At 38.7% G+C, this 118,970-nt stretch overlaps 1 long non-coding RNA gene across 5 annotated transcripts; it reads left to right on the top strand.

Annotated features, from left to right (window-relative positions):
- The first annotated feature begins 7,451 nt into the window (after window positions 1-7,451).
- LOC118653818 lies at window positions 7,452-98,359 on the top strand. 5 transcript variants are annotated; one of them, XR_004966893.1, is made up of 7 exons: window positions 7,452-7,666; window positions 8,590-8,685; window positions 10,155-10,257; window positions 13,306-13,392; window positions 51,810-51,946; window positions 75,474-75,636; window positions 77,126-79,469. It is a non-coding gene; the product is annotated as an uncharacterized LOC118653818 (long non-coding RNA). The 5 variants fall into 5 exon arrangements; XR_004966892.1 differs by having other exon boundaries at window positions 75,737-79,469; XR_004966895.1 differs by lacking the exons at window positions 75,474-75,636; window positions 77,126-79,469 and adding an exon at window positions 96,397-98,359 and having other exon boundaries at window positions 7,455-7,666.
- Window positions 98,360-118,970: the final 20,611 nt, after the last annotated feature.

The following is a 118,970-nucleotide window of genomic DNA, read 5'->3' as shown; positions in this document are numbered from 1 at the left end:
TTCCTTCAATAAAATAAAATTAGTCATAAATAAACTGGCTTTCCTTTAAAAAAATTTTTATCTGTTGAATTTTAGAGCGTGAGAGGAAGGGGAAGGAGAGAGAGAGAGAGAGAGAGAGAGAGAACCGATAGATTGCTCCACTTATTTATGCATTTTTATTGGTTAATTCTTGTATGTGTTCTGACTGGGGATTGAACCCACAACCTTAGTGTATCAGGGTGATGCTCTAACCCAGTGGTCAGCAAACTCATTAGTCAACAGAGCCAAATATCAACAGTACAACGATTGAAATTTCTTTTGAGAGCCAAATTTTTTAAACTTAAACTATATAGGTAGGTACATTGTTATTAACTTAATTAGGGTACTCCTAAGGCTTAGGAAGAACCAAACTCAAGGGGCCAAAGAGCCGCATGTGGCTCGCAAGCCGCAGTTTGCCAATCGGGGCTCTAACCAACTGAGTACCCGGCCAGTGCTGAAATGCTTTCCTACCATTATATAGGTGAATAACATGAACATTCTTCAGTTCTATTCAGTGAAACATATGGAATTACAATGTCTGCATTGATCATTCTTTCCATAAATATTTATCAGACACCTACAAAGTACTGGACACTGTTGTAGATGTAGGGTCTATAGTAGCAAACACAGTATACAAGATCCCTGCCCTCAGGGAATGTATATTCTAGTGAGGAGAAGTGGACAGTAAAAATAAATGAATAAAGTATAAAGGATGTTTGATAGGAACAGATGCTACAGAGAAATAAAAAGCAGAAAATGAAGCTGCTGGAGGATGGAGGTCGGTGGGGGCCAGGGTTCAGGGAATATCTAAATGATCACTTTGGCCTTGGGAACTAGGGAAGTTTTGTCCTCACTCCAGGTTTGTGTTGGTTACCACTACCCTGGGGGGAGGGGCAGAGAAGATGTGGATCCCTGGGGCCCAACTGCTGGGTGGCATTTCCAGAGACAAAGATGGCCACCCTATTTATACCATCCCGTAGGCTTAGTGGTTGATAGAGTTCATGTGTACTATCAAGAAGAGTGACCCACCAAAACCGGTTTGGCTCAGTGGATAGAGCGTCGGCCTGCGGACTGAAAGGTCCCAGGTTCGATTCCGGTCAAGGGCATGTACCTGGGTTGCGGGCACATCCCCAGTAGGAGATGTGCAGGAGGCGGCTGATCGATGTTTCTCTCTCATCGATGTTTCTGACTCTCTATCTCTCTCCCTTCCTCTCTGTAAATAATCAATAGAATATATTAAAAAAAAAAAGAAGAAGAAGAGTGACCCTTTACTGAGGCTATCATAACAAAAATACCACGAATAGACCACTAACATTTTGGATTGTTGACTTTTCTTCATGGGCCCAATTTTTTTAATATATATTTTATTGATTTCTTTACAGAGAGGAAGGGAGAGGGATAGAGAGTTAGAAACATTGATGAAAGAGAAACATCGATCAGCTGCCTCCTGCACACCCCCCACCAGGGATGTGCCCGCAACCAAGGTACATGCCCTTGACCGGAATCGAACCTGGGACCCTTCAGTCCACAGGCCGACGCTCTATCCACTGAGCCAAACCGGTTAGGGCCATGGGCCCAATTTTTTAAAAATCTAATATAAAATTTGTTCTCATTCTATTGTAATATTTTGTGGGCTACAGTTGAACTACTCCTGCACATTTTCATGAGGGAATAAATCCAGTCAGGCCTCAAGCAGTTCCTGAGTGTTTCAAACATTTTCAAAAGTTTTTAGAGTCTAGATATCAAGATCCAACAATAGACACAGAGAGAATTATTTCAGCTTGCCTTTCGTCAGAGAATTGACACCTTCCTTCTTATTTCTCCTGGAACTGCTGAGAAAAGACCCACTCTATTCATCTGTCAAGTGGTGCAGACTTCTCAAAAAAATATTTGGTTCTCCTTTATGGATAATACATGAAAGGGGAGGATTTCTGGTATTGATTGTGGGTTTACATTGGGGTCTGTCCCAGGCATTCATTCCAAAATGAGTTCCTCACTAACAGTAGCAGCTCTAGCATTTCTGCTAAAGAAGGACATAAGGGCTGTATCTAATTGGAATTTGAAGGTGAGGGCAGGCATAGGAAGTCATGTTGGGGCTTGCTTGAAGTTACATTTGCATATCAAATACGTTATTTTTACTCACCTTAGCTATTATAGGGGGATAGCTGGAGAGAGGTGAGAGCTGGTGGAGGTTATTAGAGAAGGTGAAAGCCTCCTACCCTTCCTCTTCACCATCCTTTAGTGGCACAAATGCTTGCTGGACTAGGAGAAGTAAAGAAAATAAAGCTCTTCCCTAGCTGATTTGGTTCAGTGGATAGAGCGTCAGCCTGTGGACTGAAGGGTCCTGGATTTGATTCCAGTCAGGGCACATGCCCAGGTTGTGGGCTCCATCCTCAGTCGGGGGTATGCAGGAGGCAGCTGATCAATGATTCTCTCTCATCATTGATGTTTCTATCTCTCTCTTCCTCTCCCTTCCTCTCTGAAATCAATAAAACTATATTTTTTTAAAAAGAAAAGAAAGCTCCTAGCTGATCTCTCACTCCTATATTACAGTCCCAGATCACAATCAGAGTAGGTCTAGGATTTCTCCTACATAGAACTCTGAGATTAAGCTTGTTTTGGGCTCTCCTTTTCATCCTCTCCTCCTCCTCTCTTTTACCCAACCTACTTAACCCTTCATCTAATTCTTGCTAATCTCTGCTTCTCAGTTCAGCTTGGCAAACATTTATGGAGATACAACAATGAACTGATAAATGTATATATTGGGAACTGATATGGGTTCAGGCTCAGAAGTCTTTCAGGCTTATTTATGCTTTAATTTGCTACTACTGAAGACCAAAAGCTGTCAGACAAAGGGAGGAAACTATTTTAACCCAACAACTGGAGGTGAAATTGAATTAGTAGGACATTTTGGATGGAGGAGGACCCCATCCTGCACCTTTTAAAGTCCTGCACCACCTAAGTATCACATGATCTCAAGAAAGAGAAAAATCTCCAAGGGTCTTTCAGCATGTGAAGATTCTGTGACTCTATGATGCTCACTTGTAGCTAAATCCCATTTTGGAGGAGCCATTACATTAGGTAAATTCTCAAGATTCTTTCCAGTTCTTAGATGATTCTACCCTGCTGTTATCCTTCATGTACAGAGATGACTCTTCCTATCATTCTTAAACATTCTGCACTTGAGTGTTCACTCTGTGTTGGGTGGAGTTGATGATTCCCTGGTGTATTCGTTTCTTAAGGCTGCTGTAACAAAGTACCACAAATTAGATGGCAGAAAACAACAGAAATTTATTGCTTCACAATTCTTGAAGCTAGAAGTCCAAAACCAAAGTGTTGGTAGGGCCCCTGGAGAGGATGCTTTCTTGTCTTTTCCAGCTTCTGGCAGCTCCAGGTGGCCCTTAGCTTGTGGCAGCATAACTCTAATCTCTGCCTCCCTCTTCACATGGCCAATTTCGCTCTGTGTCTGTGTCTCTTCTTCTCTTCCAGCAAAAACACCAGTCATATTGGATAAAGAGCCCACCCTACCCCAGTATGACTTCATCTTAATAACATCAGTAAAGGCTTCAATTCCAAATAAGGTCACATTCACAGGTACCATGGGTTAGGACTTCAACATATCTTTTTGGAGAACACAATTCCACCTACAACATCTGGTGACCAACAATGTTTGCCTAGGTTTAGGAATAAGCTTTTGATTGGCAGCTAGGAAACATATCAAAACAAATGGTCCTCGAGGGAGGAAACCATGACCTAACTAACCTGATGTGCTTATTAGTTGAGCAAACCAGTCATACCTAGATTCACCCTATCACACAGGCTTCAGTCTCTTCTTTTCTTCTTTCTTTCTTCCTTCCTTCCTTCCTTCCTTCCTTCCTTCCTTCCTTCCTTCCTTCCTTCCTTTCTTTCTTTCTTTCTTTCTTTCTTTCTTTCTTTCTTTCTTTCTTTCTTTCTTTCTTTCTTTCTTTCTTTCCCCTTCCTCCCTCCCTCCCTCCCTCTCTCTCCTTCCTCCCTCCCTCCCTCCCTTCCTTCCTTCCTTCCTTCCTTCCTTCCTTCCTTCCTTCCTTCCTTCCTCCTTCCTTCCTTTTCTTTCTTCTTTCTTTCTCTTTCGTTCTCTCTCTCTCTCTCTCTCTCTCTCTCTCTCTCTCTCTCTTTATATCATCAAATGATATGGTTAAATATTTGGTACTGGGAGATTTGTGGGAATATCTGGATCAGAAAAAGGTCCTTTCCTGTGAGTAAGGTAAATATTCAGGTATTCATCAGTTTATCACATACCCAAAAACCTAAGTGAGAGCTTACCAAGGGTTTTGTAACTGAAGGGTCTATTATTACAAGTATTCAGGTTTATATTTAGCCTTGAATTATACATAAACACCCACATACACCATATAAGTAATTTAGCTTAGACTTAGAGAATGAACATTTCAATCTGAGCATTATATGGATGGTATTGTCTCTATCACCATTGTCTTGTGAGATAACTGGTGACATATTTCCCTAGTACAAGGAAACCAATTAAAGTAATTGTTACTCTGCAAATATGAATCAATGATGTTGCTCACTAATCCCAATCAACCAAAATGATGAAACTTAGTTCATGCTTTTCACACAGCCAGGGGAGGAGGAAACTTTGGCAAAAGAGCTGTCCTGTCATTTCCCCTTCCCCCTTAAATCATCTCCAAGTCTGTAATTCTCTGTTTTCATACAAAGAAAAAAGACTATGCATTGTGTTTAGGCTCATGGTGAGTTGTAAAACAGCCCAAAGAGTAAATGAATTAAAATTATTAAAATAATTATCAGGAGAAAATTTCTCAAGAGGGGAAAGGTAATGAATTATAAAACTGTGATGGGGCAAGGATCAGGATGGGAGATGCTGATACAATTAAGCTGTTACAACAAACTCACGTTTTGTTTTAACCTGTTTTGAATTTGGACCAGTCATTGGGAACTCCCTTTCCACGGGTCTACATGGGATGTTCACATCTGTCCTTATCAATGTGAAATATTTTTTTAAAAAAAGCTTTTGAAAACAAATAGGAGGTGACAAAGAATTCCTTGGAGACACAAAGGAGTGTCTTATTTCTTATTTAAAGACCAGTGAAAAATTCTCTACAGCACAGGAATTGAAAGGAAAATGTGAAATCTAATGGTGTTTGGTCAGTGGAGCCAGGGATTTGTAGTTATTTAGTCTGAGTTTTTATATATCTCTTAGCATGTTTCAGGCTTAGAAAGGAACTCAATTGTGATTTTGTTGGCTTAGTTTTGACCTGAACAAAATGGATTTGCTGGTTTTGTTTCTCCTTTTTATTCAAATGAGACACACCCTCCTGGTTTTGAGAAATTTGATTCTTATCTCTTAGTTAGAACCATGACTGATGGTGAATTTTGGATGTTTTATTATGCTGGATTCTTACCAAAGACCACAAGGGAGACTTAACTTGAAGCAGAAAGATGATTGTCAAGTGACCTATAGATTAGGGTCTGATTCTTTGGTGGCGGTTCAATAAAAATAGTTTAGGCGAAGGTAGATTCAATAAGGCAGACTAAAAGAAATAAAATGCACTTCTGGGAAATGAGCAGGGCAAAGCAAACACACAGGAACTCATTAAAGAAACAGCCAATGAGCAATGCATAACCAATATCTGATATATAATTTAAGACCCAAAGGTCACTTAATATCAACTCTGTTGCAATACACATGTGCTGAAAGACTCTATCTGGCCATTATGCTTGAGCTTTCCCTGGCTGTTTTTATTTCATGGATATTTCTCAGGAACACACACACACACACACACACACACACACACACACACAAAATGGAAGAGTAAAATCAGATTTATAGGAAACATCTACTTGGATTAATTCGGTAATAAGAGCATTTTCAAATTGCTAACTTACTAAGTAAAGTCACCGGAATGCTGAATTACTTTACTTTTATTATGATGATTGAAAGAGATAATTGCAGGCCCAGCCACAAAACCAAAGCAGAGAGAAGAGAGGTAGCAGTCATTCTTTGCGTAATTACTGGTATTTGTCATCCTTGCCTTGAAAAGGGATCATCAGTTTTTCTACAGACTGTTTTATTTGCTTCAGAACCTCTTTTTCAGAATGCTGCTTATCATCCACGTTGTCCCCATTTACTTAGCAACAAATACACTATGAATATACTTCCATTAGCCAATTTAATGACTTTAATTTTGGTTCAAAATGTTAATTAAAAAGTATACATTTCATTCTTATAGGGATGAAACAAAAAATACTCTTGGTTCTCAAGTGTTAGGTTAAATTCCTAAAAGCAGAGTTGAAAAACAGGGGTAATCAACGTGAAATTTAGTATAATGAGCCTTGGGTTAATTGTGATAATCAGTTATAATTAATTTTCCTATCTCTTTAAGAAAACAAAGACTCAAAAATCATGGCATCTATAACTTTATTTATACTTAGGGAGAAATTTTTAAAAAACAAAAATAAATGAGGAAACAGAAAGGAAGTTTGCCTCAAAAAGAAAAACACTACAGAAAAAACTTGTAGATCAGATATTCTATCGCTAGAAAATGAGTGAGAATTTTATTGTTTCTTGGCTTTTAAAAAATCTGCCCTTCACCAAATAGCAGAATATTGCCAACATGGAAGAAACAAGATCCATTTTCTACATAACCATAGTTAATAATTTCCATGAAATTGACATTTTAGAACTATGGCCAAAGCCAAATTAAAACTTATGGGTTCCTAGTCCTACATCCTTAACCCGTTTTCTTAAGACCTATAATACACTTTCAAGCAAACCCAATTAATATAATAACAGAGGGTTGAAAGAACGCACGCACACGGGATCTGTTTCGGTAAAACACAGCTGTCCTGTTATTTATGTTTTGTTATTTTTTAAAATGGGAAATGTGGCCATCATATACAGGAACCAACATCACATTTTTTAAAAAAGCCCCTACAACCAATGAACTTGGAAACCTTCTGTTCGTGCCTCTGAATTTCGCTGCAGTGGTAACCAGGAAAGCAGCACGGTCAGGTATTCGAGGCAACAGAAACAAGGCACAGGCAGCAACTTGTATCCCCTGAGCAGTTGACATGCTAATTTCTTTGCCTCCTCATTCCTGCTCCATCCACCCCCTTCCCCCCCAAACCGGAGGCACCCTCTGGGCCGTGGAAGGTGCCTAGCGGGGAGTGAACAGAGGCCGGAAGAGCTGGGGCAGAACACTCGGTGCCCACACCCTTGGCTGCTGGGTGAGTGCGCACAGCAGCGGCTGGTGGAGGGAGAGAGAGCAGGTTAGGCGCGTCCCTGTCTCCCCCCCCCCCCGCCCCCCCACGCCTGGGACTGGGTATCTGCCACACAAGGGGGGGGGCGGGGGGGGCATCCCGCTGGGCCAGGGCAAGGGTGGGCGGGCAGGGAGGCGGAGCGCTGCGTGGGGCGGCGGGAAAGGGGCGGGGAGGACAGTTTAAGCTCGGACGGGCAGAGTTGCGGGTGGCAGAGTGCGGGCTCGGTGGGAGGTTCGCCGGCAGGGAGCGAGGACCGCAGCTGCCTGGGAGCGAGGAGGCGCTGGGACTCCGGGGTCAGCCCAGCACCTCGTCCTGCAGAGGAGATCGGCGAAGCTGGGGGATGCACCGGCTGCCAAGGCGACCCTGTGCGCAGGTGGGCACCCCCGAGCGCGGCGCCCTGACCCATCGTGGGCTGCCGCGGGGCCCGATGCCCTCCTTTCCCGGCCGCGGGCTCTCGGGACCCGGGCTCAGCAGGTCTGGGAGCCGGAGGAAGGTGCAGGGCTCCGGAGTGTGCAGGCGTGTGCGCTCTCGCTGTGCCAGGTGGGGAAGAGGTGCGGGTCAGCTGCCTCCCTGGGGCTTCTCTCCCTGGGGTCCCCGCTCCACCCCTTTTGATGTGCTGAGCACCCGAGCGGCTGCAGAGGACTGCGACCCCTTCGCCCCCCACCCGCCATCTGGGTGGTGGGTGCAATTCGCCCCCTGGGCACGATCCACACCCAGCAACCATCGGGGCGCCCTCTGCTCCAGGCCCCCGCGACTAGAGGAACCTGGGGGAAGAGAGAGGGGTGGCTGGGTCAGCCTGGCTGCCACTAGAGGAACCTGGGGGAAGAGAGAGGGGTGGCTGGGTCAGCCTGGCTGCCACTAGAGGAACCTGGGGGAAGAGAGAGGGGTGGCTGGGTCAGCCTGGCTGCCACTAGAGGAACCTGGGGGAAGAGAGAGGGGTGGCTGGGTCAGCCTGGCTGCAGGAGGAAAGCAGGAGTTCCTGGAGTATTGTCTCCGGGGGGCCGATGCCTGAGCCCGCGCACTCCCTGGTGCTTTCAGGGACAGAGTGAGGGGGCGGGGTGAGGGGGAGGGCGCGGGAGGAGGGAGGTGGAATGGGTTTGCGGAAATTACCTCCGAAGGCTGACTGTGCACATGCACTTGGCGCCTTGTGCACGTTTGGATGAGGGTTTAATGGAGACACGTGGGAAGAAGCTCGGTCCCTGGTGGACCCCCGAAAAAAAGCCTTTTGGGGTGGCCCAGCGGGTGTTCGGGGTTGGGAAGGAAAAAAGAGTGTGAGTGTGTGAATGTCTGTCCTAGGGAAGAGAAGGATGGCTAAAGGAGACTTGATTTTCTTGGATTTGCTGCAATTCCTTAAACCAAACCAGTCTTTCGAGGAGTTAAAGTAAATTACGGGTAAGTGGGGACGGATCTCTGGAGGAAAAAGCCCCCCCTGCCCCCGCCCCGGGTTTTCGGGGTAGCGGGCTTGGCGGGTATGCTCTCCATGCAGCTTCTGACGCTATCTCACCTAGGGGGTGGGGGTGGGGGGATGCTGCGTGGGTGGTGCATGTGTCTTTGGCTTAAGGTGCTGAAGCTGGGGCACTTATCTTGGGTAGACTATGGGACTTGAAGGAGGCAAAAAACTGTAGTGTTGTCTGTTATTCTCAGTTAACTTTAGAACCTCAGTCTCTGTTCTCTGTTTCTCTCTATACACACACGCGCACATGCACGCACACATGCACACACACGAACCCTGGTGTGGTCTGCTTGCCTCTCTTTTTCTTTCTATCCCTCCACCCTCTCAAGCACATCCACACACTCACCACACACACACACACACACACACACACACACACACACACACACACACCATGGTTGGGTCTGTTATTCTAAATTAACTCCAGATCTCTCTCTTCTCTCTCTCTGCCTCTCAATCTCTCTCTCTCCTCTCTCTCTCTCTCTCTCTCTCATCTCTCTCTTTCTCTCACTCTCAATCTCCTTCACTCTCAATCTCTTTGGTCTTTCTTAGTCTCTCTTGTCTCTCAGTCTTGTGTATCTCTCTCAGACTCTCATCTCCATTGCTCTCAATCTCTCTTGTCTCTCTCAATATCTTGTCTCTCAATCTCCTGTCTCTCAGTCTCATCTCTCTCAATCGCTCATTCCTCTCTCTCTCTCTCAATCCTCTTACAGATCTCATTTCATGGCTGCTTTGACTCACTAATAGTTGCTTATGGATCTTTATTAATTGCTTGTTATGCTCACGAATTTTTATTCATTTGACTTTTTTTAAAGAAGAAAAAAAGACCTATCTGTATTAAAATCTGTGGGGTGTCCTAAAGATCTTTCAGCATTCATTCACATTCGAACTAGGAATACAGCAGTAAATACCCCACCTAGTCTGTTTGTATTGATCAAAGCTCTAATTCATGTTAGAATTAATATTATTATTTTAAACGGACATTTTACAATCATGTGACAAAGTAACCTTTTCCTAGATCTCTCCCTCTCTTTTCATCATGGGAATTTACAGAATTTTTGATTACTCGATTAGCAAAATGGTGAAGTTATCTTCTAATTTTAAGGGACAGGTCTTGAAATGGTTGTAGGTTGGCCTGTGGATGGGTTCTATAACTCCACCTCTTACTTTAATGAACTGATCAGAGTAGTGTTGATCTGAGACTTACATATGCTTTGATTTCTAAATAATTTATCAAATCATTGGGGGGAGAGGGTCTCCTTACTAATTTTCCACACAAGAGAAAGAGCACTATTATTTCCTGAAGCCAAGATTTTGCCACTTTCCCCCCAAATGTCCCTGATAGATGCCTAGAAAAGATGCATGGTTGATGAATAATACATTGTTTATTTCCCTTTTATGTCTACAGGTGGCAGTGCAGAAGCCAAAATGGGAGCTTCTAGAAGTGGTTTCTGAAAAATAAGACCACATATACACGAGTAAGCAAGCACAGGAATCTGAAAAAACCACAGGTATGTAAAACAATTAAGCCACCTATCTGGTTTTATAATTATTGCATTCCACTATCGACATTTACACAGACTTTTATGAAGTGAAGCACTTTGAGGTGGTCTCAGAGGAGAAAACATGTTTATTCTATTTCAGACAATGTATTTAAATAAAAAGGCTTGATCTCATTGTTGCATTCTTTTTTACCATTCTAAAAGAGAAGCACTGTTTGTGACCATGTGCCTTTGCATTTAACCAGTTGTTGCTTGATACTTGTTTTTAAGAACATTTTTCCTGAGATCAACCAATGAACTTGTATGCATATATGCAGAACCCATGGACACAGACAATGGGGTGGTGAAGGCCTGGGGTGGGGGAACAGGAGCAGGCTAGAAGGTGTTAATGGGGGGAAAAGAGGATCTATGTAATACTTTCAATAATAAATATTTTTTAAAGACAAATATAATTTTAAAAAAGAATACTTTTCCTGAAGCTGTATAAAACTGCAATTGTTATGAATAATTTCATTTGGGTAACAGTTTAACAGAGTCATCCTGTTGAGCCAATGTAACAAGTGTTTGCTTTTTAGAAAATCTGCATCTCACTGTTGACTTGATATCTCACTTAGCAGAATACCGAAATACCAATGCATTAGGTATTCTTTTAAGCCAGGTTCTTTTAAACCAGCTCTTCTCTCTTTAGCCATCTCATCATTTTTCTCCTCCTACCTTGCTGCTTTTCTAAGCCCAACATGTAAGATGTACCTTCATAATTCACCCACTTGACTGAACTAACGACAGGTTTAATATGAGATCAAAGACAATCAAGGTCAAAAATTTTTTTCATTATGTCACAGTTAAAAAGAATTTGCCTTTGATTATCATTAAAATGCAATATTTTGCATATTAAGACCCTGTTTCTTTTTATTAAAGTATAGTTGACATACAATATTATATATAGTTTCAGGTGTGCAACATGCATAGCCAATAGTTATATTCCTTATAATATAATCACCAGAATAAATCTAGTAAACATCTGTCACCATACAAAATTATTCTGATAATATTAAGGCCCCTTTTCAATAATTGAGTAGCACAGTGTTATGAATGGTAGAAGAAGCCAGAAGGGGGAAAGGTTCACCTTTGTGGATTTTTGTTTTTCTTCCTTAAAATGGTGGGTCACGGTGCTCTCACAAGGAGGCTAAAGTTATCATGTTGGCTATAAAAGGATCAGGCATCAAAATGGCTGTTAAAGAGAATGAAGCTTTCTCTTTCCTGAGGGGGTGTAAGTGTTCATCACAGTGCCAGAATGCGATGATATCTTGTGATTTTTGACATTCTGCCTTTACAGCTGAAGAGGGATTTTTTTTTAGCCCCTGCCAATGAGGGTGTAAAACAAAATCAGATGCCATTCTTGAAGCTTAAAAATATCAAATTAGACATTTAACCCATAGAAAGCAAATTGAGAGCTCTGAAAGTATAGACTCAACTAAAGACAAAGTTTCTTACTGTAAAAAGCCCATGGCCTGGCTGGCATGGCTCAATGGTTGAGTATCAACCTATGAACCAGGAGGTCACATTTTGATTCCCAGTCAGGACACATGCCCAGGTTGCGGGCTCGATCCCCAGTAGGGGATGTGCAGGAGGCAGCCAACCAATGATTCTCTCTCATCATTGATGTTTCTATCTCTCCCTCTCCCTTCCTCTCTGAAATCAATAAAAATATATTTTAAAAAAAGATGGACCTCAGCTATCAAGCCCAGACCACTTTTTTGTTGTTTGTTCTTTAAAATATATATTTCTTTACTGGTTTCAGAGAGAAAGGGAGAAGGAGAGAGAGATAGAAACATCAATGATGAGAGAGAATCATTGGTTGGCTGCCTCCTGCACATCCCCCACTGGGGATCGAGCCCGCAACCCAGGCATGTGCCCTTGGGCCGGAATCGAACCTGGGACCCTTCAGTCCGCAGGCCGACACTCTATCCACTGAGCCAAGCCAGCTAGGGCCCAGACCACTTTCTTAAAAAACAAAACAAAACAAAAAAAATAAAAAACCATGGATATGAAGTGGCTTCAGGAAAGCTAGCGAATATTTAGGAACATGTAAATTTGCACTGCATGGACCTTAAATACATTACCTGACTCAGGAAACTGGGAAGTAACTAATCATCCCCCAATGTATCTAAGAGGACTAAGCTCTAATCTTCTAAGTCAGAAAGGAAAAGAGCACAGTTGAGCTTTTATTCCTTTTTTTAAAGATATTTTTTCTTTATTGATTTCAGAGAGAGGAAGGGGAAGGGGCGAGAGATAGAAACATCAATGATGAGAGAGAATAATAACTGATCAGCTGCCTCCTGCATGCCCCCTACTGGGCATTGAGCCCGCAACCCGGGCATGTGCCCTGACCAGAAATCAAAGGGGAACAGACTGACATACCTCGATGTGAGGGTGGGGAGACAAGGAGAGATAAACTAAAGAACTTACATAGCTATATGCATAGCCCATGGACACAGGCAATAGGTTGGTGAAGACTTGAGGGGGAGGTAGGGCCTGGGCAAAGGGGAGTACAGGGGGGTAAGTGGGAGATAATCTGCAGTAGTGTCAACAATAAAAAATATATATATTAATAAGAAACAAACAAACAAAAGTGGTGGCTTCCTGTATCATGGGTTGACATTCAACCACTTAGCCACACCAGCCAGGCTTATTCCTGTTTTGAATTATAGCATTCTCATTATAGAGACATTAAGTGCTTTAGAGATATTTTATTTTTAAGGTAACATACCTTAAAAATAAAGTGTAAAATGCATTAATCCAGCGGTTCTCAACCTGCGAGTCGCGACCCCTTTGGCGAACGACCCTTTCACAGGGGTCGCCTAAGACCATCCTGCATATCAGATATTTACATGACGATTCATAACAGTAGCAACAGTACAGTTATGAAGTAGCAACGGAAATAATTTTATGGTTGGATCACAACATGAGGAACTGTATTTAAAGAGCCAGAAGGTTGAGAACCACTGCAATCGAAAGTGTATTTTTTATATGTGTGTTCCTCCATGTAACCACCAGGTCAAGATACAGAACATTTCAAGCGCCCCAGAAGATTTCCTCCTTTTTACACTTCTGGTCAGTTTTCGTCCCACTTCCAACCTGAAGGTTAGTAACCACACTGTAATTTTTAAAGACTCTACTTGCTAGTTTGTCTGCTATTAAGCTCCATATAAATAGTATCATATAGAAGGGATTCTTAACTTGTATGTTTTCTTTCATATAACAATGTCTACAAGATTCATCTATGTCATAGTGCATATTTGTAGTTCATTCTAGTCTATTGTTGAATAGTAATTCAATTGTATGGATATACCACAATTTATCCATTCTTCTATTAGATCTTTGAATTGTTTCCAGTGTGGCTAATACGAATAAAGCAGCTATGAACATTCTTGCTTATGTTTTTTTGTGTGTGTGCACATGCCCACTCATTTCTCTAAGAGTGAAATTGCGGGGTCATAGAGTAGGCTTATATTTAGCTTTAGTAGATGTTGCCAAACAGTTTTTCAAAGTGGTTGTACCAGCTTAAATTCCAGTTGTATTACATTTTCACTAACACTTGGTTCTGTCAGTCTTTTTTAATTTTAGCTATTTTGGGGGCTGTATATTGGATCTCCATGTGGATTTTTAAATTTAAAAATTTTAATTGTGGTAAAATATACAAAATATAGAATTTATCATCATAACTATTTTTAATTGACAGTTAGTGGTATTAAGTACATTCACATTGTTTTATAACCATCACCACCATCCATCTCCAGAACTCTTTACCTCTTGGAAAACTGAAACGGTAACCATTAAACAATGAATCCCCATTCTGTCTTTTCCCAGGCCCTGAAAATCACCATTTTACTCTTTGTCTCTATGAACTTGACTACTTTAATTACCACATACAAGTAGAACAACAGAATATATATTCTTTTCTAACCAGCTTATTTCACTCAGCATAATGTCCTTAAAATTTATACATGTAGTAGCATGTGTCAGAATTTCTAATACTGAATAACATTCCATTGTGTGTGTGTGTGTGTGTGTGTGTGTGTGTGTGTGTGGTGGACACTTGGGTTGATGTCACCTTGTTGCTGTTGTAAAAATTGCTGCCATGAACATGGGTATATAAATATTTCTTCAGGACTCTGCTTCCCATTTTTTCGCATACATACCCCAAAGTGGAATTGCTGGGTTATATGGTAATTCTATTGTCAATTTTTGTAGAACCACCATACTGTTTTCCAAAGCTACTATACCATTTTACATTCTTAACAATATACAAGGGTTCCAGTTTCCCCACATCCTTGCCAACACTTGTTATTTTCTGATGTGTTTTCTTATAGTAACCATTCTAATGGGTGTGAGGTGATCCTTATGGTTTTAATTTGTTTTCTGGTAAGTAATATTGTTCAATGCCATTTCATAAACTTATTGTCATTTGGATATCTTGTCAAATTCCTGTTAAAATCTTGCTCATTTTAAAATTGGATCATTTGCTGTTGTTGTTTTAAATTTCTTTGTCAGAGTTCTTTTATATTCTACATATGAATTCGTGTTCAAATATATGTATTAGAAATGTTTCCCCAGTTTGTGGCTTGCCTTTTCACTGTCTTCATGGTATCTTTGAATGATTATTTTTAAATCCTCACCCAATTTTTTAAAAAATTGATTTAAGAGAGAGAGGGAGATGGAGAGAGAGAAAGAAACATTGATGTGAGAGAGAAACATCAATCGGTTGCCTCCCAGATGCATCCTAAGGATTGAACCCACAATCTGGGCATGTGCCCTGACAGGGAATCGAACCTGTGACCTTTTGGTGTATAAAACATGACAGGGAATCGAACCTGTGGCCTTTTGGTGTATAAAACAACAATCTCATACTGAGCCACACTGTCCAGGGCTCTTTTGATGATTTTTAATGTTCAATGATCAATTTTTTCCCTTATAGTTATTGCTTTTTGTGATCTATTTATGAAATCTCTGTCTACCTTGGGGTTATTTTTAAAAACTTTTTAGCCTGACTGGTATGGCTCAGTGGTTGAGCATCGTCCTAGAAACCAGGAGGTCAGGGTTTGATTCCCAGTCAGGGCACATACCTGGGTTGCAGGCTTGATCCCCAGTGGGGGGTGTGCAGGAGGCAGCCGATCGGTGATTCTCTCTCATAGTTATGTTTCTATCTCTCGCTCGCTCTTCCTTCCTCTCTGAAATCAATAAAAATATATTAAAAACGAAAATAAAAACCTTTTGAGTCAGTGAAATATGTAAAGGCAATCTGTTTAGAAGATGCAATAAATTAGCTATAAGCATATTTCAAATAAGAGCTCTTAGGTATAAATATTGGAGATTTTCTTTGCTGTAGCAGGTGCCAGAGAGGGAGTTTGAAAAAGTATATTTTTCAATAAGATACAGAGACACAGATGCTGTCACTCAAGTGGCTGTCTCTCCCCAACACTGATTATGTCCTCAGGGTCCCTCTAGAGTGGGCCCTAGGGAACAGCCTTGCGATGACTTGGCTAGAATAAAGAATGTGGCAAAATGGATAGGTATCTACTTTTCCTTAATCTGTAATCCACACTTACTGAAAACTCTTTCCCTGCCCCTCTCCCATCTGAAAGAAGGGTTGCTCTGATTTGATGCTACTTCTTTCTTTTGCCTCAAAAATATCAATACCCTTGTGATTTTGCCATTTGTTAGCTTTCTCTCTTCTCCATCTTCATCTTTTCCCTGAATGCCCTGTGTTCACATTCACTTTCATGTCTTGGGCTGTCCCTCTCCCTCTACCCTGTGCTGTAAGGACTCCTCAGGTCTCTTATCTCCTGCTCCCATGACCTGTCCCTCAACATAACATTCAGATCTGTTATTTTTATCTGCCTCCTGGGAATCTCCCACTGGATATTCCATGGGTGTCTTTATAAAAAAGACTCCTCTCCAGTCGAATCTTCTGCTTTTCTTCTTTAATTAATATATTTGCCATTATTCTAGGACCCCAAATTAGAATTCTTGGCACTGAACCCAATCCTCCCACACACCTTCTATCACTCTCACATCCCATGTTTAGTCAGTTATCAAAGCTGCTAGGTCTTTCTCCTGTCTCTGAAATATCTTTCAAAGGCATCTTCTCTTCCCTATATTTGCTACCTCATGGCTCAGGTTCCATTTAGGATAGTAGTTAAAGCTCCCAACTGATTCTCCTCATCCTTAAACTCCCTCTAATCCTCTACTTGTCATCAGTTTTCTTTTCCAAAAACACAGATTTAGTCATGTCATTTCCTACTTAAAAATAATTTGTAGCTCTCCACAGCTTACAAGAGGTATTCAAATCTCTTAGCATGATTTATAGTATGACACCCTTCATTATTTGCCTTCAACCTGCTTTTCCTGTTATATCATCTGCCATTTCCTCCCCATACTCCATCTGTCCTAAACTATTTTTCATTCCTAGAACATTCCTTGAGTTCCTTCCTGCATCTGTGCTCTTGCACATGTTGTTTCTTCTACTTTTAGTGTCCATTCTTATCCACTGGTGACTTAATATATTGTTTTAAAAAATCAGCTCGTACATGACCTCTTTTTAAAGTGAGCCTTCCTATCCTCTAAGTTAGGGGTAGGGAACATCCAGGCCATGGCTGTATAAGGCCAGATAAATCATTTGGTCTGGCCCGACCAAGGCATTATGGGTGATTTAATTAAATATTTGACCAAATATAGCAGGCTAATTTTTAAGTTGATAATTTTGTATGGCCTGTGAATGATGTTATAAATATCCAAATGCCCCCCTTTGTGTTGGAAACCTTGTTAGGGAGCATCTTTGAGTATTTGCTATTGATTTGCCTCTAGCATCTGATTTAAAAGGCACTTTGGGGAAAAGAATGTCAGGAAATGAAAAGAGATCCGATTGATTGGAGTTGATCATCTGTGTTCTCCCTCACCATGTGTGAGAATGAAAATATCGTCCTACTGAGAAACAACAGTTTACCCAGTCTTAATGTTTATGTGTTTTTCCAGCTGTTGCAAACTATTCAGAATGGGAACATCAATTTAATTGTTTGTGATTTACTGCCTATTAAAGGAGGCAGGACAGTTAGAATATACATGTAGGAGTTTAGTTGAAATATACATTGAAGTTGAAGTGTATGCTAGTGACCCTAGAGACAGTATAGTAACCATGGATAGCTTTGAGTTTTTCCCAGAACTTGGTTTAGTACACATCCATATGTTTCAGTAAAGCTGTTAGAAATAAATAAAACAGATACAAATTTTACCACATCAGAGCCCATTTCTACTAATCTTAGATATACAGATAAACTGAAGTGACCAAAAAGCGTAAAAGAATAGACACTTAATGGGCCTAAGACTCCTTATAACTGCTTAATGATCTTGTTTTCCTCCTGCCTTGTGCCACTCCTAGATTGGCCACTGACACAGTTAGAGGCATTAAAAATCTATAATCTGAGTAATTCTGGGAGAATAACATGCTACGATTTATGTGTGAAAATAGAACTTTCATTTAATGTTTAAAAAATCTTTAATTTTCAAGGCATGCTTTTCCTTTTATTTTTCAGAAAACAAAAGATTTAGTACATATATATCACTATATCCTATTTATATATCAGTTTCTAATTGAAACTCTTGCATTTGCTGTTTAGTTAAAATGACAACATAAATTCAAATGGCCATAGTTCAATATTTTTAGAAGACCATTGCTGGGGTCCTGCCCCAGCAGGTCCAGGGGTCCCCAAAGGTGTAGATGGAGTCGGCGAAGAAGGAATGACACGGAGACAGCATTCAGTTGATCAGCAGCCTAGCCAGGATCTCTAGCCAGGATCTCCAGCCAAGTTCTGGTCTGGATCTCCAGCGAAGTTCTGGTTAGGATCTCCAGCCAGGTTCTGTGTCCATGTTCTCTTGCTAGGTTCTCCAGGTTCTCCAGCCAGGTTCTGTAGCCATGTTCCCTCGCTAGGTTCTTCAGCCAGGTTCTGTCCAGGTTCTCCAGCCAGGTTCAGTCACCAGGTTCTAGTCAGGTTCTCTTGCCAATTTCTGTAGTCAGGTTCAGTCCAGGATCTTTTGCCATGTTCTCTCCAGCGAAGTTCTTCTGTCTCTAGGTTCTGTGTAGGTTCTGTCTTCTAAGTTCTGTCTTCTAAGTTCTGTGTCTTGCTGTCTTGTTACATCTGTATTTATACCAGTTGATTCCAATCCTATCAATCTCTATTCCAAAGGTTAGGGCGTTTCTTATCTCCATTCCAGGGAGTAAATATTATGTAGCTTAAGCATGACTGTTCGTAGTTAAAGTGATAAATTACCCGCCTGGCACTTAGTTGAGAGGTTTTATTCCCTCCCTAACTTCAGGGGAAAATCCCTACCTGGGGAAACAACCTTTCTCAGAGACCTTGGTTAAAACACATAGTGCCAAGAAGGTGAGCAAACATATTAAGAACAGTATGCCATATATGCCAGGTCCCTTGAAACAGCAAGGATGGACCGGCTCCCGGCAGACCATGACAATTTTGCGTTAGAAAATCAGTATTTTATCTCTTAGTAATCTATCAAATCAAGGAATTTTAATGGATTCATATAGTATGCTAACTGAGATAGCATTTACAAGCACTCATGCTTTGTTCTTTTGAAAGAGCTAGATCGGCCCTGACAGGTTTGGCTCAGTGGATAGAGTGTCGGCCTGCGGACTCAAGGGTCCCAGGTTCGATTCCAGTCAGGGGCATGTGCCTTGGTTGCGGGCACATCCCCAGTGGGGAGTGTGCAGGAGGCAGCTGATCGATGTTTCTCTCTCATCGATGTTTCTAACTCTCTGTCCCTCTCCCTTCCTCTCTGTGGAAAATCAGTAAAATATATTTTTAAAAAAGAGCTAGATCGGTATCATAGACAATGGTGTAAAATATTTTATGTACCATATTCCCAACATGTTGCAAAATGTGAATTCTCCTTTCTAAGTTATAGTTTACTAATATATAAATACATAGTTTATGTGTACTATGTGCTGTGTGAAGAGAGAGAACCCACAATCCTTCTGTGAATGGTTAAAATACTAGTAAAGGCTATATGAAAATCACGAGCAAGTGTTTATTGAAATGAGCTGATGTTTATTGAAATAGCCATGTAGGGCAGTGACTTGAGTATTATAGGACAGTGACTAGTTAAGAAGCATTTACATTGAGGAAGGTTGTGATAGTAACTATTGAATTCAAGGTGATACTTTTAGGAGCCTCGGGAGCCATACTGAATAGTGTTAATGGGCACACTGTCTGCTTTAAATAGGGATTTTAAAACCTATACATTTAAGATGGGCTAGATGGAATCACTCTTCTATTGTTTAAATACTAACCTTCACATTGAAAAATATTTAAAATGATTTTCCTGTTCTGTAAATACTGTTTTTATTCCTGGTTATTGATGATAGCAAAATGTTCTTACTACTGTGCGACTGTCAGTATTTTGGGTTTTCTGAAGGGAGGCCTGGGGACAGAGGTTGGGATATAGGGTTGCAAAGGCTGCTTTGCCTGTCTGGTTAGCCAGCTGTGTGTGCAAGAGGATCTTGGACTGTATTTGGACAATGAAAACAAAAAACATGGCAGGTATTTGGGCATGAAAATATAATGAAGGAAAACAATGGAGTCTTCATGACTTTTCTAGAGAGGAAGAGGTAAGGCTGTTTTAGCTAATCATGATACCTAAGATTTCTGCAGGAAAAAGAACATATGATACTTTTCCTTAAAACAGCTATGGTGAGTAAAAAAAAACATGTGCATGGAGGGGAAACCTTGTACCGTGGTGATAATCTATACAGAGGATCAGCTATTCTCTTGATCTTCATGAATGGTAATGTGGCATCTTTTCCTTCCATCACCACTGTGTCTGATGATACTATGCCATTGCTTACCCATGTTATGAATAAATGCTTTGAGACTCACGGAAATAACCCGACTGCTGGGGCTTAAGTCACTGTCCCTGGCCACACCTTCTATGATTTTGACACATGTTTCTGCTCTGCCTGTCAATGTTAGGTATAGTCACAGTGTGTATGAGTGTGTAGTGTGTAGTGTGTGTGGTGGTGGGGGGGCTTTTCCATTAATGACACTGGGTTTCCATATCCACATTATTAGAGTGAATGAGTATGTAGTGTGTTCTATTTTGCATCACTAGCAATGAATTATCTATATATATAAAAGCTTAAGTGACCTTCGACCAGTAGCTATGACATGCACTGACCACCAAGGGGCAGACGCTCAACACAGCAGCTGCCGAGCTGCAGTGACTTGGCAGCTGCAGTTCTCGGGTGATGCACCTGGAACTAGAGAGGAGGGAGCCCGATTCCAGAGTGTGTCACCGAGAATTGCCTTCTCGCAATCTGGGACCCCTTGGGGGATGTCAGAGAGCGTTTCAGCCTGACCCCCGCAGGCCAGGCTGAGGTACCCCACTGGTGCAGAAATCCATGCACCAGGCCTCTAGCGTAATCATAAAAATCAAAATATTTCACCAAGAGTTTTGACCTTGCATTGGATTTGACTTTGGACTGGCCTGGTGTTGGAATCAGAAGGTTGAGCTAGAAATCAGGAGGCTGCTGTTCTGGTTTCTAGTTGGCTTCTAAATAACTGTTGTGGCCCTAACCGGTTTGGCTCAGTGGGTAGAGCGTCAGCCTGTGGACTCAAGGGTCCCAGGTTCGATTCTGGTCAAGGGCATGTACCTTGGTTGCGGGCACATCCCCAGTAGGGGGCGTGCAGGAGGCAGCTGATTGATGTTTCCCTCTCATTGATGTTTCTAACTCTCTATCCCTCTCCTTTCCTCTCTGTAAAAAATCAATAAAATATATATTTAAAAAAAAATAAATAACTGTTGTGCCTGGGCACATCATTCTTATTGTTCTGGGCTTCAATTTTGTCATCTTTAACATGAGGGTTGGACTATTAGTTATCCCTAAGGTCCCATCTTGTTCTGACACTCCATCAATCTTAATACCTGGTTATTAAGTAACCAATTACTGAATTGGTTATAATCCCCCTTCCCTCAATTTTGGGAAACTCTACCATAAAACTATTATTAGGATTAAAAATATTTGACTGCTTAAAACATGGAGTTACATTATTTTAAGGTTCATGAAATTAGATCAGAGGCCAGTTGGAAAATAGGCAATCATTCATAATAGTATATTCAAAATTATGTTATTGTGAAGTTTTTCTGTCCTTGGTCAAGAGCAGAGTGACGACAACCCTACTAAAAATATAAACTTTATTGTTGAGTTAGGGTGCCCTGCGACTGTCCTCTTAATCATAACTTCTCCAAGACTAGGAAGGCTAAGTACTAGGCTAAGTTTTATGACTGCTACATGATTTCATCAATGCTTTCCATATTTTGTACTAAGCATTTGACATTCACAAGTCCAAGTGTGGTTTTTCTTATATTCATTCTGCTTTGGTCTCTTGAGCTTGAATTTGAAGGTTGGTGTCTTTCATTGGTATTGGAACATTCTCAGCCATTGTCTCTTCAGATATTGATTTTGCCCTGTTCTGATTCTTCTTTCTGGCTCTCCAATTATATGGTCAGATTACCTTTTAATGTTTTTTACAATCTGTTCTTTATTTTTTTCCTTGTCCTTTTTCTATTTGAGTTTTAATATGAGCGTTTTTCATTGACTTTTACCTTCAAGTTACTAATTCTGTCTTTTGCTATATCTAGTCTTCTATTGAACCCATCCAATGAGTTAATTTTAGATACTGTTTTTCTTAATTTCATATATTATTTTTCTAGGATGCCTATTTTATCTATCTACCTACCTACCTATCTACCTATCTATCTATTTATTTATTTATTTATTTTTATTTTGTTAATCCTCACCTGAGGATTTTTTCCATTTATTTTTAGGGAGAGTGGAAGAGAGAGGGAAAGACAGAAACATTGATGTGAGAGAAACACATCAAATGGTTGCCTCCTGCATGATCCCTGACCAGAGCCCCAGCCTGGGTAGGAGCCTGCAACCAAGCTACAGGCCCTTAACTGGAATCAAACCTGGGACCCTTTGGTCCACAGGCTGATGCTCTATCCACTGAGCAAAACTGGCTAGGGCTCCATTTGATTTGATTTTTATATAGATTCTAGTTCTCTTTGAAATTCTCTTATCTCTCATCCATTTCCTCCTCTTTAAAATTCTTTAACCAATTAATCTGTTATTTTAAATGTCTTACAGAATCCAATAATCTGGATCATCTGTGAGTCTGCATCTATTGTCTTTTTTTTCTCTTGAATATTGAGTACATTTTTTGCAACTTTTCTCATGTCTAATAATTTTTTTATTTTATATCATACATGGTGGAAGAAAGAATCTTAACTAGTTCTAAATTACATCTTTTTCCAGAGAATATTTACTCCTTTTTCTCTGTTAGGTATACATAGTGAGGAGATGATCACCTTCACTCCATTGGGAATTGAGCTAAGTCAAGGCTAGGTAGCAGTTTTAGGAAGACTCAATCCAACTGTGGTTGTCCATGCTCCTCAGGCATGGTTCTCCTGAGTTTTGATTGAAAAACTTAGAGGATCTTTGTCTCCTTAGCCCTGACAAACTGTAGAGATTAAATTTTCCCTTTGGAGGTCTTAAGATTAGCCTCCTGCCCCTTAATTTCAAATTATTGAAGCTGTCTTGAGGAGAAACCTGGTTATGTATTTGAGGCAACGTTTCTACTCTAGTAACACTGTGAAACTGGAGACTGTGCCTGTTAGGACCCTTCAGCCTAATATCTCAGCCTTTCTCACCCAGACCCAGAACTGAACAAATGGGGGTATTTCCCATCTGTCACATTAACCTCTGCATGTTCATCAAAGAGCTTTGCTGGTTTCCTTTCCTGAGTAAAAATCCTTTCTCTCAGCAAGTCTCATCGTTATGAGCCCAAAGTTCCCATGTGCCTGAAGGAAGAAAACCAGTGATTAGCTGCACCTCAAAAGGGCTCTCTTATCCTTGAGTCCCTTATAGTCTAATGGAAGCTTCATACTTTTTTCCTGCATAAAACATAAGATGGGATTTGCAATTTCATAATACACATTTTCATGTCTGCATCTATTCTCCTCATGGAGTCTTCTGTTTCAATATTAAACATTTTTTCTGCTTCATGATAAAAGTAATTTTGGTAGTAAGTATCAACTGACTCGTTACAATATTTCCAAAGGAGGAAAATGGGAATGCTTAAACAATGTGGTCTTTTTCAAAATATTTTCATTGCAGTTTGTTCAGTTTTTCAATTTTAATTTGTCTAGAAAATACTTTGTAGGTAGATGTTAATGGAGGCAGTTTCAGTTGGTTTAAAACTGTCTCAGATGGATTCCTTATTGGACACATTTACTTCTCTTTTCTACTAAAATGAGGCATGACTGTCATTACAAATCCTCCCATTTGTGAGGAGAATTTGCTCCAGAGAATTCTAGTACCTTTAATAGGCAGCATTCATATGGTTTGCACATGTAAAAAAAAGAGAATGAGCCCCTCAAATTATTTAAATTGGAACCATTTCATTGTTAAGGAGCAATTCCGTTGTTAATTTTTCTTAGAAACTGTGTAAGACCTGTCCAGTGCTGAGAGCCCCAGGGCTGGTGGGAGCCCTGATTTCTAGTGTTGGCTCGCCTCCCACAAGCCATTTGTCCCAGGAGAGACTTCTTTTTTTCTCATCCTGAGAATGAGGACATTGAAATAGTTGAGATCTAATTCTTTGCCTCTTTTCCCTTGGGATTTTAATAATTCATCACTTGAAAATTAAGATTGTACTTACATTTAAAGAAACTATATTGCCAGGATCAGTTAAAAGAATAAAACTATGCAAGCTTCTTTTGACTAATAAATTTTCTGTCTGTGACACCAAATGGGAAATCTTCGACACTATGTATTAGTGTCAAAGAAACAATTTTTTAAAATACTGTTTTGAAGTTCTATAAGCCTCAGTTTTCCCAACTAGAAAATGAACAGAGTAGTACAGTAGCTATGCCTATTTCACAGGGCTGTTCTGAGGATCAGCTAAAAACATTCATGAGTGAAGGCTCTTTATAAACAAAAAAGAGCTGTAAAAACATCAATTATCATGAGGACTATAATGACACGGCCTTTGTGAGCAGTGACCATCTGTTTGCTGTAGCTGTCACTATCAAAAATGAAATGAGAAAACAGCCCAAGGGTATTTCATTTATATACACCTTGACTTTTGTTTCCACTTCACTTTTGGGGGGTTGGGTAGGTAAGCTGACACTGTATTTAAGATATAAGTACATTCCCCGAAGCCACTGAAATATAGAGCTGGAAGGGACAATGGGGTTATTTTAGCAAATCCCCCTCTTTTAAGATGCAGTTTAGGAAGTGATACTGATTTACCAAAGGTAACAGAGCTGCTTCAAGGTAAAACCAAAACTAAGATCAGTAACTGTTTGCAGTTTAAACCCTGATTTGTGCAATTATGTCTCCAATTTTGGTTAAGCACTAAAGTAAATAATGATTTCTTTTTTTTTCTTTAAGACGTTGGGATTCTCCATTTCCCTTCTCCCAAATTTTCTGACATAGTTTGCTTATCTCATATTTCACAGCTCCCACTTGCATTCTGGTGGTGGTAACCTCTCCGGCCAGAGAAAAGTGTCCGTCACCTCTCACCCAAAGCTACACCCTCCACCCCCACAAGTGCCCTTGATTCTCACCCTGCTTGCCTTCTCTGAGATTTATTCTAGCACAGCGGTTCTCAACCTGTGGGTCGCGACCCCTTTGGCGGTCGAACGACCCTTTCTCAGGGGTCGCCTAAGACCATCCTGCATATCAGATATTTACATGACGATGCATCACAGTAGCAACATTACAGTTATGAAGTAGCAACGAAAATAATTTCATGGTTGGGTCACAACATGAGGAACTGTATTTAAAGGGCCAGAAGGTTGAGAACCACTGTTCTAGCAGTTATCTGCGTCCTATATTATTTTTCATTCTGCTGGCTCTTGGCCTATGAAGGTGCCCAAGTTTGCTGTAGAATTTTCTTTTTACTTCATCTTACACACTGCTTTATTTTTTTTTTTTAACACTTGGCTACTGGAAACAGACATGGCTAAGCAAAGTCACCGCTTTCTCAACTTCCATTCATTTTCTTTGCTTTTACTTCATTGTTTTTTATTGTGGTAAAATACACATAACCTAAAGTTTTCCGTCTTAAGTATTTTACATATACAGTTAGTAGTATTAAATACATTCACATGGTTGTGCAGCCATCAGCTCCATCCATCTCTAGATCTCTTTTCACCTTGAAAAACTGAAACTTTGTCCCCAATAAACAATAACTCCTCATTTCCTCCTCCCCTGAGACCTGGCAACCACCATTCTACTTTCTGTTTGATTTTTCCATGTATTCCTTGTGCACTATTGTATTAGCACAGTGACAAGTGCTTGGTGGTAGCCCAGCACTCATCCCCTGCTCTGCCCCCTCCCCACTTGTTGCACTTTGTTTTTTTTACTTCTCTTGGAGAGAACCTGCTGCCCAGCTATGGGGCACTTTTTCTTTGACTCTATGATCCCTTCTTAAGATCTTCTAGACTAGCTTCCTCCTCCTCTTCTAGTTTTTTAAATGATGCTCTTCTGCAGTGGAATTAAGCAACAACCCATGGTCATCTACCCATTCTCCCTGTATTTATATTCACCAGCCAGGGGTGGGGGCTCTTTCCACACACTCTTAACACATCGAGCCTCCATTTCTTCAGACCATTCTCTTTTCTTCCTTCGACATTCAGCCCAAATGCCTTCCTCAGTGAAGCCTTCACTAGCAACTTCAGTTGCAATTCTTCTGTCCCTCTACTAGCTCTGATTTCTTTCTTTTTTTATTTTATTTTATTTTTATTTTATTTTTACATCACCATTTATCCCCACTATACCTTCTTCCACCTCCACTCCCCCTTACCCCACAATCACCACTGTTGTCTGAGTCCATGAGTTCTTTCTTTTTTCCCCCCTTCTTTGCTCAATCCCTCTACCCCCAACACTAGAGCTGTCTGTCTGTTCTCTATGAGCCTGTCTCTATTTTGCTCGTTAATTCAGTTTGTTCATTAAATTCCAATATATGAATGAAATCATGTGGTATTTGTCTTTGAGTGGGTAAAATAGCTATGGTACATTTACATTCGGCCATAAAAAAGGAAAAAAATTTCATCCTTTGCGACAGCATGGATGGACCTGGAGAACATTATGCTAAATGAAATAAGCCAGCCAGAGAAAGACAAGCTCTGATTTCAATGTTATGAATATTCCACTTTGCCCCACCCTAAAGCTGATGTGTACTTCGGGGGGGGGGGGCAGAGACTGCCTGATTCTTTCCTGTCAGACTTAGCCCTCACTGTAGGCCCTCAGTCAGAGCTGTATAAATGAAGGAGAGCATTCATTCAAGTATACGTCCTCTATACTAAGTGCTTTTCTGATTAAGAGACTGGAAATTGTTCAACCATAGGAAACATGAGTATACAATCAGTAAAGAGAGGTTCACATTGTACTTTGTTGTGTGGATCTATGATATTGGCCACTTTATTAAATATCATTATTTTACACAAAGTATCAGTGTGCTACATAGAATAATGGCCCCCCAGAGCTGTCTATGTCCTAATCCCTGGAACCTGTGAACTTGTTAAACAGCAAAGGGGAATTACAGTTGCAGATGAAATTAGCGTTGTGACTCAGCTGACTTTAAAATAGAGGTTATCTTAGAATTACAAGGGTCCTTAAAAGTGGTGCTGTAGGATAGCCTTATAGCTAAGCTCCTGGTCTGCTGAGGGTCTTAAATTGCCTTGAATATTGTCTTTGGTTAATGCTTCATTGATAAATTCCTTCTCTAACAGAGAACTGTATCAGTTTTCGTGATATTAGCTCTAGTGAAAGAAAGGCACTTTTATTGAATGCTTATCTGAGTCAGGTGCTTTACATACATTACCATATTTAATGTGCTAAATAATCCAAGAAGTGGATATTATTAAATCATTTTATGGATGAGGAAACAGGCACGGTGTTTAATTTGCACAAGGTCACACTGGTGAGCCTCAGGTTTTATTGCACACAAAGAGAAAAATTCTGAGGTGTGACATTTTAACTTTTGCAAGGCATGCTCGTGGTTTATACTGTCTAATGTTATATTTCAAAATCTTGCCTTGAAATTTGAAAGTTCAGGATTAATTTGTAATTTGTATTTTATTGAAGCACTATGACTGACTGTAATAGGCATGTATAAAATAGAAGACAAAAATTAACCATAAGTCCAACAAAATCTTGATTATACTTTTGCATAGTTTTCAGTCCCTTTTTGCATATGTATGTTGTCATTTCATAGTCATATTTTTAAATTATTATATTTTATTAAAACTTTTAATTTTTTCTTTTTTTTAAATATATTTTATTGACTTTTTACAGAGAGGAAGGGAGAGGGATAGAAATTTAGAAACATCGATGAGAGAGAAACATTGATCAGCTGCCTCCTGCACACCCCCCACTGGGGATGTGCCTGCAACCAAGGTACAGGCCTTTGACCGGAATCGAACCTGGGGCCTTTCAGTCTGCAGGCTGACGCTCTATCCACTGAGCAAACCAGTTAGGGCTAAATTTTTTCCTTTTATTGAATTTGTTGGGGTGACACTGGTTAACAAAATTATACAGGTTTCAGGTGTACAATCCCACAACACATCATCTGTACACTGTATTGTGTGTTCATCACCCCAAGTCAAGTCTCCATCAATCACCATTTATCCCTCCTGTACCTCCTCCACCTCCCCCAACTCTACCTCTCCCTCAGCAATCCCCACACTGTTGTCCGTGTCTATGAGTTTTTTCTCTTTTTTCTTTTTTTGCTCAGCCCCTCCACCCCTAGTCCCCCAACCCCTCCCACAGCTGTCAGTCTGATCTATCTATGAGTCTGTCACTATTTTACTTGTTAGTTCATTTTGTTCATTAGATTCCAAATATGAGTGAAATCATATGGTACTTGTCTTTGGCTGGCTTTGAAAAAACAAAGTGTCTTTGTAATTATTATCTTTAGTAAACAATAGGTTATTTCCAATTGTTTTAATATTAAAAGTAATGTTGAAAGAACAATCCCTATCTGGGACATGCTGTTCTCTTGGCGGAGAGAAGGAGCACAATCCCAACCACACAACATAGTTAAAACCTCTGCTTGGAGGTGGTCTGCGACATATCTGCTTACATTTTCATTAAAGTGTGTCATAGGACCAAACCCAAAGTCAGCTAAGTGAAGACATACACTTTCCCCCATAATGTTGGGCAGGATGAGTAATTCTGTTATAGAGAGGGAGAAATAGTTGGGAATAATTATCCCATCTACCACTGAGAAGGGAAAAAGATGATTACAGGTAGAACAAAAATAGAAACAAAAATTAGCAGATATAGACAGGTAGGTAGGTTTTGAACTTAAATTCTGACCTGAGCAGAGGCTCTTTCTTCTGGTACCTGCTCTTTGAAATGGAAAAGGAAAAAAATTGTGTATGGAAAGCATGTTGCACTTTGCTTGACTTGTTAAATATTGGGCTCCTTGAATGATGCAATTTTGCCATGGTACTCAAAATGCTATTTTAGTGGCCCTGTTTGGATGCAACATGACTTTCTTTGGTTTTGACTCAAATACACACAACAATGTTGATTTTTCTAGTCATTAAAGAAAAGATAGGTTTAATTTCTAGATTATTCTCCTGAAATGCTATTTAAAAAGTGCATAATCACCAGGGAGCCAATGAAAAATTCCCGATCCCAAGGAGTGTGGTAAGAGTAGGAATCAACATTTCCCAGGTTATCATTTGTCTTTGTTACTTAAAGGGTGGTCCAAGGGCCATCGGCATTCCCATTACCTGGGGAGCTTGATAGAAATGAGGCATCTTACACACCCCTTCAGACTTATTAAATCAAATTCTGCATTTCAAAAACATCCTCAGGGGATTTGTATGTACATTAAAATCCAAACAGCTCTGATAGATGATTCTTAGAAATGCTGTTTCAAAAAATAAGTTTTCTTTTAAAATTGTTTCCCTTTCCATTTGACCATGATTAAGACATCAGTAATATTTAGGTAATACTTTAAAAAATCTTTTTTAGTATATACAGTATTTAAAATAGGCATAATTAGAACATTAATAATTTAGAATTGTTCTTTTTCTTTTCTAACTTCTAAGAAAAACAGTTATCTTACCTAAGAGGTTTAGTCTTTTTTAAGCTGTTGGTCCTTGGCATTTTGCTTGTTTTTTTTGTTTGTTTTTTTAATTTCAAAAGTTTTATATTAGAGATCAAACTCAAACAAAGTATTACAAGTAATCCAACATGTAATGGTTAAAGTCTTTGGAACAAAATGGTCATTCTTAAACTAAAGAATCTTTTGTGCTACTTCTCCCTGCTCTTTGATAGTAATCTTGTTCTTGAGTTTCCTTATTGCAGATTGTGTGTCAGAGGATCCAGACACTGAATGAAGCAATGTTTAAAAATCTTTTACAAATTCCGAGATGCTCAACCAATGTAAAGTATTTGTCTGGTTCTAGGGCAAACTACAGCCTGGAGCCAAATCTGTGCCTGTGTTTGTAAATAAACATTTATTGGAACACAGCCATGCCCATTCATTTACTTGATTGCCTATGCCTGATTTCATGATACAGTGGCCTGCCAAGCTTAAACTATTTACCTGTATGGCCCTTTACGGAAAAAGTGTGTCAACCTCTGGTATATATAACGAAGGATAACTTTTGTATGTGTGAAATTCTTGAGAAAGGTGCCTAAAGAATCTTAATTTTTTCTTTAAATAGAAAAAGGAGCCAATCCAACATTTGCTAAGTTTTTATTTATTCTTTTCTTTCGAATTATATATTTGTATTAGGGCTGAGCATGAACACAGGTTAAGTTAACTTTGCCACTTTTTGGACCTATTTTTTAGTCTTTCAACCAGTTTTTTTCAAAGCCCTGAAGTTAATGCTGTCACCAGATGCTGACTTTACTATACAAATGCAGTAGGACATAAATAAATTGTGTGTACTTTTATATATTTTGTGAATATATACTATTTCCCTCCAACCTTAGTCTCTTCCTTCCCTGGGGTGCCTCCTTGTGGTGGGCTATGGGACCTTCACTGACAAACTCTTACATAGCTTAGTCGTGGAGGAAAGTGAATCAGTAATGGCTGACTCATCCCATACCCTGCTCAGAGTAAGAAACCCTATCATATATGTATGAGAGATGAATCATTAGACAGACAACTTGCTGGTGGATACAAATTGGAGAAAAATTTCCTTTTTTATTCTCAACGCTTTTCCTTTAACTATAAATGGGTTTAGATTAAACATTAAAAAGAATAAATTACTCGTTAGGGCTTTTTAAAAACAATCTGAATCTACATTTTAGTTAATTTAATATTCTTCATACTTTTTATATAATTGTATATATGTATAGTATTATAAGTAATACTATACATATATATGTTTATGTATATATCCACATCTTATTTGTATATGCATGCATGTATATAACTAAATCTCATTTTTGGTAAACCCTGATACTGAAAGAGATTAAGAATAGAGGCTGTGATTGTACCCTTTACAGGCCACTTCTGTATTTGAACTCCCACATAAGTGATACATTTTTCTCAGGTAGATGTTAATCCATCACTCATTTATTAGTCAACAAACAGGAGAATCTTCAGCAAAGAATCACGTCTAGTGTTTTACTTTCCACTTAAGTTACTTCTAGGTAAAATATGTTGACAGAGCACAGGAATTCACCAATATTTCATTGATCCAAGTAGCTACAATAGTAACTGCTGAGTTGTGATATTAAGACTAGAACATTCTCAGACTCCAGATAAAGATTATAACATTTGTTTGCAACTATTGTCAGGAAAACACACCTGTACTAAAAAATCAATTGTTCAGCTATACATGCTGGGACTTGATATCTTCTGTTCCAAAATATAGTGATAATGAGCAAAGTTATGAATTCGCTTATTCTGTATACAGCTTTCACTAGTCTACCTGGATGAAGATAAAGGAATATGTGCTATTCATAAGAATTGACAGATCTGGGATAGATTCAGCACAAATGGCACTTTAGAGACATTTGAAACTATGGCATTCAACAAAATGTTCTTATAGTTTAAAATATATTCATTCCAAAGTGTTGCCAAGGATCTGAGTGCTGTGAACAGCTTGCAACTGAGATTTGTGTGGTTGCTATTCTAGGGCAAAAGTCCTAGAATAAGCAAATGGGAAATAATATCAGGGTAGGTAAATATTACTATAGTAACTACTTACTAAGAATAATGTTCTATATTATCTATATAATAAAAGCCTAAGTGACCGTTAAGGCAGAATGACCAGAATGACTGGTCACTATGATGTGCTCAATGCAGGAGATGCCCCCTGGTGGTCAGTGTGCTCCCTCAGCCAACCTCCTGTGGCCCCTCCCCCCACCAGCCAACCTCCCGAGGCCCAGCCAGGCCTAGGGACCCCACCCATGCACGAATTCGTGCACTGGGCCTCTAGTGTGGAATAATATAAAATGTTACATTTTGAGTGACTTTTTAATGCCTTGTTTAGTTCAGATAAAATCACGAGGAGGTGCAAAGCCCTGAGAGAAAGCTATGTCATTCCATTTGTTTTTCTTAGCATGGCAATACTAACATATACTCTTTAAATGAAATAATAGTATTCTGGAGAAGTTAATTATATCTTTTTAAATTCCATTATATAAAGTAACCCTTAATCATGAAATTCTTTAAACAACCTGGATCTTTTGGGTTGCCTTTCATTTGACTTGTTTTCATTTTTAGTAGGGTGAAAAAGGGCCACATAATTATGAAAGCTGTTTTTTTATAACGAAGTACGGACAACTAGTTTTTTGATCATCTTCTATTGTAGTGTTCTCAACCCTAGCTGCACACACATTACATCATCTGGAGAATTTTTTATAGAACTTCTGTGCTCCAGCTCAAATTTCTGATTCCTTTTTTTTTCAAGGTGGGGCATGGTGTGTGTGTGTGTGTGTGTGTGTGTGTGTGTGTGTGTGTGTGTGTGTTTAACTACCTATGAGATTGTAGTGTGCAGCCAGATTGAGAATTACTGTTCTGGACCTTTAAGTCATTAATAGCTAACCACATGATACTATGATCTGTAAAATGATTTTTTAAATGTAAGTTTAGGTAGATGTAGTAGGTTTTGACTAGAGTGTCTGTCAGTCTCAGAGATTCCTCCATCTCTGAATTTCTGGGATTTGAATCCATATACCTCAGGAGATGTCTCATTTATTAGCCACCTTGACTGAGACATTTAACAAGGCAACATCTTTGTTATGAAGTAGTTGCAATCTGGTGGCGTTGGATGGGATATCTGAGTTAAAAGGTGGCTTCACTTAGGAGAATGATGGTCTCATCATTCTGCAGTGAAGAATTTCCATAAAACAATCCTGTGAGACTGGTTTTATTCCATCTGGACAATTCAGAACACTGAGGATTAAAGAGGATACATAATTAGGAGGTGGCAGAGCCAGGATTTGCAAGCAGTCTATTTGTCTTTTAAACACATTCTTTTTCCATTGGATCACACTTTCTCACACATTGAGAAGATCTTCTATGGTCTTGGTTGCTTGTGCTATGAATGCACAGAATAAGATGGAATAAGGATGAGAGAGCTCATGGGCAGCTCAGACTGCCACAGTGAATACCTGTGTGTTTGAACATATTTGGACTAATTTGAATGAATGATCATTATTGATAGGTAACATATATGTCCTTAATATTCACAGCTATAAAGGTTCTCTATTGTTTTCATGTATTACATTGTGGTCATCTAACACAAGTAAAAGGGGTTTTTATAATTCCTTTTAAACAAGAACTATTGGAATAGTCTACTACAGTTATATTTGCTGACTGTGTTAAATGTAATTTATTAAGAGTTCTGTAAAACTTGTCATCTGATAATGATTTCAAGTGAGGTACCTTCTGATGGTCCATTTCTGTTAACTGAATGCCTTTCATCAGAACTTTATATGTCAGCCCAAGACTGTAAACTTAATAAAAATGGGAAATTATCCACCTTCAAATTACAGCAAAGATAATTACAAAAGCAATTTCCATTTACTGACTTTCTGTTATATGACAAGATACTGCAGATATATTCTTTCTAATCCTCATGAGTTAAGTGGGATTCTTATTTTTCAGTAGAGAAAACTACACTTAGCTAAAAAACAAAAGAAACGTTCCCTGAACTTCAGTGATACTAAGTGGTGGAGCTAAGATTGAAACCCACGTTTTCTGGCTCTAAAACCCATGCTTTTAGCTGTCTTGCTAGGGAGACTGTTACTCTGTTAGCACTCTGTTTTTAAAAAATACATGCTTAGCTTTGTTATATTTAGTTACATTTTACTAAACTTCTTCAAAGTGATTGTTCCAAATTAGTTATTCTTATGTCTTAAAGATCCACTTACCATATGAATTCCCCCCTTTTTAGCTGCTTCTTTGGGGATTTTAAAAAACATTTTTTGCGTGTATGAACATCTATGAAATGCAATATGCATACAGAAATGTGGTATTAGCAGTTTGCTCCTGAAAGAAGTACTATAAACAAGCATCCATCTAACCACCACCAAGGCCAAGAAATGGAATGATGCTAGGACTACAGAATTCCCTTCTTTCTTTACAATTATTATCCATTTCTCCCAGAATGAAAATAATTTCCTTGTTATATTTTTTATTTTACTAAGTATTTATTCATAAATTAGTTTTGCCTGTTTTTAAGCTTTGTGTAAATGGATTAATACAGTATATATTCTTGCATCTGGCTTTAGTTGCTCAACATATTCAGTAATGTCATTTCCTGCATAGCCATCTTGCACATCTTTTGTTAGATTTTTTTCCATGTACTTGTTATATTTTGATGTTACCAAAATTGCCTACTTTTCAACATTTTATTTCTAAAAAAGTGCCAATTTATTAAATTTATTTTTGAGCTTTGTAATATTCAGCAATCTTGCTAAAAAATATTTAAAAGTATAGTAATAGTGAATTCTTTGCTTTTTCTATAAATTTAATCTTCTCATCTGTAAACGATATTGTCTTCCTTTTTAATCTTCCTAATTTTTCTTACCTTACTGTCATGGCCAAGAGCTCTAGTGCAAATGTTGAGTAGAAGAGATGACGGTGGCCCTAGCTGGTTTGGCTCAGTGGATAGAGCGTCAGCCTGGGCACATCCTGGGTTGTGGGCTCGATCCCCAGTAGGGAGCGTACAGGAGGCAGCCAATCAATGATTCTCCCTCATCATTGATGTTTCTATCTCTCTCTCCCTCTCCCTTCCTCTCTAAAATCAATAAAATATATTTTTTTAAAAAAGAAGAGATGACGGTGGACACCCTGTCTCATTCTCTTTTGTAAAAGAGAGTGTTTTTGATGTTTTACCATAAGTATTATGTTTATAGGTTTTTGGTATATATCTTTTTTAGAATAGGAACTTCCCTTTTTAGCTAAGTTTTTTTTTAATCAATAGATTTGGCTTTTTCTGTATCTATTGAGATGAAAATATGATTTTTCTTCTTTAATCTACTGATAAGTTATATTGATTGACTTTAACAAAAATTTAAACTAAGTGTGGATTGAGTTAAATTTAGTTTCATTAGGATGTATTGTCCTTTTTAAAATGTGGGTTTGATATGCTAACATTTTAAGATTTTTGCATCTATGATTATGAATGAGATTGATGTACAGTTTTCAGTTCTAGTTGTGTTTTTGTATTTGCTTCAATCTAAACTCCAAGCTACAGAAAGTGCCCTTTGCTCCTGTTCTATGGCAGGGTTTGTATAATTTATCCTTAAATCTTTATGTTAAGTGCTAATTGCTTCCTTAAATTTTTGGTCGAACTTGCTGGTGAAGCCATCTGGGCATGCAGTTAAATTTTTGTTTTTTTTTTTTTTTTTTTTTTTTTTTTTTTTTTTTTTTTTTTTTTTTACCATGGGAAGGTTTTTAATTATGATTCCATTTCTTAAAGCATCATTCAATTTTTATGTTTCTTGCGACTGTTTTGATAAGTTCTATTTTGTTGTGATTTTTTTTCAATTTGTTCACAATTTTAAACTTTGGAATAAAGTTGATTGAAATATACTCTTTAATTATCTTTATCTGCAATTATGTCTCTTTCTGTTTTATTCATTAGTCTTCATCAAAGATTTAGCATGTTTATAAATCTTATCAAATGGACAACTTATGCCTTTGTTGATCCTCACTATTTTATGCTTTTTAATTTCTGCTCTTATTAATATTTCCTTCCTTGCTCTTTCTTTGGGTTTCTTTTGTTCCTAATGTCCTAATGAGATACATATTTAGCTTTGTTGTATTTAGTTGTTCTTATTTTCTAACATTTATTTCTTATTCTAAGTAGCTTTGGCTTCATCCTTACAAGTTTAGTATGTACTAAATTTGTTACTCAGTTGAAAATATTTTTAAATTTGTCTTTCTTCTTTGATCCATGAGTTACTTAGATATCTTATTTCATTTTTAAATGTATTGGGGTGTATTTAGTTTTACAGGACAAAAATTTCTATATCCTTTAGTGTAGTTATGCTATAAGTATATTTTTTTCTACTTTTTGATATTTGAAACTATCTCACCTTCATGCTTGATGGGAAGGTTCAATGGTTATAGAATTCTAGGTTGGAACTACTCTATTCATGTAACTTCTTTTAGCACTTTGAAGATATTCTATTGCCTTCTGAGTTTAGTAATTTCTTTTTTTGGAGGGCTGGGAGGAAGTCAACTATCATCTAATTATTGCCCCTTTGAATGTAATTTGCCTTTTTTTCTCTGGCTACTTGTAAAATTTTATCTGTATTAGTTTTCTGCATTTTTCACTATGATGTGGTTAAGCATAGATTCATCCTTAACCACATTAGTTCATCCTTTTGGGGGTTATTAGGGTTTCTTGAATCTTAGAAAAATGTATTAAGTGAATTTTGGAAAACTCTCAACCATTGGGGGAAGTTATTTAAAATGATCTGGACCAATTACTGCATTTTTCATACAAGAAATCATAAAGGCAAGTATAGTTAAGTTGCTTGAATTTAAAGTTGTAATTAATTTGTTGTATCACAGTTATATTTGGTATGATTAAATGCATAAATGCCTATCTATATGTCTGTCTATGCTACAGTATTGCCAAACAATGGGGTCTCACACCTTAAGAAAATGATCTGAGTTATCTCTTTTTTTTTTTTAAATATATTTTATTGATTTTTTACAGAGAGGAAGAGAGAGAGATAGAGAGTCAGAAACATCGATGAGAGAGAAACATCGACCAGCCGCCTCCTGCACATCCCCCACCGGGGATGTGCCCGCAACCCAGGTACATGCCCTTGACCGGAATCGAACCTGGGACCTTTCAGTCCGCAGGCCGACGCTCTATCCACTGAGCCAAACCGGTTTCGGCCTGAGTTATCTCTTTCTGGAATTTAGGCTGTGGATGGAATGTCTTGCAAATGAAGTTGACTTCATATTAGAATTACCTGCAAACTCCACAAACAGTAAGTAAAGTTAATAGTGTACTAGGTTTTTATGGCTTCTTACTTATGCCAGTTGTTTTCCATTTTAACTTTACTAGGGACATACTTAAGTTTGTTAATGTTTTATTGTATTTTTTATATTTTAATTTACTATTTTTTATACTTCATTCCCCTTTATTTTTGCCATTATCATGACAATGGAGTATTACTCTTTTAGCAGAGGTGGAGATGCGGCTAGAAAAGCATCAGGTGACCAGAGTTCTCATCTTTTTCCAACCGTTGGGAACTTAGTTTATTTCTGGGAGCCTTGGGTTCCTTATTTTTGTTTCCTTTTATTTATTTTTTGTGCTACTAAATTTTAATATTATTTTACTTTTATATTAATTTTTTTAAATTACAGCTTACATTCAATATCACTTTGTTTTAGCTTCATGTGTATGGTTCTTCACTTGTAAAAGGAGGGATTGGATTAGACGATTTTTATACTTGAGCCATCCGTTTCTTAACAAAATTCTTTTCCTTGTGGGACTTATGTTATGAACTAAATGTTAGTGTCCCGCCTAAATTCATGTTAAAACCCTAACTCCCAGTGTGATGGGATCAGGAGGTGGAGCCTTTGGGGGTGATTAGGTCTTTAGGGCTTTGCTCTCATGAATGGGATGAGTGCTTCTATAAAAGACTCCAGAGGGCTCCCTTGCCTCCTTTTTTAAAAAATGTTTTTATTGATTTGGAAGAGGAGAGAGAGAGAGAGAGAGAGAGAGAGAGAGAGAGAGAGAGAGAGAGAGAGAGAGAGAGAGAGATCTGCTGCCTCCTGCATTCTCCCTACTAGGGATCTAGCCTGGAACCTGGGCATGTACGCTGATGGGGAATCTAACCTGCGACCTTTTGATGCATGGAATGAAGCTCAACCAACTGAGCCACATTGGCCAGGGCTCACGACCCCTTTGGCAGTCGAACGACCCTTTCACAGGGGTTACCTAAATACATCCTGCATATCAGATATTTCCATGACGATTCATAGCAATAGCAACATTATAGTTATGAAGTAGCAACGAAAGTAATTTTATGGTTGGGGGGTTACCACAACATGAGGAACTGTATTAAAGGGTCGCAGCATTAGGAAGGTTGAGAACCACTGTTTTAGGCCAAGCGAGGTTACAGTGAAAAGGTGGTTGTCAGTGAGGATGCAGGCCCTCACTAGACACCAAAGCTGCCAGCAGCATGGTCTGGGACTTCCCAGCTTCCCAAACGGAGAGAAATAAATGTTAGTTGTTTATAAGCCATCCAGTTTCTGGGTTTTGTTATAGCAAAATGGACAAAGATAACATCCAAGAGGAAATCTTGCATACTCAGTTGGATAACTGAGTATTTCTCAGTTTAGCCATTCAAGCTAAAGCTGGACATTTGGGACCCATCCGTGCATAGATAACATTCAAAATCACAAGGTCTAATGAAGCTACCAAGGGAGGGAGTTGTAGAAGAGAAGAGGAGCCAGCTAAGCACTGAGCCCTGGGGCACCCTGCTGTTGACATTAAAGAGCATCGGTACCAATAAGAAAGGCTGAGCAGCTGTAGTCAGGAATACGGATTAAGAACTAAGAAACCCAAGTATCTTGGGAATCAAGGATGAAAAGTGTTTCAAGAGGAAAAAAGAGTGTTCCATTGGATCAAATGAGGCTGATAGTGTGGGTAAGATAAGTACTCACAGTTTACTGTTGGCTGTAGCAATGTGGATGTCTTGGGGAGACCTTGCCAAAAGCACTGGTTTGGTCAAGGGATGGTGGGAGGTGATCTGCTTTATTGGAGTTCATGAGCATGTGTGTGGGGGGTGGGGGGAGGGAACTAGAGCTAGTATAGCAATTCTCTGAAGGAGATTTGCTAGAAATGGGAACAGAGAAATGGGGTTGTAACTGGAAGAGGACAGGTTCTCATTTTTGTTTTTTATTAAGGGAGAAATTGGGTAATTGTAATGATGTTTATATACTGATAAAAGTGGTCCAGTAGAGAAAGAAACATTTATAAGACAGGAAATAGTGGGAACAGTTAAAGAACTGATGTTTTTCAGGAGGCAAGAAGGATCTGGTACATGAGTGGGTTGGCCTTCTCTGAGAGTTCAGTATATTCATAGGAGAAAAAGTACAGTTTGTGGGCACATTGGAAGCCATTAGCACTAATGTCAAATATGTTCCCTTCTCTGCCTTCTGGACACATGGTCCCTTATACCTTGGCGGGGTCATGTAACTGACTGTGGCTAGTGTTAAGCAATGCATGTCATTTCTGTGCTATAGCATTTCATTGTCAGCAGGAAAATCTTCAAAAGTTATTCTTCCCTCTGCCACAGTGACTGGTAATGTTCTAGAACAGTGGTTCTCAACCTACCTAATGCCGCGACCCTTTAATACAGTTCCTCATGTTGTGGTGACCCCCAACCATCCAATTATTTTCGTTGCTACTTCATAACTGTCATTTTGCTACTGTTATGAATCGTCATGTAAATATCTGATAGGCAGGATGTATTTTCATGGTTACAAATTGAACATAATTAAAGCATAGTGATTAATCACAAAACAATATGTAATTATATATGTGTTTTCCAATGGTCTTAGGCGACCCCTGTGAAAGGGTCATTCGACCCCCAAAGGGGTTGCGACCCACAGGTTGAGAACCACTGTCCTAGAAACTGATTGCTCATCAGCCTACACCCCTGAGTAAGAAAACCATAGAGCAGATCCTCTAGCTGACCATTATAGACATCTAGTGTCCTTTGCTGTTTTAGGCTATTGTTATAGCATTAGCTAGCCTATCCTGAGTGATATGGGTACAGATGTGTATAGAAGGACAGATGTAATGGCGGGGGCTTATGGGATGTCTGTCAGGGTTGCATGTAGTTTTTCAGTGAAATAGGAAGCTGTGAGTGAGGATGGGGGATGAGGCATTGGAGATTTGAAGAGAGAGCAAACGGGATGAAGTAGTCATTTGGGAAAATCAGAGAGTAACTGAATCAGCAAAATGTATCATGATTATCAGATAGCACTCAGGGCCCCTTTGAGGTTGGTGGCCATGATCAAAGTGAGTGTCCGTGTGGGTATGTTTTTCTCCAGTAGCTGTTGTCTGAATGAGAATACACATGATGCAGACAAAGAACTGGATTTAAAGGGGGGCTGGGTTTTGCCAGAGGAGGATGACAAAGGGAGAAATTGGAAAGGGAGTAGAAGATATATACAAGAGAGTATTTAGCATATTCTTTTAGGACTTTCAGCCTCAAGGCAGTTGACATTGAAGACTGAGAGACATAGTAAAGTCAAACTCCTATCACGTAGAGGGTGGTTTAAAGCTTACAGAGGCACTTAATTTTGCACATGGAAGAATATGAGAAAGGGCAGATGGTACATAAACGTGCCTCTTGTGTGCACGTTTATCCCTTGTGCCCCAGGAAATTACTGCCATGGTGGGCGGTGGCTCTCCCTTTCCTTCCTCCCTTCCTCCTTTCCTCCCTTCCTTCCTTCTTTCCTTCCTCCTTCCTTCCTTTTGTCCTTTCTTCTCTCTCTCTCTCTCTCTCTCTCTCTCTCTCTCTCTCTCTCTCTCTCTCTCTCTCTCTCTCTCTTCTCCTTCTCCTTCTCCTTCTCCTTCTCCTTCTCCTTCTCCTTCTTCTTCCATATGCCCATCATCTGTGGTTTAAGCTTAACCATGATTCGCCTTGTCCTTCTTTTGTCTTTGCTTCTTTTTCCTTTGTTTCATGGTGAGGTTTGCCTCTCTCTTGGGAAGTTGGGGAGGGAAGAGAGAATGGGAGAATGGGTGGGGTGGGATACCACAATTCAGAATCAGACCGAGGGGTTGGATCAAATCACCTCCCTTTAGACATATGTAATTCCCCTAGATAACCTGTGAATTCTCCAAGTTATAACTGATGAAATTGAAGCCTGGGGTTACTTGTATTATTTAAACAATAATGGGCAATTCTTATAATCATCACACACCCTACTCTTTTTCTGACATGACTTTTTCCCTTCTGTACAGGAAGTGTTGGCTAATAATGGTAGGCAATGTCCCCAATTCTTCCAGTCGGTTTTAGGTGCACATTGTGCCCCTTCCAGACCACCTAGGTCTAAATAATGTCCCCAAGGACATAAATCAAAGCTTCCATTCTTTCTTTGCAGTTTCTAGGTGACATGCTGATTCTAATTCTGGAACTGTTCATAAGGAAGCCCTATATTGGTGTCAGGTCACTAGAAAGCTGAGCGTCCAGATAGTTAAATGTGTTTCTTTCTTTAGATAGGAACAGGAAAGGGCTGGTTTGAGGAGGTCCTGCTATCTGCTTTGGTACTGAGCTTGAACCCTGGACTGAGGATCCCAGGTGACCATTATCATCATTACATGCCCCCTACCCCCTGATTTTTGGGGAGGGAGCTCACCAGGAGGCCTTTGTGCAATACCAGAGAGAAACAATACGAGTTGGTCATGCAGCTGGTGTCATGGATGGCGTCAGGAACCTGGTATTGCCCATGAGGTTGGAAGGGACAGATCTTGCCACTGGGGGAAGTTATCTCTGGCCTCCAGGAGTCCCTAGTACTCTTGTCAGCACTTCCTTCTTGGTGTCACTACCATCTTTGATACTTCTTATTAAGAAAATGAACATCTTGCCCTAACCAGTTTGGCTCAGTGGATAAAGCGTCGGCCTGCGGACAGAAGGGTCCCAGGTTCGATTCCGGTCAAGGGCATGTACCTTGGTTGCGGGCACATCCCCAGTAGGGAGTGTGCAGGAGGCAGCTGATCGATGTTTCTCTCTCATCGATGTTTCTAACTCTCTATCCCTCTCCCTTCCTCTCTGTAAAAATATCAATAAAATATATTTTTTAAAAAAGAAAAATGAACACCTTTGAGAAAGTGAGACCTTCAAATCCCCTCGAACAATACCACGTACAGGGTCATTTATCAGCAGCTCCTATGGCTAGATTTGGGGACGATGGGTGATGAAGACTGATAGGGCCAGGCCTTGCATAATTCATACTTTAAGCTCCTGTCTGCTTGATGGTATGTGAACTTGGGGACTTTGGAGAATTTTCTGATTTCAGCTTGGGACCACAAATTATTGCTTGAGCCATAACCTTTTATACTGCTTGGTCTCCTCTCTTCTTTGTTCTTCATATTTCCACCAGAATGTGCCTGGCTAGGTACTTACTTCAGCCTTTCCTAGACCATTAATCCCCTCTGAGGGCTCTCCCAGGATAAAGCCTTACAGGTTTGCTGCTTTCTGATTTTTTTTTTATCTTCTTTACCTCTAGGATAGTGCTCCATGTTAATGACAGTGGCGCCAAGTACAAATTAATTGAAATGAGACAGAAGTAAGAAAAATTATGGTCTGCCCATATGAATTTCAGAAACTTTTACTTTTTTTAGTAGACTACAGCTTGTGGTGGAACATGCAAATCACATAGAAACCATGCAAATAGATTTGCTTTCTTGTTTGTTATTTCACAAACCTGAATAATGCCTCTAGTGAAATTCAAAGGAGACTGTTCTGAATCATAGATCCCCAAAGCCAAGGAGTCATAAGCTATTGGGAAATTAAGTTCCATAGTACCTATGTTTTAGTCTCTAAGGCCAAGTTATAGGCATGTTCATTACATTTCTATTACAGAGGAAACAGTCTTGGGCATTCCACTTCATTCCCTTATGTCATTCTTACAGTGGAAAGTTGAAATCATGAGCTTTAGAAAATGTAGTTTCCTTTGAGTTTAGCCTTTTCTGAAAGGAAGGCTGGATGAATAAAAATTTGCCCTGCCTTTCTACTCTGTCAACTCCAGAGTTATCTTTCTTCTTAGTGAGGGAACCATTCATGAAGTCCCAGTTGCTCCTAATGCTTGTATGCGCCATCTCCACGTGAATTATTCATTTTGCTGCCTTTGTTATAATAGCCACAGTGTTCAGTCTGTAAGACTGTCCTGTGATATATCCTTCCTTTGCTAAAAGGCTACATATCATCAGCCTCATTTGATTTAGAAGCCAATTCAGCATACCACACATACCTTCGAGACGAATGTCAGGATCCTTCCTGCTATGAAAATGTCATGCATGCTTAACATGACAGTTTGTCACAAGTGATGGTTGATAGTTTCAAGTGCTTTATAATTATTGTTCTTGAATCTTCAAAGCAATTTAATTTGAGGATTTTTCATTTTCAATAAGGAAAAAACCCTCAAATATTTGTTTTCGTTTTTAATTTCAAAATGTTGAATTGGAGATTTAGAGTATCCAAAATGTAGAGGGAAGGTAATGTGTTTAATTGTGGTGAACATAAAATTTACCATTTTAACCATTTTAAATGCATAGTACAGTTGTGTTAACTGTATTCACATTGTTGTGCAACAGATCTCTAGAACTTTTCCATCTTGCAAAACAAAACCTATACTAGTTATCTTACAATATATCCCTTTTCCCTTCCCCCTTCCCCAGCCACTGGCAAACACCATTCTACTTTCTCTTTCTAAGAGTTTGACTACTTTATATAACTTTTATAAATGGAATCATGCAGTATTTGTCTTTTTGTGACTGGATTATTTAATTTAGCATATGTCCTCAAGGTTCATCCATGTGATAGGAGTTCTTTTTTTAAGGCTGAATAATACTCCATTGTATGTATATACCGCATTTTCTTTACTCATTCATCTGTGAAGGTAGTGTCTTTCTGTAAAGTGCTCTTAGGAAAGCTTTTCTCCTAAGTGTGTGTACTTCACTAGAATGTCTAGAGGGAAGAGATAAGGGAAAAGTGGCAAAGAGTGGAAAGGGAGTTATTATAGCATGAAAGGATGGATGACCTATGAGATCTATAGGGACAGAGTAGTACAGTGGTTCTCAACCTGTGGGTCGCGACCTTTGGGGGTCAAACGACCCTTTCACAGGGGTCGCCTAAGACCATCAAAAACACATATATAATTCCATATTGTTTTTGTGATTAATCACTATGCTTTAATTATGTTCAATGTGTAACAATGAAATTGGGGGTCACCACAACATGAGGACCTGTATTAAAGGGTCGCGGCATTAGGAAGGTTGAGAACCACTGGAGTAGTAGGTTTTCTCATTGGGCTCTGGATTTTTCTCACAGATCAGCTTCTCTGTGAATTCTAGCCCCAACTCAGAATTGAGGCAGCTCTGGCTAAAGCAAAAACACTAGCAATATGCTCTGTGGTCTAGATTTAGTTTAAATGTTGTCAGACAACCAGCAGACAAAGGTTAACTTGAAAGAACACGTGGTCACATGGTTTGGGAGACTGAATTATGCAGAATTACTTTCACTTATTTTTTTACTTGCCTCTTGTTATGAGCAAGATTATGAAGGGATGGGGAAGCCTGATATGGAATAGGGGCTGGGGTCCCTGTCCTTATAGATACCGCAATGTCAGCAGTTTCCTGAGCCTTTCTCCTTCCCTGTCTCTCATTATTCTTGGCTAAGTGTGAAGAACAACAGAGGGTGGGAGCCTCTCTTTTTTTCTTTTCTACTGCCGGCAGAGCATGTGGTCTCCACTCCATCACTGCAAATGCCTGGGTTCATAATTGCAGAGTCCCTTGCCTTTCTCTGCTTTTTTGATTTTCTCCTAGGAAAGCTAGAGAGGGAGCTGCTGGGCGGGTGAGGGGAGGAGAAATGCTCGGGAAATGCCCAGAGGCTTACAGAGAAACCGAAAGTGTCTGGAGCAATGCTGTGTGCTGATAATGGCTCCCTGGAGATCATCGACCCTGGGGCACTTCAGTGACGGAGTTGGAAGGGTGAACAGAGTGGGCTCAGGAGCAGGTGCCTAGTTCCGCAGCAGTGAGGACGGGTACCATCCTGCCTCCTGAGACAGAATGCTGGGGAGGAGGTGCCCATTCAGGCCCTGCCAAGGGGCAGGGTGCTCAGCTGATTCTCAGGTGTGAGTCAGGGGAGGGCCCTGACCCAAACTGTTCCCCAAGGTGAGGGATCTGCTTTAGGAGGCAGATGGTAGCCAAAGACTTTCTGCTTTGTGGATGCCAATTTGGAGGCAAGAATAAATATTTTAAAATATTTTTAGCAAGGGGTGTGTGTGTATGTGTGTGTGTGTGTGTGTGTGTGTGTGTGTGTGTGGCTTTAAAAATAAGTTTACACTGTTGATTTTGTCCCCTAACATTTTTTATAAAAATCTCCAAGTCTACAGGAAAGTTGAATTTTATAGTGAGCACATATGCTTAACAACGAGATTACTAGCATTTTAAGATATTTGCTTGATCAAATCTCTAACCATCTAGGTGCTCATCTCGCCATCCATGAACCCATCTTTTTTGATGTGTCTTTAAAAACACTCCTGAATGCTTCTGCATTATAAGTTGAGTATTTGGTTTTCAATTTTTTTTAGGTAAAATTTACATGCAATTAAATCTTTTAAAATGTAAATGCACAAATCCTCAGTGTAGAGTGCTGTATGTTCTATCATTTTGTCAGCTTTTACAAAACCATTTTTCTTTTTTACAAAACCAAGCTTCTGGTTAGTCACAGAATTTTTTGAAATTATATAAGGAATTCAGTATAGCAATTCTACAAAGTCCTGATAGACAATTCCATGGCAATCCATGGTGGTGTGTGTCCATGTGGAATTAAAGGTCCTTATGAAGTGGCAGATTACTTTAGTGCAGCGGTTCTCAACCTGTGGGTCGCGACCCCTGAAAATACATCCTGCATATCAGATATTTACATTATGATTCATAACAGTAGAACACTACAGTTATGAAGTAGCAACGAAAATAATTTTATGGTTGGGGGTCACCACAACATGAGGAACTGTATTAAAGGGTCACGGCATGAGGAAGGTTGAGAACCACTGCTTTAGTGTTATGAAGGGTACATTTGTCATGCTCATTAGAAAAATGGAGAGATGCAGGTGTTGATTTCTGTTTATCACTGTTTTACTGGGGAATCTTCCATTATTTGTTTTAGTTGTTTGTACGCCACTGCTCTGCCAAGCTGCTTGAAACCCCAAACTCAGGTAGGACAAGAATATGCTCCGGGCCTGTGTGATGTCTTGCTTTTAAAAGGAGGGGAGAATGGAGATTTGGTTTTTCAAATATTTACTTCTGTGCCCCCAAATGCCAGGTGCTGTGGGTAAAACAGAGAACGTCAGAGATAGAATCTCTAGAAGGAGTGTACTGTTTACTTGGGAAAAGATCTGAGTATGAGATAGGTCATGAAGTGTTAAGACAGTATCATATATTAATGTGTTCAGAGGGGAGGCAGTGGCTGACAGCTACAGTGGTTAGAAAAGGTTTCTGGAGGAGCATCTGCTCTGAGGTGGTTGGTTGGGTGTGTATGGAGAGGGGGAGAGAGGAGGACTTTCAAGGTCCCTGTGGATTGCTCCCAACAGAGATACTTTTTCCTTCAATCCAGCATGAATAGATGGCAGATTTCAGGAAGACTTGGCAGATAAGATTGAAAAGATAAATTGGGTCAATTATATCAGGCCTTCATTGACAGACAATTTAAAAAGGCTAGTGCAGTCTGTAGTTTTCTCAGTTAATTTGCATTCCTCACGCGTGATTAACAGAAATCATACTATACTAGTAGTGCCTTTCTGTCAAAAGAAAGAATGGTACTCATTTATTGATTTGTTGAAATAAAAGAATTTGTGTGAACTGTTTTCTAAATAGATTTGTGAGAAATGATCAAAGAACATATGTGGAATAAATTTTTAATCTGAAGGTATAAACACAAATATCACCTTTTCACGAGAAGCCATGACCATGATGAACTGCACTCATTTTATTAATGGGATATGGTTACTGTTTAAACCATAAACAAGCAAAAATGGCAAACAGCATTTCTTGTGTATAGTTACTCATATTCTTAAGTGTTGCAAAATACCAAAGGGGGGGAAAACGGGGAGGTGGGGAGTTGGTGGTTTTAAAAATATAGTGAGTCATTGACTTATGCTAATACCAGTGTACTCATAAATGAGTAACAATAGTGAATTTAGAAGGGATATAAGTAGAAGAGAGGCTATTTAAAGGCTGTATAATACTAAAGGCAGCTGAACTGGTCACAAGTAAGGACTCTCTCTGGGAAATCTGGAAGTAGTTCAGTTCATCCCCACAAAGTTCTGTTTCTCCTTTATCTAAAGGAGTCATCTTAGGGGAAGTTAAGAGTTCTTTCAAGTATGGCTTCTTTTCCACTTGCTTCCTGGGGGGAATTCATGGCAGATAAACTTGTGTGTGGTTTTGCATTGAAGAAGTGCCAGTGGTAAGCAAGAAAAATCAATTGATTTTTTTAAGAGGTCGGTGGTGATGTTTATGAACTGGAAACACAAAAGGTTTGTTTGAATTTATTTTCTTAGCTTTTGTTTCTAAACATGGTATAAAAGTATAAGAACTGACCAACCATCCTTTTCATAAACATAGATGCTATCTTCTTTTTAAACAAAAGATTATAGCATATAAATAGAGCAAAATACAACTGACCAAAATGTGAAGACAGGAAAGTCTGTTGTGGATTTTCAATTATGAGCGTTTAATCAGGAAATTTGTTTTCATTCATGTTGAAAGTATTTTAAATGTTATGTATTTTCCTTGGAACTCCTTTTGTCTAATATCACTTGACCCTGGGCCAGATAAAGGGATTTTCTGTCGTTTTCTATCATAGTATCTGTCTTATTTTTGTGGATATTGATAATTGACTGGTCTCTTATCCTCATTAGAATTAAACTCCCTAAGGACAATGGCACCATGTTGTGGGTTATTATTGTATTACCAGCACCCACCTAACCCAGTGATCAGACACTTATTATTTGATCAAAGAAATAAGATCATAAACCATACATTAAAGCTGGATTTATCCAGATATGTCTTGGGGATTTTGATGTCATTAGCTAAACATATGACATGACTGAGTAATTTTTAGCCAATATCTTTAAATGAGCTTATTTTTCCATTAGTTTTGTTGTTGTTGTTGTTGTTTTGTTTTGTTTTCTCTTGTTACTTGAGATTTCCAGGGGCTTGGGTCACTTTTTTTTTAATTTTTGTGAATCCTCACCAAGGATATTTTTCCATTGATTTTTAGAGAGAATGGAAAGGAAAGGGAGAGACACAGAGAGAGAAACATCGATGTGGGAGAGACACATCGATTGGTTGCCTCCCACACATGCCAAGCCTGCAACCAAGGTACATGCCCTTGCCGTTGATCAGAATTGAACCCGGGACCCTTCAGTCCATAGGCCAGTGCTCTATCCACTGAGCCAAACCAGTTAGGGCTCACTCTTAAATATATATTTTATATGTAAAATGTATATGGAATATAACATATTCCACATGTATGGAAGATAATCTCAAGTTCTACTCACTTGGGTAAAGCTTTAGTTAAATAATTTAGTATCTTAAAGTGTATGAATTTGAATGGCATGAAGAGGAGAGACCAATATCATGTTTTCTTGGTGAAGGCATTCTCTAAAGGTCTTTGAACAATTAATTGAATGGAATATTTGTTAAATAAATTTGAGGTCATAGGCAAGTTGATGAACAGTTTTGATTTTTTTAAAAAGAAACCTAGCCAAAACCGGTTTGGCTCAGTGGATAGAGCGTCGGCCTGCGGACTGAAGGGTCCCAGGTTTGATTCCGGTCAAGGGCATGTACCTGGGTTGCGGGCACATCCCCAGTAGGAGATGTGCAGGAGGCAGCTGATCGATGTTCCTCTCTCATCGATGTTTCTAACTCTCTATCTCTCTCCCTTCCTCTCTGTAAAAACTCAATAAAAAAATATATATATATATAAAAGAAACCTAATGGTTTAGAAATAGCAAATTGAAATTTTTATTAAAGCATATAGTTCCCTCAGTTTAATTCAACATGAAAAAGTATATCTTTGCATTTTAAAGTTGGAGATAATATAAGTAATTATGTCTTAACTTTAACAGCCTGTTCCCTCAAAACTGGTGATAAATTTAGATGAAGTTTAGAGCACCAGAAAAACCATACTGTAGAGCTTTGTGTTGTATTTAAGGAAAATTTCTTCTAAAAAAATTGCTTTCACAATTGGAGAAAATGGTATTTAAAAGGAAATCATTTTTAAGATCCAGTTTGGTTATTATAATCTATCCTTTATAGGTTTTGTTGGTAAATGAGAAATAAATGCAGAGAGAGATTTATATGGATATTTGATTTAAGAATTGCCTCAGGTCTTTTGCAGGGTACTTTAGTCCAAGTTGAGGGTATCCCTGTTTCTATGTCTTCTGGTTTTGGCTAGGGCCAGGTGTTACAAGTCTTTTCTCTCATTTAGAATCATTGTTTCCAATTCTTTCTGAAGTATACTAAGTGCTTACTCTGTAAAATTCAGAAAGTGAATGTTTTCTTGTCTTATGTAAGTTTAGAACTTGGGAATAAGTTAGTAAATGGCATGACTCTATTTTCATTTTGACATATAAGCAACCCCAAACAGGTTTAATCCTTTTTTTAAAAAAAGTCACATTAGCAATGTTTGAAATATCTTTGCTAAAATGAAACTTCAGGATGTCATGAAACTCATTGTCTTGGGTTTCTTAGTGCTTCTTAACAGAGAGCTGTGGCAAGTTGAGGAGCATGGATGACAGGAATGTTTTACAAGGAGGTTATTGATGGGCAGGAAATGTTGCAGATAAATAAGTTTGGAGCGCAGAAACCAGCCTGTACTGGAACTGGTAAACGTATATATTTGGCTTTAACTTTCAAATGAACTTAGGTTTTTAGCTTAGACATAAAAAAGGAACCTAGAAGTTATTGAATAGCTAACCCTTCCTTTGAGCAGTAAAGGTCAATGAGGTGTTGAGTATTGAGAGTCATGGAAACAAAGCTGGGAAAACATTTTTCGCTCCTTGCTCTGAATCTAATGCAGTTTTCAAGTGTGCAGGAGGATGGGTTGCCTCAGATGTAGAGATCATGTGGCACAAAGTAAGGGCTCAATAAGTGGGTTGAATGACAGAATTTCTAAATGTTATCTTAAATTTCTGGAAAGATAATGAAGCTTAAATCCTGGAAGAAGACATTCAAGAAAATAAAGCAAACATTGTTTTATGCAATGAGTTAAATCGTAGAATCTATTGCAGCTATGAAATAAGCTCAAGAAGAATTTACATCATGTGATGATGACAGACATGTGAAAAGAGGTGTCTGAAGAAAACAGGGTGCCATCTAGTGGAATCATTTCACATGCATTGTATTAAACTATTTTAGATTTAGGTTCTTAATAAAACATCTAACAATTGATTTTCTTTCTCAAAGAGTGTTTTTTAACTTATTTATTTGGAACTAATTTTATATTTGCAGAAAAGTTGCAAAAATGGTACACAGAGTTCCCATGTACCCATCACTCAGCTTCCTCAATCTTGTATTAACAGTGGTACACTCATCAAGACCAGAAAATGAACAGTGCTACAAAACCACTGAGTTCTGGACTTTATTTGGATTTCACCAGTTTTTCCACTTAAGTTCTTTTTCATTTCCAGGATTCTATTCAGGATCCCATGGTGCTTTTAGTCATCATGTCTCTTTTGGTTTCCAATCTGAGACAATTCCCCAATTCAAGAGTGTTTATTAAAAATATTTCTCTAAGGATTGTGTCTGTTGTAAAATACATTTGATACTATAGGAGACTTAGAAAATTCAAAGGTGGTTCTAAAATGAAAATTTTTTATCTAGAAATATGTATCCTGCTTATACATTTTATTCCCCCCAAATCTTTTAAAATAGTTTTTTTTATATTTATAAAGTGCTTTATAAGTTTTACTTGTTCTGAAAAGTAGTGAGAGAACTAATCGTTGACAATTTTCTCATTTTGCTTAAAAGGAAATTGAGCCATACGGAAGTTATATATTTTGCCTGAACTTGAGCCGCAGTTTCATGCATACTGGCAGGTAGAAAAGGGTCGATAAATTCTACAGCAATTGAAAATTAAAGCTCATTTTGCCAACATTTTTTTATTATGACAGTAACCAAAATTTTGAAACAAAAGACAAATCTTCTAAAATTATATCAAATTTTTTATTCTTTATAAGTTGATACCTTAAATGCTTTCAAATGCTCTCAAGTTATTTGTCACATTTGAACACCATATATATTTATCTAGTTTTTTTGAAGTAATAGTTTGACCTTCTATTCCAAGAGTTCAAGACTGACTTTTTGCTGCTTTGTATATTGAAAGAGATATTTCTATTACAAGTTATTTTTCAAAATAAAAGTGACTTTTGGTCCTTAAACAGCATCATTTTTTGCCCCAATTAATGTAATGGTTTGAAGGGTACTGGTTCAATTTAGAAGATGCTGTATATGAAAATGAGAATAACAAATGGGAGAGGCACAATCTGATGCTGATTTTATTGGTTTGTGGCTTCATTACCTAGAATATTGCCTTTTACACTGTGTAGGTTTATCCCCTGAATATAATGAGCGCAGTGTACCTGAAAGCAGCAGAAAGGCCTGGAATTTCCACAGAGGGTATAATGTTTACCTTTAGTGCTGCTCCACACCCATCTTTCCCAAATCACCTCCAACGTGGTGATGTTATATGAAATGAACCAGCCTTCTGGACATCTTCCACTCCTAGCTATGGGCTAAGCAAGGGTGTTTTAGCATGCAGCGCTGGGGCCTGGGTAAGCTATTGACTCAATACTGTGATCATCTTATGTGATTCTAGCAACCACATACTTAGGAAGAGGGCTCCCAGCCTGTCAGTAGATTTATTCTATCTTAAGGCAGGCCGTGGCTAATTGAGAAAGGTTTGTGGCATCTGGGAGATGGAGTTTCAGGAACGTGATTAAAAGAAAAGGAGGGGGAAATGTGATTTGTACTGTTTGGGGGTAAAAAGGGTATCTAGGTAATTTTCCTTTAAGTCTGCATTAAGTCATTGTGTTATTTTTAAACCTTTTCAGATAACACATAAAAAGAGAATGCATATTTGTTAATAAAACACCTGGCCTAACAATGATTTCTGTTTTCAGAAGTGAAGCACAGTGTTTTCACTAGATCCATCCCTATCTTATTTTTCTTAACAGATGGAGAAACTGAGCCCTGAAAGGTTGCAACATCCTTGAAGGACTAAAGTAGCATATGGCTTATTCAGGAGGTAAAGATGAGAACAGCTTCTACTTAGTTGGTGCCCTGTTGAAGAGAAATGCTTTTGCTCAGCTTGGTGAGTATTGACCTACAGATTACATCACTCAAGATTTTTTTTTTTTTTTAAAGTTAAACTTAAATAGAAAAAAAATACATGTGTTGCTTTTAAAATGGAGGCTTTCAACAGCATTTAGATCTATCCATATGTTATGGTTTAAATCAAATTAACCAGCCAATTTCAGATCTGTTTTTTTGGAAAGCTTAGGTATATATTCACTTGAAGTTTCTGTCATATCACAGCTTGTAAAAGTTACTTCCAAATGGTCTTTCATTTACTGGTTAAATTAAGGATGTTTCTCTGAGGAAGAGGTCATGTGCTCCTAATTGGCATTGACATTCTTCCCTGTGTACTCTGTGCTGTTCCTGCCTTTCACTCGCCTCTGAAACATCACGCTCCCTGTGTTCTGAATGCTTCCCTTTTGGTGCCTCTCTGTCCCCAAGTACCTGGCCTCCTGGAGGACACAGGGCCCAGCAACTCAAGGTCAGGTAGAGGACCCTACCAGACAGCTCTGTCTGCCCACTCACCAATGGACAGTCACAGTGAACAGGTCCTCTTTCTGGAAAGCTCTCCTAGGGTTCCAATCTGCAGCCAAAGTAGAGAATTTTCGCTGCAATGAGTGAAGGACTGGTTTCGTGGGGAAGAAACGTAGGAAGTGACATGGATGACATAAACCTCTATTCAGAATCCATGTTTGAGGTCTAAGGAGAATATGAGAGGTTTTCTCATACTCTCTCATGGGTCTTCATTTGGAGACAGTATGACCACATTTAATCCTTACCACCACACTGAGGAAGAGATTATTTGCCTTGTTTTAGATATGAGGCTATAGATACTTAAGACAGGCAATCAAGTCATTTGCCCAAGATCACATAACTAGTAGACAATAAAGGCTATGCATTAATCTCACTTATCTGATTTCACCAAACCATACCAAGAGAAAAATTTTAAAAATCGATGTTTGATATGTCCTTTCTTACTTGCATATCAATATAAATAACAACATACTGATTTTCAGGGCATGTATTTTTAGATTTGAAGAATTTTTGTCTTAATAGTGAGATTGTGTATTTATTCATAAAAACATTTTTGAGGACCCACTATCTGCCAGACTCTGTACTGTGTGCTCTGGATGCAGCAGTGATAATATATAAAAACAAGTATTATTTTTATCAAGTCCTGAGATAGAATTAGAAGCTTTATCTGTGTATCTGCATTTTTCATTTGTCCCTTCTTCACTATGAAGACATTGAAACAGAGAACCCAAGAGTAATCATGTCATCTTCCCATTGACTCACAGAATTACTGAACTAACAGGGTACTTCTGAGGTTACTTAGGGTCTGGGGAAATGGAACTAATCCATTCTATTATTAATAAATTTCAAGAAGGGAGATTTCCGTAAGCCTTTGTGGTAGCTGCTGCTTTCGATTGTTAGAGCCTGTTGTGATGATGATAAATTACTTCTGTCCCATAAGGGTTGGCTGGTATAAATGTCAGTTTTAAGCTGAATACATAAAACATTTTTAAAAATCTTTAGTTTTTGAAATGATAAGCAGGGGGCCCTGGCAGGTGGTCAGACACCAGTTTGGTACTTGTGTGTCCTGAATCGTAAGCACGGTGGTGACAATCTCTGACAGTTACTTCTGTTTTTCTGTTGCAAACTATTTGTTCAGTTAACTCACTTTGCAATGTAGTTTAGAAGCTTATAGAACATCTCTTCTGCCGAAACCGGTTTGGCTCAGTGGATAGAGCGTCGGCCTGCGGACTGAAAGGTCCCAGGTTCGATTCCGGTCAAGGGCATGTACCTTGGTTGCGGGCACATCCCCAGTGGGGAGTGTGCAGGAGGCAGCTGGTCGATGTTTCTCTCTCATCGATGTTTCTAACTCTCTATCTCTCTCCTTTCCTCTCTGTAAAAACTCAATAAAATATATTTAAAAAAACAAAAAAACAAACATCTCTTCTAGTAGTTATCTCAGCCTCCTTCTAAATGACTTTACTTTTTTTCTTCCAAAAGGCTCTATGCTTCATACAGAATTGTATACTATGTTTTTGCATTCGATTAAACTTTTTATTGCCAACACTATTACAGATGTCCCCCATTCCCCTCCTTTACCCACTGCCACCCAGCCCCCGCCCCCTCCCCTCTGGCCATCATCACACTTGTCTGTGTCCACGGGCTATGCATATATGTTCTTTGGCTAATCTCTTCACCTTCTTTTATCCAGTCCCCTCACCCCACTCTGTATTTTTTGTTGTTGATATAGTTAAGAGCCTGACTTCCTATTATAATAGAATGATCAGTTCTTGGGCTACAGACTTGAGTATGGTTTATTAAACTCTCCCATGTAGTAATTTGCCATCTGCTACATAATGACCATTTTTACCTCAAGTCTCAGATTTCATGATTGCGTTTATCCCTTGAAAGTGTAGGGGGAAATCAGAGACACTTTACGTGCTTCCACCATGAGAGTGCCAGTTGTGGGGGAAACATCTCCCAAAAGAATAACTTGTCAATTTTCCCAGAATTTTCCCCATTGAAAGTATTATACCTGTCAGATTCTGAGATAACATGAGAAGTTTTATCTGTTCAAGTTCCATCATGTCCTTTTGAAACATAGAACCCTAGATGCATTCATTTCCTGGTCTTCAGAACTACCTGGTCTACTCAGCAGAGAGTTCCTGCTGTGTGAATTATGTCATTTTGTTTGCTGGAGCCTGTTTCAGGCCTTTGTGGCTCCAGGGCTACCTCCCCTGCAGTCTGTGGGTCATACTTGGCTGGATTCACCTCACAATGGCTCTTTTATCCTGGTCCAACAAAGCAACGTGCCCATGGCTAGAATCATGACTTTAAGTGCCCATCTTTTTTCTAGTTTCTCAGTATCCTAATGTGACATTTCCTCCATGTACCTATCTAAGATTGTGCTTCAGATGTAAGACAAAAGCACTGTCTAGGTTGCAGACTTACCATGAAATTTCACTTAATCACTGAAAGATCACATATGATAATGCATCAACTTTCCAAGGTGAAACTTTCCCATTGAAATCACTATGAATGTGGTGCTACTGGTGGTGGATTATATCTTGAAGATTTTCTTACGGCAACGTATTCACATTTCTCCTTTATCCTTAGTAACTTAACACTCATTTCCATCTTAGTTATTTGTGTAATTATTTAATGTCTATATTTCCAACTGAAGTTCAAATGACATGATGACAGAAACGGTCATCACATTGCCTCACATATATAGCTGTCCAATCAATACTTGTTTTATGTGTAATGTAGAGAGAGCACTGTGCTGGGACCCAGGAAACTGGGCTCCGATTCCATTTTTGCCTCAGCAAGGTATACGCCCTTGGGCCAGTCACTTCCCACATCTAGACCACAGTCTCCTCATCTGTGAAATGAAGGCATGAGCAGGGAGATTCATAAGGTCGCTTTCAGCTTTATGAGTCTCCGTTTGTGTCTGACTAAATGGAGGAAGAACTGTAGCCAGTGAGTTGAATGCCACAACTTTGTTTCCAAATGCAGGCTGACTCCATTGAAGTGCCCTTAGGCTGGGAATGGCTGGCCCCTTGCCTTTCCAAAGAGATCTATGCCAGAACCCGAGTCACCTCCCTTGGGACATCTGAGGGCAGTATTTTCCAATTTTTTCTGTAGCAGCTGAATTCTCTTCAAAATAATAAAAGAATTTAAAAGACTGCTCATTACGTGTGGGCAGAAGCCATGTCAGCACTTAACCTATGCCTGAATATTTGCTGCGTGTAAAATGGAGGAATCCCAGAAAGGAGTTCAGAGGGCAGTTGCTTTGGTGGGAGTGGGGTGGAGACCCTGTGGCCTTCTCTGGCCAGCTTTACACTTAAACCTCATCAATTCTTTCACTTTAACCTAGCTACTGCTATATTTCAAGTGAGGTTTTGTTAGCATGTAGTTGCTTCATACTTTTATCCATCCTCATAGTCTCTGTCTTCTAATTTACATGTTTAGACAATTTGAGTTTAATGTCATTATTTATTATGTTATGCTGAGATTTGTGCCTATAATTTTTTATTGTTTTCTGTTTATTCTATTTTCATTTCTCTGTTTCCTGTATTCAGCCTTCTTTTGAGCTATTTGAATATTTCTTAGCACTTTATTTTGATTGGTCTCTTGTATATCTCTTTGTATCTTTTTTCCTTTTTAGTGCTTGCTCTGGGGATTGCAATATACATACTTCACTGACAATTTAGAATCAACATTTTACCACTTTTAGTGGACTACAGAAACCTTACCACCATATAGGTATTTTTGTCCTCCCTTCTTTTTTTACTTTTATTTGTTATATTTGCATACATTGAAAACCCCATAGAAAATGTTAGAATTTTTGCTTTCAACAAAGAACTCAAGAGGAGTATAGTGTTTTATATTTGCCCAGATATCTATCATTTCCTTTGCTCTTTCTTCATTCTTCCTGTTTTGGGGGGCATCATTTCCCTTTTGACTAAAGAACCCTCTTTAGCTATAAACTTAGACAAAGTCAGCTGCTAATGAATGATCTTAGTTTTCCTTTATATGAGGTTCCCTGAATTTCACTTTCATCTGGAAGGATATATTCACTGGACATAGAATTCTGTGTTGACATTTCTTTTCCATAAGTGCTTTAAAAATGATGTGCCACTTCTTTCTCTCCCCTGTCATATTTAGTGAGAAATTCATAGCCTTATAGATAATATGCCATTTTTCTCTCAGTTCTTTCAAGATTGTTTTCTTTGTCTCTTGTTTTTAGCACATTTTTCTTTGAGATTATTCTAGATGTGGTCCACTCTGCTGTTTGAATTGATAGATTTATGTCTCCGAAGTTTTCAGCTATTATTTTGTTAAAGTATGCATTCTTTCTCCTGCCTTTCTGGGACTTCCATGATACAAATGGCAGACCTTTAGTTATTGTCCTCTAAATTCCTGGGGCACTGTTGTTGTTTTTTTAAATTGTCTTTTCTTGTTCAGATTAGCTAATTTTTATAAGGATTTATCTACAAGTTCACTAACTTTTATCTCCATGCTGCATTGAGCCCATCCAGTGAGTTCTTATTTCAGGTCTTTTATTTTTCAGTTCTAAATTTTCCAACAGTCTACTTCATAGCTTTTATATCTTTGCCCAGACTTTCTATTATTCCACGGGTTTCAAGATTACTCGTGATTGGTTGCTGGAGCATTGCAATAGCTGCTTTAAGGTCTTTGTCAGATAGTTCTAACATCTGTGTCATTTCAGCATTGGTATCTGTTCATTGTCTTTTCTCATGCTGAGTAATTTTGGGTTTAATCCAGGACATCTTGAATATTATATTATGAGACTTTGGATCTTGTTTAAATCCCATAAAGAATGTTGGTATTTGTTTTCGCAAGCTGTCGACTTGGTTAGGTTCAGAGCAAGCTCCGATCCACCTTCTGTGAGCTGTAGTCCCGATGTCAATTCAGTTTGCCAAACCTTGGCAGTGCTATTTGCACGTGTCTGGTTTGTGCATCCCCCAGTGACCAGTCTGGGACATAGCAATTCAGTTTTCCAAGTATTCTGTACTATGTTTAGGATGAGATCCACACACACATGCACAGCTTGTGAGTGAGCCTGGAAGTCCATAAGCATTTTATGGGGGTCTCTCTCCCAAGCTTCCTCTTATCCATAATCTCTAATACTTTCCAATTCTGTGGGGCTTTTCTATTTTGGTCATTTAGCCAGAAAGCTTGCGTTTTCATTACTCTGTTCTGCCCACGTCCCTGGGGCCAAGCAACTGGAGGACAGAAACTAAAAATGGTGGGGTTTGACCCCAACCTCTTGGAACCACAGCTCCACTGAACCCAGAGAAAGGTTCTCCTCCCTCAAAGTTTTGGTCCTGCCGGCTGCCATCTCCACTCGGTGAGCTACAGGGCAGCCACTGTCTGTGTGTCTGCCTCTCTCTCTCTCTCTCTCTCTCTCTCAGCATCCAGTGCCTGTTTACAATGTGAGTTCAGTCTTGGCATACTGGAGGAAAAGTAATGGTAAACTCATTTCCAGTTCGGTGTTACTTCAATTCTAGTCTTTCCTAATTTGCCTGCTTTTATTTACTTTTTCAGAATCTTCAATTAGATGCTCAGGCAGTCTCTCCAAGTTTTATAGTTTGGTTCACTGAGAAAGACAGGATGCAGTGTGCTCACACTATCTTAGACAGAACTCTAACTTCTGTGTCTGATTTTGAACATGTAGAATACTATGAGTCTAGACAACGGATGCATCAACCCTTCTCTTAGTGTTAGTCTACCCAACTTCCTGTCTTCCCTTGAAAAACCATCCTTAGGACCTGCATGCACACTTTAGGAGGAAAGTGAGATTAATAGTGACAATCAATAGAGTTATATCCATCATCTAATGAAACAAAAATTGCTTGTTACTTGATTCTACAACTAAAACTAAATGGGAAGTATTTCTTTATCATTAACCTATTAAAATGATAGTTTTCCCAGAGTTATATATACAAGTCAAAGATTTCTGAAATCTTTTTAATTCAACTAAAAAAGGACCATGAAGATAATGCTTATGTAAATCTGAATCCAAAGAGCACCCTTTCTACTATGTGAAGTACTTCTTTAAGAGAGCTTTGTTGTACAAATCTGTCAGTGCCCTATTTTAGATTCTAAATATTGTATGTGCTTATAATTCCTGGAGAGGTGATTATTGTGCTAATAGTTGAAATAATTTCGTTAAAATCAGAGAACAAGCTTCTATGAAAATCTGAATTAAAATTGTAAATACCTTCCTTATTAGCTAAATGGTTAAAGGTGTGACCAGGGTGGTGAAGGATATTCAAAGACCTGTTGTTCAGGAGGGGTGGGGAGCAGGAAGCTCTGTTGATGTTAGAGGAGAATGGAATGTTTCAGGGAGTTGGGGTTTGTCATTTCCAGGAGCAGAACAGGCCGCTCAGTGGGAAGGTCTGGCTCCAGCCTGAGCCCACTCACAGGATGTCAGGGGGAAGTGTGACTAAGGTCATGGCCACACCACGTGGTGGGCCAGCCGGAGCCAGAGCAGGGGCTGCTGTGGCCACACATCCTGAGTTTCCATGGTCTAATGCAGTGGGCTTGAAAGAAAGGGTGGATGCAGGATGCTGGCTGGCGTTTGGAGTGCGTGGGCTGTATGTCTTAAGTGACAGTGGGTGGATATTACAGCATTTCATCTGCTTTTCCTTTGACACCTTTTAAAGATACAATCCATGGTTTTTAAGAGTTTATGCCTGTGTTTGCTAGAAGGATCTTAAACCCTTTACCATTCCTAGGAGCACAAGGAAAATTGAGTACCATTTACCCACAAAATGGAAGTTTAAAATTAGGTCAAGAATTTTAAATGCTACTCATATTAAGCAGTTTAGAGTGTAATTTTGAAATCCTTGTGTAATTTTAATACCTTTCCACATCTGAAAAGGATACATATATTTCTCTTAACTCTTCTTCAGAGAAGTGCTGTTCAAGATGTTTAACAGATTGGGTTTCAGAATTTCAGCAGCTTTATGGTGTTGTCATCCAGTTTGACAGATTAAATGTGCACTTAGAGGAAATGAAATATATTTTTAATTGCTGGAATGTATTGTACCTAAGGAACATGGGAGAGTATGTTGTCAGGTTTCAGCTGTGATTAATATTTTGCTGATGATTTCTCAACTACTTGGCATGCTTAAACCCTGCCTGTACTTGAACGATGTCTAGTATTTCCTAGTTGTAAAAAGTTAAGGAGTCTCAGAAAACTGATGTAAATTCTTATCCTTAGTCCATTAGGATTTGAAGTCTCATGTCAAATTTTAATTTCTTAATTTAGAAAACATTAAAAGTATAAAGTAAAAGTTGAATTACTGGGGATCACTTTGTAAATTATATAATTGTCTAACCACATGCTGTACACCTGGAACTAATATATATAGCTAATATGCTAAGTGTCCAATCATCCAACCAATAGCTGCTCAACACAGGAGCTGCCGAGCTGCAGTGACTTGGCAGCAGCGGTTCTCAGGTGATGCACCCCAAAACCAGAGAGGAGGGAGCCCGATTCCTGCGATTACACCTTCGGCCGTGGGTTATGTTGTTGCTGTGGCACTGTCGGCCCCTAATCTAGTTTACTGCACACTTGCGTTTGCATTCCACACCCTGTACGACAGCAACTTTTTTCTCACACTCTAGGACCCCTCAGGGGAGCGGGTTTCCGCCTGATCCCCACAGGCCAGGCCGAGGGACCCCACCTGCTGGAGGGATCCCGTTCACTCCACAGACACTGTGCAGGGACCGTGGGAGGTTGGCTCCAGGGTGTGTCAGGCCTGTCTTGCCCAGTCCCGTCCCACCAGCCACCTTCTAATTAATTTCCTTTCAATGTGCACGAATCCGTATACTGGGTCACTAGTATAAAATAATATTGAATGTCAACTGTAATTGAAAATGTTAGTAATCTTTTCCGTCCCCCAACAAATTACTAAAAATACTTTAAGGAATGAGGAAAGGGATTTTCTTTAGAGACTAGGTAGTTGGGATTCAAATTATATGAATTCAAGTATCGTTATAGAAACTTGGGTGGGATGCCCTAAGTACCGTGGGCTGTTACTGTTAGATATCATTGTTGAAGGTGCTGTGTTTTTAAGACCATACCTCCTGGCAAGAATTCATTGAAGTGTAAAAAACATTTCCTTTAAAGATCTAAGCAAGTATTTATTTAATTCCGGTGTTATTCCTAAAAGTTAATACTTGCATTGCTCTTAGAGAGAGAAAAGATAGAAGAAATCACAAGTTTTAGCTGTATTATTTTGAATGCAATGTCATATTCAAAGTATGTGAGCTTACCTTTAAAATAAGGTATCTGAAATGATAGGTATCAGCCTGAAAAGCTATAAATTCCTTAACGAAAAGGGAGAGTGGGAACCAACATTTTTTTTAGCACTTTTATGTATCATCCCAGAGGCAAGTCACCAATTCCGCTTATGGTTTCTTTTAAATTTTTGAAACTGTTCACTGAAGAAAATTTATAGATTAGAACAAAATGCATAGGTTATATTGAGTTTGGCTTTTGTTGGGTGGGGGATGATAAGAAAAATAGGCTTGCCCTAACTGCTTTGGCTCAGTGGATAGAGCATCAGCCTGCGGACTGAAGGGTCCCAGGTTCGATTCCAGTCAAGCGCATGTATCTTGGTTGCAGGCACATCCCTAGTGGGGGGTGTTCAGGAGGCAGCTGATCAATGTTTCTAACTCTCTATCCCTCTCCCTTCCTCTCTGTAAAAAATCAATAAAATATATTTTTTTAAAAAAGAAAAATAGGCTACACACAGACGGGTGTGTTTGAGAACTTAAAACAGTGGTTCTGAACTGAGGATGATTTTGCCCACTGAGGGACATTTGGCAATGTCTGGAGCCCCCCCCCCTTTTTTCCTTTTGGTTGCCACCACTGGGGATTGGAGATGCTATTGTTTGCTAAATACCCTGCAATGCACAAGACAGCCCCCCAACAGCAATGAATGATCTGGCCCCAATATCAAAAGTGCTGACGTCAAGCAACCATAACTTAAACGCAAAAGAAATGAAAACCAGTGTCCTCCTTGCCTCACTGAGATGTATGGAAGAAACTTTAGCTTGATTCACCCATCATAGCACATAGCTACAGCTAACTATTACTTCTAGAGACCTCAAAGAGTAGAAACTATAACTTACTAACAAAAATGATTTATTTGTGTTTTCCCGGGTCCATTATTTTAGGTTTTCACTTTCAGGATACACTATTTTTCCTCAAGTCTGAATTTCTCACAGAGTAATTATGCCTTCTTCCACTTCTACTTGATCTCTCTATCATGGAGGTAATAATTAGCTAGCGACTATTCAGTGTGAAGCATTCCTTTGCCCAACGAATTTAGGGGCTACTATTACATTGTCCATGAGGTTTAGATCCATCAAACAGTAGGGGGTGCTATAGTGTATGAACATTGTTTAGATTGTTATTAAACATAAAAATCATAGCGTTCCAAAGTTGGAATGTAATACACTGTAAGGATAAGGTTTTGTTAGCATCAAGTGGCATTAATATGTGGTTCTTATTAATAAACACTTAAGTTCTATCTTTAAATGTTTAGCTTGTGCCTGGAGACTCAGAGATTCAGTTGCAAGACTTCAGCAGTGTAGAGGTTCTGTGCTCCTATCTACCATTCAAATAGGTTCCCTTCTTCAGTGTTCCAAGTGGTCATAGATTTATAAAAAGTAATATACCCATAGTATTTGGCACAATACATCATTCTTAGGACATTTTAGAGCACTTACCACTATTTTCAATGTCAGAACATTAAAATCAATAAAGAGATGGAATGGAAAGCTGAGAAAGGTAAGGTTTGTGAAGAATGGGAAGAGTGTTGAATAAACCAACAGAGGTTCATTCTGTGTATAGGAAATATTTTTGAATTGAAAAATAAAATTAAAATATTTTTGAGCACTTAGCAGGCATGAATTCTTTAGGCATTTGGGGATGCTGTAGAGAGAGAAGGGGGATGAGATTAGGCCAGAACTGAAAGTACAGATAGAGGAACAACAAATACAATAATCTGGGTTGCTGATTTTATAAAATAAAACATTTGATCACAGTCCTGGGATGAGACCAGATGTCTGTTTCTGTTTTAATTAGGAAGTGTGCTTTAGTTACCTCAAAAAGAAACAGTCTTTGCTCTCTTAAAACTATATTTAAAAAGATACCACCACTATCTCCACCAAAAAAGATATATGGGTGGTGTAAGATAACATAAATTGATCCCTCTTCTCAATGATTGAATTTCAATTTAAAAAATTAAGCTTTCCCCCATGTTACCTTTTAGATTACTGAGCACGGACATGCAGATTTTTGTTACTGTTGTTCGCTGAATATTAATCTTTCATTTGCTAGCAATTTAAATTCCACAGAAAAAAACATAACACTCTAACCATTAGAAATAATATTTTAAAAATACATCTCTTGGCCCGAAAAGATTTACTATGTATTATATTGCTCACCTATTTTCCTAATGATCTTTTTAATTTCTTGTGGTGAGAGGGTTTACTGAAAAAGGTGGGAAGTGATTTTCACTCAGGGTCTGTCTTTTAAGTTTTGTTTCCCCTCAGTTTTAATCTCTCAAAAGAACCTTCTCCAATTTTGTAAACTTGGTCTAAATTATAATCTTATCTGCTTCTAACAGAGTGGCTATGAATGAGGCAGCTGCCTTCTAATACCAATTTTATTAACTTTTAAAATGAGGGAGAAAAAAACAATGGAGTAGATAGATAAAACAATATTGGCAAAAATAATCTTTGAAGCCAGTTAAAGATATATGGAGTTCATGATACTATTCTGCCTACTTTTGTATATGCTTTTAAGAATTTTCATAATGCAAATATGGCAATTAATCAAGCAGAAATAGACCAAACTAAACCTTGTTCTAGGGCTACCTCTCGGCATTCTTAAAGGGATGAGGGGGGCGATCTGAATATAACTAGAGGCCAAATGCAAATATAAGCATAGTATGGGATCAGAACTTGTCTGAGGTGAGTGGAAGATGAAGGGAGTAAATGTGTTTAAGGATGGGTGCAGATAGAAATTCCTTAGCTGTGAATGCTGTCTTGACCAACCATAAACCCTCCAGTAAATGGGCCTTTCCAGTTGAAACCTGTCTTCTGCTTTTCTTCAGCCCCATTTTTTTCCTTTTCTCTAAAATTTGGCCCTGAATGGTATATCTTCATATGCTGTGTATGGCACCATCTCCCAAAGTCTTGCAGGCTCTCAGCAAGATGTCTTCAGTCCTGGCAATCCAAGCAGCTGCACATTTCTGGGACATTTTTGTCTTTGCCCTGACACTCTGATTAAGTATCTCACTTCAGTTTTTGATTTTTGGAGCTCTGTCCTTATTACTATGTAGGGTTGTATCATGTGGGTGTACAGGACTCCTTAGGTAGAACTTTTACCCTGTCCACCTTGGAACTCACTGATCCCTCAAACCTCACACTTGACTTTTTATTAAAAAAAAAAAAAAGTCCAACCAGAGCTACTGAGAGCAGAGAGTTGAGATACATCTCAAAAACCCAGAAATCTGTTTTGATATAAGAGCTCCACAGATGTTGTACAAACACATCCCTTCTAGTTCTCTGGCATGGACCATGGCTCTGAAGGGCAGAGATAAGGAGCCCAGGACCTCTGTTCCTTGGAAGGACGAGACAGATATAGTGACACCTGCCAGCCTGATATGGAACTGCACTTAACACTCACCATTTACTTTGTGATGTGATTTTTTTTTTTTCTTGGTAAAACCCTGAGTGAAATCATGGATGTAGGAATGCATACTGGTCTGTAGATATAGTCTCTTTGGCTCACACAGTGCTATAAATGCTGCAGTGTTTCTTCCTCTTGAAATAATGGGAAATTTGGCTCACTGAGCCTACCTTTCCACAAGGTAAAATGCAGGGAATTGTGTGTGTGTTTGGGGGGGGGGGCGGGGGCGGGGGGGGGGGGGTTGAGAAATGTCTGCCATGCTAAACAGAGACACATGTTCTAACACTTGCCTTGAACTCCCACTCTTTTTATTTGATATTTTAGCCTTGGGGGCATCTTGGTTAAATCATTCATCTTCATGTGCCTCCCTTTGTAGGGATTACCTTGTGGGATGGAGGGCCTTGGGTGAGAGCCAGGACTAGAAGCCAGGCTGGGATGAAAAGTGTATCTCACTGTTGGTGGACAATGCTCTTGAGCTACGCATCTTCATGCTTCATCCGGCCCTCCCAGGCCACAGCTGCACAGCACATGTTGCCTGTTCTTCAAGATTAGAATTAAAGTCAGAGAGGGGAACTCAAGGTGCCAGTTTTTTTTCTAATCCTTCCATCCACGAATCCTCTATTCCTGACAGTTGTGCTTTTTTTTTTTTTTTTGTCCTCTAAGCACACCTGGAGCATTGTTCCTGCCTCCACATCTGTGTCTTTGCAGTTCTTCCTTCCTATTGAACCCATTCCTACCTGCTCGGGGGTGATGCTTGGAAAGCACACCGCTCTGTCCTTCTCGAGTGTTCTGAAGGCTGAGTGCTGGCAGGGTTTGAGGCTGAGGACAGGCAGTAGAGAACAGAGCGTCTACCAGATTGCTTGCTTTGACCTGTTTTATATATTGGGCTTTCTTGTAAATTTCCTTTGAAGAAAGCATTCCAAAGTTTAAGATATTGCCTGTTTTGTTCATGTAGAGCCTACATGTTGCCTTATTATTCATTATCCTTCCTAATCTTTGTACCTGGTTTTTACAATTGCGTCTTAAAATTTGGAGGGCGCTCTGACTGGTTTGGCTCAGTGGAGAGAGCGTTGGCCTGCGGACTCAAGGGTCCCAGGTTCTATTCCAGTCAAGGGCATGTACCTTGGTTGCGGGCACATCCCCAGTAGGGGGTGTGCAGGAGGCAGCTGATCGATGTTTCTCTCTCATCGATGTTTCTAACTCTCTATCCCTCTCCCTTCCTCTCTGTAAAAAAATCAATAAAATACATTTAAAAATAAATAAATAAAATTTGGAGGGCGTGGTCTCTGTCTTGTATGTCTCTACTGTCCCAAAGTCCATCCTGAGACTGCACATATAGTAAGATAAAAGTACTTTTTAGACAAGCAAATCAATATTTCATTTACTGATTGTCAGAGCACAGCATTTATAGGTAATACAAATTTAAATTTTAATACCCGGAAATTCTCCTTCTGATGGCATACTTAGTCCTTCCTCCTCTTACAATAAGTACAGTTTTTGAAATGGAAGCTATCCATATAATTGTTTCTTTACCTCTCTCATCCATGGAGTTCTCTTTTAAGTCTGGGACTAAAAGTAAGGGACAGGTGGTAACAGGCCTGGCTAGAACAACCCTGGGAGCCTCAAGCCACCTGATGTGGGGGAGGCAGGGAGGGATGGACACTTTGACAGCGTTCAGGGTGGAGACCACAGTCCTCTCAGAAATACCATGGGGAATCCTGGACTCTCCCTCTAAGAAATACTGTACTTATAACCTGGCAGCTCTCATTGGGCAACTAGGTACTGTTTCAGGGGAGATCCCACAACCCAAGGCAAGGTGGACGGGAGCCTTAAGTTGTTAACCCCACACTTGCTGTTTATTTAACCTTCGGCAGCAATAAACTCATCTAGCTCCATTTCATCTAGTAAATATGGGGGAGTCCTCAGAGCATCATTTCCTCATAGGTTGTAGATCTCCTCTGTGACTCAGCAGACAAAGCTTTATGCCAGCGTTCCCTTTAAGTTTCAGAAGAGGACACTAAACCTCAGAGAGCAAGCATACATACAGTCTATTGCAAGTCTTTGCCTTATCCTCAAATGTGAATTTTCAAAGTGTTATAATATGTCTGTTTTCCTATCAAAATAGTGTTTACAATTATTTCTTCAAAGTACATTATTAATTGTCCTCAAATTTTGGAGCACAGTTGATACCCTCAAAATAAGTAATGTGTTGAGTCCCTGGTTTTGTGAATTCCCAGAGGATCTTTATGCTACTTCAAGCTAATTTTTGGTGTAGTTAGTTTGAAATTCCAAGATTGTATATTATTGCATATAGCAGTTCACTTTACCCTCCTCGTAACCCATCAAATAGGTACTACTAATGACCTTCATTTTACAGACAACAGGCAGAGAGATGTTCAGCAATTTACCCACAGTTTACAATTTATAAATTGTGGAGCTGATATTTGACCTGGGCACTCTGTCTCTGGAATCTGTGCTCTTAACCTTACTCTGCTGTCCACCTCTCTAGAGTAAACTAATTTAGGTAAACCAATTGGCTTTTTTGGTCATTGATGATGGTCTGAGAATTTTGGTGCTTCTTTTCACAGCCACTACCTGACCCAGAGAAATTCTGGGATAAATTTTAATGTCATTTACAGGTTACTAATTTGTCCAGAGCTCAAGAAGCTCAATGGTTTGGCTTGATGTCATCAGTTGCCAATAACTCGGTCAGATAGACTCTTCTACCTGATGACCACCAGCTTGCCAACTGAGATATATGACAAAGGGAGTGCCTCTGACTAGGGTGATAAATGTCACTAGAGATATTCAATCTGAAGTTTGTCTTGGGATTCTAGGTGATCTATCTGCATAAGCCACGTAGTTGGGTGTTTCCAAACAATGTGACTAAGATATAATATTATAGTTGCTATAGTGGCTTTGAAGTATTATTTGGTATTGTTGCACTTTGCTTTGAGTTCATTGTGTTTGTTAGCTGTGTAAACAAAACGCAAACGCCATTTATTACTCACAGTTCTGTTTAATGCTTGTGGTTTAACGTTTGCCAGATATTTCAATATATAGCCACAGATCACTCTGAGTGACATCAACAACAAAGTTTTTCTGTTTCTTCCTTTCTTTCTTTTTTAATCTGTTTCTTTAGTTATTAAAAATTTGGATTGGGGCTGATCGCTTGCTATATCCAATGTGACAACAGAAACAACAAAAAGTCAGAGGAGAATAAACTAATCCATGTCCAAAGAGAAGGTCTTGGACAGACATACGGTGTAAAATTTGACCTTCCACATATTCCTACCTCTGGCATACCTCCACTGGTGCTCATGGGGCTGTTTTCCTCTACTACCTCACCCATTATCTGTTTCTTGATCAAGGCTCCTGCAATTATCCATGTATTCCCCAGCAGCGTCCATTTCTCCCACCCACATCCCCTTCCAGCTACTGTTCCATTTCTCTTTGAAAGTATTGTCTTTATTGCCTTGAATACCTCTCCTCACATTGCCCATTGTCTTCACTCTAGTTAGGCTTCATGTCCCTCTATCCTCCTAAAATGACTCCTGTCAAGAGTGCCCAGGACCTCCACATTTCGAATCCAGTGATGAGTCCCCAGTTTCTTCCTTATTCATCCTGCCGGCAGGAGTGAATCCAATGGCTCCTGCCCTCTTCCTTGAAATTGTTTTCTTCACTTAGCTTTCTTGATGCCACACTTGGTGCTCTGCCTACCCGGAAGGTGGTGTTTGCCAGTCTCCTTTGCTGATTCCTCCTGGCATCACCCCAACCTGTTCATATTCAAGTACCTTGATCCTCCTACCACTTTTCCATCTGTCCACCCTCCCAAATTAAAATTAATCTCCTGGCTTTAAATATCACTTAAACATTGATGATTTCATCTTGGAACTCTTGCTTAATTTCAGCTTCATCTCTGCTTGGATGTCTCATTGACATCTTAAACCTACCATGTCTAAAACCCAACTCTTCATTTGCCTCTGCACACCTTCCCAGCCCTGCCAAACCCAGCCTGCTCCATCTTGGGAAATGGCAGCTCCATTCTTGCAGTTGCCTGGCCAGAAACCCTGGAGTCACTATTGACTCCTACATATCCTATCTGTTCTTCTTTTCAAACATGTCCATAATCTGACCAGTACCTATTAGCTCCACTGATACCACCTAGGCCAGGCCACTGTCATCTAATCTGACTAGGTGCTCTGTTCTACCCTTGCCTCCAGGATTTATCCTTTGAGATTGTTGGCTGTAATCAAACCCTTCATGTGGTCTTCTATTTCTCTCAGGGTAAAGACCATATAGCCCTTGAAATACAGTGGCTTAGGAAGTCCTGTGTGAACTACTCCATCCCATTCCTACCCAACTTAATGAATGCCATCTTCTTTCTCCTTTGCCCATTCTGTTGGAGTGATTCTGTCCCCTTTACTGTCCCTGAAACTGACCAGGTATACTTCTATTTCATTGCTCCTCCACAAGATCTTTCCTCTGCCTTACTTCATTTGTTGCCTAGCTCCATGGGATCCACTTCCTCCCTTCCTTCAGCACTTTGTTTCAAATGCCTACTTGATCAGAGAGGCCTTCCTTCACTGATCAATCTAAACAAAATAACAGCCACTCTACCCATCCCCCCCCATACACACACACACCACCTTTGTTTGCCTTCTGTATTCTGTCAATGATCTCATCATCAGCTATCATATTTTGCATTTATTTGATTGTATGGCCTTCCCTTCTGGCCTAAGAAACTCTATGAGGTCAGAGTCTTTGTCTCTTGTTAATTGCTACAACTCCTGAACCTAGCATGGTACCTGAAAGTTAGTAATACTCAATAATTTTTTTTTAATGAATGAGTGAATTATCTGGATGAGGTGGTCAGAAACAGGCTATAGGAAAAGAGAATTTCCTCAGGCTGCAATAAGACCTATAGCATCTTTGATATTTCATATATTGTAAGACGCCCCTCCACTCACCCTCCATATTTGACCATTTATAAGATTGGGGTGCATAATAGAATGGATAGCCTTTCTCAATTGCCATTTATCAGTCAGTGGTCATGAAGCAGTTGCTGCTACCAATACATTGACATAGTTGGTCATAGCTGTTCTCATGGTCTGTTTAGTTGAATTGTATTGTTGGTTCTGCATATGGCTGAGGATATATGCCATTTGTTATGCTCCCAATAAGATTACATTTATTGAAATAAAATTTGATTTGCATTGAAACAAAATGTAATTGTACACAGAAAGAAAGGTGGAGAACAGCAGGGAGTAAATCTGATATTAGTGAAGCAAATGTTCATTATCAGAGAAATGACTGAAATCCCGTATTTTCTTACAAAGCAACAGCTAGGAACATACATATAGTTGAAGCTGTGTTATTTGTTGCTGAGATACATGCAGAAGGGCTTTCAGACACAAGCCAAGCAATGCAACTGAGGTCAGGAGAAACTGCCAAATCTCCTAGAACAAAGCAATGAGAAGCTAGTTTGACTGTCATCCAGGGCTGTCTTTAATGCACTATGGCGTAGCTAATAGCAATGTTTGTTTCCTCATGCTACATGAAAACATGAAGTGCCTCCAATCAATAACATTTCAGGTTGGATGAAACAGAGTGGGTCTCTTTTCTAAGTCGTAGAATTATAAAACTAATATATAAATCTTAATTTTATCATTCATAGTTATTAGTTTACCTTTTAGTTTTTAAGATACCAAATGTTACTTTTCCATATGCATTAAACCAGGAGAAAGGTTTTGTCAGGTACTTGGGTTGTAGTTTCTTGATTTTCTACTGAATGTCTTTCTCCAGAATTAAGTAATAGAGAGCTAGCATTATTGGGACTAATTATCCAGAAATTAGTTTTGACTTTGGTTTATTATGATTAGTTTGTAGATAAAATTTTCAGACATCTGCAGGTTTTGTTTTTCAACTTTTTCTCTTGAAAGAATTACAGGCACCAAAGAAGTTACAAAAATAGTATGGAGAGAGTTCGAGGATCCATCACCCAACTTTCTCCCATGGTGACACCTCACATAACTATAGCTCAGCTGCAGTTTATAGTAGATCAAATTACACTTAGCATTTATTAATTATACATTTGAACATTCTATTTCTTTCCATGTAAAACATCAGAATGTAATCACCCTACCCTAACCCGTATTTAGTATACTGGGGAGCAGAAAAACCTATGCAGAGTACACTCAAGGACGATTCAGAGGACTTGAACTCTGAGAATTGATAAGACCTATTTTTCAGTATTTTCTCCCACAATTACTATTTAGAACATTTTAAAAAAGAGAATGAACTAAAATATGTATTGAAATTTTCTTTACACCTCTAGCCTCTTGCAATAGACACAGGTGAGGGTGTGACAAAATTGGGTTTGGCAATATTATTTCTACTACAAAAGAAACTAGAGATTCTAAATAGGGAGTGTAGTGACTTGAAAGGTAGAAAGTTGCATGGCAAGGAACTTGTGGGCTCAGGGTAGAGAAATCCAAGTCACTTAGTCTGAAAACAGATCTGGCTCATTTTATATGAACTCGATATTGATATATCTGTAGATTATGTAAATATATCTTGACTAAAATCATCAAAATATTAACGGTATATAGGCAGATTTGGAAATAGTTAAACCTGGGATACAAATTGTCATCCCTAAAAAGCTTGTCATTACAGATTACAATTTCCAAATTGTGGAACACATAGACATGGAAAAATTAAAAGCTTTTGCTTATTCAGAGTGCTCTTGAAATAATTTATCTGGAGACCCCTATAAAGATTGTTGTAGCACAAAAAAAAAAAACCACAAGTAAAACACCATCCCCAAAATAGAAACAAATTTTGGAAAACCTAACAGTGTGTTAAGACACTACTGTCCTTGAACTCTTGTGTGTGGAATATTCTGTAAGGGTACTAAGTTCATTGCTAGCATCTGTCTATCTACAGAACATCCATACCCATGTTTAAAAGGAAAAACACCACAGGTAGATAACAAAAGAACAAAAGGGACCATGCATTTTAGCTTGTTGGTGCAGTAAAAAATTTAAATGTGTCACTAGCGCTCAAAATATGCCCTCTTCACTTCCTAATGCACAGACTTGTCCGGGAGTAGAAAATATTTGGTCGACCTAGCCTTTCTCTTTAGATAGCCAGTTTCTCCCCCATGGTAATATTTATATTCCACAAATTACTAAATAGATTGGGTTAAAAAAATATGGCAGAAAAGGAAGTGCCTTTATATAAGTTGGTTAGATGTGTGCCCTGCCTACAAATAACTGAGCTATGTCCTTGTTCTTTACGTAAGTTCCAAAATAATGATTTTATGTTTTGATCCATCTCTTTCTCAGGATTACTCCTAATAAATTCTTAAATTGATGAGGATTCACTTATTTCAGTATAAAGTAGTTCGAAAGTTTTTTATGACAACTTTATTGTCACTGAAAACTATTCTGAAAGGAATGCCCACTTTCCCCTGAAGGCTTGTTGTTGTATGCCTCACTCCTGTTGGAATGCCTTTGAGAGATTAAACTCATTTCTGAGCAATTGTTTTCAGAAACTCAGTATTTTGTTTCCAGAGCTCATGGCTGGATAGCTTGTAACCTGGTCTCTACCCCATATGTACCATGTGGTTTTCACACTTATCTCCAAAGGCCAAAGATTATCTCACAGAAGCTCCAAAATGATTCCTGTTTCTGAAATTTATGTGTAAAAGGAAATTTTTAAAGGAAAGAGGGTGAGAATCAAGTTCAAACTTAAGAATTTTTGTAAAGGATTATATTGATGAACAAAAGCTCTCTGGCATTTTTTGGCAGACATGTAAGAAAAGGCAGTGATTGTAATTAATTTTTAGTAAGTGCCGCATATTTGATAATTGCTCTGATTCATGCTATTATATTCCTCTTCCTTCACCACAGCAAAACAAGCTTAATTTGATTCATGCCCTTAGGAAGAAAAAAAAGGCTAAGATTACTCACATGGCTATGATTCAGCTCTTGGCTCCCACCACCTCCTCTTCCTCCTCCTCCCTTTCTCCCACCCTGCCCACTCCCATATTCACTCCCACCCAGTTGCCATCAAAAAAACTGAGTCAGTTCGTTCTTTAAAATGGGTGGGGAAAGAAGACAACTAATAAAACTTCTCTGAGGGCAGTATACTCCTTAGATCTGAAATCACTGCAGGAAGACGGGTAAAGTGGCTGCTTATATAACATGAAAAGGCTGGAACAGAGGCAAGGTCTCATAAAAGCAATGTTCAGATTGTCTTATATAAGTCTAGGCACAGTATGTGTGTATGTCTGTAGAGGCATACCTATGGCTGCATAGCTATGTTTCTATGAAAATTTTCTAATATTGGGAATCTCACATATACTGTAGACAAAACTAATCATCTGATCTCAAAGTAGGATACCTTGTTTTAATAACAATGAATCTAGCAGCTATCCAAATAGTTTTGATCATTGTAAAACATACATGATTAGTCACTTTGTCAGGCCTCGAGTGAACAAGATTCTCCCCAGCCCCAGGAGTTGTAAGATTGGTTTTGAGGGAGGCAGCTGACCCTTCGTGAGCCAATGGTGGTGGCAGACATTATGGAGGCAGTGATTTCTGTTTCTTCCTTGTATTTTTTCATTCCCATTCTTCAGATTAAACGAAAGCCTTGATGAAATAAAATGACTTTCCCGAGTCCCTCCCAGAGCCAGTATTGGAACCCAGGCTGTCTGTCTGCATCGTTACCTGTAGTTCTGGTTTATGAGAACTTGACACAGTTGGATCATGTGGAGATTGCCTGGGGACAGGAGTGGTGACTGGGAGGAAGCTTTATGTGGGGGTGCATTCCAGTAATACCCTAAAGGGAATCTTTTGGTAAAGTGAATAGTCAACTCCCTATTTAGCTGTTTTTCACTGTCTCGGGATATATACCTTTTCTCTGCCCTCTTCTGCCAATTTGAAAAGTAGGTATTTGAGCATTTTTATATGTTAAATAACAAAATTAATTACACATTAAGGTATCATCCAGGCAGTTGCTGACTTTGCTCAAGGTTAAAGGAAGTATGCTGAAAAGAGACAACTGCAGTTAAACTGCTCAAATCGAGCCTTCCAGATTTCTTGTGTGGGGACTTGTACTTCTTCTTACTGCATTCTTCCTGTCTGTGTAATACCTGGGAACCATTCATTCCATGTAATGCCACCCCCATCTTGGTAGTAAACTTTTAACTGAAGAGGAAGCCTTTTAGGCATGTCAACTTATTTAATTTGAACCTTCACAGATGACATTATGATGGTTTTCAGGTTTTTATTTTGCTGCTTTTAGGCAAGTTGGAATTAAAGGACTGTACAGATGTGTGTGTGTGTGTGTGTGTGTGTGTGTGTGTGTGTGTGAGTGATGTGGTTATATTTCATCTGTGCTAGCGTGTGAGTAGCTCCATTTAGAATGTGCATTGCAGTAAATGCAAAAGTGAAAGCTGCAACATGACTGTTATGTTCCTCACCACTTCCTGAAGAACCTGCCACATGAGCCCCAGACTTAGAGACTTAAACTGGGGTCCTCAGGACAGAAAGAGTCCTCCATGGTAAAAAGTCTCCAGTAGGCCTACACGTATACAATCTGTTAACTGCTGTCGTGTAAACTCAAATGTTTGGTTGCCTCGGCTGTATAGTTCTCAACAAATAATTCTGAAGCTTTCAATATTGGGGAATAGAACCCAAAACTTGCTATACCTTCAAAGTAATCACTTGAACTTCCTCGTTTACATGATCCAGTTCTTTGAAACCATTTAGAAAGTGCATTCTGCTCCTAAAATGTCCAAGTTATAAAAGAAAAATGTGAGCTTGTCAGATTAACTACAATCCCCAGTCTAATAAAACTGAGTCACATCCAAATGGTCTGCACTTACACTACCCTCCCCTTCTAGGGAAAATGTGTCTGGGGGAGGCAGTCTGAGTCATCACCTGGTTTGTTTGACATACGCTTCCTTCCATAAATTGGGAATGGCAAGCAGCACAGTGTTCTGGGCTTGTCTCAGGGAAGGAGCTGCTGCAGCCTTGCACAATCAAAATAGGGCCTTTAGGTTAAAGGATGAAGCTGAGCCCATATTTTGCCTTGGGATGCTGGGGGTAGGAAGAAAATGACAGACCCTAACAAAGAACATTTGTAAGTACCATCTGGGGTGGGGTGGGATTGGGGGTGGGGGGCTTGTGTCAAAGAAATGGAAGCAGTGTTCATAATTGAATTTTTCCTAGGACATAAGAAATATTTAAGAAATAAATTAATGGTGTTAAAATAAATAAGGGGGACCCATTTCCTTAAGAAGAAGGAATTTGATGTGAACAGTCGAAAATGATTGCATGAAAAAGGGCGGGTGTAAGAGATATATTATTTGGTGGTTACCAAACAAATTTGTCTTGACAATGTTTCATTTTCCCTGATTTACCCAACCATTTATGAAACGTTTTCATGGCAAACTCTGAATCTCCTTTAGGGGTATTTTGAGAGAATGAGGAGAGAAGAGGTGCATGTGTCTCGCACATTTTTCTTACAATGGCTTTGCAGAGGCTTACCAGAGCTTTTAAAAATAATTGAGAATGTAAAATTGTCACAGAGACTGTAGCGGAAGGGTAAGGAGGAGTAGACTTATAGCTGAAGTGGCTTTGTAAACGCAGTCTCTGCTTTGGGGTTGTTTTTTAATATGTGCCAGGCATTCCTCTGATTTCCATCCTGATTTGGTTGTGGCTATCTCTCTGTCTGTGTGAGGCTTGGGTGTTGCCTGTTTAAAAGCCGGAGTTGTCTCAGCCTGGGCGTTTTCTGTTTCGGCTTATGGCTCCCCCCCACCTCTTTTCCTGAATGAGTGTCCTTTGTATAACCCCAGTAATTCAGAAATCCTGCAGAGGGACTGCCCTGTCATGTGACTTGGGTACTAGGTGCTGCCTGTGATTGGTCAGCAGCTAATTGGCAGGTCCCTATAAGAGGTCTCACTTCTGGAGTCAGGCCACTCTCCTGCCTGGGCTGCTACTCAATGGGCACCAGAGGGTGGAGAGGGACGGGTGTCCAGTGATTCAGCCACATGTGATAGATGACCAAGTGACTGCTTGCTTGGAGTCCGTGCATCAGTGGAAGACACCCAACGGGTGGTGGCTGACTTGATCAAACTCTGGCTTCCTGAACTGGTAACTGTCACTTTAATAGAGCTTACTGATTAAACTCAGAAAAATGCAACTAAAACTCTTTGCCAGGAACTTGTGTGGACTTACTCCCTGTCTCCCCCCACCCCTTGTTCTTATTCGTTTTGTCACAGGAATGAAATGCAGATAACCCTTTAGAAAACTTTTGTAGGAAAGCACCTCGTGTGATCTGGAACAAAGACATTATATAATCAGATTTATCAAGCTGTGAAGAGGGAGTTTTAGCGAACAGAAGCAGCATTCTGTCACCAGGAAATACTGCTTTATCCAGAATTGGTAAGTTGAAAAATGGCATTGCTCCCTAATAGATATCATATGGTGTGTGGGGGAATTGTGAAATTGTTCACAGATCCCTAACAACTGTATTGAACCACAGAACCCATAAACAGAGTGAGGAATTCGAAAAAGTAGCAGCCCAAGAATATAGCATGAAGGCTGAGAAGCAGCCAGGTAATTAACAAAGATTAACTGAGCATTGCCAGTTTAGGCAAATATATGTAATACAACTAGTTTGGTTCTCCCCCCTTTTTACCTTTTCCTTTTTAATGGGGGGAATCAAAATGGGTTAGTTGGTAACACTGTAGCATTAACTTCCATGGACGTAGATTTCCATTTAGTATGGATAGTATGTATGATTTTTGGAAGAACGCTTTTATAATTAGGCAACTTGCCCTCCTTTTTCCATCCCTCTACCTAAGGATGTCAAGTATTTAGTTAGAACTCTACAAAATGAAAGTTTAAGTAATGCATTAGAAACATTTCTTACTGATTATGAAAGGCAGATTAAGATGATAATCGATTTTTTTACATTTGTATCATGAATTTTAAGAGTGTTCTATTTGATTCCATTAATATAGCAAAAGAGTAGTTTTTTCCATATGGTCCATTACACTTTGAAAGGTCCTGATGAGCCATGCTTACTGGTGAGCCTGTCTATCTTTCTCCAAAACTTTTAAATTGTTTTCTAATCTTGAATCTGAACTTCCTTTGTGTTTAAGTTGACCAGAAGAATACAATAAAGCTTTGAAGACCTGTGTTCTATACAGTAGGTTCTTGTTCAAGAATGCTAAGGAAACAAGTTTATATTAGGCATGAATGTCTGATTTCTTTTCTTGGCTTTTTAAGAATTATTTTTGCTGGAAAAGTTGAATAGAATAAGAAAATACTATTAGAATGGTGGGTGGCTACCTGATTTTACCAGTTTATTAATGGTCAATAGAAGCAGTCATGTGATATATATTTATAGAATCAGATAGAAAAGAATTGTTCTTTAACTGTTAGCAACAATATAGGTAACTTTGGTGATCTCTCTATATAAATGTGAATTCATAGAATTAAAGCTGTTATCAGAATTGTGCATTTTGGGATATATAGGATATAATATTATTTATTTTGTTTTCAGTATCTTAAGCCAAATTGAAGGTTGAAGCTGCATTTCTGACTTGGTTCCCATTCTGTTGCTTTCAAAATCTTAAAATTCATAACTTGAAATGGAAAATGTATAATAAAATGCAGGCTAGCAATGCTGTAGTTCTCTCTGGCACTAGCGTGGGATGAGGGTGGAGGAGAGGGAAATGAACCCATGGGGATACATTAATTGGTATTTTTTCTTTCATAATTTGAGAATGTTAAAGATTATTATTCTCAAACAGCTTTCAAAGACATAGACAAAGAGCAAGATAAGCATGGCCTTTAGGGGCAGGTCCTCCAATAAATCAGATCGATGATGCAAGTGTGAATATTACTATTATTTGACTTAATTAAGGTGTGGCTGAAGATGTGGAAAAAGTCTACTCATTTCCTTGAAGCACATGAATTTATGGGTTTTAGAGTCTTGAAGACAGAAAAATGGTGATGAAGAATTAAGATATTGACAGGTAATTTACATCCAACTCCTAGTTGTATGCAGTGATTCACAAGTATTTTCAGCTCTATTTCATGTAATTACTTGGGCAAAATATGATGATTTAACAATCTAGCTAAAGACTGCCATGCTTAATGGAAAAAAAGCCTCTATATAATTTGTAGATTTGACTCATCCATTTAGAATCCATTGTCGTGAATGAAAAGACAAAAACAAAAACCGATAGAAGCAGGCTGAAACAGTAAATGCTGGAAAGTATTTTCCAGAATAATTCTTTTAGATCTTCATGATTTCAGTTCTGTTTGCTGTGCTGTTATTTACAAAAATATATGAAAACTAAATAACATGGCATTGTCCTGAATTCTCCACTGGTGTTATTGAAAGTGTTAATAGCGTGTATACTCTGTAAACAGTGACAGACCTCAAATTAGTTCCTCCCAAATTGTATTTGGTATTTTTATAGTCAGAAATAGAAAGGCTTTCCCTTGGGGCTTGTTTCTTACATTTTTGCTGTGGTGTACCTTTTTGCCCAATTTGCCCAATTTTTCAAGGTATGTATATGTATGTGTTTATATACTTGATTGGAAGGGGGAGCTTTAATTGCTAGCAAAACAAGTGGGTGTTTGTTAGAACCTAGATAAGCCTCATAGTGTTGTTCCTATGACAACTGAGGGGTTGGGTGTTGAAATGTAGCTTTAAGTTCTCAGTTTGGAAATGTCATTCAGACCTCCCACCACAGTCTTATTGAGTAGGAGGATAATGAGAAGGGGGGAAAAACCACGAAGCAACATAAGTATCTCCATTCTTTTCATGTCTTCCTGACTTGTCTTTGTGTATGGATCACCATGGGGGTGGTAAACCCTAGGTCTTGAACAAAGCAATGCTTCAGCATAAAATAAATGGAAAGAGGTCAAAAAAGTTGGGGAAGATAAATAACAAACAGGGGTAATAGGCAGAAGAAGTCTTTTATCCAGCGCGGACCAGCAGTGAGACCATCTTGAATGAGTTACTGTATATCTCTTCAAGAGCTGCAAATATTTCCTTAAAACGCAATGTGGAGAAAATTCCTTCGGAAGCAGGATAGTTTACCACTTTGGCATAATGCTTATTTATCTCCCCTAGGCTGATTACAGAGGACACTATTCTTTTAAGGTACATGCTTTTAAGTCAGTTATTTCTCATTTAATAGCTTGTCTTTTTTTTTCCCTATGGGAAAGATCAATCGTGCTATTAAAAAGTGGTAAACTTGGGTATTTTACCCTATGTTCAAAAATTACTTGAAAAAAAAACCCTTAAAGACTGTTAGAGACTGGTTGTTTGTGGAAATGATTTGGTTGACTGAGAATCTTATGGCACACTGTATTGGGGGGCAAAGGTTGTTTAGACCAATTTTGGGGATCGATTAGTTATGCAGTGTGGATTTTCCATGCCTAAAGGGCTTCCTACTTTCTACTCTTAAATGGTTTTTACTATTTATTTGGTCATTAGCATATCCAGAAGTTAGAAAGGAAAAATAGACTTCAGTGGGTTTTACCCCTTACTTAATATATAGGTCCACCATCTCTATTGAAATCCAAAAAGGTCTGAAAACCAAATGATTTTAATGTCAAAAACTTGGTAGCAGATCATGACCTGAACTGACGTGAAGCTATTTGTAGTCTTTATCTCACTTCATACAAATGTTAGTATGTTTTATTGTAGCAATATTAATATGTTTGGTCATGGAGTGCTGCACCAGACTTGCCTGGAATTTTATATTGATGGAATAGTTACCCTATTAAATTTACAAAATTTCAGATAAGGATTTGTGGACTTCTAATTACTGATATGCGTGGAGCTTATATTATGTGCCAGGGATATAATTATCTCCATTTTACATGGGAAACTGATGCACAGAGAGGTGAAGCAACTTGCCCAAAGAAACACAGCCAGGAAATTGTAGAGCCAGGATTTGGAAGCCATTAGTCTAACTGCAGCCTACTCTTAACTGAGAATGCTTATAACAGGTTCTCCTAGCGGGGAGTGTGCAAGTTCCAGGGGTCTCAGAGGCTCCTAATCTCTTCACACGTTTCCTAACATTGATCTCTATCAACAGTCTGACTTCTTTAGTTGGGAAAATGAAGACAAAAAAATAACTCTTTCCTTAGCCCCAAGGAACTTATCTTGACTAGTGGAAAAAGTTATTGCGTAGACATTCCCTGGGTCCTTAACTCCAGCAGGAGGTCTGGGCTGTGAGGAAAGAGGGCGTGGGTCATCTGGGGGGGGGGGGGCTCCCTAGCATGGGAGCCAAACTAAGACAAAGCAAGGCTCCCAGGGGGGAATCAGGCAGCAGCCTTCGTTCCTCTGAAAGGATACTTTTTTTAAAAAAAAAAAATTTCTTTATTGATTAAGGTATTACATATATGAAAGGATACTTTTAACACTACTTCAAGAAAGTATATAAGGTGTCTCTCCAATACATATATATTTCTAGGGATAAAAAAACTCATTCCATGCTAATAGCAACTTCCCCATTCTATTTCCCAAATTCCCTCTCCCTCTAACCTGCTTAATTTCCTTGTTAGCATTTATCTCTGGCATATTGTAAGCTTTACTTATTTATTCATTTGGTATTTTAGTCAAACACCAGCAGTAATGTTATCTTTGAACAAATTTAAAGTTTCAAATTTGTTTCTCTTTGATCTCCATCTGCAAACTAATTTTCTCCTGTCAATCTTAGACTACTAGAAATAAGGTTTTTTGCTTATTGGATTATTCTCATTATTAGTTATCATTTTTATATTCACAGCCATGGAAATTTCTTTATCTTAAACAAACTGTTTTGATTGTGCAATCAGAATTTGGAGGACTGCAATCACTGAGTATTTTTAAATTCCATAAGATTGTAATTAATTGCAAAGGAGAGCATGCATAGTAAAATATTTTTATATTTTGTGAACTACTTTCAACTTAGATAGGGAAGTGTGGAACTATACATAACATTGAATCCAGCAAAAAAATTAAAACTATCTACGGGCTAACTTTTTCCTTTGAAAAATTAAAAATATCAATATAAAAAAATTGTTCTTCATGTTATGCTAAAATTGTAAATGATTTAATCTTGGACATTTCCTGGCTCAAGTTCTTAAATTCTCAACTGCAGCCTATTGTCTTTTAATCCTATATTTATTCTAGTTTATGCATTCTGAAGTATTAAAGATAATATAGAACAAAATTTAGAAATACATATATTATTTACTATACTAGTAAATACTGTGGTCATGTAAATACATCACTAGAGCATTTATATACTTGATTTTCTTTTAAATTCTTTAAAGAACAGATTAGATGCATGTAAAAGTTAAATATAATATGCTTTTGTAAGTCAATATAATAATTGAGATACTTTACTTTTCTTAGCTATATTTTAATAACACAATAGTTTCCAGTTACTTTCTTTTAAAGGTTGATCTAATAAAGTAATAATTTGCTTAAAAATGAAATGTAACTGGTTAGTTTAAGGTAGAAGATGGAGTCATTGATTATGAAAAGCTAAGGTTTTATTTTAAAGGATCTTCCTTTCTGCCTGGAAGAGTTGAATCTCCTGAAGCACCTCGTCTACAGAAAGCCCAATGCTGGTGGTGGTATTGGAAGAAAGCTTACTTTTTCCACCTTTTCTAAAAGCAGATGGATAAAGACTTTTTAAATGAAAACCCATTGATTTCTCTCAATTAGGATTTGAGTGGCTAGGGTTGTTAAAATATTAAAAACACACACACACACACACACACACACCTGTGAATCTGTACAGGTTCAGCAACATTTTGCAGCGCCCTTCCAAAGTTCTGGTTGCCTGAAAAAATTCTCCAAACCTCCAGACATTGTGCAGTGGGTATCAAATATATGACAGTGGTTACCAGGACTGCAACAAGGTGCCTGCTCACGGCATCCGTTACAGTGTTTGCTCCTTAAGGGACCCAGGCTTTGGAAACAAGTAGTCTGTGTGCATTGAGCTCCCTTTGCTCCCTGCTAGCTGAGTAAGCTACTCCATTTATTTCCCTAAGCCCCAGAGAGTGGAGTGTCAGTACTAGCTCACAAGGCTGCTGTATTAAATTAGATAACACATGTGAAGCACATGCTGTGGTCCCTGGAGTAAAGGTGCTTAACACACTTGAGTTCCCTTCCCAAATCCTTTTAGGAACAGACTTCAGTTTAATATTAAACCCTATGGATCCATATGTATTTTTTTTTTCATATCAGGTTAAGTAAAACAGTGATGACAATGGTGGCTGCCATTTATTGCATACTTAACCATGTTCTAAATAGGCACTATGGTATTAGCTCTACTTGCATTCAACTGCTCAATCTTCTTGATAACCCATTGGTTCAATTACTGTGCCCATTTCATAGATGAGGACATTGAGGCTAGTAAGGTAAAAGAATATGTTTGACTGCTCAGCTGGTAAGTTGTGGAGCCAGGCTTTAAATCCAAATAGGCGGTTGGCAGTATAGATGGAAAGTACTTCTTTCGGACAGAAAAGGAGAATAAAAGTTGACTGAACCCGAAAGTCTCAGAAATGGCCTTCTCATTTCTAATTTGCAAAGTGTCACATCTGCCAGGCCTGGCCCTCTCAGTATTGAAATACAAAGTTGACTTTTTCTGTTTCTTATTTTACAAATCAACAGGAACAGTTTTAGTCATTTGTGTTTTATGAAGTTTTAATTAGGCCACTGAAGTCCATGAGGGGAATTCCTTGTTTTCAGTTGATCTCATGCACTAACAAATTTACTCATGTAACTTCCCCTATTTTTTTTCTCTAATGTTTTCACTTGAAAGTGGGGGTGAAAGGGAGAGCTTATGTGAGCATTTGAGTCCTAGGGATGTACTTTCAGCAACCTCTCTGGAGATTCTTCTATCTGGTATAGAATTAATCCATAGAAAAGTAAAATGAGTAAGAATCTATACTTACTAATATTTTTCTCCTTTATCACCATCTAGTTTTAGGTGATATCTAGAGGGGTAAAACGTCTAAGTAAATAATTATAAGAAGCCATCTGTTTGCATAAAACCTTATCCTTGGATAAGGAGTTAAATTTTCAGAATATGAGAAAGGGGATTCACATTGAGAGTTTCCTCCTCTATCAGATGTAGGCTGAGAATTTGACTGGGAGGGGAAGCAGGCTACCCTAACCCATGGGGTTCAGAGTGCTTAGAAATCTTTTTTTAAAAATCTCCTGGCCTTGGACTGAGGCTGTCTGTAGGAGGATATACTAGTCATGCCTGCCTTCATTCTTTTATTTGTTCAATTGTTCATTCGTTCATCCACTATCTCACATAACTCATTCAGCACCTACCTGCAGATGGATGAAAGAAAGGCTAGGATTAGGATCCATGAAGGGGAAGAAGAGGAGGAACTACAAATTCACTTTCTTTCTTGCACCTCAGTGACTATGTCTCTTATTTGATTCTTTGTCATTTTTGAGACAAGGCACATTTTACAGAATCACATTCATAAAAGTTTTGAAGCTAATCTTCCTTTGGCAGCCAGCTTTCTTTTTTAATAAGGGAAAGAAAAGGCTTATGACAAGAAAATAATGCAGAGAAATTGGTTTTATTTCCTTTTTTAATGGAGGTAGAAGAAAGATTCATAGTAGAGAATGTGTTAATAAATAATGTCTAAGAATTCCCCTGAGCTTTCAACTCATTTCCCTGTTTAGAGAACATTAAGAGAGAACAAAGGCCTCTACAATAATGTCTTGGAAAATGATTTTTAAATAGAATTTAAATCAATTTGGAGGTACAAAGTCCTGCTCTGCCCTCCATTAAATATATTATGAGTTTAAAAATAAAGTATCACTAAGTAAAAAATGTGAAAAATGAGGGCTACCCTTTCTTCTGGGGAGGTAAAGACAGGGAGGAGGGTTTATGCTACTAACACTTCAAAAAGTGTTACTTGTCCCAATGCTGCAGTTAGGGTTACTCTTCCTTCAGGCAGATAGAGTCTTTACTTGTGATTTAGTAATGATTTAAACCTGGGAGTCATTTCCCATACTTTTTGGAAAACACACAACTAGTCATCAAGTTCTTTGTAATAGCACAAATTTGGTCTGTGTGTTTTCTGATACCGGTTGGATCACGCAGCAATGCTTTATATCTTTCAGGATGAAATGTTAAGTCTATGCCGCAGACTTAGTACAACAAGTACTCTTTCGGACAAGTTAAGTTAGTAAAGGCAGTAAATTCTATCTTTCTCTCCATCCTGTTTGATAGCCATACTCTAAAAGACCCTTCCTTATCTTTTACCTATGGATAGTAGGGAGAGTATAAGCAAGGTGTTCCTTCTGAACTCATCCCTGCACAATTTCTCTTAAGGTTGGGGAAATGATCATCTGGCCCTTGAAGTATGGGGGTATTAGCAAAAATTGTCCCAGGTTCCATCTAAACCTCCTAAGCTTATAACGGAACAATTGGCAAAGATACCATATGGTATATAGTCATTTTACAAAAATAGATATTTATTGCATACCTACTACATGCCAGACTGTTCTCTCTCTTGGAATATAGCAGTGAACAGGTCTCTGCTCACATGGAGGGGGGAGACTGACAGTGATTGAGCAAATAAATATGTGGCAGGAGTTAGTACATGCTATGGAATAAAATAAAACTGTGTCAGACAGATAGGGAGTAACAGGGGTCCAGGGAAGAACTACTTTATCGAGGGCTGACAGGAAAGGCTTTTCTAATGTTTATGCAGAGAATTATCCATGGGAAATGAGGAGCCAACCAGAAGGATATCTGGAGGAAGAGGATTCCAGGCAGAGAAGACAGTCACTGCAGTGGAGGTGGGAGCAAGTTGAGCAGGTTTAAGGGACAGAAAAGAGCCGGTGTAGAACAGCAAGCAAGGGGGAAAGTGGTAGATGAGGTCTGGGAGGTAGTGAATGGCAGATCACACAGTTGGCCATAGTAAGAAACTGCTGGAACATAGGACATGATAGCTAAAGATAAGGAGAATGGGAAGTTTGTAATGGCACAGATTTGGTCTGTGTGTTTTCTGATACAGGTTCTAGAGTATAGGTTATTTATATAGGGATTCTAGAGAATCCACCCATTGTGCCCCATAACCTGAGTGTGCACATGTTGGTAAGGGCTCTCATAAAATGCTACTATTGTAACTTTAATTATTATAATATGGAAACCTTGATGATAAACAGTTTAGAATTTTGAAATGCATGGTTTTAAGTACTTGGGTGTTAAAAGTATTTTGGGTGGCCCTCCATTTTATGTTCATGCAATTGATAGGTTCCCTCTTATAATTTTGCATGAAAATTTTCTGTTTGATGCAGGTTAAAAGGTTGTGTTGCACAGTACTTGTTTTACAACTGGAGGCAGAAAGGAAGAGTGGGAAAATAAAAGCAGTTGATCAATTGGGAAGAATGGGATTATGTCTGCTTTTGTCTTTTAAATTTGTGTTCAAAACATTTTTGCAATTTCTTAAAGATAGAGTTGATTGCTGTACATGGATTGTAGCCCCTTATCTTTATTTTACTATCATAATCCCTACGTTTTGTGTAAGGTATGTACAGTTTCTGTCATGTAGGAGTTTACATGTTAAGAAACATGATGACATCAGTGAGAACAGACATGTTGTTTTATCTACACTGGACCATGTAACCAGTCTTAGAGGGGCTTGATAGCTATTTAAACTAATAGGTATTGTCCGGATTTACCTTACTACACACCCCCTGAAACTTTATACTTATCACCTAGCCTGACTTTCCACTAGTTAGTTATGCATTTGGGTTAACCTTCATATTCTTTTAGCCAGGGACCCACCTGCAGAAAAGAGTTATTGGTTTTGTCATTTATAGTTCAATTTCATTGGACCGGATTTCCTTACTGCCTCTGGCTGAAACTGACTGCGAGAATGAGAGTTTTACTTGTGGGGAGGAGAAATTCATAATTTGGGAACACAGAGTGTTTTGTGTAAGGGGCCCCAGTGTGCTCTTTTCCATGCTCCTCTGGAGTGGGACTCTGCACTGACAGAGGGAGTGAGAGTTGGCACATCATGAGGACGCTGACCTCCTTGGAAGAGATGCCTTGTGAGCTGAGAGAGAAAGATGCAAAAATAGGTAAACAGGGATGTAGGGAAGTCCTAGGGTACCAGCAAATCTGGTAATAAGCCCAGGTGTCCTTGGACCCTTGTCTCACTCCTTCCTGGCATCCATGACATTCCTGCTTCTCTCTTGGAAGACAAGGGGTTACGCTCCTGACTTAGTGAACAAGGAATTTAGGAATGGGCGTTGAAGATACCACCTTCTCCAAATCTTCCTGCACATACTGCTCTCAACTGAGGCTACTTTCTAGGTGTAATATAGAGAGCTAGACAGAAAGGTCCCTTTTCTATTAGCCTCTGACTCCTAGCTTTGAGGGAAATCTATGTATTTCCCAAGAAGTGGTGTGTTCTGTTTGGTCTCTCTGGTCATGTCTGATGGTCTACTCGCGCTTGAGCCATTTTGCCCCATGTGCCGGGGGATTTCCCTTTTTTTCTTCCCCCATGTAAGCAGACAATTTGCTGCTTGATATTTCTACATTTGACTGGAGTCTATTCTGAACCATTGTGTGGTGGCTGGGCACTGCAAAATGAGTCAGTTCCTGCAGTTTGGTTACAAGTTCTCAAAAAGTATTTCAGAATGTGGATGTGGTCAGCATAGTCATTTTCCAGGCATCTAAAAGGAAACCCACATCAACTGTAACAATTGAGCTGCGAACCTATGGCCTAGCTTTTCCTCAAAGGAAAGCTTGTAGCTCCCCTAGAATCTAGCCTGTTCTTTAGCTCTTCAGTAGAATTCATCTTCATATTTGCAAATCATGTTTTAACTGTCACTGTATGCACAAGCAATGCGATAGAAGCTTTTGCATCCATCATTTTTTGAATGTGGACACAAGTTTGCCAAGAAATTATTTTTGTAAAATGGAATCTATGGAATTAGACTGCAATTAGTACAAAATGTAGAATGTGGCTTAGGGACAGGAACTTTGGTGATTTTAGCTAATGCACTGAAGAAAAACTAAGATGGTTTAGGTTCCAATATAATATATGGAAATGAGACTATTTTGTTTACTAATTAAGTTCTGAGCCTCCATAGACTTAGCAGCAATACTAATTAAAAATAATTAAATCCTTTTCAAGCTTGAAAGGAATTTCAAGTTTGTCAACGGTTAGAGAATATTTTAATTCAGCATAGGTTTTAGAAAATAATCATTGTGAAATTTTTATCCTTGGGTACCCATGAATCATGTAAAATTTTGAGTTCTTAGTTATCAGTCTTGTACCATTATTGACTGGAATTCCATTATGACTGGAATTTTCAATGATATGAAAACAAATAACAGACTAAAGGGTAAATTGTTTGAACAGATGCATCACCAAAGAAGATATATGAATGGCAAACAAATGAAAAGATGTTCAGCATTATTAATCATTAGAGAAATGCAAGTCAAAATTACAATGAAATACCACCACACACCTGTTTGGCTACATTTAAAAGGCCAACCATACCAAGCGTTGGCAAGTTTGTGGAGGATCTGGAACTCTCAATACATTTAAGTAGAAATGTAAAATGGTACAAACATTTTGGAAGACAATTTGGCAGTTTCTTAAAATGTTACATATACACTGACCATAAAACCCAGATATTCCATCCTGGAGAAAAGAAAACATATGTCTCCACAAAGACTTGTACATGAATATTTACAAAAGTTTTACCAATAATAGGTAAAAACTGGAAACAACACTAATAATGTTCACCAACAGGTGAACGGATCAACAAATCGTGGTGTATCCATGATGGATACTACTCAATAATGAGGAGAGAGCTACTGAGGCATCAAGAACATGAATGACCCTGGACTAAATGAAAGAAGCCAGACAAAAAAAGTACATACTGTATGATTCCATTTATATAACATTTCTTAAGGATGGAAAGAGATCTATGACACAAAGCAGATCAGTGGTTGCTTGGGGTGGGGAAGGTAGGATGGGTAATTGGGAGAGGTTGCAAAAAAGCATGAGGGTACTCTGGGGCTGGTGGAGAATTTCACTACTTTGCATCTTCATTGTGGTGATGGTTTCATGGGTGCAGTTTGTTGTGTGCTAGTTATTCCTCAATTTTAAAAAACTTTTTAAGTGAGCAGTCATTGTTATAGTAGATGGAGGGTTTTTAGATGACCTTTTTGGCCCCACCCCCCCCCCCCCCCCAAAAAAAAAAACAAAACAAACAACTTAGCATCTCTTAGAAAAAAGCTGATTAATGGTTTTGGGTTTAAAATGTAACCTTCTAGTACAGATGAGAAACCAAAGTTAAACTGCAAACATAAATGTGACAGCTTTAGCTGCTCCTGTTTACGAGGCATTGAAACAAGTGGTTCAGGAAGTATCTTGTTCAGCACTATGGGGCAAGCCATCTGCCTGGTTTATAAGCATTTGCACTTAAACACTACTGTAGCATTCACCATATGATGAGGGTGAAAGCACGTGAAGTGGGGTTCAGATTGCAAAGATAAGACATGAAAATACCACCTTCAGAGTCTACCATTAGAGAAATAAATCTCTTCTATTTGCAGAGTGCATGAAAATTGATAAAGTACTTTCATGGACCTCATTTTGTGTGATCATCTCAATGATACCATTATAGATAGGATCAGTATTATCCTCATTTGCTTGGGGAACAACCCGAAACCCAGGGAAGCCAAGCTCTTTGAGCAGAGGTCACCATTCTCCCTACTACATCCTGCTGCTTCCCTAAAGTCATGTAATTGAATATTTGACCAGGACTCTTTGCTCATCAATATGTCAGACAGTTACTGGAGTTCCTTCTATTTGTATATGAGGCATTTATGACAATGATCCCCTCTAATCTTCTTCTGTAAATGGATAAGAACCACAGGCTCCTTAAGGTTGTAAGGGTCAAAGATTCCTATAGAAATGAGCCATTGTAGCTGGACAGCACCATATACACAATGCGTTCTGAAATTTACTATGTGATTTCCCTCATCGGGCCTGATTGCTGATGGCATGAATTGAGTGAGTGGCTTTGTGAAACCAACACGGAAACATGAGAGCTTAATTCCCTTAGTTGCCCCGTGGTTTCCATCAAGATTGTCAAGTTTCATAATAAGTGAAATTTTGTGTACTGAATTATTTTTAATTCTTTTTTAAAAGATCATTTTCCTGAGTTTTCTGTCTGTCCCTGGTGGCACATCTAAAATTTGACTTGTTTTCTTGACTTAATCCCAGAGTTCCCGTTTCTAAACTTTCTATTCATGCTTTTAAAATTTATCCAGGTTTATTCTAATTTTAGAAAATCAGAAGATATAATAATATGAGAGCACAAAGATTGTAAAGTTTTGTCTGAGGATAAAATTCAATAGAGGGAATCCATATTTTTGGTTTGTTTTATTTTGCTTTCCCACCAAATCCTACAGGTTCTGCTCTTTTAAGTACCTCTATTTATTCCATCCCTAATTCCATGTCCCCTCCTGGCTTCCCTAAGGGCAAATGTGAAGGAAAAGTGGTGATGTAGACAACAGCTCTTTCCTGTAAACATTGGATTTGTGTTAACTATTAATGATCTCAGTAGTAGGATGAAAATAATTATCATATGGATTTCTTTATAGTTTGTTTCCCAGACCACAGAAAGTTTAATAATCAGGATAGGACTTATAAAAGAGGTAGTGTCAGAATGAATAATAATTGTCAGTGAGAAATTTGAATAGTTTGATGCCATTATATACTAGCTAGAAATGGAAGGCAGGAGAATGAACATGGGGTTAGAACATTGAGTTGGGAAAGGGACAAGGTAATTCTGGGCTTAGTTAGGTAAACTGGGTTCATTCCTGGCTTGTCACATCCACAAAGGATTTTATAGGCAACCCAGAGTCTGGATACCCCAGTTGTGGTTCGGATTGCTCATCAGACTCTGAGGTTCACTGCTTTTCTCGCATTGCCAATTGATATCCAGTGTGTTCTCATTAGAATTTAAGAGTTCCCCTTGATTTCTGAGTTCTTATGCCTTGCCTTTTTGTCTAAATGAGAGGGTTTTGCTGTTTGTTTTTTACTGAAAATTATTCCTTCAGCACACGGCCATTCACACTTCCTCAGATTATCCCCAACACCACACACACACACACACACACACACACACACACACACACACACACACACATTCTCTTATCTTCCTTGAGCCAGTTCTTTCAAGGTTATACTATCCTTTAGTGCCAAGTACCTCTACTGACCTCTTTCTCCACTCATAGAAAGAGGAACCAGATTTCCCCTGTGTTACTTACCATCATTATAAACAGCAGTTTTGTTTCTGTTATTTCCCCTTTCCAACTTAGTGATAAAGTTTGCCACTACTGCTCTCCCCAACCCTGCACAGGAAGAAATACTTCCTTCCTCAATTTCTTGACTTTGCCCAGGCCTATGAATATCTTCCCTTTCTCTCGGACTCCGGATGGTCACCTTTTCAAACTTTTTTTTTTTAACTCCCAAGAGTTCCTCTTCCTTCATCCTTCCTCTCCCAACCTTCTGGTTTTCTCCATCTGATAAACTTCCCCTTCTACACCTAGCTAGTAGCGGATGCCCATGAAGCTGTTGCCTCATTGAGTGCCTTAGTGTTGTGGCTAGGTTTTGGCCTTCTCTTAACATTCCTTTTCTCCTTGTCCCTATTGACCAACACCTTTCCTTCTTGCTCTTGGTCACTTTTAATGACCCTACCTCTTCAGTATCCCTCTTCCTTTTTACATTCCACACTCCTTCTGTGACCATCTCAAAAATCCATCTCCAATTTTAAGTTGAGAGCTTGATCTTTTGATATTTTCTTGTTATTTTTTGAATCTTACTTTAAATTACATTGATAGCATTTCTCCAAACACGTTTGCTCTACAGAACCATCCATACACTGTCTAAACCCACCACTGTGAGCATAGGCATATTCTAGCATCAACTAGTGAGAGGAGAAGGGGGAGAAAATGCTGTTGTCAAGTCCTATAATGGCCCTTGCTTTGTGCTGAATATTACCACCAAAACACTTGATTTCCTTAGGACCAGTTGAAGAACTGGTCAGTCATCTACTCAGTGGTGACCACTCTTGGAATAAATACTTTATGTGTAGGTTAGGACTTTATACTATTATCTTTCTTTCACTCTCTAGAAGTTTAAACATATCCAATCCCCCCCTCCCTTTTCCTTCATTTAACACCATAGATCTCATATGTGAAGCCCAGTGTTAGCTTCTGGTAGATGTCTACGATTCTTGGAAGAGGCTTCATTTGATTACAATATCATTCACTTTATAACCATCACAAACAAAAGAAGTTTCAACATATGAATGTTCCCTTTGTTTCCCACCCCCCCCCCCCGCAATTACTTGCTCAATTTATCCTTATTTTCCATTTCACCATTCGTCTTGTTTATTTGTTGTATAGAATTGAAGGCAATTAAGATAGCCTTTCTGAGCCCCAAGGAATGATATAAGACAGTGCTTTCACTGGCCATGCTTTGTTAGCAAAATATACTCCTTTATAAATAGCTTGATTTTATAAGCACCCACAAATTTTATAGGAAAGTATCATAAAATTAAGATGGAAATCAAGTAATGTTTAAAGGATAAAGAAATACAAGAATTTTCCTGAAGTGGAGATACTCTCCCACTGTTTTAGGTTATTTGGGGTTTTTTTTTAAGTGTTTTTATCAGTACTTCACTCAGATTTCTTTTATTTGACAAATATTTACTAAAAGATTCCTATGATCTAGTGCCGTGGTCGGCAAACTGCAGTTCGTGAGCCACATGCGGCTCTTTGGCCCCTTGAGTGTGGCTCTTCCTAAGCCTTAGGAGGACCCTAATTAAGTTAATAACAATGTACCTACCTGTATAGTTTAAGTTTAAAAAATTTGGCTCTCCAAAGAAATTTCAATCGTTGTACTGTTGATATTTGGCTCTGTTCACTAATGAGTTTGCCGACCACGGATCTAGTGCATTAGTATGATCTAATATCAATACCTGGAGCATCTCAAAAGACCAAGACTCAGTTCTTACCCTCAAGGAGCTCACCTTCTCATAGGGAGACACATTTCTAAATAAATAAAGAGCAGCTTGGTTTGTGTTTCTGGCTGACACACACAAATTGAGTAATCAGGGAGCGGGCCAACTAACTAGTAGCCTGCAACTAACTTTCTGAAGGACTCCAGGAAGGTCCCTTAGAATTCTAGGAAAGGTTCTTTGAGCTGGGCCCAGCAGAGGAAGAAGAAGGCTGGGGTGAGCAGTGTGCAGAGGCCAAATATTTGCCCCTCTTTCAGTCTATCTGAGCTGAGTGAAACTTGATGGCAAGAGCCAAGGGGGAGACCAAATGAATTTTGTACCATGAGAACATTGAATGTTGAGGATTCTGTACAGTGGCAAATGCAGTCTTGGTGGAGATTTGATTATAAATGAAACTGTCAATATCATGTGTATGTAATGTTGATGCCTTTAGAACATAGCCCAAGGCTTGGAAATGAGAACAAATTTAAAAAAACTCCAGTAATAGTAAAGAATAGTAATGGATTGTGATTTAAATAAAAGTTTAAGTCAGGAATTCTGGGGGAACCAACTAGTTTTTCTATTACTTAAAGGTTCAGAAAACAGTCACCTTATTTTGATTTTTTTTTTTTACTTATCATTGATAGAATGCAAATTATTTTACTTTTTTCAATTATAGGAATTCCTCACCAGTATTGCACACTGCAGACATTGTATGAAGAAAATGCCTTAGGGGTTTCTTTCAGAGAGATATTTGCAAGTGAATTTAGTGCAATTAATTTCTGGAACTTGTCCATAAAAAGGTTGTTACTTTGGTAAAAGCTATCCTTTTTCTTGGCATGATTTTAATGAGTAAAATTATTCATTTTTTTATCCAATGCCTGTTTTAAAAAATTTTTGGTTTTTATTAAGAAGGATTGCTAAATACTATTTTTAAAAACTAGTCTGAGTCCGTCTTTATGGGCTGTGAGTGGTTTCACCTTTAGAAGCTTGTTTTAGTATCTTATGCCAACCCCATCCCTTCCCAGGCCTGTTCAGACTAGAATTATTTGGCAAGGAATGTCTTTTTTATAAAAAAACTCTTGAGCAGGAACATCTCAGAAATGTTCACCTCAAATCTTCAAGTTGACTTGTGGAGCAATTTACTAAACAGAGTGATGTGAGAATCAAGTGACCATCAGCTGGTGTAAATGTTTTGGGTCAGTGTAGTCACAGGATCTCAGGTATGCAACAGTTGGATGGATTGCAACCATGTGCTAGTTATGGAGAGACCCTGGCTCAAATACTCTGACGTAACACAATAGGAATTAAAGTCCATGAGAACATACTTTAATTAGACACCTGTATCTGAAAGATTGGTTTGTCCTCTGGCATAATTTCACCCTGTGACACAGTGTGTGTATATGTGTGCATTTCTTTCCCAGCTATAGAGTTCATTGAACTTTTCTTCCTAACCACGTGGGAGGCAGTTTGTTTTTTGTAAACGACTTTATTGGGGTAAAATTGATACACAAAGAACTGTGCGCACTGTGCACAATTTGATTAATTTGAATATAGGCAAACACCCATGACACCGTCACCACAATCAAGGTAATAGACATATCCAACACCTTTCAGTGTCCGTGTGTGTGTGTGTGTGTGTGTGTGTGTGTGTGTGTGTGTGTGTGTAAAAGAACACTTAACATGAGATTACCTCATGAGAGGCAGTTTTAGTTCATTTCTAAAGTAAACACTGACTTTGTTAGAAGAGCATAGTGCTGTATGTGTTCTGTCAAGTCATAAATATGTTTGAGAAGCTGACCATGTTTGTATTTAGTTATATAAGGCTCCTGGTACATGCACTCAACTATGAAATATCATGGGTAGGGGTTGCAGGGGACATCTAGACTTAAACTTTACAATTCTGACCTAGAAAAATTAGCATTCTGACAATGCTATCAAATTGCTCATTCCTCTTTATTTACTTCCACATATAGTGATGGGGTCATAATTTCTTTTAAAAAACTATGTTTTCTGAAGTTTTATATACTTATAGGGGGCAAAATAGAATTAGATAATCTGTTCAAAAGACAGGGCAAGTCTACTCTTCCTTTCATTGAATGCCTCACGATGCAGCATTTCTTTTCTTTTTAGTGAAAGTTTGAGAATATTTTATACCTGTCACCTTATGTTTAAACATCAATGGGTTTCTTTACTTCTTGGTTTGGTTTATAGGGTACCCCTGTTCTAATTCTGGATGGTAAACTCTTCAACTTCTTCATAACATTTTAAGAAATGGTCTTTACTCTGGTTCCAAGTAGTTTTCCAACAGCAGGTGGCAGGCTTAACTTTTAATCAATGTTTTCCTCCCTTTAAACTGTCTTTCCCATTATGTGTACCTCAAATAAATGGTCTTAAACCAGAACGGATGGAGGTTCTTTATTATTTTTCTTTTGACTGTTTACACTGTGAATAGAACTTGAGTTATGAGTACCTTGGCTACAGTTTTATCACCCATCCCGGTGGCTTAGTTGTATTCTTGTTAGATAATGGAATTATATAATGTGACATTTTTACTTAGACCCTATTTCTTTGGCTTTTATTCATAATCTTTGAAAACGTATTATTGGTTAGTATTCTATGCTATAGTATATTCCTTATATATTCTATTGTTTGTATTTTAATAAACATTAAGATATGTATTATTAGCTAGTTGACACTGATCTGTAAAGTAGCCTTAAATAAAATTTTATTTATACTTTTTCCTTTTTGTATTATATAGAAAATTTAAAAGTGGGAGGAATAACCATCTTAACTTTATAGTTCTTCAGATTTAGTAAGATTTATGGATAGATAGGGCAAGCTTTGAGCGTTAAAAATATCATTCTTCTAATATAAATATGAACCCAAATTTACAAAAGATAATGATTTGGATTTTGGCATTAAAACTAACCAAACTAAATCTTTGCTTCATTTTAATTGTGAGTCTAATTTGTAAGAGTTATGAGCATTTAACACTAGTGGTTTATGAAACGTAAATTTGTGTTCTATGAATGTTTGATTTCTACATTGAGGATAAGATTCAGTTAAACATGTATAAACAGGGTGTTACTGTTTTGTTATGCCTTTGGTGTATATGCCCTGGGTTTTAGGCAATGCCAGTATATACTTCATAGATGGAGTTGCTTTCAGTTTCTTTAAAAAAGAAAAAGAATTCGCAATCAAACAAAAACCTACTTCACCTTGTGAATTCCACCATTCTCTTCCTCTAAGAGCTAGCTGCCTGGTGAAACAGTATTACTAGAACTTGGCAAGTGGGTTCCTTCTTAAAATTAGACATCTGTGATTAAATAATTAAAGCATTCCCTTGAAATCTGTATATTGAGAGCTCTCATTCAGAAGTCCAGCTGCATGCCAAATTATACTAATTTAAAGTTCTAAGTATGGTCTTTCTTTCAATTGAGGATAACTTTCCTAACCTTTTCTGACAGCCAAAACATTTAAAATTCATAAAAAAGTGGGATTCTAAAACATGTATACTTGACGCAAAGTTGCATAGTCATTTACTATCTAGAATAATTTTAAAAGTCAAACAATAATGGGCCACAGTGATCATATACTAATATAAGAATGCCTTCTTTTTAATTTTTTTATTGTTTAAGGTATTACAAATAGTAGTACATATGTCTCCTCCCCCCCCCCATTGACTTCCCCCAGCCTCCCCTACCCGCCCCAGACTTGCCCTCACAACCCCCCCCCCCCCAGTATCTTGCGTCTATTTGTTGTGCTCATATGCATGCATCTAAGTCCTTCGGTTGATCTCTTACCCCGCCCCCAACCCTCCCCTACCTTCCCCCTGTAGTTTGGCAGTCTGTTAAGAATGCCTTCTTCATTACTCCCGGTTTTTTCCTAATTCAGGGCTTTGCTCTGACTCTTGCTTTATTCAGCCATGCTCTTTCTCACCCCCGGTTTATGCATAGTTTTTCACCTTCAAGAGATCTGCTCAAATGTCACATTTGCAAGGAGGCTTTCCCTGACTACCTTATAGAAAATAAAATTCCTTTTCGCTGTTGCATTACTCAGTGAAATGACCATACATATCTATGGAAAGCAGGAGTGAGGGGGTAAGAGATCAACCAAAGGACTTGCATGCATACATATGAGCATAATCAATGGACACAGATGGGGGGGTGAGGGCATGTGCTGGGGGTTAGGGGTGGCCAGGGAGAGGTCAATGGGGGAAAAAGGAGACGTATGTAATACATTAAATAATAAAGAATTTAAATTTTTAAAAAAAGAATTTTTTTTTCTGTCTTTCCCTAACCGCACCTTAAATCTTAAGACTCTTAGTTCCATGAGTGGAGGGATTTCATGCCAAGGACTGGCATAACATACAGAGAAGTCACTTGGTATAGGCATTTTTGGGGTGGCTGAGTGAATAAATGAATAAATCAAGGAGTGGGCAACTATCTTTCAATTTTTTTAACTTACATTGTATTATGGGAGGAAAATTTAGAACTGACATTTGAGTAATTTGCTGCTTTGATTACTTTGTAAACACCTTTTTTCAGTTTTTTGTTGTTGTTATTTTAGACATTTGGTGGAAATAAGTGTATCATTCTCAACTTATAGCAGAAAACAATATTTTACTGCAATTTATTTTACATATGTGTATCATTGCTAGATTACCCAAGTTAAATGGACATAAAGCAAACAAAGATGCTCCCAGGCCACAATAAAATGGTAGATTGGTGGTTTGGTTGTGTTTTTTTTGTTGTTGTTGTTCTTGTGGGGGGTTTTTTTCTTGTTTGTTTTTCACATATAAGATATTTTACTGCAAAACATTCCAAGTAATTATTTTTGAATTTTCTCACAAATAATAATGAATGCTAAAAGGGCAGGGATATTAATCTTTTTTATTCGTTGCTGGATCTCTAGGACCTGAGAGAGTATCTGGCACTTCACTCAATATAATCATCAATACATGTTGCATAAGTAAATAAATCTAGAGGTTATTTTAAACTGTATACATAAGATTATTGTTAGAATGTCAATAAATAAAATATGCAATTGAATTTCTTGATACATTTTTCAGATAAGTTTCCAAGATTGATATGTTCTCTTTCCTTCCACAGAGCTCCTGCCCAGAAGTTCTGCTGATCATCTAACTGCTGGTATTTGTAGGTGCCCTCAATGGCTCAGTAGTCAGTGTAGATCCTGTCTTTTATAATCAGTAGCTACATCTGGCTACTGGGTCTCTGATGGCATCTTTGAGCTTCTATCATACTGTCCTGAGCCAAAGTTATTGGAAAACTTTACCTTTATTTATACACACAGAACTAAGTTATGGGGTGGTAAGTCTTCCATTATTAGCCAGAATGTGTGAACCATTAAGGTTTTATAAATGATGTCATGTATTTGATTTCAACACCAGAAGTGGGAGAAATCTAGATATTTCATCCATGGATTGATTTTCTCTCTTCCCCCTGTGGAAGGATTCATTCTCTCTCTCTCTCTCTCTCTCTCTCTCTCTCTCTCTCTCTCTCTCTCTCTCTCTCTCTCCCCCCCCCCCCGATTTCTCCCTCCCTCTCTCCCTCTCAATCATTTGATCACAAAACTACCTACCTATTTACCTGTCTGTCTTATCCACCCATCCACCTTTTTTATCTCTGGACCTTTAAATGGCATTCTCATAATAATGTGATGATTAAATAATGACAACTGGATGTTATGACAATACAAGGAAATTTCACTGGCAGTATGTAAGTCCTAGCAGTGCATTCTGACTTGCGGTTGTCTCTTCCCTGTGGTAGAGAGAATAAGAATCAGAAACAGCAGGCAGCTGTGTGAGGACTTGCAGGCCCAACATCCAGGTCTGGGGCTTGAACCTGGCATACAATGTAGATTTCTGTGTTTGTTAAGCAACAGCTACATTGTCTGCTGGGTTTCAGGCTACCTGGAAACATTTTCTTCATGCCTGCCTCACCAGTGTTTCTTCACCTGTGCTGTTTTGGAATAACTGTTTTCCAGGAAGCATAAACCAGTAGGCTTTATCATTGGACAGAGTGCAGAGAAAGGACGCCATGAACACTGATCGCCATAGCAAAGAATGACCTTATTTTATCCAAGATGGTCTTACGCACCAGCCTAGGAAACAGAATGAGCCAGAGACAAGATGTAATGCTATCCTTCCTTCTCTCTGCCTCAACTCTTATCATTGACCATTCTGCTTCTATTCATCATTACTATCAGAAGTCATAGCACAGCCCTGTAACTTTTGTGAATGATTCTGTTTCACCAGAATCTATCTCTCTCACTCTGCCCCAACATTCCACCCTGTCATTTTTCTCTGAAGTGAACTTTGGAATTTAAGTAAACTGGATTTTTTTTAACTACTGTTCACCATCTCTTCTGAAACCGGAAGACAAGCAACTTTCCTATGGAATGACAGATAACTTGTAAAGATAAAACATCAGTTTGCAGAAGAGAATGAAAATATCTTTTGGAAAACCATTTTTACATTGTACTTTGTTTTTCCGCTGCTGGTAAATATATTTAATCCTCTAAGTATTAAAAAAACTAACAATTTAAACTATTAAATTCGCCATCATAAAGGAACGTAACTTTAAGAAGTTATAAACCCTTGGTTATATGAACTAGGGATTTTTAGTAAGAAATTATATGTATTTTAATTAATATGAAATAACATTTAAGGTAGAAAATGAATATAAGAAATGCAAGGATAAATGTCTGTATGTACAAACAAGACAAACGAACAAAAATTCATAGACACAGACAACAGTATGGGGCTTACCAGAGGGAAAGGGAGGTGGAGGAATAGTGAAGGGTAGAGAGGGTTGACTCTATGGTGATGGAAGGAGATTTGACTTTGGGTGCTGGGCACACAATGCAATATGCAGATGATGTATCACAGAAATGTATATTTGAAATCTATATAATATTATTAACGAATGTCATCCCAATACATTTAAGAAAAATTAAAATGTCTGGATGTAATAGTCAATTATAATGATGTAATACATTTTTGTCACCCCATGCTGAATTCAGTAAAAATAAAGTTAATGTCTTGGAGCTTTTAAAAGATTGTGCTTCTCTGTGTGTGTGTGTTGGGAAGAGGAAGCCATTCCACTTGATATATTTGACAGCCTTTGAAGAATGATACAGGTCTCTGTGTAACATGGTTATGTTTCATAAATCATAATTCTCAAAAGGACACCTCCCGCCTCCCATCTCCACTCGCACATTTGTAATGTTCTTTGAGTCCCTTTGTCATTAAACAACACAGTGTTGAAAATAGGGCCTGGTGTGAAGAACTCCCTAATTACACGGTCAGGTTTCTATTCCTAGTCACACAGTAAGCTTTATATTTCCCTTTCAAGTTCGACGAACCAGTAAAGTTCCCATTTTGAAACAATTTCAGGCTTTGAAAAAGTTACCATAAGGCACTGCTGATGGAAGTCTAAAATGGTGCAGATGTTTTGAAAAAGTTTGGCAGTTCCTCAAAACATTAGAGTTCTCATATGACTGAGCACTCTCACTCCTAGGTATACACCCAAAAGAATTGAAAACAGGTACTTAAACAAATACATATACACTCATGTTCACAGCAGCACTATACCTATTCATAATAGCCCATCAACCAATGAATGAATAAAGAAAGGTGGTATATCATACAATGGAATATTCAGCTATATAAAGGAATGAAGTACCAATACAGTGGGGCCTTGACTTACGAGTGTCCCGACTAATGAGTTTTTTGAGAGACCAGCTGTCTCTCGGCCGATTTTTTGCATTGAGTTAATAGAGTAATTTGAGTTAACGAGCTCCTTAAACTCGTAAGTCAAGGCCCCACTGTACATGCTATAACTTGGATGAACCTTGAAAGCATTACACGAAGTTAAAGAAGCCAAACACAACACATATTGTATAATTCCATTTGTATGAAATGTCCAGAGCAGGCAAGTCTAGAGACACAGTAGTTGAATGGGGATGCCATGAGCTATGGGAAGGAGGGAGTGGGAAGTGACTGCCAATGGGTGTAGGGCTTCTCTTGATGAAAAATTTCTGGAATTAATATTCTGGTGGTAGTTGCACAACTTTGTGAATATACTGAAGACCACTAAATTGTAGCCTTTAAAATGGTGTATATTATGGTATGTGAATTATATGCCAAAATTAATATAGAGTTCTCACATATTCTGTCAATTCCCCAGGTGTTATTTTAAGAAACATCGCTATAAAAATTAGGAAATTAGCATTGATATGATATTAGACACCTTACTCAGATTTCACTACTTGTCTCACTGTTGTCCTATTTCTGGCTCAAAAATCCCATGTCTCTAGTCTCCTTTAACCCAGAACAGTTCCTCAGCCTCCCTTTGTTTTTCTTGACCTTGTCACTTTTGAAGAGTACAAGCCAGTTATTTTGTAGAATATCCCTCAATTTGGGTATTTCTAATGGTTTGTTTTACTTAAATTTAGGTTACACATGACTGGTAAAACAGTACCCAAGTGATACATATTAGTGCACCATATCAGAAAGCGCTCTATGTTGGTTTGTCCCGCTACAGGTGAAGTCAACTTTGATCATTTGGTTAAATTGGTGTCCTGTCTTGGCTATTTGTATTTTTTCTTTTTTTTCCCTTTATTGAATGAAATATTACAAATGTGTCCTTATCCACCCAATTTCCCCTCATCCCCCCAATCCTGCCCTCACCCTCACCCCCGGTTGTCCACATCCATCGCTTATGCTTATTTGCATGCATACAAGTCCTTTGGTTGATCTCTCCCCCTCACCCCCACCCTCCACTGCTTTCCCTCTGAGTTTTGAGCATCTGATACCACCCTTTACTCCCATTTGTCCTTGTTTTTCACACAAAATTACCTATTTAATATATATCATTTAACTTTTATATGTTCTTGAGAAATACATCTTGTTTTGGCATTCGGGTATTTTTAATTTATGTAATTGGTATTGTAACTCAATTCTGTCTCCTTTTTAAAAATTATGTAGTATGTTTTTAAGGTCAGTCTATGTTGATGTCTAGTTTTCTGCTTCTAATTTTTATGGTATTCCATGGAGTGCAACTACCACATTTCATTTATGCCATTTCCAGTGATGGACCCCAAATGGAAACCAATTCCTTGCCATGATAAATACTATTGTACTAAGACATTCTAATACACATCTCTTTTGGGATCTGTATAGGAAATTACTTTTAATGTATAATGAGGAGTGGGGTTGTTGGGTCATAGGACACACACACAGCATACCTGTTAGAATGGCCTGATCAGACTATACTCCCAACATCAGTGAATGAGACCTACGCATATCTTTGCCAATTGATACAATGAAACATTTTGCCAGTCTAAAAGGTATAAAGTGATGTCTTACTGTTTTAATACATTTCTCTGTTTACTAGTGATTATGAGCATCTTTTCATACATTTGAGCTTTGGGGGTTTTCTGTAATTTTCCTGTTCACATATTTTTCCATTTTTAACTTTTTAAATTATTCTTTTTTTTGTTGAAAGTATTACATATATTTAACTTTTATCTTTTTATATTTCACAATTTTAACCATTTCTAAGTGTACAGCTCAGTGGCATTAAGTACATTCACATTGTTGTGTAGCCATCACAACCATCCATCTCCAAACTCTCATCTTCCCTTCTAAAATTCCGAAGTATAGCACACATATGGGAAATTTATGAATTAATGAACAACTCAGAATAGATTTCTGTAACCACCACTCAAGTCAAGAATGTTGGATATCAACCCCTTATCAGATATATCATTTGCAAATACATTCTCTCATTCAGTAGGCTGCTTTTTTTCTTTATTGATTAAGGTATTACATATGTGTCCTTATCCCCCCTTTACCCCCCCCAACCCCCCTCTACTCATGCCCTCACCCCCTTGGCATCTGTGTCCATTGGTTAGGTTTATATGCATGCATACAAGTCCTTTGGTTGATCTCTTTCCCTTACCCCCACCCTCCCCCGCCTTCCCTCTAAGGTTTGATGGTCTGATCGATGCTTCTCTGTCTCTGGGTCTGTTTTTGTTCATCAGTTTATGTTATTCATTATAATCCACAAATGAGTGAGATCGTGTGATATTTATCTTTCTCTGACTGGCTTATTTCGCTTAGCATAATGCTCTCCAGGTCCATCCATGCTTTTTTGTTTTGTTGAAGGTGTCCTTTGCGATGCAGAAGCTTTAGTTTTCTTTTCTCAAAGGGACATGTCCAAAAAAATATTACTCAGACTGATGTCATATAGTTTACTTCCTATATTTTCTTCTAGGAGTTTTTTGGACTGCAGGCCTTACATTTAAGTCTTTAACTCATTTTGAGTTTATCTTTGTATATGGTGTAAAAGAGTAGTCCAGTTTCATTTTGGGGGGCATGCATCAGTTGTTTTCCCAATGTAGGATATATCCTATAAGGGGTTTATACCAAAATATATAAGAATCTCATATAACTAAATAACAAAAATAAACAATTTGATAAAAAAAAAATGGGCAGAGACATGAAAAGTTATTTCCCCAGAGAAGATATACAAATGTCCAACAGACATGAAAAGATGCTCAACATCACTAATCATCAGGAAAATGAAAACAAAAACCACAATGATAATACTACCTCATAGCAGTCAGAATGTCCATTATCAAAACATCAACAAATGACACGTGTTGGCAAGGTTGTGGAAGAAAGGAAACCCTTGTGTGCTGTTGGTGAGACTGCAAAGTGGTGCAGCCCCTATAGAAAACAGTATGGAGTTTCCTCAAGAAAATTAAAAACAGATATATCATATGACCCAGCAATTCCTCTTCTCAGATCTATCCAAAGAAAACCAGAACACTAATTTGAAAAAATATATGCACCCTATTCTCATTGCAGCATTATTTGCAATAGCCAAGATATAAAAACAACCTAGGTATCCATCAATAGATTAATGTGATTTACACAATGGAATATTATGCAGCAATAAAAAGAATGAAATCTTGACATTTGCTACAACATGAAATTATCTAGAGCAGTGGTTCTCAACCTTGGCTGCACACTAAAATCACCTGGGAATCTTTTTAAAATCCTGATTTCTGGGCTTCATCCTCCGGAAATTCTGTTTCTTTGTGATGGGGTGGGGCCACAACATGAGTATCAAAGAAACAGAATTTCTGGAGGATGAGGCCCAGAAATCAGGATTTTAAAAAGATTCCCAGGTGATTCTAATGTGCGGCCAAGGTTGAGAACCACTGATCTAGAGGGTATTACGCTAAGTGAAATAAGTCAGAGAAAGACATATTGTATGGTGTCACTCATATTCAGAATCTAAAAATCAAACAAAACAGAAACAGACTCAGAAACAGAGCAAAGGGATGGTTACCAGAAGGGAGGGGGTAGAAAAGGGGAATGAAACTCAATAATATTGTGCTAAGTTTACATGGTGACAGATGATTACTAGAATTAGTGGGGTGATCATATTGTAAGATAGAAATGTTGAATCACCATAGTGTACACCTGAAACTAACATAACCAATATAAGATTGTATACCAACTACACTTAAATAAATAAAAGATAAAGACACAATATATAAAAGAAGAAAAAAAGAAATCGAATGTTGCCAGTAGCTCAGAAACCCTATCCCTACGAGTCCATCTATGTCACTATATCTCTTTCCCCAAAAGTAATTATTATAGCTATATACATTTTGATATCCACTAGAATTGTTCTTTGATATTTCTTGGGTGTTTTAGGCACTTTGCATTTGTGTTATAAAATGGTGTTAATTTTGACAAAAAGGTTAATATTTTCATTGGAATTTTGGGAGCATTGACATTTATACTTTTTTTAAAAAAATATATTTTATTGAGTTTTTACAGAGGGGAAGGGAGAGAGATAGAGAGCTAGAAACATCGATGAGAGAGAAACATCGATCAGCTGCCTCCTGCACATCTCCTACTGGGGATGTGCCCGCAACCCAGGTACATGCCCTTGACCGGAATCGAACCCGGGACCCTTCAGTCCGCAGGCCGACGCTCTATCCACTGAGCCAAACCGGTTTCGGCTACATTTATACTTTATTGAGTCTTCTGACACACGAATACTGGGATCGCTCCATTGGTTTAGAGCTTTACTCAATAAAGTCTTTAATGTTTCATAGTTTTCCATGTAGAGCTCTTGCATATCATAAGTTAGATTCATTCCAGGTATCTGATCTTTTGTGATGGTCTTATAAATGGTATCGTCTTAAAATTTCACTTTGTAATGGGTTGTTGCTGGTATTTAAAAATTCACTGTTTGCTTTTTTGACTTTGTACCCAACAACTTCACTAAACTTATTTGTCAATGCTTTTGGACTTTTCTATTTATATATATATATCTGTGAAAGGTTTTTTTTCTCATATTTATACTTCTTATTTTATTTTATTTACTAGTTGAACTGCCTAGGACATATAGTACAGTGTTGAACAGATGAGTAGATAGAGGGCATCCTTGTCCTAGTCTCATGTTTAAACGGAAAGCTTTCAACATTTCACCAATAAGTATGATGTTTACTCTAGTTTCTCTGTAGCGTGCACACCTTGTAAGGCAGTTTACCTCTCTTCCAAGGTTGTTAAGAGTTTTTATCATGAGTAAATAGTGAATTTCATCAAGTACCTTTTCTACATTTACTAAGATGATCATGTGGTGAATGACAATTTTTTTTTAAATCAACTTTGGTGAGGTAAAATGAAACCGTTTTAAGTTTATAGTTTGAAGAGTTTTGACAAGTGTATAGACCTATTAACAATCATTACAATCAAGATATAAAGCATTCCATTACCCCAAAAATCTTTCTTGTGCTTCTTTTAAGTCACTTTCTGTACCTGCCACTCACACAGAAGGCACACACTTATCTGCTGCCTATCACTGTAGATTGGGCTGCCTTTTCTAAAGTTTTATGTAAGTTAAATTATACAATATGTAGCCGTTTGAGTTAAGCTTTTTTTTACTTGGCATAATGTTTTTTAAATTCATCCATGTTGTATGTATCAGTAGTCTGTTCCTTTTTATTGCTGCTCAGTATTCTATTATATGGATAAAACACAATTTGTCCATTCATCTATGGATAAACATTTGAGTTCTTATCAGTTTTTTAGTATTATGAATAAAGCTTTTATGAATATTCTATCTTTGTGTGTGTGTGTGTATATATATATATATATATATAATTTCTCTTGGAGAAATACCTGCAAGTCACAGTAGTTGTATTTTCAAATTTATAAGAAACTGCTAAACTTTCACTAGGCTATTATATCATCTGTGTTCTCACCTACAATTTATAAGAGTTCCAGTAGCCCTGCATCCCTGGTAACCCTTGGTATTTGCAGTCCCATTTAATTTTAGCTACACTTATAGGTGTGAGTAGTATGTCATTATGGTTTACATTTTCCTGATAAGTAAAGATATTGACTTTCTTTTCACGTGTTTGTTATTCATATATCTTCTTTAGTTAAATGTTTATCTTTTTCTCATTCTTAATTGTCTTGTCATTATTGGGTTTTAAGAGTTTTTATATACTCTGGATACAGATCTTTTATAAGATATCTGTTTTGCTAATATTTTCTCGCAGTCTGTTGCACGCCTTTCATTTTCTTAAGGATATTGTTCAAAGAACAAAACACTTTAAATTTTTACATCCATTTATGCATTTACCTTTTCAGATTATCATGCTTTTTATGTCCTATTAAAGAAATATGTGCCTACTCCACAGGAATAATTTTCATGTGATTTTTTACAGAATATTCATAATTTTAGCATATATGTTTAGGTTTATGATCTATTTCTAATTAATTTTTGTGTATGGTGTGAAAGATTCTCTTTTTCCCATGTAGATTTTCAATTTTGGGGGGCACCATTTGCTGAAAAGCCTTTCTCAGCCCTACTAAATTACCTTGCTGCATTAAAGCATCCAGAGTTGAGCTCTGCATTCATTAGAGCAGATTAACATAAATGAAATCTATGATAAGGTCAAGACCCATAGAAAGTCAGTAAGAATCCCACAGCAACCCTATCCCAGAGTTGCAAATTGTAGCTCTGACACTGAGTGCCCTCTCCTTGGCGATGCAGGCGGTTGGCAGTAGACAGTAGATGGGCTGGTTAATTCAGACCCATCACCCCCATCACCCCCATAAAGAAACCCTGCTTTGAAAGTGCCTGGTTGATGATGCGTTACTTATCAAATTTACATAAACAGGACAGTGCATACAAATACTTCATTACCCCTTGCTTGGCATTTATTTTGTTAGGCCATTTTCATTTAGTTTGAGTTTGGTTTCACTGAAGTAATGTAAAAATTTTAGCATATCATAATTCCAGAAAAATCAACCCTTTTTTTCTCCCTGGTTATTAAAGTAGCAATATTCAATATAGAGAAAGCGCATGCACACACACACACACACACAAACCCAACCACTAAGTCAGTGTGATATATATTTTCCCACTCTACTTAGCTGTGAATGTATATCTTTATAGTTTACATATTAGTTTGTGTCCAGATTTGCTTACAGTACATCACAGACCTTTTCTCATAACATTCAAAATTGTAAAACATGATTTTTGGCTACTTAGTATGATTGCCCTATAGTTTGTTTAACTAATCTATTATTAGATATTACATAACAATCCTTAGTACTACAAATTACTCTGCACAGACTTATACATAAAATGACTCACCTTATCTTACTTTTCTAAAGGATTCCTACAAGTATGACGGTGTATTCAAGGGATATAAATATTTCTAATCTTTTAATGAAAATTGCTCTCTGGGAAAGTTGTACCAATTTCTTTTTTAAATATATTTTTATTGATTTCAGAGAGAAAGGGAGAGTGAGAGTGAGATAGAAACATCAATGATGAGAGAGAATCATTGATCGCTGCCTCCTTCATGCCCCTCACAGGGGATCAAGCCCACAACCTGGGCATGTGACCTTCTAGGTTCATAGGTAGGCACTCAACCACTGAGCCATGCCAGGCAAGCCCAATTTCTTTTTTACATTATCACTGTAGTATCATTTTTTTTTACATCTTTTTACCTTGTTTTTAATTGTATTCCCAAGCACATGGCAATGTGGTAGACACTCTGACTAACTCAGAGTGCTGGTTGATAAACCAACTGTGCTACTGAAATTTCCTTTTTCAAAGAACTTCTTGAACATCTAAGTTTAAAATGCAGTCTATTGCTGTACATTTTTCTACAGCAGAATTTGGCCTCTTTTCCCCTTTCTCAAATAAGGGTGTTATTGATACATGAAAACAAATAAAAAGACAACACACTAAATGAGAGAACATTTTCGCCAAAGAGGTTAATATCCAAAATTTATAAAGAACTTATACAACTCAACACCAAAAAAATAAAACACCAAACAATTTAATTCAAAAAATGGGCGAAGCACCTGAATAGACACTACTCCAAAGAAGACATACAAATGGCCATTAGACATATGAAAAGTTGCTCAACATCACTAATCATCAGAGAGATGCAAATTAAAACCACAATGAGTTATCACCTAACACCTGCCAGAATGGCTATCATCAAGAAATCAACAAATGACAAGTGCTGGAGAGGGTGTGAAGAAAAGGGAACCCTTGTGCTCTGCTGGTGGGAATGCAGACTGGTGCAGCCACTGTGGAGAACAGTATGGGGTTTCCTCAAAAAACTAAAAATGGAACTGCCTTATGACCCAGCGATTCCACTTCTGGGAATATGTCCGAAGAAACTGGAAACACTAATTTGAAAGAATATATGCACCCTTATGTTAATAACAGCACTATTTACAAGAGCCAAGATTTGGAAGCAGACCAAGTGCCCATCAGTAGATGTGTGAATAAAAAGCTGTGGTACATTTACACCACAGAATACTATGTGACCATAAAAGAGAAGAAAATCTTACCTTTGAGACAGCATGGATGGACCTGGAGAGCATTATACTAAATGAAATAAGTCAGCCAGAGAAAGACAAGTCCCATATAATTTGACTTATATGTGAAATCTAATGAACAAAATAAACGAACAAACAAAATAGAAACAGACTCATAGAGAAGAGTCTGACAGCTGTCAGAGGGAAGGGGGGCTGTGGGGATGGGTTAAAAGGTGAAGGGATTAGCTTGGCCGGTGTGACTCAGTGGTTGAGCATTGACCTATAAACCAGGAGGTCATGGTTTGGTTGCTGGTCAGGACATGTGCCCAGGTTGTGGGATCGATCCCCAGTGGGAGGTGTGCAGGAGGCAGCTGATCCATGATTCTCATCCATCATTGGTCTCTCTCTCTCTCTCTCCCCTTCCTTTCTGAAATAAATTTTATATACATATATATATATGTATATATATATATGTATATATTTGAAAAAGGTGAAGGGATTAAGCAAAAAAACAACAAACAAAAACAAAACAAAAAACTCTCACAACATTCAGACACAGATAACAGTATGGTGATTACCAGACAGAAAGGGGGAGGGAGTGAGAAGAGGTAAGGGGGGATAAATGGTGATGGGAGGAGACTTGACTTGGCACGGGGAAACACACTACAATGTACAGATGATGTGTTATAGAGCTGTTCATCTGAAACCTGTATAATTTTATTAACCAGTGTCATCCCAATAAATAAAGTTTTTTTTTTAAAGAAAAGAAAGGCCAGGGGCACAGTTTGATAAAAGTTGTATATTTAATGAAGACAATCTCAAGTTCTCTGGATTCTGTATTTTAAAACATCCCCAAGGACATACATTTTAACAGTGTAACCTCTTTCTTACATGTAAATTGTAGAAACTGAGGTTGGATTAGCTAGCAAGGACACAAGACTTTTTGGTAGATGCAGTATTTTTTCTTTTTTTTTGTCTCCTGGGAATCTTCTGTTTTACTTGATGGAATTTAACTTCCTGCCTTCCATACATAAATCTGGTAAATAACAGTTTACATGCAATTTCAGATTTTAACACAAATTTACTTAGGTAACCCAGGACATATGTAATAACTGGAATTAGAGATTCTACAAAAATATATGCTTGACTCTTGTAATAATCCATTGTGATTGTGACTAGTTATTGCCAAATTACCAGGAATAAACTGTTAAAAGAGGGTATTAGTTGCTAACTATCATCTGTTAATAGAAACTCTAAATTGTAATTAATCCACAGTAGTTAGGAAAGGTTTATTTTGATTAATTAAATAATAGTATATTCAATCCATATGGGGCATAGATTTTCAAAGTTTTAAAATTCAGTAAACTATATTTATCACTATGTTTAAATTATTTTCATTTTTAATTTAGAGTACATCAGTATTTTGAAGTTCCTTAGTAATGTGTATGATCATTAACCTTAATTGTAGAGTGTTCTAGAACAATTACATTCAATGTTTTAATAATCCTATTATCTCCTTGAAATTAGCCTGTCATTTGGTGAAAGATGGGAGATTTTGCAGTTATTTTTTCATAGTACTGTATATATTTAGGTGCTCCAAAGAGGCTAATTTTGAATTTTAAAATTCCTAGTCTACATTCTAAATAACACTAAAAATGCATGTGAGGTTTGAACACTACGCAAATATTGTAAATAGCGAACTTTGAGAATTTGATTCTGCACACATTTATTGATGCCTGCCATGTGCAAGGCACTGTGCCAGATGCTAAGGAGGTACTGAATTTCCTTTAACAAACAATCCTAAATCTCAGTAACTAAACATTTAAGTCACAAGCAAATATAATCAGCACTAGAGGCCCGTTGCACGAAGAGATTCATGCAATAGGCCTTCCTTCCCCTGGTCGCTGGCACCCGTTTTCCTCCGGCACCCGGGACCCAGGCCTTTGTTCCGGCCGCAGCGGAGAAGGCAAGCCTCTTTAGTCTTCAGTCTTCAGTCGTCTTCAGTCTTCACTCCGTGCCTGCATATGCAAATTAACCGCCATCTTTGTTGGGTTAATTTGCATACTCATCCTGATTGGCTGGTGGGCATAGCAGAGTGACACCAATTTGCATGTTTCTCTTTTATTAGTGTAGAAGTGTAGACAAGATGGTGGGGTGATCCAAGCTTTATTCAGTGTGTGGCTTCATGTGACAGAATGGCTTGATTCTCAACAAAGCCAGCCTGTGTTGAAGATGGCAGAGTAAATTAGTCAGGGTTAGTTATGCACAGTGGTGGTTTGGAGTAAGTTTATACAGGCTCACAAGAGCCATTGGTTAGCATCTCTTCTCAGTTTTATGTTAAAGGATATCACTTCAGTAGCTTGAAATTGGACATGGTGGGAGTATTTATACAATGAAAATCAGCAAACTCTACAAATCAGGAGCCACTCCATATCTGTCATTTCATTCAACTGGAGATCCAATTGCTTTACATTTACCAGCACACAACTGGTTGTATGAGTTGCTCTTACAAATAATCCCAGTATCTCTGTGGCTTGAAGCAATAATTTTTTTCTCTCTCATTCACATCATCGTGTCTATCAGCTGACAGGGGACTCTGTTACAGGCAACAAGTCAGAGATCCAACTTCTTCCATTGTGGGGCTCCACTATCTTCACATGGTTTCATAGTTACCCTGGGACATCCACTTACGGACAGGGTGGGTGGAGACAACACAAAGGAGGCCCACCACCTCTTAATGCCTCAACCCGAAAGTGACACTTCATTTCTGTGCAATTCTAGTAATGACAACTAATCACAAGGCCCCAACTAGATGCAAGAGAGACCGCAAATGCTTGACAACAGAGAGTAGCAGAGGAAGTGACACCTTAAAACCACTGAAAGGCTGAGCAATTTTTTTTCTGGATTTATAAAGATTTGAATATAGAAAGTACTAATTATGTTGTACAAGTCCCACTTATGCATTATAAATTTAACCATTCTGTTGATCAAAACAAGTCACAAGATCAGGCCATATTCAAGACAAGGGGAAAGAAACATCACTTCTTTTTTAAAAAAATATGTATATATTTTTATTGATTTCAGAGAGGAAGGATGTGGAAGAAAGAGAGAGAAATATCCATGATGCGAGAGAATCATGGATCGGCTGCCCCCTGCAAGTCCCCCACTGGGGATCGAGCCCACAACCTGGGCATGTGCCCTTGACTGGAATCGAACCTGGGACCTTTCAGTTCACAGGCCGACACTCTATTTACTGAGCCAAACCAGCCAGGGCGAAACATCACTTTTTGATGGGAAAAGCATTAAAGTCACATTGCAAAGGGCTATTAACACAAGAAGGCAAGTAATATGTCACATCACCATACCAGCAGGATCCCAGCAATGCTGTTTTCCCTCTGTTATTGAAGCTATTTTGTGACTTTGGCTATCTGTGATGGAAGCCCTAGAGTACACTTTAAAATAGTTTGCCTGGTGCCTGCAAGACATGGGGAGAAACCAAAATTCTTCCCCAGCTTAAATCTGCTGACCTTGTCTTAGGTCTTGACATTTACTGTTTTGTGTACCAGCCATTTGTTTACTGGTTACTTCCCCTTTAACAGGCTACTGACTTCTTTAAAGCAAGGCCTGGATCTTACTTGCCTGATACCTCCAACAGGGCCAATCACAGCTTTGCACATACCAGACTTCAGTAAATGTTGATGCAAATCCTGATCAACCTTTTTCGTGTGATCTGCCCTGATAGAGAATTATTTCTGATTATCATTTTGATTATCATTCAAGAAAAGCAAGCAAATGCTGAGACCTCTAGAGAATTCCTAAAAACTATCTTTTTTTTTCCTAGCCACACTGTTTCTCACAGGCAAATACCATCCTTCATCTGGTATCTATGCTTGTGGTTGGGTTCCTAAGAGCAGCCCAGGGAAGGCCACATACTTAGTGGGTCTTGGAGAGAGAGCAACAGGAAGAATTGGAATCAAAACTTTCCACAACTGTTTTTTCAAAAAACACAAAGGAATGGAGCCTCAATATTGTGAAGGCCTATGCTCCCTGTGTGGGAAAACACCATCAGAAAACAACGAAAGAAAAAAATAGTTCACATAGCATGCTCAACCACAGCACACTCAACCACACACATGCTTCTTTTCCCCTATCCCAGCCTGAAGTGACTGTAGATTATGGTGAAGCCATTGGGGAAAGTGTAGTAATTTCAATTGTGTTCTACTTGATTCTAGTGCTGCCTCATGACACCATCAGACAAAAAAAAAATGTGTGTCAATTCTGATTCAGTCTTTGCCCTTTAGATGTGTTCGTAGAACCCCCTCCACTCGGGTGAACACCTACTCATTCCAAGACAAGGCCCTTAAAGATGAGTTTGAGTACTTCACCCATCAAATTAAACTGGGTATTCATGCAGTTTCAATCTCTCCCTTTTCTAACCCTACTTTTGATTTGAGGAATTAGCCAGGCTTCTCAATCTGCTTGTCTATAAAATAGGTCTATACATTCACATAAAAGAGAAAAACTGTGAAAAACACAGGTTTTCTTTCAAAGATGACCCAGCTTGTATCAGATATTAGGCCTTGCCCATTTCCATGAGCTGAGATTGAGGGCTAGCTCCCTCCACTCTAAGGTTTTCTCTGGGACAGAAACAAGCCCACCTTCTATTCTTGTCTCACTGCCCATATTTTACTTTGCTATGCAAATTTTGTGTGTGTGTGTGTGTGTGTGTGTGTGTGTGTGTGTGTGTGTGTGTGTTAGCAGTTGGATGTTTATTTTAAATGTAGTGAGTTATTTGCATTAAAAACCTTTCAAGGGGGAGAAACCAAGACGGCAGCATAGGTAAACACCTGAAATTGCTGTCTCGCACAACCACTTCAAAAATACAACTAAAAGACAAAACGGACATCATCCAGAACCACAGGAAGGCTGGCTGAGTGGAAATTCTACAACTAGAAGGAAAGAGAAAAGCACACTGAGACTCAGAGGAGGTGCAGAAGTAAAGTGCAGAGGTACAGAGACGCACGTGGAAAGGGCTGGCAACTGAGGACGCGGCTGTCTTTTTCAATCAGGAGGGAGACACAAGATCCCGACAGCCCTGACTCCAGTTCTGGGCTAGTCTCTGGGGACCCAGACTCATATGGGGAGAAACTGGACTGTCTGGCAGTGGGCAGAACTTGAGGTCAGCTTTCTCTCAGAGGTGCTTACAGCAATTACTGCAGGCCACTGAGACCCGGGACCTCTTAGGGTAGGGCTGAGGATCAGCCATAGCTGTTTGCTCCGCCCTGTTGATTCCCTGAGACCCCGCCCCACCCAAGCTGTGCACAGAGACTTTTGCATATGAATGACCTGTCCCTTTGCAATCTAAAATTACCTAACTAACTGCAGCTGGGTCAGAGAGACCCAGAACATCCAAAAGAAGGCCCAAGGCTCCACAGCAGCTTGCATTACTTCACAGCTGGGCCTCATCTGGGCACCTCCAAATCCCAAACAAGGAAGGGGAATCTGCAGATCTCTCCGTAGCTCCTGCTGGGTAGCCTCAGGCAGAGGCTAAATTAGCACCTCCTTAGATCCAAGAGCCAGTGAACCCAGTGGTCAGAGTGGGACCATCCAGATTACAACTCCTCAGATCCATAAGGGACACACTCAGGGGGCAGACTCAGTGAGCACCAAAGTCTAACTGAAGCAAGTCTTGCCCCATAAGGGTGTCTCCAGCACAGAAGTCCTCCCACCGTAGACACAGCTGATTCTCACAGCCAATTGGCCTGGAGGTCAATTCCTCCAAGTGATACCAACTACAATCAAGGCTTAACTACAACAAGACTGTGCACAAAGACCACAAAGGGGTGCACCAAAAGTGTATACTTCAGGTAATTGGGGAGGCTGAGCCACTGGGCCCTATAGGACACCTAGCACAGAAAGCCACCCTATCAACACAGGAAAGCAGCCAAAATGTGGAGACAAAGATACAGGTCACAAATGACAGAAATGGAGGAAAGCAAACTACTGGATATAGAGTTCAAAACCACAGTTTTAAGGTTTTTTAAGAATTTCCTAGAAACCACCGATAAATTTAGTAAGACCCTCAATAAGTCTAGTGAGACTGCTGATAAATTTAGTAAGACCCTCAATAAGTTTAGTGAGACCCTCGAAGATATGAAAAAGGACCAACTAGAAATTAAGCATACACTGACTGAAATAAAGAATATTATACAGAGATCCAACAGCAGACTAGAGGATTGCAAGAATCAAGTCAAAGATTTCAAGTACGAAGAAGTAAAAAACACCCAACCAGAAAAGAAAAAAGAACCAAAAAATATGAAGATAGTTTAAGGAGCCTCTGGGACAACTTCAAGCATACCAACATCCGAATTATGGGGGTGTCAGAAGAAGAGAGAGAGCAAGATATTGAAAACCTATTTGGAGAAATAATGACAGAAAACTTCCCCTACCTGGTGAAAGAAATAGACTTACAAGTCCAGGAAGCGAAGAGGACCCCAAACAAAAGGAATACAAAGAGGACCACACCAAGACACATCTTAATTAAAATGCCAAGAGCAAAAGACAAAGAGAGAATCTTAAAAGCAGCAAGAGAAAGAAACTCAGTTACCTACAAGGGAGTACCCATACGACTGTCAGCTGATCTCTCAACAGAAACTATGCAGGCCAGAAGGGAGTGGCAAGAAATATTCAAAGTGATGAGCAGCAAGAACCTACAACCAGCAAAGCTATCATTCAGAATTGAAGGTCAGATAAAGAGCTTCACAGATAAGAAAAGCTAAAGGAGTTCATCACCACCAAACCAGTATTATATGAAATGCTGAAAGGTATTCTTTAAGAAAAGGAAGAAGAAAAAGGTAAAGATAAAAATTATGAACAACAAATACATATCTATCAACAAGTGAATCTAAAAATCAAGTGAATAAAAAATCTGATGAACAGAATAAACTGGTGAATATAATAGAATCAGGGGCATAGAAAGGGAGTGGACTGACAATTCTCCAGGGGAAAGGGGTGTGAGGGTGCTGGAAGAGACGGGACAAAAATTGTACACCTATGGATGAGGACAGTGAGGGGGGGGGGTGGTAAGGGCAGAGGGTGGGGTGGGAACCAGGTGGAGGGGGGCTATGGGGGAAAAGAGGAACAACTGTAATAATCTGAATAAAGATTAAAAAAAAACAACACTTTTCAAAACAACTAATGAATGACCACCTATTAAACCAATTATCACAAATCATTAACTCAAAGCAAAACAGAAGAGAATTATCTATAGAAACTCCATACTTCTACCACATAATTGCTGTGTTTTTTTCATAGCTTAATTGATGTATAATTCACATAAAATATGCTGCACATACTTAAAGTAAAATATTAAATTTGGCAAATTTTACATGAGTATACCTGTGAAACCATCTTCACAATCAAGATAATGAACAGATCACCTTAGCCCAGTGGTCGGCAAACTCATTAGTCAACAGAGCCAAATATCAACAGTACAACGATTGAAATTTCTTTTGAGAGCCACATTTTTTAAACTTAAACTATATAGGTAGGTACATTGTTATTAACTTAATTAGGGTACTCCCAAGGCATAGGAAGAGCCACACTCAAGGGGCCCAAGAGCCGCATGTGGCTCGCGAGCCGCAGTTTGCCGACCACGGCCCTAGCCGTTTTTGCTCAGTGGATAGAGCATCAGCCTGCAGACCAAAGGGTCCTGGGTTTGATTCTGACAAGGGCACATATCTTGGTTACAGGCTCCTCCCTGGCCTGGGCCCTGGTTAGGGCACATGCAGGAGGCAGCCAATCAATGTGTTTCTCTCACATCAATGCTTCTGTCTTTCCCTCTCTCTTCCACTCTCCCTAAAAATCAATTGAAAAATATCCTTGGGTGAGGATTAACAAAACAAAACAAAAAAGATAATGAACAGATCAATCACATCCAAAAGTTTCCTCATGACCCTTTATATAATCTCTCCCTCTCACTCCGTGTAGCCCTCCATCCCCCATACCCAGACCCAGACTTGCAGGAAAAGACACTATTCATTATTCTCAGCACTGGACACTGTTACTTCTAAACCTTTGCATGGTCCTTCCCTAGCTTCACATAGTTTCCTCACACACTCATGCTGATCAGTACTCTGCAGAATACAGTAGTCTTTTCTTATCTGTGGGGAATATGTTCCAATTCCTATAGTAGATGCCTAAAAGCACAGATAGTACTGAACCTTATATATACTATGGTTTTCTTATATATTCATACCTATGATAAAATTTAACTTATAAATTAGGCACAGATAAACAATAAAGAGTTTTTAAAAATTAGGCACAGTGAGAGATTCACAACAATAAATAGGACAATTATAACAATACACGGTAAAAAGTTACATGAACGTGGTCTCTCTCTCAAAATATATTGTACTAAGAGCTCTCTTTCTCTCAATATCTTATTGTACTATATTGCCTTTTCACTTACTGGAAGTAATTTTCGGCTTCTCTTTGGCATATCCAAATTGCCAGCATCACTACTCCTGCGCTTTGAGGCCATTATGAAGTCAAATAAGGGTAACTGGAACACAAGCACTGTGATGCTGCAACAGTCGATTTGATACCCAGACAACTACTGACTAATGGGTGGGAAGCATGCACAGCGTGGATGTGTAGGACAAAGGTATGATTCATGTCCCCGGCAGAGGGACCAGGATGGCTCCAGATTGCACCACGCTACTCAGAACAGCATGCAATTTAAAATTTATGAATTGTTTATCTCTGGAACTTTCCACTTATATTTTCTGAATGTGGTTGAATGCGGGTAACTGAAACCACAGAATAGAAAACAGTGGATAAGAGGGCTACTGTACACACCGGAGTCCCTCTGCAGCTCTCCTGAATATTTTCTCTGTACATCTCTCTTCTCTCTACACAGTGAACTTGAATTGCTTTGATCTCCCTCGACTCTTAGCTCAATTTCATCAACTCATGGAGTTTTTGCCTCCTCCTTAAATTATCCCTCCCTCATTACGACCTGAACTCTTTCTCCAGGCAGTAAGCAAGGGTAGTCATAGGGCTCACCTCCTTTGTTTCCTGTCTCTCAAAGATGACTGTCTTTATTTGCCTTCTGTCCAATGTCTTGGGAACCATTGGTTCATATTTTGTCCAATTCCTTAGTTGTTTAAAATAGGGGTATAAATCTTCTCCCATCTTGGCTAGAAGAGGAGGTTGCTCATAGCACTTTTGTTTGTTATAAAAATTTTAAAGGGCAATAAAATTTTCCATAATAAGCTGTAGGAAAATGTTTGTCATAAATTTAGTAAGCAGACTTGGAAAATCGGTTTAGTTTTTCAACTTCTTAAATACAAGGGCATGGGAATACTACGAAGATCAATATCCATTGTAACCAATGTTTTAAGTAAAAGGATGAACTGAATAAAGGATTACAAATGAATGAATGAGGAGACATGATTTCTGATTTCTTTTCTCCATTTTCTTACTGTACTTTCTCTCCAATGTCTACCTACTCTCCGAAATTTAAACTTTACCACTCAACCCATCCATCCATCCACTAATCCAGGGGTGGGCAAACTTTTTGACTCGAGGGCCACAATGGGTTCTTAAACTGGACTGGAGGGCCAGAACAAAAGCATGGATGGAGTGTTTGTGTGAACTAATATAAATTTAAAGTAAACATCATTACATAAAAGGGTACGGTCCTTTTTTTTTTTTAGTTTTATTCATTTCAAACGGGCCAGATCCGGCCCGCAGGCCGTAGTTTGCCCACGGCTGCACTAATCAATTATCAAATGCTAATAAGTGGCAGGGATAAAATGAATTATAAGACAGGAAACCTATAGTAACATGTTCACACATGGTGGGTGAGAGTTCTACTGTCATAGAGGTGTGAATAAAATGCTGAGGCAATGTGGAGAGTGGAGTCATTATCTTGGGGTGGGACTGGTGAACAGATCATAGAAAGCCTCTCCTGGGAAGATACATTTAAAATGGGTATTAAAGAATGAGCAGCATTTGGCTCGGCAGAGATGGGAGGAAAGAGGCAGTTGAGAGAGAGGGAATGAGGTAGGAAAAAGTGAGTATGGGAAAAAAACCAGTAAGTTCTATTTCTAGAGTGGTGAAAAGCTGATCATGGCTGGAGTAGAGGGGAATGGGGCGGGGGAGCGGCTGTGACTTGGCAGGAAATTAGGCTGCAGAGGTTTTGGGGGCCAGGCTCTAAAGAACTGTGAGCTCCAAGCCAAGGAATCTAGATGTTAATCTTCCAACAGCCTCAATTTCTGAGCAGAGACGCGACATAGTCAGAGGTGGTTCCTGGATTTTCTAGGAGAGGAAGGTAGCAAGATGGCTCTGAAGGAGGCTGCCGAAGCCACCCAAGAAAGAATATGAGTCCCTGAACACAGACAGGGAGGATGTGGACTAATGCAAGAGACATTCCTTCAGGCGAATCTGCAGTGTACAGCAACCAATTGCACACTAAGAATGAATGCGAGGGAGACTTGAAGATAAGTACCTCTAGATCTTCTAATTTGAGAGAATTGACAGATGTTTTGTCATTAACTAAGATGGAGAGAGCAGGCAAAATAAGTTTCAATTATCTTTTAGTCCCTCTGGGTTTGGGGTTTTCATGAATCATTCAGGTAGAGAGTTATAGCAGCCAACTGGACCTCAAGGAGAGAGGTTTGAGAGTTAATGGTCTAATGTCATACTTAGAATGATCAAATTGGCTTGACCATAGTACATAAAATGAGAAGAAAATATAGCATTCTTTTTATCTGAAAAACTTGAATAAAGAATTTTGTACTTCAAATATCTATCAAACAAAGATATTTATGCAGGCCAATTTCCAAGTATCCCAGTGCAGGAGATAAAATTCTGACATATGCTCTTTCAGTGAGCTAAGGGATTTGAGGTATTCTCATCAGCCTTCATGAATTCTAGAATTTTATGTGGCATAATAATGTTCATCAGTGAAAATGAAAATATCAGACATGAGGCATATATCATTGTAGATTTTTTTTAAAGCAGTGACCACAGGAACAGAAAAGGAAGAGGGTCGGCTACAGGAGATTATCAGGAGTCAGTGCTGAGCCCTTTTTTAAAAAAGTGGCTATTTTAAGGTCAGTTCTGATTTAAATATTCATGGTACTAAATAAACAGGAGAACTTGGGTAAGCCTGAGTCAGCCTCACGCCCTCGATTGATTTCATCAACCAAGACATATTCTAACTCAACCATTTTATGAGCCCGTGAAAGTGAGATCTATTTGAGGAAGAAGTGATTTGGTTTGACCTTCAAGCAGTGGAAAAGAAAACACTTGCCACTTCAGGAGGACTTCCTCAGAGGAAGCTCTGCTTCAGACAGCAGAAACCTACTGGCATTTCTCAGGCTTCTGGAATGTCAGAAATATTGGCTACAACCTTTGTTTTCATAAGGACTACATATTTGAGCATTATTGATGGACAACTTTGTTAGTGCCAGTTAGCCCAAAGCTCTTACTAAGTCCTTTCTTTCCTTAACTCTTATGGTCCAGTGTCATATATCATGATGAGGCTCCTAGAAACTCCCTTCTCCAAGGCTACAAGATGTTGGCAGAGAGGAGAAACACGTTTCCTGAATTCTAATGGTCCCCCAGATATGGGATGGTCCTATTTCTCTATTCCAGAGTCAAACAACCCTAACAGGGCTTGAACATAATTTAAATTCAATAGAATGAAAGAAAAAAGTATTGTTTAAAATGAGAGACATTTGAAAGAGTGAAAGATGCCAAGTGAAATGGAGTGTT

The sequence above is a fragment of the Myotis myotis genome, unplaced genomic scaffold (genome assembly GCF_014108235.1).
Source record: "Myotis myotis isolate mMyoMyo1 unplaced genomic scaffold, mMyoMyo1.p scaffold_m19_p_4, whole genome shotgun sequence".
In the NCBI taxonomy this organism is placed as follows: domain Eukaryota; kingdom Metazoa; phylum Chordata; class Mammalia; order Chiroptera; family Vespertilionidae; genus Myotis; species Myotis myotis.
This window is presented reverse-complemented; position numbering and strand designations above follow the sequence as displayed.